The 144,179-nt window shown below is 32.8% G+C and overlaps 6 protein-coding genes, 1 long non-coding RNA gene and 2 pseudogenes across 11 annotated transcripts; 7 read left to right on the top strand and 2 right to left on the bottom strand.

The window, feature by feature from the left end:
- The first annotated feature begins 21,340 nt into the window (after positions 1 to 21,340).
- On the top strand, positions 21,341 to 27,464 carry LOC107435443 (polygalacturonase QRT3-like; annotated as a pseudogene).
- A 5,661-nt stretch (positions 27,465 to 33,125) lies between these two features.
- LOC112489433 (uncharacterized) lies at positions 33,126 to 35,663 on the top strand. The gene is made up of 3 exons (XR_003053707.3): positions 33,126 to 33,436; positions 33,625 to 33,661; positions 35,333 to 35,663. It is a non-coding gene; the product is annotated as an uncharacterized LOC112489433 (long non-coding RNA).
- Positions 35,664 to 41,335: 5,672 nt separating this feature from the next.
- LOC107435451 (ras-related protein RABF2a) lies at positions 41,336 to 47,495 on the top strand. The gene is made up of 8 exons (XM_048478540.2): positions 41,336 to 41,494; positions 41,644 to 41,713; positions 43,463 to 43,540; positions 43,630 to 43,797; positions 44,392 to 44,440; positions 44,667 to 44,740; positions 46,383 to 46,476; positions 47,123 to 47,495. Exons 2-8 carry the CDS (start codon positions 41,675 to 41,677, stop codon positions 47,221 to 47,223), a joined length of 603 nt encoding a protein of 200 aa, XP_048334497.2. The 5' UTR covers positions 41,336 to 41,494; positions 41,644 to 41,674; the 3' UTR covers positions 47,224 to 47,495.
- On the top strand, positions 47,247 to 50,269 carry LOC132804444 (uncharacterized). Its single transcript, XM_060818845.1, has 3 exons — positions 47,247 to 47,308; positions 47,859 to 47,938; positions 48,060 to 50,269. Exon 3 carries the CDS (start codon positions 48,593 to 48,595, stop codon positions 50,267 to 50,269), a length of 1,677 nt encoding a protein of 558 aa, XP_060674828.1. The 5' UTR covers positions 47,247 to 47,308; positions 47,859 to 47,938; positions 48,060 to 48,592.
- Positions 50,270 to 66,686: 16,417 nt separating this feature from the next.
- Positions 66,687 to 72,293, top strand: LOC125423781 (ras-related protein RABF2a-like; annotated as a pseudogene).
- A 2,017-nt stretch (positions 72,294 to 74,310) lies between these two features.
- Positions 74,311 to 79,722, bottom strand: LOC107435444 (cysteine protease ATG4). Of its 2 annotated transcripts, none has more exons than XM_048479450.2 (9): positions 79,455 to 79,722; positions 78,191 to 78,532; positions 78,007 to 78,092; positions 77,859 to 77,909; positions 76,594 to 76,973; positions 75,957 to 76,095; positions 75,140 to 75,195; positions 74,970 to 75,040; positions 74,311 to 74,873 (listed from the first exon to the last, which is right to left on the bottom strand). In XM_048479450.2, exons 2-9 carry the CDS (start codon positions 78,516 to 78,518, stop codon positions 74,653 to 74,655), a joined length of 1,332 nt encoding a protein of 443 aa, XP_048335407.2. In that variant the 5' UTR covers positions 78,519 to 78,532; positions 79,455 to 79,722; the 3' UTR covers positions 74,311 to 74,652. The 2 variants fall into 2 exon arrangements, with proteins under 2 accessions (XP_048335407.2, XP_060675136.1); XM_060819153.1 differs by having other exon boundaries at positions 78,191 to 78,527.
- Positions 79,723 to 82,254: 2,532 nt separating this feature from the next.
- On the top strand, positions 82,255 to 88,531 carry LOC107435442 (probable magnesium transporter NIPA6). 3 transcript variants are annotated; one of them, XM_048479583.2, is made up of 10 exons: positions 82,255 to 82,343; positions 82,758 to 82,831; positions 82,995 to 83,051; positions 83,665 to 83,755; positions 84,453 to 84,613; positions 84,701 to 84,828; positions 84,991 to 85,128; positions 86,951 to 87,043; positions 87,236 to 87,353; positions 88,026 to 88,531. In XM_048479583.2, exons 1-10 carry the CDS (start codon positions 82,270 to 82,272, stop codon positions 88,151 to 88,153), a joined length of 1,062 nt encoding a protein of 353 aa, XP_048335540.2. In that variant the 5' UTR covers positions 82,255 to 82,269; the 3' UTR covers positions 88,154 to 88,531. The 3 variants fall into 3 exon arrangements, with proteins under 3 accessions (XP_048335540.2, XP_048335542.2, XP_048335541.2); XM_048479585.2 differs by lacking the exon at positions 86,951 to 87,043; XM_048479584.2 differs by having other exon boundaries at positions 82,256 to 82,831.
- Positions 88,532 to 90,603: 2,072 nt separating this feature from the next.
- LOC107435449 (leucine--tRNA ligase, cytoplasmic) lies at positions 90,604 to 95,759 on the top strand. Of its 2 annotated transcripts, XM_048478933.2 has the most exons (5): positions 90,604 to 90,865; positions 90,976 to 91,087; positions 91,626 to 91,816; positions 91,943 to 94,904; positions 95,461 to 95,759. In XM_048478933.2, the coding sequence occupies exons 3-5, from the start codon at positions 91,645 to 91,647 to the stop codon at positions 95,474 to 95,476; spliced, it is 3,150 nt and encodes a 1,049-aa protein (XP_048334890.2). In that variant the 5' UTR covers positions 90,604 to 90,865; positions 90,976 to 91,087; positions 91,626 to 91,644; the 3' UTR covers positions 95,477 to 95,759. The 2 variants fall into 2 exon arrangements, with proteins under 2 accessions (XP_048334890.2, XP_015902551.3); XM_016047065.4 differs by having other exon boundaries at positions 91,626 to 94,904.
- A 17,317-nt stretch (positions 95,760 to 113,076) lies between these two features.
- Positions 113,077 to 117,493, bottom strand: LOC107435448 (ammonium transporter 3 member 2). Its single transcript, XM_016047064.4, has 3 exons — positions 116,604 to 117,493; positions 114,490 to 114,775; positions 113,077 to 113,667 (listed from the first exon to the last, which is right to left on the bottom strand). Exons 1-3 carry the CDS (start codon positions 117,261 to 117,263, stop codon positions 113,141 to 113,143), a joined length of 1,473 nt encoding a protein of 490 aa, XP_015902550.1. The 5' UTR covers positions 117,264 to 117,493; the 3' UTR covers positions 113,077 to 113,140.
- Positions 117,494 to 144,179: the final 26,686 nt, after the last annotated feature.

The raw sequence follows: 144,179 nt of genomic DNA, 5'->3' as shown, positions 1-144,179 counted from the left end.
ACATAACAAAAATTATTCAAAATTCAATATATATCTAGTCCAGTGCTATATAAGTTTATTATATGAAATACTTCCATTATAGTGTCACTATGTTGATAGTCCAAATAAGACTGTTCCATTTTTAATTTTAATAGATTATCCTAGTAATTTTGATTAATCAAAAATCTCAAAACTTTAACTATTAATTACGCACAGTTTTAGAATATATCCTTAAACTTAATTCTTACATATATAACAATTATATATTTGATTTAAGGTCACATTTATAAATTTGAAATTTTCATGGTATTTATAAAGTATCACTAATAATACATATAAGCAAATATAAAAATAGCTATAACTTTATTTGTTACTCAATAATGCATATTTACAATAAATATGCTTGTAGGGCACTATCCCTGACACTACATACCCCTTATAAAGGGATCAATCCACTAGTAGTTTTCAAAAGATTTTTGTTATTTTATTTAGAAAAATTATAATTTAATTTTGAAAACTTTGAAATTTGAAATTTGGATGATTTATTTGAAAATTTGAACTGCATCTGATGTTGGACTAGCCTGCCTTGGTATCTTTTGAGGAATCGAGTCAATTGTAATTCATTGAAATAATTTTGGAAAACTTTGAAATTTTTGGAATTCAATTTGTAATCCAATTTAATTTGTTTAGGTTATTTGATTTGGAAATTTAGAAAGAACAATTTTATTAAATTTTAAACCAAAAAACTTATGTATCACAAGAACAACAACACATCCTAAGTAGATTAACATCCCTCTCAATCACATGCAAACCTCGCCCAAACTCTCGCCCTGATACGATTTTCAGACGACTTTTGCTAGCAATCATGTAAAAAAAGGAATCGAATTTTGCCTCTAGCTTGTGGTTTTGCTTTGAGGTGGACTCTCGGTTTATGTGCATATTTCCTTGTCTTTCAAATCCGTTTATGGGGTCGGATTCTATGTGGATCAGATGTAAAGAGGTCTGATCGAAGGACAACGTTAGAAACGTGACATCGATCGGTGGGGAATGATGAAAGGTAAACGTGTCACAGCGAGCCATAAAAGTAAGTAATTAGTGGAGGTCACTTTAATGAGTTTCATTCTTTTCCAACGCACAAACCCCGAGGTGAACGATACTTTTATTCCCTACCACTTCTTTTTCGGCCTGACCAAATTAATTTTATTAACCCCTTTTTTTTAATCATCTACACGCTACGCGAGGCGTAAATCCTTTTATATCTCTCCAATAAAGTCAAAGCTTCTTTTGCAAAACTTTTAAATAATTTGTACGCAAACCCACATGTTCCCTCTTTTGTTCACCGTTGCCTGCAATTGCCAACTCTCATTGTACAATAATTTTATTCTTTATTCAATAATAAGTGAAGAAATCATGTCTCATATGATGTTTACACTTTGTTGTTTCTTTTTTTTGGGGGACCTGTGTTTTCGAGAGCAATAAAGTAATTATATCTTATTCAATTAGCTGGTCACCATGATTAAAAATGAGATTAATTTTATATATATTTTAAAACCAAGCAATTTTTTAAAGAAAGGACAAAAATGAATTTCATACATCTTTTTTTTTTTTTAACAAAATTCAGCTTGTCCCCTGCAGATCTTTTTATCCGGCTTCTTTCCCCGAATTATTTTTAGCTGGACACCTTGCTATAGGTATACATTTTATCTTTTACACTTTTAGCGCACAAGAACATTAACATCGCATTAAATATTATATTCAAGCTCATATGATCCCTTGATTTTAAACACTTATAATAAGCAAACTAATTTATCAGGATTTTTAAGCTAAATTTTATAAATTAGCACATATGATGCCAATTAGGAATACTCATGGGATTTTTTAAAGCTAAGTATTAGTAAATTGAATTTATTTATCAATACTCATCATAAGCTTTAGGAATAGTTACAGAACTTTTTCAGACCAGAACATTAAAAAAATAAATCCAAACAATATTTTGTTAGAAGAAGAAACCAATAAAATATAAGAAGTAGATTTGTAATCACCTTTTTGTTTTGCTTATAAAACTGTCTCGTTTTTTTTTTTTTTTTTTTTTCCTCTTCTGTTTTTATTTTTTGCAGAATGTCTGTCCCCCCTTTTTTTTCCCCCCTTTGTATTTCACCCCTATTTATATAGAATGAAAATCCAATAAAAGATTTTTGAAAAGAAGTTTAAATTTAAAATTGAATTTGAATTTAATTATTTTCAAATTCAATTCCAAATAAAAAAAAAAAACCTCCAAGATTTCCACTTCTTTTTTTTTTTTTTTAAATGTTGAAGTTGAATTTCAATTTAATTGATGATTTTCTCTCTCTCTTTTGTTGTCTTTTTTCTTTTTCGGATTTAAATTTGACTAGATTAAAGCTACAATATATAAGTAGTTAACTACTCCTTAAGCCTCATCTAATTTTAGTCACATATTTTTTTTTTTTGGTTCAACACTCACGGTTTTTTTCCTTGTTGTTTCAAATTAATAACCATACAAATGGCTTTACATGTTTTTATTTTATTTTTGATATTGTGGTGCGATGATTTAAATTCGAATTATTATTAACACTGTATATTGATTTATATATATATATATAATAAAATTATATTTTCAAATGTAATGTTAATGTACTGTTGCATTAAATATAAAATTCTTCATCTATCAATTTTTCATTATGATTTATTTGTTACAATTTAGAGTAACATTAAATTATTTCTTTTTTACAAAAAATTCTTGACAATGATGATCAACTTTTATGCAAAATCAAAAATCTAAAAGTATATGTAAATGAAAAAGAGGTTTTAATGATACAAATATTCAATAATGATAAAATTATCAAAATATTTACTAAATAGTGATGATATAATATTATTTAATTATTTTTTATTTATTTATCTGCTTAAAAGTTTATTTTAGATTATATAATTATGCTAACTAATAATATCTTTACCATTGATAATTTTGATAAACATTGATAACCATATAATAAAGGCTTAGGTTATATTTTAATTTTATGGGTTTTTTACTATTTTTAAAGAATGGTGATAACAACTCATGGACCATTAATTAAATTGCTAATACTTTTCGCCATTTTAACGCTCAAAATTATTTGGGAGGACAATATTCCAAGAATTTAAATATACCCAAAACAATAATAAATAATAGTTTTTTTTTTTTTTTGGCATAAATGTTTATTTGGCCACACTTTTATTGACAATTAACCATGTATATTTAAAAATTAAAAGTTTGACACAAGCATAGACCTGGATGGACCTAAATACTCATTTCTAAACATCTTAAAAAAAAGCAAAAAATTTATTTGGAAGAAACCCACAAGGGAAGATGGCCAATGCTAGTTTCTCCTTATTCTTCTTCTTTCTTTTTTTTTTTTTCCCTTAAGAATTCAATTTTTTTCCTCCGTGTAGATTTGTTTTTTTTTTTTACATTTTTATTTTTTAAGATGTTTTGAAATTTAATGACTATTTAAGTGTATCTTGATCTATACTTGGGCTAAACTTTTAATTTTAAAAATATATGGTTAATTTCTAAGAGCATCTCTAATAGCTCTGTAAATTGATTGTGTTTATTTAAAAATCTATTGGTATATCAGATAAATAGATAAGATTTTAAAAAAATTATCTTCAATAATTTTGTGCATTAGTTCTGTCAAACTGATGTGACAACAAAATAAATAGAAATTATAAAAAATACTATCTATTTTTGAAAGTTTTATTAAATAGATTAAATCAGTATTTTATTTATTTTTATTGATTTTTGTTAAAAAAAATAACTCATGCATAGTTTTTTAATTTTTTTAATTAAATATAATTTTAAAATAAAAAATTACACATTAACATATTACAACATTTTCAACAGAATCCATTAAAAAAATTATTTAAAATATTATTTATTAAATAAAAAAATATTATATCAACAGAATCCATTAAAAAATTATTTAAAATATTATTTATTAAATAAAAAAATATTATAAAAATATAAATATTTTTCAAAATCCATACGATATAAATTTTATTAAAAAAAGGTATTAAAGATGCTTTGATCAAATCAATGAATAAACAGAACTCATTTGGCTTGTGGTACTGTCCACAATTCTTTTCAGCCCCGACCAAATCAATTTTATTAACCTTCTTTTTTTTTTTTTTATAATCATCTGCACGCTACACGAGGCGTAAATCCTTGTATAGCTCTACAATAAAGTCGAAGCTTCTTTTGCAAAAACTTTTAAATAATTTGCACGCAACCCCAGATGATAAGAGATGTTCCCCCTTTTGTTCACCGTAGCCTGCCATTACCAACTCTCATTGTTTAATAATTTTATTATTTATTCAATAATAAGTGAAGAAATCAAGTCTCATATGATGCATTTACACTCTTTTTAATCCTCTTTTTGTTTTTTTTTGGTTTGGGCCTGCGGTTTCGAGAGCAATAAAGAAATTTTATCTTCGAGTGATTCTTTTTACACTTTCATTTTATCTCTTTACAATTCCATACATTATGAAATACCAAAAATATCCTCTCTCTTTTAAAAAAAAAAAATAAAAATAAAAAAATACTTCAACTATCAACTGTAATATGTTTCAAGCTAAATCAACATGGTTTGATTTGCCACCCAAAATCATTTTTCTCATCCAAAAACGTGTTGGAATTTAGTGGGTATGAGAGGATTCCAACAGCATAGTTTGATTTCCATCGCTTTTTTCACCATTTTCAATATCTTCTTTTAATTTACCCACCTCGTCAGTTTCTCTCAACAAAAAATATGGAAGAAACCGTGGGTGTGAAAGGAATCCAACAATATAGTTTGATCAAACTCATCTTATCATTTTTCAATAGTTTTTGGCTAACAGACTACCATCCAAGAAGATTGACAAACACAAAGGCAATGATTCCGTCATTGGAAATCTGCAACGGGTGCCGGATGGGGTGAACACTGTGATGACTGGTTGGATTGGAAAAAAAAAAAAAAAAGAAAAAAAAATAAATTAAGATTTGGACATTTTTGGTATTTTAAAATAATGGGACTGGATAAAGTATTTTTAGAAGTGCAAGTAGAATTTCTCTTTTATCTTATTTAATTAGCTTGTCATCATGATTAAAAATGAGATTAATTTTATATACACTTTAAAACCATGCAATTTCTAAAGAAAGGACAAAAATGAATTTCATACATCTTTCTTTTAACAAAATTCAGCTTATCCCTGAAGGTCTTTTTATCCGGCTTCTTTCCCGAATGATTTTTCACTGGACACCTTGCTGAAGGTATACATTTTATCTTTTACACTTTTAGTGCACTAGAACATTAACATGCATTAAATTTTATATTCAAGCTCATATGCAGGATCCCTTGATTTTAAACACTTATAATAAGCAAAATAATTTATCAAGACTTTTAAGCTAAGTTTTAAAAATTAGCACTGTATGGGTAAAATAATTCGATAAGGACACCTTGCAAGACACGTCAGCAAAGTTTGTCTAGTAAGCAGCAATGTCAACGGTAATATCCTAATAGCTATAGTACCTCGGTTAAAAGGGGTTGACTCGGGTCAAAGACCAATACATCTGAAATAATTAACCTCGAGCATCTTACCCGAGACAAACTATCCGAAGGTAAGACGCAATATTATAGGATCCGATATAAAAGCCGAACTATCCAGAAGGAGTATAGAAACAAAAACAATATTTGAGCAAATATTGGAATTTCTGAATCATAAAAGAAAAGAGGATCCAATCAAGATAAGTCAAAATCTCACATAATCATTTCAAATAGAATTCAAATGGAAGTCAAAACAGGACAATAGAATTTCCAAAAAATCAGCCTAGAGTATTATTATCAACCAGATAATATAATCCAATTCATTATAAAAAAAAAGAAAAAGAAACAAGGAGAGGCACTGCCGTTAGAGGTACACTAAAAACTATAATCAACTACAATTATTGAGTCCAAGAAAGTCAATGAGTTTATGATTTGACTTGAGTGTCGGAGTGCCTTTGGCCGGTACCACACCGGTGCCAAGGTTACTTTGCTCTTCTATCCTTTGTTTTGCAGTTCCATAACGTACATTCTAGTTGCCGTGTCAGCATTTCGCCTAGCTTGAAGCTATCTAAATTTCAGCATCAACAGTTTGGTGTGCCAGGTAGAGGAGTAAACAGCAAACAAAAAGATCTATTGAGGATTTTGGCAATGGCTTCCCAAGATAATCCCACCCGAGGTGAACAAATTTTTGCTTTATAAAAGAACCCGTGATGGAAGTAGATCGGACTTTGTCTCGGCAGAAACCTCCTTTACATCCCAAATAAAGGCAACAATGGTCAAAAGAAGAAGGCAAGATGAAGATAGCGATCCTTTCAAATACTATTCTCTGACGGTCACCCCGAACATCTGGTTGAACACTTAGAAGGGAAGTTCTAAGTACGTGAAATGGCCAAAGAAAATGACAACAGATTCTCGACTCCGAGACATAGGGAAGTTCTGGGCCTTTCACAATGACTACGATCATCTTACTGCAGAGTGTAGATAGCTGAAGTAGGAGATTGAAACCCTCATCAAGAGAGGGTACTTGAAAGAATTTATGTCGAAAGGAAAGAAGCTGGACACGGAGGATGAAGAACCTAAAAAAAAATACGATAACATCATCAATACCATCCACGACGGCTTTGCAGGTGGTGGAACTTCGATGAAAGAAAGAAAGCAGCATATCAAGCTAGTAGAAGTGGCATCGGTAAGCTCCCCTAGCCCAAAAACTCCCAAGCTAGAATCATCACTCCTAATCGTGTTCTCAGATCACAACAAGAAAGGTTTGCACATGCCACATGATGATGCACTGATCAAAATGGGCATAGCAAACAACTTAGTCTCTAGAATCTTAGTAGATGCCGGTAGTTCGGTCGATGTCATTTTCTTATCAATACTAAACAAAATGAAGTGGAAAAGTAACAGTATAGAAAAGGTCGTTGCCATGAACTTGGTCGGGTTCAATGGGGAGACGAGCCGAGTTATGGGAAAAGTGACCATGCCCATTCTCACCAAGGGTAAGACAGTGCTATAAAAATGATGGTAATTGATGCGGATTCTGCATACAATGCCGTCTTAGGGAGACCTTGGATCCATTCAATGGAAGCTATACCATCTTCTTATCATCAAGTAGTGAAGTTCCGTTTTGGAGACCAAATCGAGTTTATAAAAAGTGATAAAGTGAGCGCCCAAAGTTACTACATGGCCACCATGAAGGGAAAAACTTATGGGGATAAATAGCAACCACGGAACCTCGAGATTTCGAGAAAAGAGGTGAATGAAGTTGAGAATCCTGAGACAATTCTAGAAGTGGCCCTGGATGAGATAAAGCCAAGTCAAAAAGTTAGAATCGGAGCAAGTCTATCCAAAGAGATGAAAGAACGACTTTTGAGTTTTCTAAAAGAGAGAAGTCACTGTTTCACTTAGGATGTTTCAGACATAGAAGGAATAGATCCAGAGGTAATCACACATCAACTGAATGTAGATCCAAATCACAAGCTTAAACAAAAGAGAAGGAAATTCGCACCTGAAAGAAGTCGGATCATTAATGAAGAAATACAGAAGTTGGAAGATAGTGGACTCATCCGAGCGGTCCATTATCCAGAATGGCTAGCAAATGTGGTGGTATAATGAAAAAGAATGAAAAGCCATGAGTCTGTATTGACTTTACTGACTTAAACAAGGTGTCTTCGAAAGATAGTTTCCCCTTCCCAATGATCGAAACCTTAGTAGATGCAACAGGTGGCCATGAGATGTTAAGTTTTTTAGATGAATATTTAGGATATAATAAAATTCTGATGCACCCAGAAGATCAAGAGAAGACTTCATTTGTGATAGACCGAGGAATATACTGCTATAAGGTAATGCCCTTTGGTCTTAAAAATGCAGGTGGGACTTATCAGAGAGTGATGAATAAAATGTTTAAAGACCAAATCGGAAAGACGATGGAGGTATACATAGATGACATGCTTGTAAAGTCAGCTAAAGCTGAAGATCATTTAGATCACTTGGGACAAACTTCAATGTATTAGAAAAATACAGAATGAAGTTAAACTTGTCGAAATGCACCTTCGGAGTCCTGGAAGGAATGTTTCTCGGACATGTCGTTACTCAAAGAGGGATCAAGGCAAATTTGAAACAAATCAAAGCCCTGATTGACATGATCTCACCTTGGACTAGAAAAGAAGTGATGAAGTTGAACAGCAGAATCACAGCTTTAAGCCGATTTATATCAAGGTCCTCAGATAGAAGTTATAAATTTTTCAATGTCCTGAAAGGATGTAAAGATTTTGTTTGGACTGATGAATGTGAAGCAGCATTTCAAGAGTTGAAGGAATATCTCAATTCACCTCCCCTTTTAGTGAAGCTGAATCCCGTAGATGTACATCAATTGTATCTTGCAGTATCAGACAAGGCAAATAGTTTGATTTTAACAAAGATTGAGGGTAGAGACAGCATCCAATTTCTACGGCAACAAGATTTTGTCAAATACTGAAACCCGATACACGAACATGGAGAAACTAGTACTAGCACTAGTAACTATGGTCAGAAAGATCAAGCCATACTTCTAGAGCAACAAAGATGGAGAAACTAGTACTAGCACTAGTGACTATGGTCAGAAAGATCAAGCCATACTTCCAGAGCAACAAAGTGGAGGTTGTATCAGCATACCTTATATGATCTCTGCTACATAAACCCGATCTAGCAGGATAAATGGCAATGTAGGCAGTAGAACTTGTAGATCATGGGATCGTGTATGTCCCAAAGTCAGCTATTAAATCTTAAATATTGGCCGATTTTATAGTCGAGTTTGCAATATTCGAAGCAGAGTCACAAGAAGGGCCGGTCCAAAGAACTCTGGGTTATGGAACCTATTCGTAGATGGATCTTCAAATGAAAAAGGTTTGGGAACTGGAATACTGCTGAAAACGCCAACTGGAGAGCTTATGGACCATTCCCTCTACTTCGGATTTCAAGCTTCAAACAATGAGGCAGAGTATGAGGCTTTGATCGCAGTATTGAATTTGGCTCACAAGTTTGGATCATGGAGGCTAAAGATACACAGTGATTTAGCATTGGTAGTAAACCAAGTAAATGGGAATTTTTTGGCTACTAACCCCGTGATGGCAGCGTACTTGCGAAATGTGAAACAGTTGACAGAGAAGTTCGAGGATATTGAGATAAAGCAACTGCCAAAGGATGAAAATAGTCATGCAAATGCTCTAGTGAATATAACCTTTTCAGTTAAATCTAATCGCAAGAGAACCATCCCCATAAAGTATCTTTTGAACAAAAGTATGTCCGAGGAAGAAAATCTCTTGGTAACTGATCAGGTTGAAGAGAAAAGTTGGATAACCCCAATCTTTGAATATATTAACAGTGGTGGACAACCATAAGATAAATCTAAAGCAAGGAAATTGAGAATGAGGTCGGCCAAATACTATATCCTCGTAGGAGAACTTTACAAAAGATCCCGTCTAGGGCCTCTATTGAGTGTCTAGGACCAGCAGCAGCATTAAAAGTCATGGCCGAAGTGCATGAAGGCCATTGTGGCAATCATTCCGAGGGAAGAGCACTATCTAGAAAAATAAGGCTATAATGTTTCTACTGGCCGACCTTGGTGAGAGATTGTGAAAGGTACATGAAGGAATGTGATAAATGCTAGAGGTTTGCTCCTTTACACCACGTGCCAGCAAACGAACTCACACACGTATCAAGTCCCTGGCCTTTCATCCAGTGGGGACCTGATATAGTGGGTCCCTTTCCTGTGTCTCCGAGACAATGGAAGTTCATCTTGGTAGCAACCGATTTCTTCTCAAAGTGGATTGAAGCCGAAGCCTACCCAAAAATCATAGAGTCTCATTGGATAAATTTCGTATGGAAATTTATCATATGCAAGTTCGGTCTACCCAGGATGTTAATCTCTGATAATGGGTCCTAGTTCATCAGCAAAGGGTTCAGAGACTTCTGCAAGGAATTGAAGACAGAGCTCTGATACTCCTCACCAAGACATCCACAAGGAAATTGCTAGGCAAAAGCATCAAACAAGAGTATACTGAATACTTTTAAAAAGCGACTAGAGGATTCAAAAGGATTATGGGCCGAAAAACTCCCAGGAGTCCTGTGGGCTTATAGGACAACAGTCCGAACCCCGAAAAATCAAACCCCATTTTCTCTCGTCTATGGAACTGAAGCAGTCATTCCTGCCGAGATATCATAAAGGAATCTATGTACAAGTGGAAACCTTGGATAGCATAATGATTAGCTAATGAATCAAATGATTGATGAAACTGAAGAAATGAGAGAAGCTGCTTCTATTAGACTTTCACAATATTAGTAGAAAGCAGCAAAACATTATAATTTGACAGTCAAGCGTTGGATCTTTCGAGAAGGGGACTTAGTCCTCAGAAATTTTTTTTCATGGGGGTGAAGAACGTAATGTTGGGAAATTAGGACCAAACTGGAAAGAACCTTACAAAATTACCACGGTTGTTCGGCCAGGAACATATAAAATTCAGGTTAGAGATAAAATTATTCCGAGGAATTGGTACTCAGATAATTTGAGAATTTATTATTCAACATCATTCTTCTGAAATTGAAAGGCTACAAAATGTAATTAATGTATTTACATTCAGTAAAGTAATAAAATTGCAACTGGATTTATTCGGACACAATAGAAGTAAAAAAAAAAAAAAAAAAATTCCCGAGGATAGCAAGCAATGTTTATCCATAAGCTATAAAGGAGAGCAAAAAAATTATGTTTATCTACAAACATAAATGGATGTGTCAACAAAATTTATCCAAAGATAAGAAAGGTACATCATTTATCAAGTTTAGAATTTTCAGCTGCAGCATCAGGATTCTCATCTTCCCTAATAATGATGAGAGAAATCGGACCCAAAACTTCATCCTCATCCTCAACGTCCGAGAGTTTAAAAATAGCACCGCTCAACAAAGAGACAGTAGGAGATGCGGCTGGAGGATCCCCAACTGCGTACTTCTTTTCGCACTCATACTTGCCGCAATGATACCCCTTGTCTGAGCAATTGGCTTTGTAAAGACTCGCCAAAACCATAGCCTTCTTTAAATCCTTGGAAATTTTCAAGGCTTCCGTAATTTTTTATCAGATATCTCTTTGTAACCTCAAGCTCTGATATTAACTTGTACTTCTCCTTCGCCATCTTAGCAATTTTCTCCTTAAATGCGAGCAACGAAGTCTCAGGATCATGGCTCTTCTAAGTTAAAGAAGTATTTAAGATGGTTAATCTCTTCACATTGTCTTCCAAGGGTTTAACCCTTTCAGCAGCCACTATACAATTTCGAGCCATCAAATGCATATGAGTAGCAGCTTGCTTTAGGAGTGACGAAGAGGAATAATTTACCATCTTATTCTCATTCTTGGGAGGAAGCATAGCCACACTAAAATTGAGCAAATCTTGATCCAATTTGCGAATTAAGAAACCTTTAGGAAAAGCACATAACAAAAATGAAACATGTATGTACAACAGTATTTACCAAAGACAGAGAATGTTCGGACATCGCCAACACCTTCAGATCTCACCTTCTTTGATGGTTGACTTCTCTCCCCTTGGTTTGTAGAAGAACCAGCCAAAATTGTAGAACCGATAGGAGGGTTAGATGTGACAACCTGAGCTACCTCATCGGTTTGCAAAGCCGAGGGAACAGCCTGGCGTTTCTCACATGCAACGTCATAGGCATGGGATGCTTCAGCGGCTTCTTTCCTTTTTTGGGCCTTGGTTTTGTTGGCTTCCCTAACCTTTTAAAGCTTTAATGGGTCCATATCAGCAACAATTCTCTCACTAGCCATGTGAAGACCTGCTTTTTCAAAATTCTCAGCAGTAAGAATTTTGGGTAAGGAAAGGACTTCTACAGACACAAGTTGAATTGAAGCTCCAATTTGATCCTCGGAATACTCTGGAAGAGAGTTCAAGTTAGGATCTGCAAAGAGTAATGTACACAATCAAAAACTAAAAGAGGGAAACTCGTACATCAAAGTGCAAAATGATAGATAAGCTCACCAAAAAATAAATTCCATTCTATCCTAACTGGCCTCAAATTTGGGACCTTGCAACCGCATTCGCCCAAAACAAAAAAATATATTTTCTTCCAATATTTGTCACTAGAAGAAGTCTCGGTGAATAATTTTTTGTTTTGGCGTGCATGCAAAATATATGGGTGATAGTCTCGGAAATTCTCTCTTGCTTCGTACCAAAATAGGATAGTATTTACTCGCAAGTTAATGTTATGAAGGTTAATCAAAATTTGAGTGGATAGAAGAAAACGCCATGTGTTGGGCATTAACTGGCCAGGAGAAAGATTGAAATATGAAAAGAACTCGCGAATAAAAGGAGGAAGAGAAGACGAATACCTAAATCAAAAAATTATTCGTACATGCACACACATCCAGGATGACGCAAGGGTGCGCATTCTTCCTTTATGGCTGGAGTTAACCTAACCAAATCAGGTATCCCATATCTAGTTCGGATACTGCTTAACTCATCTACAATTTTATAAATAGAAATAAAGTAATTTGGATAAGGCTTCTTGTCCTTGGCCAAAGGAACAGATTCCTCATTTCCTTCACCTTCACCAAGTTCATCGGAAGGGATTGGATCGTAAGTATATTTCATTCTAGTTTCGACCCAAGAAGCGTATAAATTGTCACTAGAAAAAGACATATCATTACTACTAGCAGGTGAATCCCTATGCTAGCTAAAAGTTTCAGCACTGTCCTTGGGAGTCGACATCTTAAGCCGGCAAAGGAAAATAGATACATTGACAAAAAAAAAATTAAAAAAAATCAAAAGTTATGGATAGAAATCTAACCGGAAAGTCAAAAGAAGCACCAAATGCAAAAGCGACTCGATGAAAAAAGGAAGTTAAAGGTTCAAGGACCCACGCTAGATCTTCTTCAGTCAGCATAGTTTTAGGAAAGAAATAATAAATTTCTGGTTCGGGCTCCATACTTGTTAGGGCTCCACAAGGCTCCACAAAACGTTGAGTTACAAAATAAGGAGAAAAGTTTTTCATATCCTTTATGAAAAGTTTATGACCGTCCTTTGTGCATCCAACGGTTAGGATTGTTAACCTCATTTAAGAGAAAGTTGAAAAGACGAAGAAGTCAAAAGATGCCAATAAATGAAGTGCTTAAAAAGATTACGACTCTTCCAAGTGACGTAACTCTACACTCACAAGAGTTCAGGGGGGTAACTATATGGGTAAAATAATTCGATAACGACACATCAGCAAAGTTTGTCTAGTAAGCAGCAACGTCAACGGTAATATCCTAATAGCTACAATGGCTCAATTAAAAAGGGATGACTCGGGTCAAAGACCAATACATCCGAAATAATTAACCTCGGACATCTTGACCGAGACAAATTATCCGAAGGTAAGACGCAATATTGCATGATCCGATATAAAAACAGAACTACCCAGAAAGAGCATAGAAACAAAAACAATACTTGAGCAAATATCGAGATTTTCGAATCCTAAAAAAAAGAGGATCCAATCAAGATAAGTCAAAATCTCGCAAAATCATTTCAAACATAATTCAAATGGAAGTCAAAACCAGACAACAGAATTCCTAGAAAATCAGCCTAGATTATTATTATCAACTAGATAATATAATCCAATTCATTATGATAAAAAAAAAAGGAGATGCACCCCCATTAGATGTACGCTAAAAAATATAATCAACTACAGTTATTGAGTCCATGAAAGTCTGTGAGTTTGTGATTTGACTTGAGCGTCGGAGTGCCTTTGGCCGGTATCACACCGGTGCCAAGGTTACTTTGCTCTTCTATCCTTTGTTTTGCAGTTCCATAAAGTACATTCCAGTTGCTGCGTTAGCATTTGGCCTAGTTGGAAGCTGTCCAAATTTCAGCATCAACAAGCACCTATGATGCCTATTAGGAATACTCATGGGATTTTTTAAAGCTAAGTATTATTAAATTGAATTTATTTATCAATATTCATCATAAGCTTTAGGAATAGTTACAGAACTTTTTCAGACCACAATATTAAAAAATAAATCCAAACAATATTTGGTTAGAAGAAGAAACCAATAAAATATAAGAAGTAGATTTGTAATCACCTTTTTGTTTTGCTTCTAAAACTGTCTTTTTATTTTTATTTTTTTATTTTTTTACTCTTCTTTTTTATTTTTTTTGCAGAATGTCTGTCCCCCACCCCGCCCCCCCCCCCCCCCCCCCCCCCCCCCCTTTTTTTTTTCTTTGTATTTCACCCCTATTTATATAGGATGAAAATCAAATAAAATATTTTTGAAAAGAAATTTAAATTTAAAATTGAATTTGAATTTAATTTTTTTCAAATCCAATTCCAACAAAAAAACAAAAAAATTCCAAGATTTCCTCTCCTTTTTTTGTGGTTTTTTTTTTGGTATATATTTTTTTTTTTTTGGAATGTTGAAGTTGAACTTCAATTTAATTGATGATTTTCTCTCTCTTTTTTGTTGTCTTTTTTCTTTTTTGGATTTAAATTTCACAAGATTAAAGCTACAATAAATAAGTAGTTAACTACCCCTTAAGCCTTATCTAATTTTAGACACATATTTTTTTTTTTTGGGGGGTCAACACTCACGGTTTTTTCCCTTGTTGTTTCTAATTAATAACCATACAAATGGCTTTACATGTTTTTATTTTCTTTTTGATATTGTGGTGCGATGATTTAAATTCGGATTATTATTAACAGGTGATTGCAGATGGTGTTGATGGTAAGACTAATTAAATGGTATTTTTTTAATGGAATTTAAAGGGTATTTGGGAATTCTTTTTATTAATTTTTGGAATTCAATATAAGAGAACAATATTTCCAAGTAGATATGGGTATGATGTTGTGACCGTGGCCTGACCCAGTACATTGTCTATTGATTTATATATATATATATATATATATATAATAAAATTATATTTTCAAATGTAATGTTGATGTACTGTTGCATTAAGTAGAAAATTTTTCATCTATAAATTTGTAATTATGATTTATTTGTTACAATTTAGAGTAACATTAAATTATTTCTTTTTAAAAAAAATTTCTTGACGATTATGATAAACTTTTATGCAAAATTAAAAATCTAAAAGTATACGTAAATGAAAAAGAGGTTTTAAATGATACAAATATTCAAAAATGTCAAAATGATCAAAATATTTATTAAATAGTGATGATATGTTATTATTTAATTATTTTTTATTTATTTATCTATTTAAAAGTTTACTTTAGATTATATAATTATGCTTACCAATAATATCTTTAACATTGATAACTTTGATAAACATTGATAACCATATAATAAAGGCTTAGGTTACATTTTAATTTTATGGGTTTTGCTATTTTTCAAGAATGGTGATAACAACCCATGGACCATTAAATAAATTGCTAATACTTTTCACCATTTTAACAGCCTGTATGTGCTCGGGATCGAGTCTTAGGGGGATGGGGAGGAGGAGGGGAGCCTGGGGGCCCAGCCACATTATTCCTCTTTTTTTTTTTTTTTTGCATATATGTTTATTTGGCCACACTTTTATTGACAATTAACCATGTATTTTTAAAAATTAAACGTTTGACACAAGCATAGGCCTGAATGGACCTAAATACTCATTTCTAAACATCTTAAAAAGACAAAAAAGTTTTTTAAAAAAAAAAAACAAAAAAAACTACTCGGAGGAAACCCACAAGGAAAGATGAGCAATGCTAGTTTCTCCTTCTTCCCTTTTTTTTTTTTGGGGGGGGGGGGGGGGGGGGGTCAAGAATTAAAATTTCTTCCTACGTGTAGTTGTTTTTTTTTTTTTTTTTTACATTCTTATTTTTTAAGATGTTTTGAAATTAAATGACTATTTAAGTGCATCTTGGACTATACTTGGGCCAAACTTTTAATTTTTAAAAATATATGGTTAATTTCTAATAAAAACCCTGTCAATGGACATTTATACCAAAATAAATAAATAAATAGATAAACAGAACTGAATTAGCTTGGAAGACTGTCCTCCCAGAAAATTTTGAGTGTTAAAATGCCAAATATCTAAAATTAAGTTCAAGATCCAATTGTAATATCCCGAAAGAACAGATACCCAATCTCAAAATGACGAGTATGATGTGTTTCCAACTCCTAGAAAAAGTAAAATAAAAAATGGTGGTCTGTTGGTTGCTGGGGCTTTTTTATTATCTCTCTAAAGAGTTCGTGTTGGTAGCAGGGCATTTAAGTAGAACGGAAAGGAGGCGTAGCTAAAGAGAAAACCTTTCTATTAGTAGTTTTTATGAGTAGTTAGATTTTTTTTTTTTTTTTTTTCATTTGGCCAATTCTCCATTTTTTGTAGTCCCGCAGTCGGAGAAGATTTTTTTTTTTTTTTTCTTCTTTATTGGTATAAGTAGTTCCGGAAGATTTTACCATTGTTGTAAGATTTCGTTTTTGTTGTATACTATGCATCTTTTATATGTACTTGTAAAAGAGGGAGAGTAGCACAAGAGAAAGTTCAAGAAAGGTGGAGATGAGAGTGAGATGGGCGGCAAAAGAAAGAAATGAAATGGAAGATTCAAAACAAAGAAAGAAAAAAGAGAAAAAGTGATAGAAGAAGAGCTGCTGAAAGATAAGAAAAGAATAAATATTTGGAAGAAGAAACGTATAAAATTATAAAAAAACTGTTTGCCATCGTTATTGAAATTTATTGTCATTTGATACTATCAAAAAGTTATGTACCAAGGTTTCTTTTTTTCAAATTAAAATTTTCAAATAAAATAGACAATCAAATACAACTAATTAGCAATTTAAATGTTAGTAATAGTTCATAAGTTGTTATCACCATGAAAAATAGCAAAACCCATAAAATTATAATTTAAACATTATTCAATTTAAATTTTCCTTTATTTCGTTGTCAATGTTCATCAAGTTTATATAATATATGATATGTATTAGTTAGTATAATTATATAACAAACTTTAAATAAATAAGTGAATTAAAAATACAATTAAATATTGTCACATTATTATAATTTTATTTGGTAAATATTTGATTAACTTTAGCATTAATGAATGTTTGTATCATTAAAATCTCTATTTTATTAACTTATATTTTTTAATTTTGCATAAAAGTTAATGATATTTTTTATTTTTTATTTTTAAAAACATTTTAGTGTTACTCTAAATTGTAGTAAACAAATCATGATTGAAAATTTACAGATGAAAATTTTTCTACTTAATGCAACAATTTACATTAACACTACTTTTGAAAATATAATATATATATATATATATATACATAAATCACTATACAATGTAGCACTAACAAAGTTTTTGGGTTCGCCCACGGCCACAACAGTATTATCTTTTACAAGCCCAAATCTACGTCCAAATATTTACCTCCTTTATTGAATTCCAGCAATCAATAAAAGGCAATTCCACACTTTAAATTTCATAAAAAAAAAGACATACCATTAAATTATAGTCTCATTTTCAACACCATCTGAAATGATCTTGTTCGTGCAGAATAAAATCCGATCGATTTGAATCCTCACACAACAATATCAAAAATTAAGTAAAAACATCTAGAACCATTTGTATGGTTATTAATTAGAAAAATGAACAAACAGTGAGGAGTACCCACAAAAAAAAAAAAAAAAAAAAAAAAAGATTGTAAACATGATTTCCACAAACTTTCGTCACAGGTTTCTAACTAATTTCCATTTTCTCGTTTACTTTTCCTTACTAAAACTGAAAGAAGGAATAGAAACACATTAAAAAATATACTTAAAAAAAAAAATGTTCTTCACCAAGGAAGAGAGAGGAGCAGTATATTTTCATATACTAATTAACTAATTGAATCAAAAAATTAATTCATTGTCATATATGACACAATTAATATTAATTAATTGTAAGAAACTTTCGTGTTGAATACACATGTATCCGAAATGGAAAATTCGAACTCATCATTATCACAATTATTAATGAGAAAGGTTCAATAATCTTAAAATCCTGGAAAATAATAAAAAGTAGTAATAATTGTAAAGAAGAAAACAAACATAAAATATTCAGCAATTAAATAAATAAAATGTATAAAATACAACGTGAAACACGATTTCCACTAACTTTCCTCACACTTTTCCTAATTTGTCTTCTTTTCCACTTTTGCATACTCATTAAAGCTGAAATAACGGTGAACAAACACAGGAAAGAGAAAAGATATATAAATTGGAAGAGAAATTTTCTTCACCAAGGAAAAGAGAGAGGCAGTAAAGTAGAGAGAGAAAGAAGGAAAGAAGTGTAATATGTAAACAGTAACAAATGAAGAAGTGTATGAACTACTATTTTGCTGTAAGAATACTTGGAAGAGCACTGGAAGCAATCTAATTATATGTTGACATAAAGCGTTTGAACGGAATAAAGTTGAGAACTAGCCACGCTCATTTTGTTGTCAGAGTATGTCCCATACTTTGAACAATTATTGAAGCAATTGGATCCAAAGTTTGTTACTATAAATATCATAACAGTTGGTAACATTTTCTCATCAAATCGTAGTAAAACACTCATATATATATATATATATATATCTACTATATATATTTAAAGCAGCTATAGTAGTGGTCCTTGTTAGCATTCTGAAAGTAACAAGTATGGAAGCAAGCAAGAAAGCTGAGATGATCATATGGAAGCTGATTCTCGTGGCATTGGCTACCCTTCAACTACATCAGCGTCCCAGTTATTGGAGATGGTTCTCCAGTTGGTCACTTTGCTATGGGCAGTCACCATGAAACATGCGCAAAATGGAAGCCTTCAAGGCCTCTCTCATCCGTGGTCGCCGTGACTTTGTGGTCTCTTCGAGTTCTGCTCCTCCTCAGCCCCCCAAGGTATGTATGTCCATGAGTAATTAATTTAATTGTCCGCTTTGGAGTTTGAATTTTATTAATTAATTTTCATTGCAAATGTATAAATGCAGGGGACGAGCAATGGTGCAGGACGTGTGTACTACATGTCAGATTTCAGTGGTGATCCGACGGGGCAAAAGGACAGCACAGAGCATATGTTAGAGTTGGGCCTAGGGCCATTAGTGTGAATGATTTGTGTTTTGGTTGTTGAGTTTTGATATAATATTTTTATTTATTTATTTAAATAAAATAATCTTTTTGATATAGTGGGAGAGAGTTTTACGGGAGAATAACTCCTAATGAGAGTTTGAAGGTTGCAAAAACTGTAACGTTCTTTTTCAATTTTATTTTTGGAGAGAAATACAGAAAGGAAAAAGAAAGAAAAAGAAACAGTGGTAAAGTGAAGATACACAGAGAGTTCGAAGAGAAAAGCTTCAGAGGTGCTGTATCTGAAAGTTTTTTGCAGTCGTTGTATCCTGGGAGACGTTCACTACAAAACTCCTGCACCGGTAGGCGTAAAACGTCTTAAGGACACTGTGGTATCACACAGATCTCGGTCAACCTTTGTAGAAAGTAGATCAATTTCAAAGACCTACAGGTTCTAAAATGTTTTATTGATTTTATATTGATTTTTATTTATTTTGTATTAAATTGTCCACATGTATTTACATATATTCATCCATGATATTTTCCCAACAATCTTAAGACGTTTTATAATTTTTATATATGTAAATATAATGTGGAAATTTAAGTTGTTTATTATGTTATTGTTTATTGTTAAATATTTCTATGTGTGAATCACCGTTGAAAAAAAAAAAAATTTATTAAACCTTTGGGTATAAAAATTTATGGGTAATTATTAATTTTTTGTTTTTGATAAAAAATCTTTCCAAAATTGAATTACCCATAAAATTCTAAACATTTTGGTGTAATTTTGGTAATTTTTTGGCCACTGGGAGAGTGGAAAAGAGGAGGAAAATTGTTACTGGGTCGTATGACCCGTTTACCAGAGAAACCGGGTCAAAATGACCCGGTTGAAGGTTGAAGAAGAAAAGAAATAGGGTTTGGGCTGTTTCTGAAAGGCTGGGCCGGTTTTTCTAATGTTATTGGGTCAGACTCAGTTCTAAAGCCCAAACCAGGTTAGAACAGGCTACTGTTCAACCCAGGACCCAGGCCCGATTGAGATCAACGCCCAAGAGACCCGGTCCAATGGCAAATGGGCTTATATGTGTCGCAAAAACAATGAGCCATGTGTCGCCCAATGGATGGAACACTTGTCGACCTGATACAGATGACACGTGTCTCATTCTCGGACAGCCACGTTTCATGCTCGGACAGTCCACGTGTCGTCCTGCTACAAGTGACACGTGTCTGTCTCTAGTAGCGACACGCGGCATGTCCACGTCATCAGCGTGATGACGTGGCCTGGTGCCACATCAGCATGGGTATGACGTGGCGGTGACACGTCAACAGGATGATGACGTGGCATGGTGCCACGTATGCCGAGCGATGACGTGGCGTGTTCCACATCATCACTTTGATTATGTGGTCGATGCCACGTCAGCGGCATGATGATGTGGCATGGGTGCCACGTCAGCTGGTGGTTAGCCACGTCAGCATGGTGACACGTGGCATGAACAGTGTCGGTGAATAGTGAATGTGAATAGTGTTTTTGGGGTGTATACAGTAATTTTTTGTGGTGTATTTAGAAACCCTAAAAAATTATTTTTTGTGTGTTTTCCTTATGGAAATTGCATATAATTAGTTTGTTAATATAGAAAATAACAACTAATTGATTTCTGTTTTTGTGATGATACAGAAATGGCAAGTGGAGACAACAGGACTGTGCCCACTCAGACTTCTGGAATTCAGATGCCTCCTTCTGCTAGTCATGCAGAGAAACCTGAGAAGTTTAATGGAGCAAACTTCAAAAGATGGCAGCAGAAGATGCTATTTTATTTGACCACCCTAGGACTTGCGCGGTACTTGACTGAAGATGCGCCACCCAGTAATGAAGAGAGTGATAAGGAGACTCTCATGGCGGTGGATGCATGGAATAATTCCGATTACTTATGTTGGAATTATGTCCTGAATGGCCTGTCTGATGCCTTGTATGGTGTATACTGTGGCACGAAATCAGCAAAGGAGTTGTGGGAAACACTGGACCGAAAGTACAAGACCGAGAATGCGGGTTCAGGAAAGTTTATTACAGGCCGATTCTTGGATTACATGATGGTGGATGCAAAGCCAATAATGAATCAAGTACATGAGTTGCAAGTGCTGATTCAGGAAATGCTTGCTGAAGGAATGATAATGAATGAAGCATTGCAAGTGGCCTGCATGATTGAGAAACTACCTCCGAGTTGGAGTGACTTCAGGAATTATCTGAAGCACAAGAGAAAGGAGATGGATATGGAGGCTCTTATTAGCAAGCTTCGCATAGAAGATGACAACAGGAAGTCTGATAAGAGAACTTCGAAAGCCGTGTTGAAGGCTAATGTTGTGGAGCATGGTCAGGGCTCCAAAAATAAGAAGCAAATTGGAAAAGCTTCTAAGCTAGGGCCAAAAGGAGGAATCTCCAAGAAGGCCAAATTTCAAGGCAGGTGCTTCAACTGTGACAAGATGGGTCACAGAGCTACTGAATGTAGGCTGCCAAAAAGAAAGAGGAACCAGGCACAAGTGATGGAAGACATCACTAAAGAGGTTGACGATATTGACCTAAGTGCTGTGATATTTGAGGTGAACTTGGTGGGATCTAATCCTAGAGAGTGGTGGATAGATACTGGTACGACCCGCCACGTGTGTTCGGATAGAAGTATGTTCACTTCCTTCGAACCAAAGAAGAATGGGGAGAGGCTATTTATGGGTAACTCCGCTACCACAGAAATCCAAGGTGAGGGCAAAGTAATCCTGAAGATGACCTCAGGGAAAGAGCTGACTCTGAATAATGTATTGTATGTTCCAGACATTCGCAAGAATCTGGTATCTGGATCGCTGCTGAGCAAACATGGTTTTCGCTTAGTGTTTGAGTCAGACAAGGTTATTTTGTCTAAATTTGGGATGTTTGTGGGAAAGGGCTATGTAGTCAATGGTTTATTTAAGCTGAATGTAATGACTGTAAAGCCTAAAGAAATGAATAAAGCTAGTAGTTCTTCTGTTTACTTGCTTGAGTCTTCCATTTTATGGCATGGTAGACTAGGACATGTAAATTTTAATTCTCTGCGGAGATTAATTAACTTAAATCATATTCCCATATTTGAAATTGATTCCAATCATAAGTGTGAAACTTGTGTGGAAGCAAAATTAACGAGGTCATCATATCAAACAATTGATAGAAATAACGAACCTTTGGATTTAATACATAGTGATATATGTGATTTAAAATTCGCACCGACTAGAGGTGATAATAAGTATTTTATCACCTTTATTGATGATAGCACGAAATACTGCTATGTACACTTGCTTAAAAGCAAGGATGAGGCTATAGAGAAATTTATTCTCTATAAAATGGAAGTTGAGAATCAACTCAACAGGAAAGTTAAAGTGATCAGAAGTGATCGTGGTGGAGAGTATGTAACTCCTTTCGGAGAGTATTGTGCTCAACATGGCATAATACATGAAGTTACTCCACCATATTCGCCACAATCAAATGGTGTGGCTGAACGGAAAAATAGAACCTTGAAAGAAATGATGAATGCAATGTTGATAAGTTCTGGAGTACCTCAGAACTTGTGGGGGGAAGCCATTTTGTCGGCAAATGACCTTTTAAATAAGGTGCCCCGAAAAGATAAGGTAAAGACACCTTATGAGGTATGGAAAGGAAGACAACCCTCCTACAAATATTTACGAGTGTGGAGGTGTCTAGCTAAAGTAGTAGTACCTACACCTAAGAAGGTGAAGATAGGTCCCAAAACTGTTGATTGCATCTTCATAGGATATGCACAGAATAGTAATGCATATCGGTTTCTCGTGTATAGGTCAGAAATTTCTGATATACACAAGAATACAATAATGGAATCGAGAAATGCATCATTTTTCGAACACATTTTTCCATATAAAGTGGAAGAAGGACCGAGTACGTCTAAACGAACTTATGATACTATTTATGATGATAATCATGATAGTGATCAAGAACAAGAAACTGAAGTTGAGCTTAGACGTAGCAAGAGAGTAAGAACTGAAAATTCCTATGGTCCGGATTTTCTTACTTATATGCTAGAAAGTGAACCTCAAAGCTTCCAAGAGGCCATAAATTCTCCTGAAGGGAATTTATGGAAAGAAGCGGTTAAAAGTGAAATTGATTCCCTCCTGCAGAATCACACTTGGGAGTTGGTAGATCTTCCTCCAGGTTGTAAACCTTTGGGTTACAAATTGATTTTTAAAAGAAAGATGAAAGCAGATGGAACAATAGATAAATACAAGGCAAGGCTTGTAATTAAGGGATACAAGCAAAAGGAAGGCCTTGATTATTTTGACACTTATTCTCCAGTAACGAGGATAAATTCCATAAGGATGGTACTGGCAATCGCAGCATTGCGGGATCTTGTAGTACATCAAATGGATGTGAAAACAGCCTTTCTGAATGGAGATCTAGAGGAAGAGATCTACATGGAGCAACCTGAGGGTTTTACTGCTCTAGGACAAGAAAGGAAAGTTTGTAGATTGGTAAAGTCCTTATATGGACTTAAACAAGTTTCAAAGCAATGGCATCAAAAATTTGATAATGCCATGCTAAAAGATGGGTTCAAAATAAATGAATGTGACAAGTGTATCTATGTAAAAGATACAGAGAATGGATATGTTATTCAATGTTTGTATGTAGATGACATACTCATAGTAGGTAGTGACGACAATATGGTTCGAACTACAAAAGCCATGTTAAATTCTAAATTTGACATGAAAGATATGGGGCTTGCAGATGTGATTTTAGGTATGAAAATCACGAGAACTTCGAATGGAATCATTCTTAGTCAAACTCATTATGTATATAAAATACTGGCTAAGTTTAGTAATGATGATACTAGTATAGCCAGAACACCCATAGATATGAGTTTACACTTATCTAAAAATAAAGGAGAAGGTGATCTCAAGTAGAATATGCTTGGGTGATTGGAAGTCTGATGTACTTGATGAGTTGTACCAGACCAGACTTAACCTACGCAATAAGTAGATACACGAGTAATCCAAATGAAGATCATTGGAAAGGGATCGTTAGAGTACTAAGATATCTACGATATACTCGTGAATACGGACTGCACTATACAAGATATCCTGCTGTATTAGAAGGATACAGTGATGCAAATTGGATATCAGATATAAAGGATTCAAAATCCACTAGTGGCTATGTATTCACATTAGCAGGTGCAGCTGTGACATGGAAGTCCTTGAAACAAACTGTGATAGCTCGATCCACTATGGAATCCGAGTTTATTGCTCTGGATAAATGTGGTGAAGAGGCAGAATGGCTACGCCAATTTTTAGAGGACATTCCGAGGTGGCCTAAACCTGTGCCAGCAATAAGTTTACATTGTGATAGTCAATCTGCGATTGGCAGGGCACAAAATATTATGTATAATGGAAAGTCTAGACACATTCGTCGTAGACACAATTCCATTAGACAATTAATCTCAACTGGAGTTATCTCAATTGACTATGTAAAGTCAAAAGATAACATTGCGGATCCGCTAACCAAAGGGTTAAATAGAGAACTAGTTGAGAAGTCATCGAGGGGAATGGGATTGAAGCCCGTGAATAAAGTCAATACGATGGAAACCCAACCTAGTTGACTGGAGATCCCAAGATCTAGGTTCAATGGGACAACTCAATTGTAAAGACTAGTATGGATCATTGTGGGGGGTTAATCCTCTGCCCATTCCTATGATGAAACAGTGATAAAAAGAGGTTAAGCATAAAAGTATGCTTTTAATGATTCCTATAAGAGTGTGTTTAGTAATCTATACATAGGTATGCTGATTATATAAGAAATAGGAATCATCTATGTGAGAGAGAAGAGTGGCCGCTTCAAAGGAGAATTGTTTATAGCACAATTCTTTAGAAACTCTCGCAAAACCAGGGAGGTGTTCAAGGCCAAAATGAACACAATAGTGAGAACTGAAGTGTATCAGGAAGGAATCATGTGTGGGCTATGTTGTCATTTACACAAAAGATGAAATGGTTCAAAGATATCGCTTCTACCATAAGTCAGTAAAGAAAATGTAGTCTCTAAAAGGAAGGTTCAAAGAGTAACATCTACCTATCCTATGCAGGTTCCGACTGTAGAGCTTTACCACTAGAGTCATGTTTGTATTTTTAAGTCAAATCATTCATGTGGGGGATTGTTAGAGTTGGGCCTAGGCCCACTAGTGTGAATGATTTGTGTTTTGGTTGTTGAGTTTTGATATAATATTTTTATTTATTTATTTAAATAAAATAATCTTTTTGATATAGTGGGAGAGAGTTTTACGGGAGAATAACTCCTAATGAGAGTTTGAAGGTTACAAAAACTGTAACGTTCTTTTTCAATTTTATTTTTGGAGAGAAATACAGAAAGGAAAAAGAAAGGAAAAGAAACAGTGGTAAAGTGAAGATACACAGAGAGTTCGAAGAGAAAAGCTTCAGAGGTGCTGTATCTGAAAGTTTTTTGCAGCCGTTGTATCCTGGGAGACGTTCACTACAAAACTCCTGCACCGGTAGGTGTAAAACGTCTTAAGGACACTGTGGTATCACACAGGCCTTGGTCAACCTTTGTAGAAAGTAGATCAATTTCAAAGACCTACAGGTTCTAAAATGTTTTATTGATTTTATATTTATTTTTATTTATTTTGTATTAAATTGTCCACATGTATTTACATATATTCATCCATGATATTTTTCCAACAGCATATTCAGTCACTATTAGATGCGGCTGCAGCAGAAGCGCCAAGCGCTCAATCAGTATTATCGTCTGCAGGAAGTGGACCGAGCGAAGGGAGCTTGACGGCTGGAGTCCCCAATAAAGCTGGGACGGCTGATTTTCAAGGTGGTACTTATAAGGTCAGAAAATCTCTCCAAGTGCCGCCTGGAGGAAACATTGTGGTACGTACGCTAGCTAGCTCTTGCATTCCACTACAAAAATTCAGTTGCTCAATCACTAACATATCTAACTATAAATTTGAAAAATAATTAAAAAATAATAATTTCTAATTGAAACAGATTAAAGACGGAACAATCCAAGCCTCAGATGATTTTCATGAAGGCAGCCCTGTGATCGATGCATCGCCTAAACAAACACCTCCAACAAAAAACACAGAAAGCTTCGTGGATGATATCGAACCCGCACAGCTTTCTCCCGATCCATCATCATTCAGCTTCGAGTACATCACCTTCCAAAACATCATGATCGACTCTAACCACCGGGGTGCAGGCATTTCTCTTTCAAACGCCCTTAGAACCAGCATTGAAAATGTCTACGTTTCCCATTTCAGTACTACAGGCATCAATGTCCACCCCTCCAGCTCTGAAACCTACATCACCAACTCATTCCTCGGCCAGCATCCCACCGCCGGACGTGATCCTCACGAGAGGAACTTCACCGGTACCGCCATCAACCTCTCCGGCACCAACAATGCTCTCACGGACGTTGTCCTATTCTCTTCTGCAGTTGGGGTAGATGTATCAGGCCACGATAACACTCTCTCTGGTGTACATTGCTACAACAAGGCCACTAGGTTTGGGGGCACCGGGATTTATTTGAGAAAGTCGGGTCTGGGTCAAAATCGGATCATAAATTCTTATTTGGACTATACGGGGATCGTTGCTGAAGACCCTCTCCAGCTTCACATTTCCAACAGTTTCTTCCGTGGTGATGCTTTTGTGGCCCTTAAGTCCATCAAAGGTGTGGTTGGCGAGGTGAACATTGTTGACAATACCTTCAGTGGGTCCAACAAAGGAACTGGGATTGTCCAATTGCAGTAATCAAATGGACCTTTCAACAAAATTAACCAAGTTGTTGTGGATAGGAACAGCGTTATGGGAATGAGCATGAAGGCCACCGTTGCCAGCGGGGCTGTTCAAGGCAACGGCACGTCTTTTACTCTTGATTTCAATCCCGTTCTTCTCTTCCCAAATCGCATTACGCATGCCCAATACTCCTTGATTGCCACCAATGGGGCTTTCCCTAATCATGTTCTTCGCAGCGTGTCCAACAACCGTGTCGTGGTGGCTGCCAACGTGCCCGTTTCCGCCACCGTGTTTGCCACCGTGGACCAAAACTAAACTAAACTAGCTTTTTGTGTTTTGGACCATCCTAATATATAAATTAAATAAATTTGGTTTTCCCTTCAAAGCCTAAGTTCAATAATGCGTCCAAGATCTTACTTACTGGTCAAGCGGGTTAAGAAAATAAGCACCTTAGGGGAGTTTTTTTTTTTTTTTTTAATTGCATTCTACTATTTCAATTGGACTGTATTGTATTTTATTACTATTACTTTTTTTTTGTCTTTTTGGCCTGACAGGATTGTATTGCATTAATGTATGATAATATATATATATATATATATATGTTGCACTCTTTGAAGAGTCCTATTTTTCTTGGCGTTCAATTCTCATTTGCTAATTATTCTTTTTACTTACACCTACTACAAGATATTATCATATTATATATATTATTGTTTGTAAGGATAATAAAAGTAACAACAATATATAATAGTTTAATACGGTAAAAATACTTAATAGATTAAAACTTATAAAGGAATTAATCATAATTTGGTTCCTTTGATTTAAAAAGTTTTGTAGTTTAAATCTTTAATATTCAAAAGTAGCGGTTTAAATCTTTAATTTTTCAATTTGTTGCAAATTGATCTAATTTCTAATTTTGCAACATAAATTACTAATGATTCTATTTTTAAAAAGAAAAAGAAAAAAAAAAGAATTAGTAGCAATTTTGTCTTGAAATTGATAGAAATTTATAGTAGAGCCCATGAGGAAAGAAATTATGGTGTTTATTAAGTTTAGGAAAGCTATATCCTAAGTAAAACTGTCATCAATTTGTTTTAATAAATTAGGGATTCTGCAATAAGTTGAAGAATTGATTGTTTAAAGGCTATTTTGTAAAATTTAGAGATCAAATGCGCAAATTTAAAAGTAAACGGTATCAAAATGCAATTAATACTATATAAAAGTGTATCGTTATCTTTATTTTATTATCCATGATATTGGTAGTGGTTTTCTTCATTATTTTCAACATTGTATTAGTCAATTAATCCTACCCCTTCTTTATCAATTTTTTTTTTCTTTTCTTTTATTTTTTTTTATTTTTTTATTTTTTGTTAGTTCTCAATCAACCCCGTTTATTGTGTGCAACTATAAGAAAGTTTATTTAAGAATTTAATCAGGTATCATGCTATTATTACTAGATAAGTATTGCATGTGACAGTTTAGACACATTATCTATTCAACTTATTGACCTATATAAAATATATAGAAGTGCAATTAATCCTATATTAAAGTGCAAATTAATATATTGCATGTATCAATTTCAAACATACTAAAGTGCAATTAAACTTATACAAAATATACCATCATTTTCATTCTATTATCAATGATATTCAAGTTTGTTTTTCTTTGTTGTTTTCAACATCATTAGTGTTTTCAACATTTTATTATCAATGATATTCAAAGTGGTAATATTATATTGGCCTAATATTATATGCGAGGATAAGCTGCTATGGGTACCCATCATTTGGTGCTAGAGCCATGGACACAAGGGGAAATCTAATGCCAAATTCCATATCGAGATTCAGTAAGCTCTAGCTAGGAATGATGTTACCTTACAAATTGTTTGTACAGAGCTATAAACCTTCCGAGTTCAACAATCTCAACTGCGAGAAGAGCGGCAAATCAACCCATTTTCCCAAGGAGAGATTTCTCATCCTCCACGCATTTCAAGGGGGGAGACGAGGTAAGTGATACATTAATCGGACAAAAAGCAGACCAAACTTAAGCTTTCCTTTCCATTGTTTGATGGAGATGATCCCAATGGATGGATATACAAATGTGAGCAATGTTTTGAATTTAAAAGAGTGGAGTCTGCTCAACAAGTGGAGTTGGCTTCCTTCCACTTGTAAGGCATCGTTTTTCAATGGCATAAGTGGTTAAGCAAGTTTAAGGGTCCCCTTACATGGCCGAAGTTCACTCGAGCAGTGTTATAGTGATTTGGACCAGCGGAATATGAGGATCCCTCAGAAGCTCTTACTAGACTGAAGCAAAATTCTTCAATTGATCTCTACCAAACCGAGTTTAAAAACCTATCACATCAACATAACGGTTTTTTGAAACCTTATTTGGTTGGCGATTTTATAGCAGAATCGACAGATGACATCCATTTGATGTTAATATCAAACAACCCTGGACTTTAACAGATGCCATTGGGGTAGCTTGGTTTGTTGAAGAGTGGAATTGAATGCAAAAAAAGGGATCTATAATAGTCCACCAATAGCAAAGACTTGGGCAAAATCTCAGAGCATCAAGGGACATGGCAGTTGGACTTTTTGGGTCACCACCTATTAGATGGGTTGAACTTACCATCCAAATTTATGCCCAATCAAATTGTAAATGGCTCATAAGTCAAGAGGCTAAGGATTGACGGACCAAAGGCTTGCGCTTCTATAATGATGAAAAGTATGTTCCTAGACATACATGTAAATAACCTTAATTATTTATGCTAGATGAGCTAAGTACCAAAGAAGAGGAGGAAGAAGGCCATGAGAATCAATCTACACAACTAGAGGAACCATCAGAGATTTCATTTCATACAATGATGGAGTTTAGCAATTTTGGACACAAGAATCATTCAGAGAGGAAACTATCATTCTAGGAAAGAAATGTTGGTCAAATCGGCATGTACTACCAATGCGAATGCAACTTAGGAGAATGAAAGACAGTTTCCTCGTACATAACCTTGGCAAAAATAATAGAATAAGGAAATAAAATAATAATTTTGCTTCAAAAATTGCCGTGCCATTCTCTTTAAGATGGCTCTTTTTATACAAGTTGAATATGCTGTACAAGGCAAGTATCTCTCCCTCAATAATGAGGTTAACTATACAAGGAAATATATACAAGAATAAAGGCTAAGAATATGGGATGTGATGAGATTCCCAATTCAATAAAAATGCTATTTAATGAGTCATGATACGCTTTAACAATCCTGTTTTCATCCCTAAAGGCAAGGATGATTCCAAGAGGGGAGGCTAATGGGGACTTCACATGGATAGTTCACCACCATGTGGCTTAGGCATGGAAACTAGATGTGTGAATCATTATGCTCGTCCATTCAACTCATGCATGGAAACCACCTAAGCATGGGAACATGGTAGGAGGAGGTCATTACTAGTTATTCATGGGAGTTTTGTATTAGTAGGAATTAAACTTTGTCCATGTAATATATATTTATAAGTAAGGCTGAGAGATAGATATGATGAATGAAACGTTAACTTCCACCTCTCTAATTCTCAAGCTCTATTCTTTAACTCTTAATCTCTCCCTCTCTCTTTCTCCTCTACTATGTTTTGTTCTATTTCTCTCTATCCGAAACAGGGGGTTTCTATCACTCACTTAAACAGTGGGCACCCATCATTTGGTATCATAGCCATGGACATGAAAGGGAAATCTAATGCTGAATTTCGTATCGAGGCTGAAGAAGCTCTGGCTAGGCATGACATTACCTTGCAAACTATCTTGACAAAGCTACAATTCTTGTGAGCTCAACAATCTCAACCGCTAGAAGAGTGGCAGATTAACCCATTCTCCCTAGGTGAGACTTCTCATCATCTTCATATTTCAAGGAGTGTGACGAGGTTGGTCATACATCAATTGGATGGGAAGCAAAACAAACTTAAGCTTCTTTTCCATTGCTTATTGGAGATGATCCCGATGGATAGATATACAAACGTGAGCACTATTTTGAATTTAAAGGAATGGAGCCTGCTTAACAGGTGGAGTTGGGTTCCTTTCACTTAAAAGGCATTGCTCTTCAATGGCACTAGTGGTTAAGCAAGTTTAAAGGTCCTTTTACGTGGCCAAAGTTCACACAAACGGTGTTGTTGCAATTTGGACCAATAGAATATGAGGATCCCTTAGAAGCTCTTATGAGACTGAAGCAAAATTTTTAGGTTGAACTCTACCAAACCGAGTTTGAAAAACTATTGCCGCAAATTGACAGTTTGTCGGAACCTTACTTAGTGGGCTATTTCATAGCGGGATTGTGAGATGACATCCATTTGGATGTTAATATCAAACAACCCTGGACTTTGACAGATGCCATTAAGGTAGCTCAGTTGGTTGAAAAGCAGAACCGAATGTAAGAAAATGGATCTATAACAGTCCACCAACAGTAAAGACTTGGGAAAAATCTCAGAGCATCAAAAGACATGGCAGTTAGACTTTTGGGGCCACCACCTACAGGACGGGTTAAACCTACCAATCAGATGTATCCCCAATCGAATTTTAAAGCTCATGAGTAAAGAGGCTAAGGATCGGCGGACCAAAGGCTTATGCTTCTATTATGATGAAAGTATGTTCCTGGGTATAGATGTAAACAACTTCAATTATTTATGCTTTATGAATTAAGTACCAAAGAAGAGGAGGAAGAAAACCATGGGAATTAATCTACACAACCAGGGGACCCACCCATGCCAAAGATTTCATTTAATGCAATGACGAGGTCTTGCAATTTTAGACACAAGAATCATTCATAGAGGAAACTATCATTCTAGGAAAGATGTGTTGGTCAAATGGGCAGGTACTACAAATGAGGATGCAACTTGGGAGAATGAAAGATGGTTTGCTCATACATATTCTGCTTTCATCCTTGAGGGTAAGGATGATTTCAAGAAGGGGGCTGATGGAGACATCATGTAGGTAGTTCACTACCATGCAGCTCATGCATGGAGACTACACATGTGAACCATTATGCTTGTCCATGCAACTCATGCATGGAAACCACCTGAGCATGGGAACGTGGTAGGTGGAGGTTACAGCCAGTTATTATATAAGTGATTTATGTGTGTTTATGGGAGATACGTATTAGTAGGAATTGAACCTTGTCTATGTAATATATATTTAGAAGTATATAGGATGAATGAAAGCTAATTTCCCACCTTTCTACTTCTCAACTTCTTTCTCTCTACTCTATTTTGTGTTGTTTCTCACTATCCAAAACAGGGGCATTTTCCACTTGCCCAAACAGAGGCATCCATCATTAGAAGGAGGTTATAGGAGAAGGTTATTGTCAGTAATTGTATAAGTTATTTATGTGCATCTATGGAAGTTATGTTTTAGTAGGAATTGAACATTGTCTATGTAATATATATTTAGAAGTAAGGTTGTGGAGGTATATAGGACGAATAAAAAGTTAACTTCCACCTCTTTAATCCTCAATCTCTATTCTTTAACTCTCAATCCCTTTCTCTCTATTTCGCTTCTATTTTGTTTTACTCTGTTTCTCTCAATCCAAAACAAAGGCATCTATCACTCACTCAAATAGTGGGCATTTATTAGAGAAATTATAAAATTTTCTAAATGAAAATGTATTTTATCAAAGTGATAATTTTACAAACTTTTCTATAGTTTGAAACTTTTGCACATTTATCCTTCTATTTTCAAATTTTCAGAAACTTTTTTTATAGTTTGAAAATTTTTGCATGCTTAACCTTCTTTACAATTTCTTTATTTTTTTGAATAAATTATAAAATTGGATTAAAATTTGTAATTGGAGAAGTTTGATACATAAAAAAAAAAAATTAAAAGAAAAGAAAAGAAAGGAAAAAAATCTCATTGATAAAGAAACATAAAATGATCATACTTTCAAAGGATGACATTTAAATTATAACATTTTTAGAAGTCAAATTTTCCAGTCTGTAATTATAAATTTTTATTAAGTTAGAAAAATATTATCCTACTTTAATTATTTTTGCATTTCATCCATCAAATTTTGGTCTAATTAAATATTATTTAAAATAGTGAAAATCTAAAAAGGAATTTTTGGCTAAAAATGAAAATGGAAAAGGTAAGTAAAAGGGTTTTTTAGAAAAATAGCTACCATACAAATCAATACTTGAAAAATAACAAATTTTTTAGTTTTTTAAAAAACTAGCCAACTTTTCTTTCATCCTGACAAGAATGCTCTTCATTTTGTTTTTTGCCTCTATTTTTCCCTTTTCCCTTCCAAAAACGCATTCTAGCTTCTTCTGTTTTTCCTCCACTTTCCCGTCCAAAACACATTCTAGGTTTTTATTTATTTATTTATTTTTCTCTCTACTTTCCATTTCCTTTTCAAAAATACCATCGTCGTTGCCACTTCGACTGTATTCTAGGGTTACTTTTCTCTATTTTCCCCCTTTCTTGTCCAAAATGCATTCTTGGTTTTTTTTTTTTTTTTCACTACTTTCCCTTTCCCTTTCAACCACTTCGTCGTTACCATTTGCCGATGTCATCCTTGCACCACTCCTTCTTCTTGGATTTAAGGTAAACCTCTCTCTCTCTCTGTCTCTACTTTCCTTTTCAATTATGATTCCATTTAATGAAATTCTGTTAATTTATTTATTTTGAGAAAAAAAAAAGAATGGAGCTTTTGACTGATGACATTTTATGAGCTAAGTGTGATGGGTTTTTTTGGTGATAATTGGTCAGTGGGTGGGTATTGTTTTTTGCAGGGAGACCCAGTGCCTTAGGAGCGGTGTGCCGGCAATGGTAATTGCTTTCTCTAGATTCTTGGTTCATTGATTGAGTTGAGTTTTGAAAATTTTATTGTAAGGGATGTTTGTTCTGAATGACATTTTTTGTTAAACCTTGTTGTTTAGTTTTTCCTCTTTGTTCATCTTTAATGCTTAAATTTTCAAATATGTCTGTGATTTTGTTATATCGCATTTTGTCTTTGCTTTCTCCGGTCTATGCTATTAAAATCTTTATAGTTGGTATTTCTCCAATTGCCTTGGTAGTTGTCAATAAACTGTGCGGTGCAAGATAGTAGCAAATAGTTATTTGTCTTTTGTTAGCTTATATATGCATTCTGATTGTATAGATACGATACTTTAAAGTATAGTGTTGCCAAAAATTAGTAGTATGATGATGGTATTTGAAGGACAATACAACAAGTCAATTTAGAGGTTAGAATGAAATTAAAAAAAAAAAAAGACTTAGGAGCTGAAGTACCCTTTATTTAGTTCAAGAATATGTATATATATCATAATTAATTGTTCATTTACCATAATTACTGGCAAATTAAAATAGTACTTCAATTTTCTTATTGCTTGGTAGATAAAGCTTAGAAAGTTTTGTTGTTGGGTTAATTAACATATATATTAGAAGTTGGGAAGCAAATTAAGTTCGGATGAGGAAGAAATTAATATATAAGGGAAACTTATGTTTATTGACAATGAAATAACACTCGATAACTACAATTGAACAATTACTTGATGTTTGATGATTGTTTTCTATTCGAGTTATGAGATAGTGAAGTTGCGATAGTACTGATACTATTAAGCTTTAGGAATGAATTTATAGAAATATATATTGTTTTTGTTTAAATAATAATCTCATATATATATATAGGAGTACTGTGCATGAGCTTATTACATTCAGCTGATTGCAAGAAAGATATTGGGAAGCAAGTTGAATGTGATTACGATGATCCTGCAGCCATACAATGCAATATATACTTGCATTGCAGTGAAATATATTTTTAAACTCCATGTGTTTGAGCGTGTGTGTCTGTATATATATATATATATATATATATATTAATATGCAAATGGTCAAAAGAGGCTTTTAATTTGCTTTTTAAATATAGATCAATTAGGAGCAAATAAAGAGATATATTGGTATAGGCCATGAACAAAAAGTATATCTATATATATATACACTATGAGCACATGGCCACCCTGGTTCACAACAGTTTGCGTTCCTCATCATCCATATATATATATATATATATATTAATATTACTTAATGCTCAAACTATTTTATTGAAATGTCTATCTAGATGATATATTTTAGTTGGCATGTTGACTAGTTCATGTAGTGTCTCTTAAGTATATATTTTAAATTTTATTGGTGATGCTGAATGTTGTTGCATATATTTTGGTGACTCCAAATTTGTGGCCAAAAGTGACATATTGAGTAATTAGTTCTGTTATTTGGGAATGTACTTTTCAATCTTTTATATCAGGAGTCATGGTCTCATTTATGTTTAATTTGTCAAGAGACTAACATCCATTTAGTATCTTTGATGACATGCTTTAAACTTCTAGGCAAGCTCATTTGTTGTATGAGTTATATCTCTTTAAGTGTCCTGCATGATCAATGAGTTATATTTATTGATGAGTTAGATATATTGATAAATTGGATTTTTTATTTTTTCAGCAATGGAGGAGCAAGTGAAGGACCGCGCAGAAACTTGAAGCAGAAAATTAGAGGTACAAGTGAATGCTCTCACAATCACACACACACACTCACATAGATAGACAGAGACACAGAGAGAGAGAGAGAGATATATATAAAAAGATAGAGAAGCATTGGTGGTGGTTTATCCCCCATTAATGTAAGTTGCTTCTCTAAACAAAATAGAAAATATTATGCAAGTTGATGTTGCATGAATTCAAAGAATTTATCATTGAACCTTTATTTGTGCTACATTGTATGGTTTTTCAGCATTGTTGATAATTTTCATAATGGATTATTTTAGAGAAGATAACTCATTATCTTTTAAACTGCTCAATTTTGAACATTCGTCATTATGAACCATGTTTATGATATTGTGTTATTTTTAATGAGGACAACATTTGTCTTGCATGGTCAGAATGTGAAATTATCTCTTATATGACACTGTTTTTTTGTTGAATTTAATGGGAGATCTGAATGTGAAACCATAATGTTTGAGGTTGGTTGGAATCGTATGTTATCCTTAATAAGCAATGTTACATATAACTTTCTATTTCTTTGGTGATTAAAATATAGTTATTTATGATATATATTGTACATAAAACCAAAAGCCAATGGTATGTGTGGCTGGTAAGTTGCCTAATGTATAATGGACACTAATATATAAAAGAGCTTGTAGCTTTTAAATCCACAATATGCGTTGGTTCTAAAATTTTCTTTAGACATTTTTATTATAATTCATTTTTGCACAAACCCATTAGGTCCAGTTTATTTGCAATTCATTTGCAACTTCTGGAAAATTTTTTGCTTGTCGGAAAATTTTTCCTCCCATCAGAAAACATTTCCTCCTGTCAAAAAGCATTTTCCTCCTTTTAGAAAGAAATTTTTCTGTAGTCGGAAATCAAATTCCTCTAGTTGGAAAATTGTTTCCAATAGATGCATAAACATCATTTTTTTTTTTGAAAGTCCGATGGATTTAAAATAATTGAAATTTATAATCCTATAAAATAATGTATTGACTTTTAAGATCATTAAACAATTAAACAAAAGTAAGTCTGATACATTTTGTTTTCCTTTTCGAAATAATTGAGACAGTCAAAAAAATCTATTGTAATCAGCTTCTTTTGTGACCAAAATTTCTCCTTTTCGTAGTTTTTCCATATTGCCTTTTTTAATTTATGATTACATTATTAAACTAAAATTTTTACGTACGTATCACATCATTATCACAACATAAAAAAGCATTACCATCGAATACAATATATATACATGAGTATATGATAATTGTCAAAGAATATAAATTTAAAATACATAACTATGACACACTAAATTAAAAATTCCTAATTCGAAGCATAAGACAATAGATTCGTATATCTCTGCCTATAATGTCCAACACCACCGCATCGGCTACATCTACATCTAATAACATTTTCACTTTGAGATGGTATGCGTTGCATCTTCGACCTACTGGCTCATCTATGCGTCCATTTCTATGGAAAAACAATACAACTTGACACATTATCCAGAGCATGCTACTGTTTTTCATCTAACACAGGGTAAATGGACTTAGCATAAGCTGCACGATATGCATCCCAGTGTAGTAATGAGAACACATATCATAAGGAGTAATTTTATGTTCTCTACAAGCAAAAATATAATAATCATAAGGATATTGATCAATATGGAAGATTTTACATGAGCATGTTTTTTATTGGAGATTAACTGTGCCCTTCAAACTCTCACCTTTCACAAAAAACTCATACATATTAACAGTCTTCACACGTAGCCCGATAGACTCCAAATTGCAAAGTTTAAGTTGCTCTTCCATATGGTCAATCATAGGCTTCGTCAATTTCGCACCTGCAGTACATCATTCATAAAATCACCTTTGCAACAAATCTCATATGTGCTCAATCAATGCTACCATTGGCATCTCTCTAGCATCTAGCAAAATACCATTCAAGCTTTCTGCAATGTTGGTGGTCATGAGATTGTACCTTCTACATGGTGAAAGAGAATATGCCCACCTTGTAGGGTCACATGATCTTATGTACTGGCAGCCCTACTGTCTTTTGCCTCAATTTGCCCCATATAAAACAAAATCTTCAACTAAATATGCATTAGTTGCGAGCATAAAACATTATATTATTGTTTCATCATCTTTCGCATGTAGATTTACCTTAATATTTCTGCTTATGTAGTACGTGCACAGCCCGTGGTATACATTGGAAAAAACTTTGCATATTGCCTTTTCAATAGCTAGGTGTCTATCACTCATAAACACCAAATCTGAAAAATCTCCAATGGCATCCTTGAGGTTTTGGAAAAACCATGTATAAGCTTGCTCGTTCTCTTCATCTCCAATACCGAAAGCCAAATGATATATTTGCTTATTGCCATTCATGCCTGCTGCAATATACATGCATCCTTTGTATTTTCCTTTCAAAGTAGCCGCATCAATAGCCAACACGGATGATGTTAACCTAGGATGACCTGCTCTTAAACCCGTATTATATTAGCCTGGATCTAATTATGTTCAAGTTCTAATGGTCACCTTGACCCCTAACCAACCTATGATTAGAAACATTGGTATTTAATGAAGATGCCACAATAGGTGATGGAATGCCTATTGATAAATTAAACTAAAACACTTATTCACTAATGGTGTTTTAGGTGTTCAAAAGAACAAAGAGAATTCAATCTCACAAATACATTTCTGTATAAAATTCAAGCTTGATTTTTCATTGAAAATAAGCCTTTAAATAGGCTTTGAATGAACAAAATAAAACCCTAAAAGGATTAGGAAATTTCAGCCAACATAGAATCCAATTAGGAAATTGCCTAATTTCACACCATTTCCTAATCTAATTTGAATTAATTAATTCCCTTTTTTTGAATTAGGAATTAATTAATTTACAATGAAAATAATAAAATAATAACTTTCCTAAACTTAGTTGTCTAGTAAATAAATAAATAAAAACCAAAAGTAAAGGTAATTTCCTAAAACAAAAAGTAGAAATCAAATTAAGAAATTAAAATACTAGCTTTTTGACTAAGTTGACTTTGATCAATTTTTGACCAATTTGAGCTCCAAATCAGCTTCTATATGCTTTTTAGGATGCCAAATAGGATTATTATGGAGTCCCACACATTTCCCTTGCTTGGAGGAAAGAGAAAAAGCCAACTCAGCAAAATACAGTAAAGTCAGCAAGTAATACAGCAATTTTCGGCCAAATTTTGAAGCTGTCCGTACAAGTCCATACAAGTTGGTTTTACTTCTGTCTTGACTTGTTTCCATGACCTCCTAGTAATATTTATTGAATCCATAAAGAGTTGGAACCATTTCTTGCTGCCCGAACTCCAAAAATGCACCAAAACAGCTACCCCGGTCCGTATCGGCTTCCACCACTTGTATGCCCAAAATAGGTCTTGGATCTTCGGGTATGGACAAGTGCTCTTGAGAATGAATTAGCCCCTGGATAAAGGTAGCAAAGTTGTCCCTAAACCTTTTAGCTTGATCCCTAGTGATTGGCCCGGTTTTCATCCGTATTGGGTCAGCAACCCAGCGGGTTATCGGTTGTGCGGGCACGGATGGATTCGCATCAACGGGTCTTATGTGGGATCCCCAATGCATGCTCCAATCACCATAATGAAATATATAAAATTGTTATTATTGTCTGTTTTGATAAGTGTAAGAGTCCTATGGTTCTTTGACACTAACTCATAACAATAGACAGGCAACATAGTAAAATTCTCCTCTCGAGATCCCCTAGCACTGTTAAGTGCATATTCTTTACCTCTCCATGCTTTGTTGTAGCTTATATTCAGCCCATATTTTTGCAGAAAGTCATCTTGAATTTCTTTGGATTTGTAAACACGTGCAATCCCTTCATATTTAGATTTGATACATTGTCTGATAACCCGGCTACTCACCTGCCTATGTTCTCAATGCATGATATCTAACAAGCAACTGTGTACATTATCAAAAATTCTCACAATAAATATTTCCCTATTGTTTAATTTGGTCGCACGCAGTCATCATTTACAAATCTTTTCCAAATACATAATCTCATACCTTTGTATAGTTGACCATGTCACCTTAAACCCTTTATTTTCACTCATGTAATGAATATTCAGTTTATTCTGTAAGTCACGTTTGTTGCGAAATATCTATCCAACTACAATGCTCGCACAACCAGTGAACTTTGATGAAAATATAGCCATAGAACCACTTCTGTTGCTCGATGATAAGTGAACACTTGTAGCATGATGAACCCTAACATTATTAACTCCTTCATTGTTCATTGTTCATTTCAGGAAGCATATCATTATTATTGTCGGACAACTCATATTCAAAATCTACACCATTATGATCAACATCATCCCCTACTGCATTGTAATTCTCATAATGATCAGTATTATGCAACTACTCATACTCCTCTTCGTTAGGAAAGCATTCAACACAATCACCTCCAACATCAACACCTTCATAGACTTTAAATTATGTTTAGGATTCACGAACATCAACTTGATCTCTAAACTGACTTCAATGAACTATAATGTCATGAAATATAGCCTCAATAGCTTCAGAATCGAGAACTTATGGTAGATGAACACCAATTGAAGGACAAGCAAAAGAATGATGATTACTCCCACTTCTGAAGCAAAGGCCATTTGATGAACATTTCTAGATACATGTTCAACTTTTGAAATTATCTCAACATATAATGGAGGTCGTATTATCATCATCCCTCCATTTCTCACTTCTTAAAGAAAGCATTTCACATCCCTATCATTGTGTATTTTTGTAGGATCTAACTTTTCTACACATCGTCCATATATCCATTTTAGCTTTAGCAAATATTCATTTCGATTTATCTCAATAAAATTGAAAATCTTATTCTTTAACTCTGATTTTGTGCATCTTTTACCAACAGAAACCATTATATTTTTACCATTTTGATATTTTTAATGACCAGTATCATTTGTACCAATATTCCATTGTATAAAACCACAATTATAATATCACCATCTTCCATTTTACTACAAATTAAATGAATAACGTTAAACTAAATTAATAAATAATAGAAATATGAATAATACTAAATAAATATATTATTTGTCCTAAAAAAATTCGTTTCTGTTTTTTTTTCTACTAAATATAACATTTTCCTACTAGCGGAAAATTAGTGGAAAACTAGCAAAAACTGACAAACTGGTGGAAAATGGCGGAAATTCATCTTTTTCGCCAATTTTTCTCAATTTTTATTGATTTTTATAATTTTTCAATTTTACAAAATTTTTCTCCCATTTTCACATCATATGTCACATTAGTATCTTTAAAATCAAATATAACAACTCATAAACTAATTTATTACATATCTATATTAAAAAATTTTAAAAAATACAAAAGTTAAAAAATACAAGAATAAAAGAATACTTAGACAATTTTACATCATTTAGTATCAATATTTTATCTAATTAGAAAAAAAAAATTTACTTGACTTTAACTTTAAAAATGAAAAAATATAAGAAAAAGAGAACGAGGGCAAACAGATGCGAGAATATGTTACGGGTTGTTTAAGAAAAGAGGAAAAAGAAAAGCACAAGAGAAAAGCCATAGCTAAGGGTATTTTTATTCATAGTTGACTAAATTAATAAATAAATAAATAAATAAAATAAAATAAAATATTTTTTTTTTGCTATTTTTCAATAAGTAAAAAAACAGAGGGTTGGGTGAAATTGAACGCCGCGTGGAACACATTACGTTTGCGTGGAAAAATTGGTTTTTAATTTACACATATGCCCATAATTTAGCCACAAAATTACACTGTAATACCAGTATACGACCGTCTTCGTCTTCTGTGAAAGGTATATCTAGCTGTCTTTTACGTTTCTCTTTCGTTGTTTTCTCTTCAGACTGACCAACAGCTTCGCTTATCTTCCCTTTTCTTCTCTCTTCGCTCTCTATATTTCCCTTCCTCTCTCCGCCGCTCTCTCCCTCTCTCTCTCTTCGGCTTCTTTAGCCGTCGCAGCTCCGTTTGCACCTCCAACAGCCCAACTGCAACGACATCAGACCTTCGCTGCCTGCTGGGCATCCCCAAATTGGACCCACCTCTTGGTAGTTTCTGGGCATTCGTACTGGTGAGTTTTCCTCTGTTTTTGCTTTCGCTTAATGCCTCCGGTTGATTTGGTTTGATTTGTAAATATGATTGGTTGACCTTTCTAATTTCGATTGAATTCCATGTTTCGTCTTTTTTGTCTGATTTTTTCTTTCTTTATTTACTTTTCAGAAATTTCTGATCTTTTTTTCTGTATTCCTTTATGGCCACCAGTGGAAACAAGAACATCAATGCCAAATTGGTGAGGATAATCGTTTAACTTTGAAAAAATTGGTACTTTTAACGGTTCTTTGTATTGTTGTCTGCAAATTCTGATATGGATCTGTCTTGATTCTAGTTAATTTATCGCATATTATTATTATTATTTTATATTAGTTTTTCGCTTAATTGCTAGCCTTTTGATCATAGTATGTATTTGAGATTTGAAATCTAAATGTAGATTATGTTTCCTTCTCAAGCATTTTGCTTAGAACTCTAGGGTTGGGAATTTTTTTTTTTTTTTTTTTTTCATTTTGGGCATACCCCTTTGTTCATTTGCTTTAATCCACATGGCTATTATTGTTTTTTTACCTTTGTTTTCTCAATTTTGTGTGGACTCCTATCGGGAAAAAAATTTGTTTGATTTGTGCAAGTAAAACTCGAGCGAGGGTTTGTATATTTAGCATTACCTGGTGATGCTTGTATATTCCTATGCCAAATTAGATGTTGGATTTCTTTGTTCATTCATGCTTTTCTTCTCTTTGATTAGCATACAGCTGGTATGTGGGTTAATTATATATATATACACACATATAAAACATCGTGTATCTTCATTTTAACCTTGGCCGGTGGAAACTGAGATAACCTTTTTCTTTCTAATTTTGTGTTCATATATTCCCGTGTTTGGGATCTAAGCTTGAACTAAAGCTCTTCTACCATTTTTCTTTTTTTGGTTACTTTCAAGATTGTAACTTTCCAAAATTTTCCCATGTTTTGGGATTATATATTACATATCCAAGGTGTGTTAAAATAATGAAGATACAGTCTGGTTTTAGTCTTTTTATTTACACAAGGTGCTTGTACTCTGCAATTGATTGAAATGATGATCTCACCCTTTTTGGTTTGGATTTGATATAGATCTTTTGCAGTTAGTTTCTTGTTCTAAATCTCTAAATACGCTACCAATGTACTTTAATAGTTGAATTACATTATTTTTATGAGCTGTTAACAGATCCGTTCTTTATCTTTTATATCTTGTAAGAGGTCTATCACATTTTATGCTCATACTTCACCTCAATAAACAAAAATTATCTGTCTCCCATGATTTATTAATTTCCTAGAGATTGGTTCATTTATGGTCAATGATCTATGTATTCAAAATCAACTTCAAGTTTCCTTCCAGTGATTCATTTCTCAGCCCTGTTGTTCTTGAATTTCTTAAATGCTAGAGATCATAGGAGAAGTGAGCATACAGCCTACCAGCAGCATGAGATTATGGCCAAATTATTTTGATTTGACAAGAAAATTATCAATCAAAGGCAATGAGATGGGTATAAGGTGCAAAATGAGTAATAGTTTGAGGCATAATTTCCCCATATCTCTTAGTGCTTTAGAAGGGAAAATCTGTAGGTGGCCGTTCTTGTTTCGATTATTTGTGGTAATGGATCTAACGTGTTTCTTTTGTGTCAAGAAAAACTCACTAACTTGTTTCATTTTCGTTTTTCAAGCATCAACTCCAAACAATTAGTCTTAACGTCATATATTATCAAGATCTAAGAGGATTGAGAGCAATAAAACTGTTATAATTAGGGCAAGTATCATCAACTAATTTATTTAAATGCCTTTACTGTTCTCGAAGGTAGTTTACTTAGTTTACTAATTTCTTATTTTCTGTTTAGGCAAATGTAATCTGTAATGTGGATTTACATCATCAGATATCCTTTAATTGTTTCTTATTTCTTTCTGAAATTTCTTCTTGATGATAATCAAAATTATATTTATTGTCCATTAGGTTCTTCTAGGGGATGTTGGAGCTGGTAAATCTAGTCTTGTGTTGCGCTTTGTAAAAGGACAGTTTATTGAATTTCAGGTTGGTAATGCTCCTTGTATTCAGGATTTTAAATTTTGAATGGCATTTTGTTTGAATCCTAGAGCTTGATTTTCTTTCTAACATTGCAGGAATCAACAATAGGGGCTGCCTTTTTCTCACAAACATTGGCTGTAAATGATGCTACTGTAAAATTTGAGATTTGGGATACAGCAGGTCAAGAGAGATACCATAGTTTGGCTCCTATGTACTATAGAGGAGCTGCTGCTGCAATAATTGTGTATGATATTACAAATCAAGTGAGTAGATTCTGACAACCCGATTGCTTGTTTTGTCTTTAGATTTTGAAATTCTAAACATCCTAAAACATGTCAATGTTGTTATTGCTGCTGTGTCCTTGATGAGAATGAAGCTGTAAGTTGAGAACCTTGAGATATTAGTCTTCAGAAGAAAATCGTGTAAGCTTTGATTTAGTTTATAGCTTTTGGCCTCCCCTAATGATTATTTACAATTAAATATTAATTGAAAATGAGAGAAAGAAAATTTTATGTATTTTTATCTTCATTATTAGTTTTGTAAGGATACGCAGCTAGATAAAAGGAATTTGGAATTTTGATAGATAACTTTAGATGAGTTTTTGTTGATAGATTTATTAATTGTGTTTGGCTATATTGGTTTGGTCTTTCCTATTTTTATGTCCACAATCATTTTAGGATGTATATGTTTTTTGTGTTATCGTGAGTGTGCATGTGCTTTTGAATTTTGTTTTATGGAGTTTCTTTATCAGGTTCTATGGATATACAACAGGAATAAATTATTTACCTAGGCTGTGCTTATGCTGGTTGGGATATTTGTTCACTGCCTATGTTCTAATTTATTGGCTACTTTTATAGACTTCATTTGAGCGGGCAAAAAAATGGGTTCAAGAACTTCAGTCACAAGGTATTTTTGCTTTCCTTAATTGTCGGTTGGCACATTTTGACTTAACTTATTTATTCGTTATATCACTGGTTTTGGATGCTGTTATTTGGGTCATTTTTACCGGTGCTGAGGTTGATGTTTTTCATTTGAGGGATGATAATTTTCTTTTATTATGACATTATACTTTCTGGGATCAGTTGCTATTGAAGTCTTATTAATTTTGTGCTATTTCTTCTTTGTGCATAAGGCAATCCAAATATGGTTATGGCACTGGCTGGGAATAAAGCAGATTTGCTAGAGGCTAGGAAGGTGGCAGCAGAGGCAAGTTTATAAAGTTCTACTTAATGATGCTTCACCCTAAAATTATTTTAATTTGTCTTGATTGTGCTGTATAGATCCTTTGAGCTATGTGTAACATGGTAGCTTTTCCAGATCTTTGGATTTCAGGAAAATGGCAATAAAACAATTGAATGTAGTTCTAGTTCATGAAAATGCTTGGTGACAGATATGAAATTGGTAACAAGTGGGAGTAGCTTTGGTACATGACATGCTTGTCATAATGTTCAATAAAATTTTGTATTCTAGTTAGATGTGTGTATTAGTGTGATTCTAACTTTCTCCTGTTGCATCCTTGTTCAGAAGAATGACAAAGACAATAATGAAAGGGATATAGGACAAATGAGATTTCTTTTTACAATGTAATATGGAATTTCTAACGAGAGAATCCTTAAATGACTTGTAAGCTGCATACTACTCAGAACAGAGACATTGCTTTCCCCGTGAGTGGTAGCAACTAGCAATTAAGAAAGATTGACTAAGGTTACATTAAGAAATGTCAATTTTAGATGAAACTTGAAAATAATTGTCAGATGAGAAATAATTTTAAAATCATTATATACTGATAACCAAGATATTTTTAAAATGCAATTTACATTCCTATTGTATTCTACTAGATGTTCAGACCTTGCACTGCTAACTGTCCTTTGTGTGGATTGTTAATAAGCTAAATGACTGCTGGTATAAGTTAAGGATCACCTTATATAAAGAAAGCACAACAATTTAGCAAGGTAGGATACTAATGATTAATGAATAATCAGAATATAGAGTAGAAGATAAATCTGGTGGACTGATGGTTGATTTTATTAATCATAGGAAAGTAAGTAAAATTAGGGACCTAGAAAGCAAACACACCCTATTTTAGTGTGCTAGTCCAACATATCCCTGATTCTATAGAATAGAAGATAAATCTGGTGACTGATGGTTGATTTTATTAATCATGGGAAAGCAGGTAAAATTAGGGACCTAGAAAGCAAGCACACCCTATTTTAGCATGCTAGTCCAACATTTCCCTGATTCTATAGAGCGTTATGACTTGTGAACCATTTTTGGTTTGGTGTTCAAAATTAGTACTGCAAGGTGACTTAAGAGCAGTGCCCTGTACAATCTTGCATATAAATTTATCACTATTACTACTAATTAATTTTTATTTTATTTTTTATTTTATAAGAAGCAAAAGCAGAGTTTCATCTTGACTACAAGTAACTTATGTTGGATATGCGATTTCATTCTTTATTTTTGGAGTTTGTTTGTTTAAAGCATTAGCTTACCATTTCTTAGATCAATTCTCTTTTGTTGAGAATCGGACTGATTCATTTCTGTCTAGTTTGAGCTGGAATGACCTTTTTTTTATCATATTACTTTCTTCTTCCTCTTTCAAAGACTGCAACAAAATTTTGGATGTGCATTGTTCCTATAGTAAGATTGCGGCTATGTATTAAAACTTTCATTTGTCATATGCGCTTCTGTTTCCAGAAAAGATGTGTTTCCAAACCATTAAAGATCTCTTGAAAATTGGATAAACATTATGTGGACAATGTTTTCAGTTGTAAAATCAACTCATTACAATCTGCTCTGTCGTTTATATCCATTTGTGGTTTGCTCATTCATTATGCCTGTTGTACAGGAGGCTCAAGCATATGCTCAGGAAAATGGCCTTTTCTTCATGGAAACCTCAGCAAAAACTGCATCCAATGTCAACGACATTTTCTATGAGATAGGTAATTTTCTTGTCATGAAAAATCAAAGTTGGCATAATTCCTAGTTGGGACGTTAGCCCCCTGTCCCTTCCTAACCCAATTTTTCGTGTGGGTCAAATTCAAGACCTCCCTATTACTAAAGTGGGCCACAATAGAAAACTTAGAAATGAAAATTAGTATGAAATCAAATATTTGTTCTAAAGTCCAAATCCAAAGTGAAAAATTAGTCATTTTCGTGGGATCTACACATCAGACATTTTATAACCTAAATATGTTTTGTTTGTGTTAATCTGTTTTGCATCTGCTGGTTTTATGGATATTTGTTAAGGCATGGAAAATATTTTACTTTCATTGTACATCTGTTGCTCTCTGGGACATTTCTTGAAGCCAAGTAACAACTTCCATATGAGTAGAAAATGCCCATTTGTACTAGAACTATTTATTTGATTTACATTGTTTTCATCAAATACACTATTCCTTTTTTTTTTTTTGGTTCGTTTTTTTGGTCTCCTTTTCTTGAGCTGGTAAACAGCAACACTACCTGAATACATAGTTTAGACGTTCTTTGAATTCAACTTTTATCTTCAAAATATTTTTATGAAAGCCATGTTCGGAGTTTTAACATAATCACCATCTTGTGGTTTTTGTCATGTATATTTGCTCACAGCAAAGAGATTACCTCGTGTACAACCTTTGCCAAATCCATCAGGGATGGTTCTTGCAGATAGACCTGCTGAAAGGGCTGCAAGTGCATCTTGTTGTTCGTAAGCATTCTTTGGTGTTCTCCATCACTACGGACCGTAATATTGTAATGCACACAGTGAAAATGCACAGAGTGAAAACGATGCCTTAGGTACTCAGTGTTCCCTATATGTGTACATTTGTTCAGAACTTGTACATGCATGTTGTGTTTTAGTTATGACCTCATGGAGTGAAATGCTTGTGAAGAATATGTTTCTCAGCTAATGAAATGATGGATTGCAATTACAGACTCAGTTGCAAATTCTGAAGTTTAAATAAATAAATTCATGTTATATTCAGATTTCCTAACCAAATTGATAGTAGGGAAGTTGGTTGTATCAGGCTGATGTATATGCCAAGTATATTCTGCAATATATGCATTAAATTTTCTAGATATTATACATTATGCATTAGCAATTCAAAAATTTTTGACCTTATATGCAGCGAGAAACTTTAGTTTGGATGGAAGGAAAAGAAGTGGGAATTGGATTTATTTTTCTAGAAATAATAACTTCAAAATTTTTGGACCACCCCCTCCGGCCGAAAATTTAGTTTTTGGTTTATTTAAGAAATGCTTTTTCACGACAATTTGTTTTTGGGAGACATTATTTATTTTTAAACGACAAAAAAATATATTTATATATATATATTTCGTTGTACAGGCCTGACAGGGGAACTCACTCAAGTCATGACCTTGCGCTAAGCAAGAAACTCAAGTCATGTTTGGATGGCGGAAAAATGGGTGAGAATGGGCTTTCTACTTTAAGGATTGACATTCCTGGTGTTTGGTTTGCTTTGTCCATCGTCTCTCTTAAAAATTACGAACGTTCTTTTTTTTTTTTTTTTTTTTTTTTTTTGGCTAGTGTGGCACGGGGACATTTCATCAAACACTTGGTAAGCATTCTCTCCATTTTGGGCCTTATAATGGGCTAAGCACCTAGAGTAGTGTAGAATTCTCTAGAACCTTATGGAGAACTCTAGGTCAAGCCATGTACACATATCCATTTCCAAATGCTTCTTTAGATATTTTTGTAAAGGAGGTGGGAATGATCTAGACACCCATTCTCCACTGTAGGATTAAAGCAATTATAGCCGTAGGATTAGATTTTGTATGCCTATAAATAGGTGGAGCCCTCATTTGGCCAAACCATCCAAGGATTTAAGAATCCAAGCTACACTTGTAAAGCTCTCTTTTAAGCAATATACTTTCATTCTCCCAAACTCTCTTTGTGCTCTAGCTTTCTTTGCTTAGCTTTCTCTTTTAGTGAGCAAAAGGCTTACTTAGTTGCAACAAAGGGTCGGAATAGCAACTAAGGCCGCACGGTTTGAAGGGATAAGAAACAAGTCCGTGACAAGTGGTATCAGAGCCTTGGTTAGAGCTAGCATTTAGAGCACAATGTCTTCATCAGAGGTTGTGGTTGAAGAAGCAAGGGGAAGGGAGGTCATCCCTGAAGCTGCAAGGAAGGGACGTGGGCGCTCAAAGTCGAAGGACGTTCTCACCGCCATGGAGACCAAGGTGGTCAAGATGGAGTTGGTCGTTGCCGACATGATGGAGCGGCTTGATCGGGTGGAGCAAGGCATGGAGGAGCTCGGTGGTCGAGTGAAAGACCAAGTGGGGGAGCTTAGAGGTACCATGCAAGACACCAACGAGGCCAACACCGAGGCGTGGCGTCAAGAAAGCCAAGCTTTCCAAGCAAAGGTAATGGAAACCTTGTCCCTTATGCAAGCTCAATTAGATGAGTTTAAGAAGAGTTTAGAGGAGACACGTGGGGATTGGGCGTTATGCAAGAGAGCTGCAACTAGTGGCACAGTCACTACCCAACAAATAGTCTCTACTCCAAGGGTAGATGCTCCCAAGCCCAAGGAATTTAGTGGGAGAAGGGATGCAAAGGAGTTGGACAACTACATGTGGCATATGGAACGGTACTTCGAGGATTTCCAAGACGAGAAGCAAAAGGTAAACACCGCTACCCTCTATCTTACTAATCTTGCTGCGGTATGGTGGCGTAGAAAGCATGAAGAAATGAAGAAAGGCATATGCGCTATCAATTCTTGGGAAGATTTAAAGAGTGAATTGAAGAAGCAATTCTATCCCGAGAATGTGGCGAATGATGCTAGGAAACGCATGAAGGAGTTGAAGCACCAACGATCCATCTGTGAATATGTGGAGCAATTCTCTGGGTTAATGCTCCAAATTCCCAACATGAGTGAGGAGGATCTCCTTTTCAACTTCATGAATGGGTTGCAACCGTGGGCATGCCAAGAGCTTCAACGAAGGGGAGTACAAGATATTTCCACTGTCCTCACTATGGCCGAAACGCTTGTCGAATATAGGCGAGGTGAGTCTTCCAACCCTAAGCCTAAGAATAATTATATTAAAGGTGGGGGAGCCAAGTTCCATAAAACTCCCCAAAGTAAGGAGGTTCCAAGAAGGCCACCACTACCTAACAAAGATTGGAAGAAAGGAGGCAAGCCCGAATTCAAGCCGAAGGAAAATTGCTTCTTATGTGATGGTCCCCATTGGGCTAGAGATTGTCCGAAGAGGAAGTCCTTAAGTGCCATGCTCGAAGAGAGGGAAACTCAAGAGCACACACAAATGGGTTGTCTACAACTCCTCAACTCACTGAAGGCTAGTCCAATCCCAACCAACAATACAAAGAACAACTCCCTAATGTACGTGGCGGCGCGTATCAACGGGAAAGATACCCAAGTCATGGTAGACACCGGCGTATCTCACAACTTCATAAGGAAGGAGGAGGCCATGAGGTTTGGCCTCAAACTCAAAAGTCAATGGTGGTTGAAAACAATGAATGCGGAGGTTAAACCGCTAGATGGCATGGCCCGTAACGTGGAGTTGCACCTTGGCACTTGGCAAGGTAACGTAAACTTCTCCGTTGCTCCTATGGATGATTTTGATATTGTACTTGGCATGGAATTCCTTAGGGAATTCAATGTGGTCCCACTCCCTCGCTACAACACGGTGTGCATAATGGAGGGAGGACCTTGCATGATTCCAACAATGCACAAGCCAAGTACTTCCAACCGCCTCTCCGCCATGCAACTCAAGAAATGAGTAAAGAAAAGGGAGCCTACATTCCTTGCTACTCTACGCGAGGAAGAAGAAGTTACTTCCAAGGACCCATCGAAGGAGGTTAGCCAAGTCCTTGAGGAGTTCAAAGATGTCATGCCACCACAACTACCTAAGAAACTTCCACCAAGGAGGGAGGTGAATCATTACATCGAGTTGGAACCCGGTGCAAAACCACCTGCAAAAGCACCATATTGCATGTCTCCACCGGAGCTAGAGGAGCTAAGGAGACAACTTAAAGAGTTTTTGGATGCCGGTTATATTCAACCATCAAAAGCACCATATAGAGCACCTGTCTTGTTCCAGAAGAAGCATGAGGGTTCGTTGAGGCTATGCATCGATTATAGGGCGCTCAACAAGGTTACCATCAAGAACAAGTATCTTATACCGTTGATAGCCGATTTGTTTGATCAACTTGGAGGAGCAAGGTACTTTACTAAACTTGACTTGAGGTCGGGGTACTACCAAGTTAGAATTGCGGAGGGTGATAAGCCAAAAACTACGTGTGTTACTCGATATGGAGCATACGAATTCCTCGTCATGCCCTTTGGTCTCACCAACGCACCCGCCACATTCTGCACTCTCATGAACAAGATCTTCCATCCTTACTTGGACAAATTCGTGGTGGTCTATTTGGATGACATCGTCATCTATAGCAAGACGCTAGAGGAGCACATCCACCACCTACGAATTGTGTTCAAGGTTCTAAAGGATAATGAGCTTTACGCGAAGAAAGAGAAGTGCTCGTTTGCAACCAATGAGGTGTACTTCCTCGGCCATAAGATCAAGGATGGCAAGCTGCACATGGATGAAGCCAAAGTGAAAGCCATTCAAGAGTGGGATCCTCCAACCAAGGTGAGTGAGCTGCGATCTTTTCATGGTCTTGTTAACTATTATAGGAGGTTTATCAAAGGGTATTCTGCCCTAGCAACACCACTCACCGATCTACTAAAGAAGAACAAGACATGGAGTTGGTCCACCCAATGCCAACAAACCTTTGAGAATTTGAAGGAGGCGATTATGAAGGAACCCGTGTTGGCATTGCCCGATTGTTCCAAACCATACGAGGTGCACACCAATGCTTCCGACTTTGCCATAGGGGGTGTGTTGATGCAAGAAAGGCATCCGATCGCCTATGAAAGGCGCAAGCTCAATGACACGGAGAGGAGGTATACAGTTCAAGAGAAGGAGATGACCGCCATCATCCATTGTTTGCGCACTTGGAGGCATTACTTGCTGTGGTCTAAATTCGTGGTAAAGACTGACAATGTGGCCACAAGCTATTTTCAAACTCAAAAGAAGTTAAGCCCCAAGCAAGTCCGTTGGCAAGACTTTCTTGCCGAGTTCGACTACAAGCTCGAATACAAGCCCGGTACGGCCAATGTAGTTGCCGATGCATTAAGTAGGAAAGCCGAATTAGCATCGATAACCAAGTTCCAAGGGGAACTGCCCAACCTAATAAAGGAGGGCATGGACCGTGATGTTGTGGCCAAACAACTCCTACAACTTGCCATGGAGGGCAAGACTAAGAGATTTTGGGTTGAAGATGGCCTTCTCTACACAAAGGGGCATCGCATCTATGTACCAAGGTGGGGCAACATAAGGAAGAATTTGATCAAGGAATGCCATGACACCAAATGGGCCGGCCACTCGGGGCAAAAGCGTACGAGAGCTTTGTTGGAGACAAACTATTATTGGCCACAAATGCGGGACGACATCGAGATGTATGTGAAGACCTGCCTTGTTTGTCAACAAGACAAGGTGGAGCAACGACAACCCGCAGGTTTATTGGAGCCACTACCAACTCTTGAGAGACCATGGGAGAGCATCTCCATGGACTTCATCATTGGCTTACCCAAGTCCGAGGGATGTAGCACTATAATCGTAGTGGTTGATCGATTCTCCAAGTATGCTATATTCATTGCCGCGACAAAGGAGTGTCCAGCTGAGGAGACGGCACAGCTATTTTTCAAGCACGTGGTGAAGTATTGGGGACTTCCAAGATCAATTATAAATGATCGAGACTCGAGGTTCACCAGAAGGTTTTGGACGGAGTTATTCAAGCTCATGGGCTCGGAGTTGCATTTCTCTACAAGCTTTCATCCACAAACCGATGGGCAAACCGAGCGAGCTAATGCGTTATTGGAGCTATATCTACGGCACTTTGTGAGTGCCAATCACCATTATTGGGCAAAGTTACTAGATGTTGCCCAATTCTTATATAACTTGCAAAGGAGCGAGTCTACCAATCGAAGTCCGTTCGAGTTAGCCACGGGGCAACAACCACTCACTCCACAAACACTCGTTACCAAGTATGGAGGAAGGGGTCCTGCCGCATTCAAGGTTGCCAAAAGTTGGCATGAACAAGTGGACCTAGCAAGGTCGTACCTCCATAAGGCCACCAAGAAAAAGAAGAAGTGGGCGGATGCCAAAAGAAGGCACGTGGAGTATCAAGTGGGAGACTTGGTATTCATCAAAATCCTTTCATCCCAACACAAGTCTACCCGAGGGCTACACAAATACCTTGTTCGCCGATACGAGGGACCATTTCTAATCGTCAAGAAGATGGGCAAGGTATCTTATAAGGTGAAGTTACCTCCTACACTCAAACTTCACCCGGTCTTCCATGTAAGTTGTCTAAAGCCATACTACAAGGATGAGGAAGACCATACAAGAGGGGAGTCCAAGCGAGCACCAATAGGTGTCTACAACACTTATGACAAGGATGTGGATAGCATATTAGCCGATCGAATAGTTCGTGGAAGGGACAACCATCCGAGTCATGAGTACTTGTAAAATGGAAAGAACTACCCAAGAGTGAAGCAAGTTGGGAACCAGCTACCGCACTTTGGCAATTTGAAGATCACATCAAGAGGTTCCATGAAGCAAGCTCGACGAGGACGTCGACGGCATAGGTGAGGGAGAATGTCACGGTTGGGGCATTTCATCAAACACTTGGTGAGCATTCTCTTCATTTTGGGCCTTACAATGGGCTAAGCACCTAGAGTAGTGTAGAATTCTCTAAAACCTTATGGAGAACTCTAGGTCAAGCCATGTACATATCCATTTCCAGATGCTTCTTTAGATATTTTTGTAAAGGAGGTGGGAAGGATCTAGACACCCATTCTCCACCGTAGGATTAAAGCAATTATAGCCGTAGGATTAGACTTTGTCATAAGTGTTGTATACACCTATTGGTGCTCGCTTGGACTCCCCTCTTGTATGGTCTTCCTCATCCTTGTAGTATGAATTTAGACAACTTACATGAAAGACCGGGTGAAGTTTGAGTGTAGGAGGTAACTCCACCTTATAAGATACCTTGCCCACCTTCTTGACGATTGGAAATGGTCCCTCGTATCAGCGAACAAGGCCTTTGTGTAGCCCTCGGGTAGACTTGTGTTGGGATGAAAGGATTTTGATGAACACCAAGTTTCCCACTTGATACTCCACGTGCCTTCTTTTGGCATCCGCCCACTTCTTCATTTTCTTGGTGGCCTTATGGAGGTACGACCTTGCTAGGTCCACTTGTTCATGTCAGCTTTTGGCAACCTTGAATGCGGCAGGACTCCTTCCTCCATATTTGGTAACGAGTGTTTGTGGAGTGAGTGGTTGTTGCCCCGTGGCTAACTCGAACGGACTTCGATTGGTAGACTCGCTCCTTTGCAAGTTATATAAGAATTGGGCAACATCTAGTAACTTTGCCCAATCATGTTGATTGGCAATCACAAAGTGCCGTAGATATAGCTCCAATAATGCATTAGCTCGCTCGGTTTGCCCATCGGTTTGTGGATGAAAGCTTGTAGAGAAATGCAACTCCGAGCCCATGAGCTTGAATAACTCCGTCCAAAACCTTCCGGTGAAACTCGAGTCTCGATCACTTATAATTGATCTTGGAAGTCCCCAGTACTTCACCACGTGCTTGAAAAATAGCCGTGCCGTATCCTCAGCTGGACACTCCTTTGTCGCGGCAATGAATGTAGCATATTTGGAGAATCGATCAACCACTACGATTATAGTGCTACATCCTTCGGACTTGGGTAAGCCAATGATGAAGTCCATGGAGATGCTCTCCTATGGTCTCTCAGGAGTTGGTAGTGGCTCCAATAAACCTGCGAGTTGTCGTTGCTCCACCTTGTCTTGTTGACAAACAAGGCAGGTCTTCACATACATCTCGATGTCGTCCCGCATTTGTGACCAATAATAGTTTGTCTCCAACAAAGCTCTCGTACGCTTTTGCCCCGGGTGGCCGGCCCATTTGGTGTCATGGCATTCCTTGATCAAATTCTTCCTTATGTTGCCCCACCTTGGTACATAGATGCGATGCCCCTTTGTGTAGAGAAGGCCATCTTCAACCCAAAACCTCTTAGTCTTGCCCTCCATGGCAAGTTGTAGGAGTTGTTTGGCCAAAACATCACGGTTCATGCCCTCCTTTATTAGGTTGGGCAGTTTCCCTTAGAACTTGGTTATCGATGCTAGTTCGGCTTTCCTACTTAATGCATCGGCAACTACATTGGCCGTACCGGGTTTGTATTCGAGGTTGTAGTCGAACTCGGCAAGAAAGTCTTGCCATCGAGCTTGCTTGGGGCTTAACTTCTTTTGAGTTTGGAAATAGCTTGTGGCCACATTTTCAGTCTTTACCACGAATTTAGACCCCAGCAAGTAATGCCTCCAAGTGCGCAAGCAATGGATAATGGCGGTCATCTCCTTCTCTTGGACCGTATACCTCTTCTCCGTGTCATTAAGCTTGCGGCTTTCATATGCGATCGGATGCCTTTCTTGCATCAACAGTCCCCCTATGGCAAAGTCAGAAGCATCGGTGTGCACCTCGTATGGTTTGGAGCAATCGGGCAATCCCAACACGGGTTCCTTCATGATTGCCTCCTTCAAATTCTCAAAGGCTTGTTGGCATTGGGTGGACCAATTCCATGTCTTGTTCTTCTTTAGTAGATTGGTGAGTGGTGCGGCTAGGGCAGAATACCCTTTGATAAACCTCCTATAATAGTTAACAAGACCAAGAAAAGATCGCAGCTCACTCACCTTGGTTGGAGGATCCCACTCTTGAATGGCTTTCACTTTGGCTTCATCCATGTGCAGCTTGCCATCCTTGATCTTATGGCCGAGGAAGTACACCTCATTGGTTGCAAACGAGCACTTCTCTTTCTTCACGTAAAGCTCATTATCCTTTTAGAACCTTGAACACAATTCGTAGATGGTGGATGTGCTCCTCTAGCATCTTGCTATAGATGACGATGTCATCCAAATAGACCACCACGAATTTGTCCAAGTAAGGATGGAAGATCTTGTTCATGAGAGTGCAGAATGTGGCGGGTGCGTTGGTGAGACCACAGGGCATGACGAGGAATTCGTATGCTCCATATCGAGTAACACACGTAGTCTTTGGCTCATCACCCTCCGCAATTCTAACTTGGTAGTACCCCGACCTCAAGTCAAGTTTAGTAAAGTTCCTTGCTCCTCCAAGTTGATCAAACAAATCGGCTATCAACGGTATAAGATACTTGTTCTTGATGGTAACCTTGTTGAGCGCCCTATAATCGATGCATAGCCTCAACGAGCCATCATGCTTCTTCTGGAACAAGACAGGTGCTCCATACGGTGCTTTTGATGCTTGAATATAACCGGCATCCAAAAGCTCTTTAAGTTGTCTCCTTAGCTCCTCTAGCTCCGGTGGAGACATGCGATATGGTGCTTTTGCAGGTGGTTTTGTACCGGGCTCCAACTCGATGCGATAATCCACCTCCCTCCTTGGTGGAAGTTTCTTAGGTAGTTGTGGTGGCATGACATCTTTGAACTCCTCAAGGACTTGGCTAACCTCCTTCAGTGGCTCCTTGGAAGTAACTTCTTCTTCCTCGCATAGAGTAGCAAGGAATGTAGGCTCCCCTTTCTTTAGTCCTTTCTTGAGGTGCATGGCGGAGAGGCAGTTGGAAGTACTTGGCTTGTGCATTGTTGGAATCATGCAAGGGCATCCCTCCATTATGCACACCGTGTTGTAGCGAGGGAGTGGGACCACATTGAATTGCCTAAGGAATTTCATGCCAAGTACAATATCAAAATCATCCATAGGAGCAATGGAGAAGTTTACGTTACCTTGCCAAGTGCCAAGGTGCAACTCCACGTTACGGGCCATGCCATCTAGCGGTTTAGCCTCCGCATTCACAGTTTTCAACCACCCTTGACTTTTGAGTTTGAGGCCAAGCCTCATGGCCTCCTACTTCCTTATGAAGTTGTGAGATGCGCCGGTGTCTACCATGACTTGGGCATCTTTCCCGTTGATACGCGCCGCCACGTACATTAGGGAGTTGTTCTTCGTATTGTTGGTTGGGATTGGGCTAGCCTTTAGTGAGTTGAGGAGTTGTAGACAACCCATTTGTGTGTGCTCTTGAGTTTCTCTCTCTTCGAGCATGGCACTTAAGGACTTCCTCTTCGGACAATCTCTAGCCCAATGGGGACCATCACATAAGAAGCAATTTTCCTTCGGCTTGAATTCGGGCTTGCCTCCTTTCTTCCAATCTTTGTTAGGTAGTGGTGGCCTTCTTGGAAACTCCTTACTTTGGGGAGTTTTATGGAACTTGGCTCCCCCACCTTTAATATAATTATTCTTAGGCTTAGGGTTGGAAGACTCACCTCGCCTATACTCGACAAGCGTTTCGGCCGTAGTGAGGGCAGTGGAAATATCTTGTACTCCCCTTCGTTGAAACTTTTGGCATGCCCACGGTTTCAACCCATCCATGAAGTTGAAAAGGAGATCCTCCTCACTCATGTTGGGAATTTGGAGCATTAACCCAGAGAATTGCTCCACATATTCACGGACGGATCGTTGGTGTTTCAACTCCTTCATGCGTTTCCTAGCATCATTCGCCACGTTCTCGGGATAGAATTGCTTCTTCAATTCACTCTTTAAATCTTCCCAAGAATTGATAGCGCATATGCCTTTCTTCATTTCTTCATGCTTTCTACGCCACCATACCGTTGCAAGATTTGTAAGATAGAGGGTAGCGGTGTTTACCTTTTGCTTCTCGTCTTGGAAATCCAAGGCCTCGAAGTACCGTTCCATATGCCACATGTAGTTGTCCAACTCCTTTGCATCCCTTCTCCCACTAAACTCCTTGGGCTTGGGAGCATCTACCCTTGGAGTAGAGACTATTTGTTGGGTAGTGACTCTGCCACTAGTTGCAGCTCTCTTGCATAACGCCCAATCCCCACGTGTCTCCTCTAAACTCTTCTTAAACTCATCTAATTGAGCTTGCATAAGAGACAAGGTTTCCATTACCTTTGCTTGGAAAGCTTGGATTTCTTGATGCCACGCCTCGGTGTTGGCCTCGTTGGTGTCTTGCATGGTACCTCTAAGCTCCCCCACTTGGTCTTCCACTCGACCACCGAGCTCCTCCATGCCTTGCTCCACCCGATCAAGCCGCTCCATCATGTCGGCAACGGCCAACTCCATCTTGACCACCTTGGTCTCCATGGTGGTGAGAACGTCCTTCGACTTTGAGCGCCCATGTCCCTTCCTTGCAGCTTCAGGGATGACCTCCCTTCCCCTTGCTTCTTCAACCACAACCTCTGATGAAGACATTGTGCTCTAAATGCTAGCTCTAACCAAGGCTCTGATACCACTTGTCACGGACTTGTTTCTCATCCCTTCAAGTCGTGCGGCCTTAGTTGCTATTCCGACCCTTTGTTGCAACTAAGTAAGCCTTTTGCTCACTAAAAGAGAAAGCTAAGCAAAGAAAGCTAGAGCACAAAGAGAGTTTGGGAGAATGAAAGTATATTGCTTAAAAGAGAGCTTTACAAGTGTAGCTTGGATTCTTGAATCCTTGGATGGTTTGGCCAAATGAGGCCTCCACCTATTTATAGGCATACAAAGTCTAATCCTATGGCTATAATTGCTTTAATCCTACGGTGGAGAATGAGTGTCTAGATCCTTCCCACCTCCTTTACAAAAATATCTAAAGAAGCATCTGGAAATGGATATGTACATGGCTTGACCTAGAGTTCTCCATAAGGTTCTAGAGAATTCTACACTACTCTAGGTGCTTAGCCCATTGTAAGGCCCAAAATGGAGAGAATGCTCACCAAGTGTTTGATGAAATGCTCCAACCGTGACACTATAAATAGGTGGAGGCCTCATTTGGCCAAACCATCCAAGAATTCAAGAATCCAAGCTACACTTGTAAAGCTCTCTTTTTAGCAATATACTTTCATTCTCCCAAACTCTCTTTGTGCTCTAGCTTTCTTTGCTTAGCTTTCTCTTTTAGTGAGCAAAAGGCTTACTTAGTTGCAACAAAGGATCGGAATAGCAACTAAGGCCGCACGACTTGAAGGGATCAGAAACAAGTCCGTGACACCAGGCACCCCGCCCCTCCAAGATCGAACCCCGCACTCAGCGGGGGTTGTGGCGTGCCCAGCCACTTGAGCTGCCACGGCTACTCTTGAAAATTACAAACGTTTTGTCCTACTTGAAAGGACAGGAAACATAAATTATAGATGCTTCTTGATATTGAAGCAGATTAAAATTTCAAAAATATACGCACGCACGCACACACACAAACAAAAACAAAAAAGCATGTATAGAATTAGGCAACCCAAAAAAGAAATAAATAAGTATATCAAAACAAAAACAAAAAAGAATGTATAGAATTAGGCAACCAAGAACATAATGTGGATTATGTACCCAAAAAAAGAAGTAAATATCATGCAAATTTACTAGCAAGACCTCATTAATTTTTTTATTGTTCCAATAGCTTTTTGAAGAATGCAACTTTAAATAAGAGTTCTTGAAAAAATTCGAAGTAAATAAAAAGTCTTATGCTAAAATTATCATGTAATTAGAATTAGATTTAGTTGAAATCAAATCAGGATAATTCAACATTGTTTTGCGCAAAATCAATCAATTTGATGAAAATGACTAAAAATAGAACATCTTTCTCTATACAATTAGAATACTTTTGGTTTATGGAATAAATAGTGGAATAGAATAAGGATTGCTAAAATTTTGATATTCCTTTATTTTGTTTGATTTTTAAAATTTACCTTATTTATTCCTATGAAATCCTGATTTCTTAAAATAAGAAATTGTTATTCCTTCTAAAAAGTTCAGAATTTGTATTCTCTAAAATAAAAGAGTACAAAACATACTACTTTACGTTCATTTTTTTTTACGCTTTGATTTTTTTTAGTTTCATATTAACTTTTTTGTTTTTTTTTTCTACTAAACTAAATAATAGGAACAGATATTCTATTCCACCTTTTTTATTCATAGGAATTATTAATCCTTAATTTTTAGAAATAATTATTCTTTTAACCAGACGTAACCTTAGTTATAAACTCCTAGCTCATTTTCCATTAAAAAATTCTGTTAACTTATACATCTGCAATGCGTGTGGAGTATTTGGGAAGGATGAAGGTGCAATTTCATTATAGCTTAGGGATTGTGCATATCAATAAAAAAATATACAAAAAATATTTTTTTCAACAAAAAATTTAAAAATCTTTAGAAATAATATAAGAACCTGTTCATAATTTTGTTTAAAACTTGAAATCGAATACTAAAATTTGAAAATAGATCATTTTTAGGAGAATAAAAAATTTTAAAAATCTACATAAAAATTTTTTTAAAATAGTTTTTTTTTTTTGAAATATTTAATTTATAGATTTTTAAAAAATTTATCCTTGTACTTTTTTTATTCAAAAATGTTTTAGTCCTTGGTTCTTTTCTTTTTTTTTGGGTCCATGATTCTCTTTTGAAAAAATATAATTGCTTATATTCTTTTAATGATTACTTTCAGAAAAATATTTCTCTATTTTTTACAATTTTTAAGGATTTTTATTACACATGAAATCTCCATACTATAGTGAAGTTGCAGTTTGATTCCCTCAAATAGAATTATCAACGAAAGCTAGGGATTAACATTGCAACAAATGATAAAGTCTAGGAAGCAAAATGGAAAAAAGAAAATAAATAAATAATGACAATAATAATAAAAAATAATGACTAAAATGGAAAACAAGGTATAATTTTGGAGCCACTTGTGCCAATATCCCAAACAATAATGCAAACCACATAAAAAAAATTTGGTGAAACCTTTGATATTTCGGCAACAATATCGAGTTTCAACTATCGGCGACACCGACAGAGGGGGGAAAGAAATTTTTGTATGAGGTGCCGGGAAATATCGCCGTTGCTGCAAAATATCGCCGGTATCATCAGAAATTGATGGAATTCTCGGGTTTCCAGTGGATAAGTGTGGAAACACGATGGAGATGCCGATTGTCGGTGGAAATCCCCGATGGAAATCTCAACCCTTTCTTTCTCATCTCTTTCGGTGGAAATACGATCAGTTCCCCGACCGTTCGTGGAACTCCATTCAGTTCCTTGCGGGTAAGGGCATGGCTTCACTTCTAGTTAGGTCGGTCGGTTGGGAGGCGAAGACTGGTTGGGTCATCGGCGGCGTTGGCTTGTGTTTTCGTCTAGAATGAGAAATATTTTTTTTGTCGGTGGTGAAGACAAAGGAAGTTGATGATCTGATTGGAAATGAGAATTTTTTTTTTTTTTTTGAATTTTCGTATTGAGTGAAAAGTAAAAAGAAATCAAAGTTTTGGAATCTGGACCGTGTATAGCATTTGTGTTTACTGTTTACTTATTTTTTAATTTTTTATCATTGTGTTTAGTTTTTAATTTTTACAATTGGGGAAAAAATAAGTTATTTTGTTTTGTTTGATTATATTTGGTAGTCTAGGTTGTTTATTATTTGATGACAATTGTGAAGAAAAAAACAGAAAGCCAATGATCTTTCAATATTTCAATTCCACGTTTATATATGTGGACTTTAGAAGTTTGCCTTAGTTATAAATTACTTTCCAATAATGTTTTTAATTGCCAGACAAGGACATGAAGAAGAACATTAAGAAGGACATCGAAAGAAAAGAAAATAATTTGAAATGAAATGAGAATAGTAAAATGATCATTGAATTTGTTGGCTTAGTAGAAAATTGAAAATTTTTTGGAATCTTTGCAGATTTTTCATAAAAGATTCTGCAGCTTCTAAAGCTTTTTATCATATGTTAATAGTAAACATAGACTGAAAAGATAAAACCACTAGGCAGAATCAATTGTAACGTACAATATTAAAAACGTGATACTCATCAGTCTATTACTTATGGAATACTTTTAAGTTTTAAATCCTCCATCCTCGATATAAAATCGTAGAAAGAGTAAGTTTGAAAGCTTCAAAAAAATGGAAGAGAATGGAAGCAAAATTTTCAATGGAGGTGATTAGTTTTCAATATCATTTTCTTTCTTTATTATATATTTTATGTTCATAAAATAAAGAGCTTTTGGAATATTCAAGTTAGAAAAAAAAAAAGTCTCAATTCACAAATTCTTAATATTCAAAAGTAAATATTTTAATAACAAATATTGTAAAAATTTTGTTTACTATTTAATATAGAATTAATTGTATATATAAAGTATGGATCATATAATTGATTTAATATAAAATTAATTTTGCTTTACAATATAATATATTATTATTATTATTATTACTACTGTTGTTATTGCTATTATTATTTTCATTATTATTGTTATTGTTGTTATTATTGTTATTATTATTCTTATTATTGTTGTTATTATTCTTATTATTATTATTGTTGCTGTTGTTATTATTATTAATATTGTTACTCTTATTATTATTATTGTTGTTGTTGTTATTATTATTATTATTATTGCTATTATTCTTATTATTCTTATTACTGTTATTATTAGGGTTGTTGTTGTTGCTATTATTATTATTGCTATTTTATTATTATTCTTATTCTTCTTATTATTATTGTTGTTGTTGTTGTTATTATTATTATTATTATTATTATTGGTGGTGGTGTTGTTGTTGTTGTTATTATTCTTATTATTATTATTATTGTTGTTGTTGTTGTTGTTGTTGTTATTCTTCTTATTATTATTAATATTGTTATTACTGTTGTTATCATTATTATTATTCTTATTATTATTGTTATTATTACTTCATGTTTTTATTACAAGTATTCCTTTATTGAACTTATTATTATTACTAAATATTAGTTTTATAAATTATTATTGTTAATGTTATTATTATTATTATTATTATTATGATAAATTAATTTAATAACTATTTATGATTATTAAGAAAGAAAGAAAAAATGGAAAGTGATAGCGGAAGAGCAGATCCAGCTTGATTACATTGTATTCCAATTGAAACTAACAAGTATAATATAATTTACAAATATTGTAACCATAAAATGCAAAATGGTGTAATACAAGATTAAAATATCATTTATTGTATTCTGATCCAAAAATAATGTCAAAAAAAATCTCAATATACATCCAGAAGTGAAGAAAGAGATTTAAAGCATCCCAAGGGACTCTTTAAAATAAAAATAAAGTATATTTTCTATAATAAAAAGTATCTTTTAAAATAACTAGTAAAATTTGAAATTGCTCTCAAACAACTCTCTATTTAAGCTCTTTATTTTTATTTTTTGTATAAACATTTATTATTTTACTTGTAGCCCTTATCTTTTATATGAGTTATCTACCACTTAAATATTATAATAGTGGCATAGGAAAATATGTTACATTCAATTAAATTTATATAATATTGAAATAAAGAATGGTTTTGGCTCTCTACATTTGGAGAGCCAAACCAGCTCTTTATATTAAAAAATTAAAATAAAGAGTTCATTGGAGCTTTTTTTTAAATGTTGTATCTTTAAAATAAAGAGAATGACACATTTAAAGAGTCCCTTGGAGATGTTCTTATAAATCTTTAAGGAAGAAAAAACATGTAAAATTGAAAAAAAAGACAATCGAGAAAGATATTCATAATAAGTTACAAGGTAATTTATCTTCATCTCGAAGAAATTATTATTATGATGATGATGATGATGTATGTATATATCCAGCTGATATATATCCTGATGAATGAGACTCATATAAAGCTGCAGTACATGCATCTAAACAAGACATATTGGAAAAAGAACAAAGGATATGTTTTTTTAACCCCAGAGGTCAATGATCAAGATCTTCTAGAGAAGGTGGTAGTCAACAATTTCAGTTGCATCGTGCAACAAGTGTAAGGGAGCCCATTCATAGATAACAATCTCAACAATTTTCTCCAGCTGCACCTTCATTATATAAGTCATCCGATGCAAAATAAAAAAATATAAAAAATATGTTGACAAAAGGTGCTGTCAAAGAAACACTGGAAAGACTAGTAGCAAAATTTTTTATTTATGATAATGTTCCACCTGCAAAGGCAAAATTACACCATTTTAAAAATATGATCATTGATGCTCAACAAACAGGTATGAGAGCTGAAATTTCATCTTCATATGAAATTAAAGAAAAATATCTAAATATGAAGTATAAAGAAATGCAAAAACATATTGAAAAGTTCAAAGACAACTAGAAGATATATGGTTGTACAATTATGTGCGATAGATGGACATGACTAACTAAACTGTCTATATTAAATTTTATGATTTATTGCAAAGGGTTATCAGTGTTTCTTAGGTCAGTTGATGCTTCAAATGAAATCAAAGACCATAAGTACATATATAAACTTTTGAAGGATATTATCTATAAAATGGGCAAGGGCAATATTGTACAAGTAGTCACGGATAATGGTTCTGCATTCATAAAGGCTGGTAAAAAATTGATAACAAAGTACAAATTGTAATGGACACCATGTACTGTACACTACATTGATCTTATATTTAAGAATATATGAAAGCACGAGAGTATTGCAAGGGTCATTCAGCGTGCAAGAATGATAATCAATTATATTAATAATCATAATTGGTTACTTTCTTTAATGCAAGATATATGTAAAGGAGACATAGTGCGATCGGGAAGTACAAGATTTGCAATAAACTATATTACTTTAAATAGTCTCTTTAAAAAGAAATCTTTTCTAAAACAGGTCTTTATAAGCGATACATGAGATGAGCATCAATTGAGTTGAACAAAAGTAGATAAAGAAGTAGAGAAACTTATACTTGACAATCATTTTTGGGATTTTGTTGTCACATTGTTAATATATATGAGCCTTATATACTATTTTGTGAATTGTTGACGCTGAGTTCATACCTACGATGCCAATATTGTATAATTGTTTTTAAAAAATGAGATATGTCATTAACAACCAAAGAGAAACTCAGTGTGTTATGGACATAATAGATGTTTGATGGAATAATACACTTTCTCATCCTTTCCATATGGTTTGTAATTTTATGTCAATTACTTACTATTAATTTTTATTTTGTCAAACAATTTATATATTAGATTTAATTTTTATTATTATTTTGTAGCATACTTTCTAAATCCACGATTCCAGTATCAAGAAGGGATTGGCACTAATTCAGATATTGCATAAGTTGTTCATGATGTTTTTGCAGTGTTCTAGATCCAAATTTGAGTCGTATATCTCAATTTGGAAATGAAGTAAGATTTTTTTTTTTTTTAAATCAAACTAACATATTAATAAAGTTTCTTATAATTTTTTTGTAATTACATATAGATGATATGTTTTAGAGATGCATGAAAAGAGTTTAGTGATCATGCAGCAGTTGCAATCCAAGCGGAAGTAATACCTGGTATGTGCATTTGAGTACATTTATTAATTGATATAAAAAAATCATGTACAAAATATTTAAAATCTTATTAAAATTTAATATATTTTAATTTATAATGTTGAAATATACAGCTGAATGGTGGACAATATATGGTAATAGCACTCCAACACCTAGAAAACTGGCAATGCGTATTTTGTCATAAACTGTATCATCATCTATATGGGAGTATAATTGAAGCACATTTATTTTGATACACACAAAACAACGAAATAAGTTCGTATATGAAAAAATTCAGAAATTAGTTTTTTGCTACTATAATATGAAATTGTGAATTCGCGATATGGAATTAACAAATCAACCACAATTAGATTCAAATTATTTGGATCTTCTTGAACCCTGGTAAAGATGAAGGTAATTTTATTATTCAATGGGTTAAGAATTCAAACTTAGATGATGATGAAGGCAATCCAAATCTTCGAGTTGCAATACATGCTTCACAATTAGTGATAAATGTTAATAATGTTATTGTTAAAAAAGTTATGAGCAATGATAATGAAGGTAATAATTCATTTGAAGTAGTGACAAGGCATTCAACTAGGCAATTTAGTCCTGCTTTAGAACCATTTGGTAGTGGTTATGCTCAATCAAATGAGTATGAGGATGGAGATGATAATGATGATGATGATAGAGGTAATGGTTATAATGGTGATGGAGGAGGAAAATCTAATATAGGTGAGGATGGAACATATTATCAAGAATCAAGCTAACAACCATTAAGCCCATTTACTGGTGAAGATCAATACACACATGCCACACAGGATTTTGATTATGGGCTAGAACAACAGGCACTATGGAATTTCCATGATAAATCAACTTAATGAAGGTTATCTTTCTAACTTTTTGGATGCAATGAGTTTAAGTACACAAGTTAGTTTTCATTATCAAAATTCTGAGATTCCATTGTGTATCCAATTGGTCAAATGAGATCACATAATCCTCATAATAATTATGGTGTTGGTATCTTTAGTCATCCCATATTTCAAAATGAATGCTATACTCCTCATTGGTTAAATCTATATTACCCGCGACTTGAATAGTTGGTTGGAATTGATAAAGAGAGATATACTTGGCATATCCACAATTATATAGAAAATTTCTCTAATATGATAAGTTGGAATGTCTATTATTATACTCGCGAAACATCTGGATATGATTATTAATTTGAAGCACCAATGAGTTCTTTTTGGTATTGATAATGTATTATGAATTATATTTGAGAATTTCATATATCTAATTATTATCTGTTAAATTTTTTATATTTTGGTGCTAACAAATATTATATTTTCTTCACTTATAATAATTTTTAATATTTATGAACTATTTAATTATCATTGTATTGTACTTATTGTATTTTTTATATTATTTTACTATATTAATTATCTCATATATAAAAATTTATATTCTAAATTAAATATTTATAGTTTTCATAATTTTATCGATATTTACATCGGTATCAATATTTTTATAAAATTATATCTTCAATATTTCCATCAATAACGATATTTTCATATAGATTTTTAAGTTTTAAAAAATTGCCTTGAATTTTTATGGGTTCGAATTAATTGAGAAGTGCTATTTCATTAAAAAATAAATGGCCGGCATTAATTTATTACTTTTTTATTTTTTATTTTTTGGGTATAAATATGTAGGATTTTCAATGAAATATATTGGTAAATTTTGATGATGGATCAATTATTATGAGGAAGGGAAGGAAGAACCTCATACGTATTCTTCTCATTGAGCCTAACTTTGGTAGCTTATCCTAACCATTGTAGACAAAACAAGGGTTCAGAGTGAGAACAAGCAACACTGCCCCATGCCAAATTTTTATCATGTTATGCTCATGGCGGTGTCGTATTTTACAACTCTACCGGTGAGAGTAGGCTATGATGCTGCAGGAAATGGTAGACAGTCTGAAGTGTATATTATAATATTACAATCATTTGTTAATAATTTTTAATATAAAAATCATAATTTATGAAACTTTTTTAATAATTTGTACTATAAAAAATAATAATTAATGAAACTTTCATATGATGACATTTAAATAAAAAAATAAAAAATAAAAAAAGTAAATGCAAAGAAAAGAAAGGAAAAAAATATCGTTGATAAAAAAGATAAAATGATCACGCTTTCAAATGATGATATTTAAATTATAATATTTATAAAAGTCAAAATTTTCAATATGTAATTATAAATTTTCAAAATTGTCTGATTTTTTCTTTCTTTCTTTATTTTTCAGAAATTTTTTATCTTTTTTTCTGTATTCCTTTATGGCCGCCAGTGGAAGCAAGAACATCAATGCCAAATTGGTGAGGATACTCGTTTAACTTTATGAAAAAATTGGTAGTTTTAACGGTTCTTTGTATTCTTGTCTGCAAATTCTGATATGGGTCTGTCTTGATTCTTGTTAATTTTTCGCATATTGTTATTATTATTTTATATTAGTTTGGCTTAATTGCTAGCCTTTTGGTCATAGTATGTATTTGAGATTTGAAATCTAAATTTAGATTATGTTTCCTTCTCAAGCATTTTGCTTAGAACCCTAGGGTTGGGAATTTTTATTTTTATTTTTAAATTTTTTTGGGCATGCCTTTTTGTTTATTTGCTTTTATCCACATGGCTATTATTGTTTTTTTACCTTTGTTTTCCCAATTCTGTGTAGACTCCTATCGGAAAAAAATTTATTTGATTTGTGCAAGTAAAACTCGGACGAGGGTTTGTATATTTAACATTACCTGGTGATGCTTGTATATTTCTATGCCAAATTAGATGTTGGATTTCTGTGGTCATTCATGCTTTTCTTCTCTTTGATTAGCATATACCTGGTATGTGGGTTAATTTTATATATATATATATATATATATATAACATCAAGTTGTATCTTCATTTTAACCTTGGCCCGTGGAAACTGAGATAACCTTTTTCTTTCTAATTTTGTGTCCATATATTCCCGTGTTTGGGATCTAAGCTTGAACTAAAGCTCTTCTACCATTTTTCTTTTTTTGGTTACTTTCAAGATTGTAACTTTCCAAAATTTTCCCATGTTTTGGGATTATATATCACATATCCAAGGTGTGTTAAAATAATGAAGATACAGTCTGGTTTTAGTCTTTTTATTTATACAAGGTGCTTGTACTCTGCAATTGATTGAAATGATGGTCTCACCCTTTTTGGTTTGGATTTGATATAGATCTTTTGCAGTTAGTTCCTTGTTCTAAATCTCTAAATACGCTACCAATGTACTTTAATAGTTGAATTACATTATTTTTATGAGCTGTTAACAGATCCGTTCTTTATCTTTTATATCTTGTAAGAGGTCTATCACATTTTATGCTCATACTTCACCTCAATAAACAAAAATTATCTGTCTCCCATGATTTATTAATTTCCTAGAGATTGGTTCATTTATGGTCAATGATCTATGTATTCAAAATCAAATTCAAGTTTCCTTCCAGTTATTCATTTTTCAGCCCTGTCGTTCTTGAATTTCTCAAATGCTAGAGATCATAGGAGAAGTGAGCATACAGCCTACCAGCAGCATGCGATTATGGCCAAATTATTTTGATTTAACAAGAAAATTATCAATCAAAGGCAATGAGATGGGTATAAGGTGCAAAATGAGTTATAGTTTGAGGCATAATTTCCCCATATCTTTTAGTGCTTTAGAAGGGAAAATCTGTAGGTGGCCATTCTTGTTTCCATTATTTGTGGTAATGGATCTAACATGTTTCTTTCGTGTCAAGAAAAACTCTCTAACTTGTTTCATTTTTGTTTTTTCAAGCATCAACTCCAAATAATTACTCTTAACGTCATATAGTATCAAGATCTAAAACGATTTAGAGCAATAAAAGTGTTATAATTAGGGCAAGTATCATCAACTAATTTATTTAAATGCCTTTACTGTTTCACAAAGGTAGTTTACTTAGTTTACTAATTTCTTATTTTCTGTTTAGGCAAATGTAATCTGTAATGTGGATTTACATCATCAAATATCCTTTAATTGTTTCTTATTTCTTTCTGAAATTTCTTCTTGCTGATAATCAAAATTATATTCATTGTCCATTAGGTTCTTCTAGGGGATGTTGGAGCTGGTAAATCTAGTCTTGTGTTGCGCTTTATAAAAGGACAGTTTATTGAATTTCAGGTTGGTAATGCTCCTTGTATTCAGGATTTTAAATTTTGAATGGCATTTTGTTTGAATCCTAGAGCTTGATTTTCTTTCTAACATTGCAGGAATCAACAATAGGGGCTGCCTCTTTTTCACAAACATTGGCTGTAATGGTGCTATTGTAAAATTTGGGATTTGGGATACAGCAGGTCAAGAGAGATACCATAGTTTGGCTCCTATATACTATAGAGGAGCTGCTGCTGCAATAATTGTGTATGATATTACAAATCAAGTGAGTAGATTCTGACAACCCAATTGTGCTTGTTTTGTCTTTGGATTTTGAAATTCTAAACATCCTAAAACATGTCAATGTTGTTACTGCTGCTGTATCATTGATGAGAATGAAGCTGTAAGTTGAGAACCTTGAGATATAAGTCTTCAGAAGAAAATAGTTTAAGCTTTGGTTTAGTTTATAGCTTTTGGCCTTCTCTAATGGTTATTTACAATTAATTGAAAATGAGAGAAAGCAAATTTTATGTATTGTTATCTTCATTATTAGTGTTGTAAGGATACACAGCTAGATAAAAGGAATTTGGAATTTTGATAGATAACTTTAGATGAGATTTTGTTGATAGATTTATTAATTTTGTTTGGCTATATTGGTTTGGTCCTTCCTATTTTTATGTCCAAAATCATTTTAGGGTACCTGCGCATGTATATGTTTTTTGTGTGATCGTGAGTGCGTATGTGCTTTTGAATTTTGTTTTGTGGAGTTTCTTTATCAGGTTCTATGGATATACAACTGGAATAAATTATTTACCTATGCTGTGCTTATGCTGGTTGGGATATGTGTTCACTGGCTATGTTCTAATTTATTGGCTACTTTTATAGACTTCATTTGAGCGAGCAAAAAAATGGGTCCAAGAACTTCAGTCACAAGGTATTTTTGCTTTCCTTAATTGTCGGTTGGCACATTTTGACTTAACCTATTTATTTGTTTTATCACTGGTTTTGGATGCTGTTATTTGGGTCATTTTTATGGGTGCTGAGGTTTATGTTTTTCGTTTGAGGGATGATAATTTTCTTTTATTATGACATTAATACTTTCCGGCATCAGTTGCTATTGCTATTTCTTCTTTGTGCATAAGGCAATCCAAATATGGTTATGGCACTAGCTGGGAATAAAGCAGATTTGCTAGAGGCTAGGAAGGTGGCAGCAGAGGCAAGTTTATAAAGTTCTACTTAATGATGCTTAACCATAAAATTATTTTAATTTGCCTTGATTGTGCTGTATAGATCCTTTGAGCTATGTGTAACATGGTAGCTTTTCCAGATCTTCGGATTTCAGGAAAATGGCAATAAAACAATTGAATGTAGTTCTAGTTCATGAAAATGCTTGGTGACAGATATGAAATTGGTAACAAGTGGGAGTGGCTTTGGTACATGACATGCTTGTCATAATGTTCAATAAAATTTTGTATTCTTGTTAGATGTGTGTATTAGTGTGACTCTAACTTTCTTCTGTTGCATCCTTGTTCAGAAGATTGACAAAGACAATAATGAAAGGGATATAGGACAAATGAGATTTCTTTTTAAAATGTAATATGGAATTTCTAGCGGGAGAATCCTTAAATGACTCGTAAGCTGCATACTACTCAGAACAGAGACATTACTCTCCCCTTGAGTGGTAGCAACTAGCAATTAAGAAAGATTTACTAAGGTTACATTAAGAAAGGTCAATTTTAGATGAAACTTGAAAATAATTGTCAGATGAGAAATCATTTTAAAATCATTATATACTGGTAGCCAAGATATTTCTAAAATACAATTTACGTTCCTATTGTATTCTACTAGATGTTCAGACATTGCACTGCTAACTGTCCTTTGTGTGGATTGTTAGTAAGCTAAATGACTGCTAGTATAAGTTAAGAATCACCTTATATAAAGAAGCACAATAATATAGCAAGGTAGGATACTAATGATTAATGAATAATCAGAATATAGAGTAGAAGATAAATCTGGTGGACTGATGGTTGATTTTATTAATCATAGGAAAGTAAGTAAAATTAGGGACCTAGAAAGCAAACACACCCTAGTCTAGCGTGCTAGTCCAACATATCCCTGATTCTATAGAATAGAAGATAAATCTGGTGACTGATGGTTGATTTTATTAATCATAGGAAAGTAGGTAAAATTAGGGACCTAGAAAGCAAGCACACCCTAGTCTAGCGTGCTAGTCCAACGTTTCCCTGATTCTATAGAGCGTTATGACTTGTGAACCATTTTTGGTTTGGTGTTCAAAATTAGTACTGCAAGATGACTTAAGATGTACATTCTTGCATATAAATTTATCGCTATTACCACTAGTTAATTTTTTTTTAAAAATTATTTTATAAGAAGCAAAAGCAGAGTTTCATCTTGACTACAAATAACTTATGTTGCATATGGGTTTTCATTCTTTATTTTTGAAGTTAGTTTGTTTAAAGCATTAGCTTACCATTTCTTAGATCAATTCTCGTATGTTGAGAATCGGACTGATTCATTTCTGTCTAGTTTGAGCTGGAATGACATTTCCTTTATCATATTACTTTCTTCTTCCTTTTTCAAAGACTAACAAAATTTTGGATGTGCATTGTTCCTATAGTAAGATTGCAGCTATGTATTAAAACTTTCATTTGTCATATGAGCTTCTGTTTTCAGAAAAGATGTGTTTCCAAACCATTAAAGATCTCTTGAAAATTGGATAAACATTATGTTGACAATGTATTCAATTGTAAAATCAACTCATTACAATCTGCCCTGTCGTTTATATCCATTTGTGTCTTGCTCATTCATCATGCCTGTTATACAGGAGGCTCAAGCATATGCTCAGGAAAATGGCCTTTTCTTCATGGAAACCTCAGCAAAAACTGCATCCAATGTCAATGACATTTTCTATGAGATAGGTAATTTTCTTGTCATGAAAAACAAAGTTGGCATAATTCCTAGTTGGGACATTGAAAATGCAGAGAGTGAAAATGATGCCTTAGGTACTCAGTGTTCCCTATATGTGTACATTTGTTCAGAACTTGTACATGCATGTTTTGTTTTAGTTATGTCCTCATGGAGTGAAATGCTTGTGAAGAATGTGTTTCTCATCTAATGAAATGATGGATTGCATTTACATACACAGTTGCAAATTCTGAAGTTTGAAGAAATAAATTCATGTTATATTCAGATTTCCTAACCAAATTGATTGTAGGGAAGTTGGTTGTATCAGGCAGACGTATCATGCCAAGTATATTCTGCAATATATGCATTAAAATTTCTAGATATTATACATTATGCATTAGCAATTTTAAAATTTTTGACCTTATATGCAGCGAGAAACTTAAGTTTGAATGGAAGGAAGGAAACACTGTACTTCCAAAATTTTTTAAGCCCCTCCCGAAAATTTAGTTTTTGGTTTATTTAAGAAACGCTTTTTTACGACAATTTGATTTTGGGAGACTTATTATTTATTTTTAAACCCCAAAAAAAAAAATAGAAAAAAATTCTTTGTACTGGCCTGACAGGGGAAGTCACTCAAGTCATGACCTTGCCTTGCGCTAAGCAAGAAACCTAAGTCTTGTTTGGGTGGCAGAAAAATGGGTGAGAATGAGCATTCTACTTTGAGGATTGAGATTCGTGTTGTTTGGATGGCAGAAAAATGGGTGAGAATGAGCATTCTACTTTGAGGATTGACATTCGTGTTGTTTGGATTGCTTTGTCCATCGTCTCTTTTAAAAATTACAAACGTTTGGTCCTACTTGAAAGGACAAGAAACATAAATTATATATTCTTCTTGAAATTGAAGCGGATTAAAATCTCAAAATAAAATAAAATTATATATACATATATATATATATATATATATATATATTATATACAAAAACAAAAACAAAAACATAAAAGCATGTATAGAATTAGGCAACTAAGTACATCATGTGGATTATTGACTCAAAGAAAGAAATAAATATATCATGTAGATTTACTAGCAAGACCTCATTAATTTTTTTTATCGTTCCAATAGCTTTTTGAAGAATGCACCTTTAGAGTTCTTGAAAAAATTCGAAGTTAATAAAAAGTCTTATGCTAAAATTATCATGTAATTAGAATCAGATTTAGTTGAAATCAAATCAAGATAATTCAACATTGTTTTGGGCAAAATCAATCAATTTGATGAAAATGACTAAAAATCAAACATCCTTCTCCATACGCTTGAGTTTTAAATTCCTAACTCATTTTCCATTAGAAAATTCTGTTAACATGTACATGTGCAATACATGAGACGTACTTGGGAAGGATGAAGGTGCAATTTCATTATAGTTTACGGATTGTGCATATCAATAAAAAAAAATTAGAAAAAAAAAATTTTAAAAATTTAAATCTTTACAAATAATATAAGAATCTGTTCATAATTTTGTTTAAAACTTGAAATCGAATACTAAAATTTGAAAATTGATCATTTTTTAGGAAAATAAAAAAATCAATATAAAAATTTTTTAAAATAGTTTTTTTTTTTTTGTTTTGAAATATTTAATTTATAGATTTTTAAAAAAATTTATCCTTGCACTTTTTTTATTCAAGAATGTTTTAGTCCTTGTTCTTTGTTTTTGGGTCCATGATTCTCTGTTGAAAAAATATAATTGCTTATATTCTTTTACTGATTATTTTCAGAAAAATATCAATTTTTTACAATTTTTTTAAGGGTTTTTATTACACACGAAATCTCCATACTGCAATGAAGTTGCAGTTTGATTCCCTCAAATAGAATTATCAACAGAAAAAGCTAGGGATTAATTGAAAAGCTAGGGATTGCAACAAATGATGAAGTTTAGGAAGCAAAATGGAAAAAAGAAAATAAATAAATAATGACAATAATAACAAAAAATAGTGACTAAAATACAAATAAATAAATAATGACAATAATAATAAAAAATAGTGACTAAAATACAAAACAAGGTATAAGTTTGGAGCCACCTGTGCCAATATCCCAACAAAAATGTAAACTAGCAGATTCTTAAGTCCTAAAAAATATTTTTTATGGGTTCGAATTAATTGAGAAGTGTTATTTCATTCATTTAACCAAAAAAAAAAAAAAAACCGGGATTAATTTTATTTTTTTATTTTTTTATTGTTGGGTATAAAAATGTTGGACTTTCAATGAAATATATTAGTAAATTTTGATGGTGGATCAATTATTAGAAGGGAGTTGAGGAAGAACCTTACACGTAGTTAAATCTACGAGTGCCTTTCATGCCAAATTTTTATCATGTTTTGCTCATGCCGGTGTCCGTATTTTACAACTCTACCGGTGAGAGTAGGCTATGATTCCGCAGGACATGGTAGACAGTCTGAAGTGTATATTACAATCATTAGTTAATAATTTGTAATATAAAAAATCATAATTTATGAAACCTTTTTTTTTTTTTTTTTTTTTTGGTAATAACAAATGTGAGAAGCAAACTCTTTTAAGTAATGGACCATATAAACAAGATCGCAGAACTTCAGTCAAGATCAGGGAGAGCAAATCCAATAACTTATGAGCTTATTCTCATAGAAGTTGCCAGCCATCTTCATGTGCATTGCCCTCCTCATCATTCATAGCCAGCACATCAAATAAATCATCCTCCCGAAACCCACTACTATTGCATAACACATTGTTGTGACTAACCGGCTTGGGCGAATTCTGTATTTGACTCACTGTAAATAATGGAGCACCTTTTGATTCCTCTGCCAACTTGGACGCTCGAAAACAAAAATCATCAAAATCATCTGCCAGCCCCAAAAATAAATTATATCAGCCAAACTGAAATTTGTTCTAAGCTAGGACTTGAGAACAATAAAGTAAAAGAGGAGATAGCCGAAAACCTTTGTCTCGACAGTAAAATCCAATGGCCAAGGATGGATCAATCAAGTCTAGGGGCATGTGCGGTATGACACTTCAAAGAAGATAAAAAATTAGAACACCCAAATCTAACAGAAAAATTGGCCATCGATAAGGAATATTTTAAGCAAGTCAGAATAAAAATTAAGCTTACTTGCAGTGATAAGATGTAGTATCAGCCTCTAAATCATCCCTATTAATATCAATCACCTGACAAACAATAGAATAAGAGCATTGTACAGGCCTTGAATATCAGAAGAACTTCAACAGTACCTCTGATCACTATCAAACCACAAACAGAAAGAAACTATGGTAGAAAGCACTTACTATAACTGAATTTTCATTGTGTCAAGAGGATAGATAAATATTTTCTTGCCCATACAAATAATGCAAAACTTAAAGAAATGACCATCAAATAGCTTTATCAACAAAAGGGCGACCCTACTACAGCATTTGCAAAGTTACTTTCACGGCCAAAATTTAGGACTTTCAGGGTTGCTATGATGCAAGGAATCAACTCTATATTTGTTTACCAAATTTAAATCTAACACACACTGTACTAGCTTCCAACACATAAAAGAATGTTTTATTCTGACCAGATACGTCCATGGCAAGGATGAACATTTTTGCAAGTCCATTTCAAATTTTAATGATATTCTTTTTCTTTTCATCATGTTATGAAGTATAGAGAAATAATTCATAGTGTTACCATGTACGTATTTCTTTTTAACTTTTACTTTTTTTTTTTGTTTTTGTTTTTGGGGATCAGATCTAGTCTTGTGTACGTCAAATATTGCATAGATTGTGTATGAATTACCATTATCTGATTAGTTTGTCCACTAGTATTGATTTTAAAAACTACCAGAAAGTACTTAAATATTACTAAAAATTAATATAAGCTATTATTTATTTAAAAAATAATTCTGTCTCTCTATATAACAAAAGAATAGGGCAGGGAAGGAAGAACGTACTGGCTTTACTTCATGTGGATCCAGGTAGTATGCTTTCTCATCTTGCACACCAACAATGTAAGTTGATGCACCAGGTCTTCCACCCATTATGCCAAGGCTTTGGGGAAATGCGAATGTTGCCCGTAATGATGGAATGTACCTGTTACATGTTCAAAAATGCCATCTAAGAAATATTTACAGTAATAATTATTTGTTTCATCAGCAAAAGAATAATGTTAGTTGATAATTCTATGTCAGCTAGATTGTTCATTAAAACCCAAAAAGCATCTGCAATGCAAGGAACACAAAAAACAAATGAAGAATGCGGAAGCGTTAAAAGCATTTAGTTTATGAATAAAAAATATTGCAACCCAACCTTCTTAGCTTTGCAGTGTTTGTATCAAGAAAAAACAATATAAAAGCGACAAAGCTGTGGACTTAAAATACACGGTAGTATGTGGCTAATAAATGAACTGTAACTGTTGAACCTTAAACCAACCAACCCGATATGTCCAGCATTAGCAAAAACCATCTCTAAATACCATCTTAATCATGATAAAACTTGGGATAGATTCGATTATAACCTAGCAATGATTAAGGGAAATAACACAGAAAGGTGGACATTATCACACATGTAAACTACAAAAAAGTTAAAAACCTGGGATTGACTTTTTCAAGTCCGAGTACTAATGGAACCAATAAAAGAATAGGCATCCAATCAGCTCGACCTCTTGAGAACTCAAAACAATGTCTAGAGGCATCTTCAATGCACAGAACTGGGGCTCCACCTCGCTCCCCATCTTCATCTCCAGAAACAACGTAAACGGCCATGGGAAGCAGCTGATCCTCATAGTCATCTTCCTCCCTCTTAAATCGAACTAGAGTTTCCCATGTGCGACACATAGCATAAGGGCCTACCCATGATCCAATAGTGAGGCCATATGCCTTCCCAGCTTGAAGAAGATTGTGGATAGAAAAACTGGATGCTTCAGAATCACCAAACAGATGCAAGATCTCTATATACTCTTGTTCAAAAGGCTGCATATTTACATATAAAGGCATTAGAGCACAACTATGAGTTGCATTTACAAACATTAACATGCTATTTGAGTTATCGACTGCAAATTTTATTACAAACAAAGCAGACTTATCAAGTTGGGATAGCAAAATTGTAAATTTTGCAAACCGAGCAAGATAGTTACAAAGGTTATAGGTATGCATAAAATCCTTCACAACATGAAATACGAACTAGAAATTAAAAATTCAAAAGTGTTAGAACTTTTTTTTACAAGTTATAAGATTTATTATATATGACTACATTTGATACTGATAATTGACAAAAGTAAAAAATTCAGAGATAAAGTACGCAGCCCAGAGAGATAGTCAGAGGAGGTAGCACCATAGCTGGTGTTGCAGCTTAAGCGCACCATGGTAACATTAGCAACAAAAGAGGATGATCAGTTAATTGAGACATCAGGTAGATAAGAACTAAGAAGGCAAGAATAAAATGCCACCATGCAGAAAAAATTAATTTTGCCCACTCTTTTTCCTAGTTAATGAGTTTAATTTTGTTCATTTTACTACACTTTTTGACCAAAGGCATGAATGCGTAAATCCCACACATTATTGAAGAAAAAAAGGGGAATGCAGTTGAGAATTAGATCATTAAACCTAATAAAATTTCACAACTAACAAGTTATGATTTTAACCTTTATTACCATTCCAATTTACAATTAAGAAATTCTGAAGCTAATAGAATCATTTGCAAAATTCAGGGTCTCAGAACAGCATAATTCACAATCAAAGCCAAGATTATGACAACAATGAATTCCAGATACAACCCCAAGAAAACTCAGAATTCAACCGCATCTAAAAGAGAAAAAGTACAGTACAATGAACTACACGCTAGACCATCCATCTTACCTTGTGCAAAGGTTTCCTCCAAGATCTTCCTAATCTATGAAAAAGTAAAGCCTGTGCAAATTGAAATCAGTCATCAAAAACACACTTGGAGTAATGCATTAAAAGCTATAGTAACTACAAGAGGGAGGCGAGGAAAAGGGCAGCAGACTTGAGCAACAAGCATCTGACTACTCCGAAGCATGCATCCCCAGTTGACATCACTGGTATAATTTGAGTCTCCAATAGCATTGAAACCTATAAATGAAACAGATAGAAGTTTTAATACGGCAACTCTGCCATGCTAAAAGTAAGCTAGTTCTAGCCAGAAAGAAAAAAATGTAGTATTTTATGACCTTTACGATATGTTATTAAAATTCTTGATGAAAAATCTTGCTCAAACTCTGCTAATCCATTGTTAGTAGCAGAATCTTCGGTTGAGTCATCTTGTACCACTTTATAGCATACACCTAGAAGCCATATGTCACTAGATGAGCTAGAGATGCCAGTCCTACTGGATCTTAGTATACACTCATGAAATCTCCTCATTGAGACAGCAGCCAGAACCTTCTTCAAAGCTGCTGTCCACCCATTACGTCTCAAATAAATTCCCTTCTTTTCACAATTTGATGACTCAGCATGTGATTCAAAGATAGAGAAAGCAGATGCAACAAGGTTAATCATACAGAAGCCCTGCACTATGAGAAAAGATGTTTGTCATAACATTAGAAAAAACAAAAAGCCATGAAAAAAAAAAAAAAAAGTGCACTTTTTACTGCATTTTTGGGGATTATTTATTTATTTATTTTTTTTATTTACAGTAATTCTATAAATGCGACAAAAAATTTAACTTATAAAAATGCTGTAAAAATTTTACATGTCTTTTTTACAAATGTCAGAGAATATTTTTCCAGCATTTTTTATTAATCTCACCATTACTTTTATGTGACTTCTACAAATGCCAGAATTTTTATAACAAAGTTCTCACCAACATTTGCTTACATGGAACTCAAGTAAAAATACTATAAATATAATAGAAACTTCTATATAATACCCATGTCTAAACAGAAAAAAATATGCAACTATGTGTAAACAGAGAAAGAGAAGAGGTGGAGATATAAAGTTTGCCACTGATTTCTTCCAGCATACAGTCCATTAAATTTCATGATGAAATTATAATGTGAGTATAAATTCAACGGTTCTAACAAGCATAGCATGCTAATTCCTTAGTAATGTAGACAGTTTGAGTTTTCACATAAGAAAAACTCCAGGAGAGTAAACAACTAACAAGTGCAGTGGCACACGCATTCCACAAAGACAAATAAACAAAACAAAGCATTACCTAACACCTCCTGCGCAAAAATATTAATGTATAAATATATATACGTGTAACGCTATCATATACTTTCAAATGGTCTCAGCTTGAGCAATATATCTATTATCTCACGCACATCATCAACATTATTCAACAACAATATTTCTCACATGGTTAATGAAAACAAAATCCTTAATGAAAATTTCATGTTTTCCATTGTTAAATTGCATATAAAATCACAATCATATGCTGCTCACATTGACTCTGAATTCCATTATGCATATGCAGAGGAGTAGAATCATTACCTTTAAAAGCACTCCGCTCTTCTCAGTCTTTCTAGGCAACTTCTACAGCAGGACGAAAAGTAGGCATTCAAAACACACAAAGATTGTTGCAAATTTAAACGCAAATCAATTTGATCAAAACCAAAATTAAGATTAAAAAGAAAAAGATAAATAAATAATTATCTAATTAACTAAATTCTAGTTCACTGCATATTCATTAACAAAGCAATACGAATTAACAGAATTACATAATTTAATTCCAATAAGGCTCTAATTCTATTCAAATTCCCTATAAACATATCCGTAAAAAACATCAATTTCTACTTGATTACATCAACAGAATGGGGAAATTGAAAGGGCATGCAGCCTGGCGATCGATCCACTTTATGACAGTTTCTGTGCATTTTTTGCCCTTTCATTAAATTCCTTTTGGAAAAATGGTGATGATTATTTTTTTTTATATCAAGAATTATGTTGGAGATTGCTAATTTCTTTTTATTTGTGAAAAAAAAATAATAAAAATATATTTTTGCTATGATTGTATATATACATGTACTTGCCTAATTGTCTAATAACTAAAATACTTGTTTTAATATTTAAACCATAAAATTTACAAAAGGCATGAATATATGCATTTATATATATATATATATATATATTTAAAACAACTCAACTATTTTACAATATTATGAAAAAAATATTGGACAAGTTTTGTTTGGACCCTTCAATTTTACTCTAATTGCACTTATATTCTATGTTTTTGGAAAATCTTTATTAACCTTGCTTTAATTTTATATATTTATCAGAATATATCTTTTTATCAATTTTTGCTAATTAATTTTATTATTTAACTACTAAAAAGGAGGTTCAAATTCAATATTTTATGATTGAATAATATAGTGAAAAATATAATTTTATCCTTTAATGTTAAAATTAACAATATAAGAAACGGTTCTGTTTTGATAAATAGAGAAAAACTAAAAAGTGATAAATAATGATTTTTTAAAAATGTTTAAGTGTAATTAAGACAAAGTTGAAAAAGCCTAAAGTAAATTTTTCTAAAAATATTTGGACACTTGAAGATTTGTCTTTTATTTTTTCATGCCGTTAATTGCCATCACTTGAGCTTTAGAACCTCGTTTGTTAGGACTTTAAAATATATATGTATATATGTATATATATTGGTATTGTCTTTTTTAAAGAAGGGTAGTTTATGATGTATTTTTATTTATTTATTTTGTTACAAAAATATTTTACTAGTACATGTATTTGAAATATGAAAATATCATTAAAATTAAAAAAAAAAATTAACTACCTTTTTGAAGTTTGATAAAAATTTATTCAGACCCTCAAAATTTGAAAAATCATCAATTATTTTCTTGGATATTTCATAATTAATTATTACTTCCTACCTTTAAGATTGTATATTAAACAAATTGATTTACTAGAGCTTGCACTTATATGGCAACTAACATATAAATAATTCACCAGAAAAATAAAAAATAACAATAGATAGACATATAAATTATCTAATTTTAATATAAAATGTTAAATAAAAATGTTAAAATACTGTTTCGATGTTATTTTGAAATAAAATTGTAAAATAGATTCTTTAAAATTATTTCCATTAAGAAAAAAAAAAAACTCTAAAAATGGCGAGTGATAATTATACAACGTTAAGATAAGTGATGAATTTTCAAATCACGAAAGTTTCAATCAATTTTAATCAACACAAGGGGATAAATGAAATGTCTCACCAAAGTTAGCTTCGGTCATTATATATTGAACAGATGCAAAAGCCGTAATGGTTGCACGGTAATAAAAAGTCATAGATTTTATTGAGATAGTCCTCTCCCCCAAAGAACCGTATATGAGAATTTCATCTCGTACGTTTAAATAGAAACACTAAAATATTAGTTGTACTAGATATGTGTAATAGAAAGTTAAGTTCGAAACTTTTTAATCTTTATATCTATGAAGTGGCTAGCAAATATTGTAATTTGGTTAGAATTTACCATTAGAGATTAGGTGAGATTAGAAGTGGGCATAAACCGATCCAAAACTAACTAAATTAACATAATTAAACTGATTAAATTAACATAATTAAACTGATTTGGTTTTAGTTCAATTTTTACTTATGTTTAGTTTAATTTAATTTGAGCAATTTTTAACCCATATTAAATTGAACTAAATCAACCATACGTATATAAATTTTTTTAGAGCAATACTATAGGTGTCAAATTTTTTTTATCAAAAATTTGATAATCAATTACGTGATAATTTTTTAAATTAATATTATCGTATATTCATGGGAAAGTAAATCACTTAAAAGATACTAAATCATAAATACTAAAATTTTGATAAATTTTTAATATTTTTATTATAATTAATTATATTGTACTATATTTTTTTATGTTTTTAAAATAATAATACTAAACACAAATGGTTAAAAAAATAATAATATATTTAAAAATATTAAAAATTAAAAAATAATAAAATAATATGATATTAGACTAACATCTAAATTGAAAAACTAAACCGATCATCATCAATTTAGTTTATCATCAATTTAGTTTGGTTTGATTTTTTCTAATAATTCAGTTTTATTCGAATTGAGCAGATATTTATTTTCAAATGAGCTTAGTATAATTAATACATTCTTGTAACTTCTTTTGAATTGTAAATCATTGTAAGGATTGAGAAAATAAAAACAGAAAAAAAAAACCACCATTTAGGTGTTTATTTTAATTTATTTTATTTTGTTTTGTTATTTATTTATTTTTATATTAATTTAAGTGAAAATGCTCAATGCCTTGTTCGGCCACTGATTTTGAAGATGGAAGTTACAAGGATTTGTGGGTCTTTCTGTCCACTTGTGCAATTATACAGCCGAATAGGACTGACTGGCAGGTGAGAAAATTTAAAGTTCGATGACGATCTTGTTTTCTTGTTTCAGTACCAAACCAAGTCAAAACGCGAACCCGAACGCAAACACCAAAAGAAGAAGCAGAACAACGACGGACCAAAACCCCAATCCCTTGCCCATACCCATAGCAAGAAGCTAAAAAGCTTCCTCTTCCAGCGCATGGTTATGGCTATGGCTAGCGGAAGGAGTTCAGGCTCAAGTCTCTCAAAGATTGCATCATAGCTAGAGCTAAAATCTTAAACCCAATTCCCAAATTCCCAAATCTCAATTCCCAAATTTTTTTCTTTTGTTGTATATGATATGAATCGTGGCCATTTCGGATTCTGTGTTCATAATAATCATCATAAATAGATGTACTCCAGTAATCTCACAGGATTCATTCTGGCTGTGGTCTCTAGCGCCTTCATTGGTTCCAGCTTCATTATCAAGAAGAAGGGTCTCAGGAAGGCTGGGGTTAATGGCCCTCGTGCCAGTATTTCTCTTACCCAATATATATATATATATATTTTTTTTTTTTTTTTCTTTAATCTTGATTTATTTATATTGAATTGCATATTATGCTTTGTTCCACCAATGCAATTCTTTATTTCTGATTATATATATTTTTTTCTTGATTCTTGAACTTTTTTATTAAGGTGTTGGAGGATATGGTTACTTGTTAGAGCCGCTTTGGTGGGTGGGAATGATTACCAGTAAGTTACTTGCTTATTGTTCTCATTTATGTTGCTCTGCATTGCATGTTTGTGTTTGTTCTGGCTGCTATGGTGATTTATTTAGTTTGGTAAATCAAGAATATATATTTTTTTTAATTAATTTATTTATTTTTCCCTAAGCTTGGGGCCTGAAATAAACTACATTACAATATCACACACCACCAATATGGTTGGTCTTCAATAAGTGACAAGCCCCTTTGGGAGCTTTATAGGAATAAAAGTGGAAAAGAAATTCTCTGCTAAAATTGTGACAAAGAAAAAGCAGCCACTTATGTTATCTAAAAATATGTTTAACAGAAATGTCACTGTTGTTGCCTACGATCTTTTTACAACTTGAAATACTACCAAAACAGGTACTTGTAGAATACATACTGCCATTAATTAAGATATGGATATTTGATTATGTGGTTCCTTAAGTTCTTTGCATGGTCATAATTCTGTCTTTTTCTCTTTTCTTCTATCTAGTCCTTATAATTCCGTTAATTTATCCTAGATGTTTTACCTGGATTAAGTTGTCTTCTTATGGGTTTATTTATTTGTCTTCATGAGCTAGACTGGGTGAAATGTTACTGATTGATAATGGAAACTGCAGTGATTATTGGAGAGATAGCCAATTTCGTAGCATATATTTATGCCCCTGCTGTGCTTGTGACGCCGCTTGGTGCATTAAGTATTATAGTTAGGTAATTTCATTTTCATTCTACTCATACTATTTTTATGACTAGAATGTGATTAAGACAATTCTATCCATCAAATTTCAATTTTTTTTCTTTTAACTTTAAGTTGTTCCAGTTAAATCCTTGAAATTTTCTTCCAGTTTTATTTACTTTGTTCATCTTTTCCCAATGAAATTAATAATTGTCATCTTACATTCTCTAAGAAGTAATATAATTAAGTGATTCATATTATGAAAATAAACTGAACAGACACTAAAACAAATTGAAGTAACTCATATTAAATAAAAATAAAGAAATTGAAATTAAAAGCCTATTTCAAGGATGTGATTTGAGACAATTAAAATTTGCATCCTTGATTGTTTGTTTTTTTATTTTTATTTTCCAATCCAGTTTCATTATTTCTTTCAAAAAACTTGCTAATTGTCATCTAATATTGAGTTGAAAAAGTTTAATAATTCATGAGATCATGGTAAACTGAACAAACATTGGAATGAAATCAAAGTAACACAGATAAAACAGATGAAGACATTAAAACTAAAAGCATAGTTAAAAAGAACTGGATTTGAAAAAAATTGATAGCGACCAAATCGAAGTCGAGTCTAAGATATTGAAAGTGAATGGATTCAGCATTTTTTTTCCCCTTAATGTTCAGACTGCTATGCTCTTAATTAATGATTCTGATAGAGTGCTTCGATATGTGTAGCGCTGTTTTGGCACATATTTTGTTGAACGAGAAGCTTCAGAGAATGGGGATGCTGGGCTGTCTTCTATGTATAGTAGGTTCCACAATGATTGTGCTACATGCACCTGAAGAACGTTCTCTTTCTTCTGTCGAAGAAATCTGGGAATTAGCAATCCAACCGGGTATGCTGTTAAATGTTGTTAAAACTTTCATGGTGGTCTCATTTTTCTCTCTCCTATTCTAATATCCTCTTTCTTTCTTCCATCCAGCATTTCTTTTGTATACAGCCTCAGCAGTAGCTGTTGCATTAGTACTGATTTTATATTGTGCACCCCGCTATGGCCAAACCAATATAATGGTTTATATAGGCATTTGCTCTGTAATTGGATCATTGACAGTAAGTTACTATACATTATAGCTAACTGCTTGTTACGTTGAACTTATATTTTTTGTTTTTGTTTATATTTTGCTTTCCAACCTTGTGCCTTAAATGTTATTTTATTGATATTTAGTCTAACATTTTATGATTTCATTTTCTGTTTTGTTTTTCATTTTGTAGGTCATGAGTATAAAAGCCATTGGCATTGCAATAAAACTTACATTAGAGGGAACAAACCAGCTAATATACTTCCAGACATGGATTTTTGCTATGGTTGCTATCAGCTGTATCATCACTCAGTTAAATTATTTAAACATGGTCAGTCTCTTATAGGACCAAATATTTCATTGAATCAAATTTCTGCTTTATCATGTCTAATAGTGCAACAAGGAAGCTTTGTGCCTGTTTTTGCTTTGATTCTACCCTATTCCTTTTTCTTTGATTTGTAGTTTAGCTGCCCAATTTGCTTTTTCAGGGAACTGTTTCAATGTTGTATGGATGATGGATTATCTGCAGAAGACAGTATTTGCAGACACAAGTTTTATCACATTTTCACTTTTCAATTATTTTTCAAAATTTAGTTGATTAACTGTAACAAGAGGAAATAATAAACCAACTTTTGATATGTCTTAGGTGAGAGGCCTCCTTTCTGATTATATACTATCATTACAACTTTCCATCACTCAGCTGTTGACTGGTGTTTGGATATATCTGCTTCCTTTTAGCTTTTTCCTTTCACTAAATTCATCTAGTCTAATTCTTAAAGATTGACTGTTGATTAACCTCAATAAACTTATCATGCATATTATATACTGCCATATGGTTTTGACCATCTCTATGAGCCCTATCTTCCCATCTCACTGCAATTGTCATTAGTTCAAGATATTATCTTCGACAACAGTTATACCTGCATAACTTCTGAAATAGGATCTGGTTTGAATCTTTGGTTAAATTGATTTTCCAAAGACACCTTTCAATTTTGTCAATTTGCATGTTGCGGTTTTGGCCTTTAAGTGCAGCTGGTGTCCTAGCCTTTATATTTTTAAGTATATTGTCTGCTATTCTTTTTTTTCTTTTGAGAGGCAGATTATGCTACTTTGTCAAATTTACACTACTTGTATGGAAAACTCTAACTACGGGGGATTTTTATGTAATTCATGCAAATATATAACTATATATTTGATTTTTCTCTTATTCGGGTATCATGTACAAATTTTTGTCTGTGACAACCCATATCCTTAAAATTTTATAAAAAATTTATCCTGGATTCATGAATAAGAAACTTACTACTATACAATTGTAGTTTTGTGTTAAAAATTGATAATAACTATATATTAACTGAATTAGATTTTCATTGTGCCATTGAAGTGTTTTTCAGATAGTAAAGGAATATAGCATAGTGAATGCAGAATTTATTGTAAGCTTTAGTGGTCATGACAGTGTGGTAAGGCTAAAAACACACATAACATGCTGCTAAATCCTTTTTGGCTTTTTCATTTGAATATTTTAGAGGAATAAGTGTTATTTTCCTTGTTTTCTAGATTAGGCTCAGAAGAGATGCCTAATTAAAAACCATATTTATGTTCCAGAGCCATTTCCGCTGACGGCTTGCCTAACTTCCCTTTAAAGACTCTTCGTTAGATGTACGTGAAAGTATAAAAGGCGGAACTGCATCCCTACCTTACAGCAATTTAAAATGTGTAATGTTTGAAAACTGAATATTCAGCATGTGAGTTTAAATCAGCCTTTCACCAAAACAAGCAATTGAACGTTCAAAGTCTTCTGTTTTTTTTTTCACAGCTGTGCTAATCTTTTCTCATGGTAGTCTAAATTCCATTCTTCATAATATGCTGTATCAACATAATCCAACGTCCATAAAAATTGCCTAATCTTTAGTTTGCCACACAAAATATCCTGCATCTGTTTCTGAATATAATCATTAAATCTTATTATTGGTTGTTATTATCAAATGAGGTTTTTAATTATTATTATTATTTTTTTCTTACAAGTGTCATTAAAAGATTATGCTTCTGATGTCCTGGTATTTTATTCAAATTCAATTTAACATTTACTCATCTATTTATATTGTTGTCAGAAATTTGTGAACTCTTACCTGGTGTTTCTTCTCCATCTTTTGTAGGCATTGGATAATTTTAATACAGCCATTGTTTCTCCTATCTATTATGCTATGTTCACATCGTTTACAATATTTGCCAGTGCGATAATGTTTAAGGTATCCTTGCCCAAACATCACATGATGATAATGTGTGTCCCCTATTTTTAACTTTTTCTTTTTTTTCCTTTTTTTGTTCATTTGTTTTTTTGATCTTCCTTTGTTCATTTATTATATGTTTGTATGTAGATAGAAAAAATAGAGTTAGGTAGAGAGAGATTGTTCTAAAAGTATCATTTACATATTTTCTAGGATTATGCTGGTCAAAGTGCAAGCAACATAGCATCAGAGCTTTGTGGGTTCATCACTGTGTTATCTGGGACTGCTGTATTGCATAGTACAAGAGAGCCAGACCCACCATTCATTACAGGTTAGGATCACATGCTTATTGGTCGTATCTCTGCATGGTAATTTAATCATAAACATGGATATAATATATATATATATATAAATTTTTTTTGTAAGTATATTATTCTATATATATATATATATATTTGCTAAAAGGGAAGTATATTATTACATATGATTATTCTAGCTGAGCACAATTTTATATTATTTAGCAATGTTAATTTATTCCTAGTAAACTCTATTGAATTCTTGGAATGTCCAACCTTTCCAGATGTATCAAAATTCTGGTCCTGGTAAATGGAAGGGAGGTTTTGTCATCTCATTACAATGAACATCTTCTTGCTGTCTGTTATTATTGTAAACTAAGGAAGAAAATTTACAGTGATCAATATCATAATGGAACCACAACATTGTATGAATAGATTTTGGTCAAACGGATAAACATGGTAGTTGATAAGAACAGTATGATTTCTGTACTTCTCCTTGGGTTGGTTCATACTGAAATTCTTACTTTGTATTGTCATGATGCGTATATTTGAAATTGAGGATGTAGTTTTAAAATAGGTAAACTCTAGTTTACTCTACCAGTGCATAGATAAATAGGTTTATCTATCATGCACTTGTATTTGTGTGTGTAATTGCATGCAATTTGCAAAAGATATTTCTATTTGTCTGACAATGAAAAAACCTGCAGATTTATATACGCCGATATCGCCGAAAGTATCTTGGTCCATTCAAGGCAATGGGGAATGGAAACAGAAGGATGAAGATGGGTCATCCTCTAATTTCATCTCCATTCTTCAGCAAGACTATTTTAAGTGACTTCTGGGGAATTTGAGTTTAGTCTGTACTTCAAACCCACCATTATAGCTTGAAAAGCTTAATAGCCTCTAGTTTATTCAAAATTTCTTTGGGTTGAGAAGCTTTGTGGCTCTTGAATTTGCTTGTTATGGAAAACAAAATGCAGTAAATTCGTGCAGTCTCCGGTCTACCTACCTGTCGCCATTTCTCTAAATTTCTTGGGGAAAGTTTTGAGTGCAATCTTGTGCAGTAGTTAAGATAGCCTTTAAGTTGTAGGAAATTATTTGTGCTTTTCTAGCCCCACTATTGGCCGACTTTAGTCGCATACCATTTCTTTGTACTACATTAACCCATATATTTGCTCAATGTAATTTAATTAATTTGATTTGCACAGCGAAATGTTGAAGAAACAGCTGAATATATAATTTTTGGAGTGGGATGCAAATGTGCGATTGTGTACAAATGAAAAAGGTAGGTCAAGATTTCAAGTTTTAAACAATGTTGGTTGTTTTCCCTTGAAGAATTTGTTATTTCAAGTTCCATTTACAAATGTAGGAAGGATCAGGGTGATATCAAAAGAATGAATTAGTTAAGAAAATAGGTAGGACTTAGGGTGTAGGAATGCTCATTGATTTGGTACTTTACAATGCTTTTTTATTCTTTTTTTTAATCGTTGTTTATTTATCTCTTATTTTTCCTTTAATTTCTCTTACCTTCATTGCAATATCAATTTGGATAAACCTTTTTCTTTTGAATAATTCGATTGAAAACCGCAACAAATTTGTTAGAATTGTTGTTCAAAACAATGGAATGGAATTTAGCTATCACATATAGCCTCTTTTTTGTTTTTGGTTGCTATCGCATATAACCATTATGTAAATGGGATTCGAATTCTCTACTTGATATTTTATTAGTTTATTTTTGTGTTTTAATCAATAGCCCTTCATCCTCTAATTCAGTCAGTCTTCGTCAAGGCTAAAGCCACATCATTTAGTATCACAATTTTATATCAATCAGCCTTGGAATATCTTTCCTCGTTTTGATAAAGGTCGTGATACTTTGGTCATTCTTCCAATGGGTAGAGTCTTAATCTAATGATCAAATATATAAATAAAATTCTGTCTTAATCTAATGATAAAATAAATAAATCAAATTCTGTGGCTGTTTTGCCATTTTTTTGCCTCTTGATTTCCACATTCATAAATGTCTTTGACTATCATTTTATTTTGCATTAATAACTCGGTCGGTCCCTAAGTTATTTTTATATTTGTAATTTAGTCTATAAGTTTCTTTTTTGTTTTTCATTTTTTTTTTTGGTGGCACTTGGTCCATAAATTTCAATTTTGATTATATTTTGGTATTTGAAACTATTTTTAGTTTTTATTTTTGATAGTTTTGAACAATATGATTGGCCTATTGCAATAACAATAAAATTACTAAATTAGACAATGCCACAAGATCCAGCATATTGCATAAATAACATTGCATTATCTAAAAATTGCTAATAATTATAATAAAAAACAGTTTCCAAGACCAGAAATATCATGACAATTAAAATGTAGGATGAAAATGCTATAAAAAAATTAAGGATCGAAGTTAAAAAACAATTATAGTTCAAGAAGTAACATGGATAATAATCCTTTTTATTACTTGGTGTTTAAGTAATTCCTATTTGATTTAAGGTAGGGTTTTTGCAAAGCATGTATAATTCCCCTATATTCTTCTCCATTAAATTCTCCTCCATATTTTTCACCAAGTCCTTGTCCATATTGCAAGAAAAACATTATCCGGTTTAAAAACTCCCAATAATTAGAATAAAAACAGTTTTAAGGATCAAAATTATGATAAAAATTAAAATTTGGGATCAAAATACTATAAATGAAATTTAAGAATCAAAGTGCAAATACAATAAAAGTGAGGGAGTAAATGAGAATAATTTTTTTCATTTCTTGGTGTTTAAGTAATTGCAACTTGATTCAATAAAATAAATAAGTAAAAAAAGGGAAAGTAATTCCCATAGAATTTTGTATTTTGGATTTTTTTATTTAAATATTTATTGTAAAGTAAAAAAATATGAATACACAAAATTAGATTCCTATCAATATAGAAAAATTTATGAGAAAATTATTCCTATATATAAGTATCATTTTAAAAATTTCATAAAAATAATTTTAAATTTTTATTAAAAAATATATATATTTTTAATTTATTATATAATATTAAATTTAATTCCTGATAGATCCTAATTTTTCTACAATTTAAAAAAAATTTAATTTTCAAAATACTAACTTAAAAGATTAAATTTTAAAAATTAATTCTCCACTCAACTTTAATACTTCGAGGGCCTTATAAAATTTTTGCACCAGCAGATATACATATATAGTTGCCCTCGCTTTTTTTTTTTTTTTAATATTTATTTTTAAGCGAATTTCTCTTATTTAATTTAAGAAAGTAGTGGGTGAATACTGAACAAGTAATATATATATATTCTTACGCTACATGCCATTTCAGTGGGTTTTTGCGCGTTCGTTCTCAAAGAGAAGAGCCATCGGCGGCGACCCGACCTCCAATATCACCGGTGAAACGAACAACGGCGGAGTGAGACACCTTGAAACTGCCGGAGATTGTCAATCTACCAAAGCCCTCCTTCCTCCGTTTTTCAACAAAATTTCAAAAACCACTACCAACAAACAACTATTTGGGCTTTTTGATTATTCTGTGATCTTTGCAACCGTAAGTTTTAGATCAATGCAAAGTTAAAGTCTCCTGTTCAAACTTAGTGAGAGAATGATTAATAATATATATTAGATGATATATTATATATTTTGAATTTGTGATTGTAGGAGCATAGCATTTGTTTGTTTTGAGCTGCTGGAGGGCGGTCTTGCGCTATATGTAGCATTGTGGCAGCTGTTACTAGGTCATCATTGGGTTGCAACATCGAACGCGCTTTCTGTAAGCCAATTATATAACCTTATGGACTTCTTTCCTTTAATTTTGATTAAAATATGTGTGTATGTAAGTTGACATGCCCCGGGGTTGAGGACTGAAATTCAGACATTCCATCGTCTAACACAAAGTCCAGTTACAGTTTAATCTTTTGGAATACCCTCTTTAATAGGAGTTTTTATTTTTTTATTTTTAATTGTGACTTTCTTTTATGACAAACATGACAATTTGATGCATTTCATGAAAAATTAAAATAGTTAAGTTTACATTGATTTTTACCACAAGATTCTCCCACTCACTTTTTAAAATTTTTTTTTTTATTATTTTTAAGTGTATATATATATTTTTAAATTCCATGCTATATCCTGATATTTCTCCTAGAAATTTTATAATGTAAAAATCCAGTTATTTGTATGTCTATGTATGATAAACATATGCATTTATGGTCATATGGAGTAGAAAGAAAACACGAGGCTGAATCCCATCCCATTTTAGCTCATTCATGGGGGTATCATTTTGACTCTTAACTGCTTCCTTGGTGCAGTTTACATCATTTTTCTGATATGGCGGCTGAAGGTGGAAAAAGTTTTGCTAGGAGAGACCTTCTCCTAGAGATTGAGGCAAAGGCTCAAACTTGGTGGGAAAATGGACATGTTTTCAGGGCTGAACCCTCTGAAATACCTCCTAGACCAGGAGAGAAGTTCTTCGGCAACTTCCCGTTTCCATACATGAATGGTATTTTGCATCTTGGCCATGCTTTCTCATTTTCAAAGCTAGATTTTGCTGCAGCTTATCATAGACTAAGAGGTGCCAATGTGCTGCTGCCTTTTGCCTTCCATTGCACCGGCATGCCCATCAAAGCCTCAGCTGATAAACTTGCCCGAGAGATCCAACAGTTTGGGAATCCTCCTGTTTTCCCAGGTGAAGTGGAGGATCAAGAGGACCAAGAGCCAGAAGTAGAGGATGCAAATGCTGTCAAACCTCTGGATAAGTTTAAAGGAAAAAAGTCTAAGGCTGCATCAAAATCAAGTGGGCAAGCATACCAGTGGGAGATAATGCGTAGTTTTGGCCTTTCTGACATTCAGATAGCAGAATTTCAGGATCCGTACAAGTGGTTAGAGTTCTTTCCTCCAGTTGCAATGGAAGACCTTAAAGCTTTTGGCTTGGGTTGTGACTGGAGGCGCACCTTTGTCACTACAGATAAGAACCCATTTTTTGATTCCTTTGTAAGGTGGCAGATGAGGAAATTGAAATCAATGGGTAAGATTGTGAAAGATGTTAGATACACAATATACTCTCCGTTGGATGGTCAGCCTTGTGCAGATCATGATAGGGCAGCTGGTGAAGGAGTTCAACCCCAAGAATACACCATCATCAAGATGGAGGTGATGCAGCCTTTTCCTCCTAAATTGGGAGTGTTGGAGGGGAGAAGAGTATTTTTGGCCGCAGCGACACTGCGACCTGAGACTATGTATGGGCAAACAAATGCATGGGTATTACCCGACGGGAAGTATGGAGCTTTTGAAATCAATGAAACAGATGTATTTATTCTTACACGGAGAGCAGCGCTTAATCTTGCATATCAGAAGTACTCAAGGATCCCAGAAAAACCTACTTGCTTGATTGAGCTGACAGGTTATGACTTGATTGGTCTTCAATTGAAGTCTCCACTTGCATTCAATGAGATCATTTATGCTCTTCCTATGTTGAGCATCCTAACAGACAAAGGCACTGGAATTGTTACCAGTGTACCTAGTGATGCTCCTGATGATTACATGGCTTTGCATGATTTGAAAATGAAACCAGCTTTCAGGGAGAAATATGGTGTCAAGGATGATTGGATTTTGCCCTTTGAGATTGTGCCTATCATTAACATTCCAGAATTTGGAGATAAGGCTGCTGAAAAAGTTTGCAACGATTTGAAAATAAAAAGCCAAAATGAAAAAGAGAAGCTAGCAGAAGCAAAGAGGTTGACGTACTTGAAAGGATTTACAGAGGGAACACTGCTTGTTGGTGAATTTGCTGGAAGGAAAGTACAGGAAGCAAAGCCCTTGATAAGAAGCAGGCTTATAGAGACAGGTGAAGCCATTATATACAGTGAACCAGAGAAGCGAGTAGTATCAAGATCTGGTGATGAATGTATTGTGGCCCTTACAGATCAATGGTACATCACATATGGTGAGGTGGAATGGAAGAAATTGGCTGAGGAGTGCTTGTCCAGCATGAATTTGTATTCTGATGAGGCACGTCATGGATTTGAGCACACTTTGAGTTGGCTTAATCAGTGGGCTTGCTCAAGATCATTTGGGCTTGGGACTCGTATTCCTTGGGATGAGGAATACTTAGTCGAGTCATTATCTGATTCAACTATTTACATGGCTTACTACACGATTGCACACTTGTTGCACAGTGGAGACATGTATGGGACAGGTAAATCTCCAGTTAGGCCTGATCAAATGACAGATGAGGTTTGGGATTATGTTTTTTGTTATGCTCCATATCCGGAATCATCTGATATCACTTCATCAATCCTTAAGAATATGAAAAAGGAGTTTGAATATTGGTATCCATTTGATCTTCGAGTTTCTGGCAAAGATCTAATCCAAAATCATATGACTTTCTGTATTTATAACCATGTGGCAATTATGTCCAAGAAACATTGGCCTCGTGGCTTCAGATTGAATGGACACATCATGCTGAACTCCGAGAAGATGTCCAAATCTACTGGGAACTTTAGGACATTACGCCAAGCAATTGAGGAATTTTCTGCCGATGCAACAAGATTTTCTTTGGCTGATGCTGGTGATGGCCTTGATGATGCAAATTTTGTGTTTGAGACTGCAAATGCTGCGATTCTGAGGCTCACAAAAGAAATCGCATGGATGAAAGAAGTTATGGAGGCAGATTCATCCTTGAGGAAAGGCCCTCCTTCTACTTTTGCTGACCATGCATTTGCAAATGAGATAAATATTGCTGCTAAAATGACGGAGCAGCATTACCATGATTACATGTTTCGAGAAGCCCTCAAGACTGGATTTTATGATCTTCAAGCTGCCAGGGATGAATATAGGCTTTCATGTGGTTCTGGGGGAATGAATCATGACCTAGTTTGGCGCTTTATGGATGTGCAGACACGGCTTATCTCTCCAGTGTGTCCACACTATGCAGAATATGTGTGGAGGGAACTTTTGAAGAAGGATGGGTTTGTGGTTAAAGCTGGTTGGCCTGTGGCTGATACACCAGATTTGACCTTGAAGAGTGCCAATAAGTATTTGCAAGACTCCATAGTTCTCATAAGGAAGCTGCTTTCCAAGCAAATTTCAGGTTCAAAGAAAGCCAACAATAGGAGTGCACCAGCTACAACATTGAGTGAAGGCAAGCTAGTAGGATTGATATATGTTAATGAACAATATGATGGATGGAAAGCTGAATGCTTGAGAATGCTGCGAAGCAGATTCAACATTAATGCTCGCAGTTTTGACTCGGATGTGGATGGGGAAATATTGGAGGCCATAAAAAATAGCTCAGTTTGTCCAGATGTCAATTTTAAGAAAACCCAGAAGATTTGTATGCCTTTCTTAAGATTCAAGAAGGATGGGGCAGTTGCACTTGGGGTCCAGGCTCTAGACCTGAGGCTACCATTTGGAGAGATGGAGGTCCTCCACGAGAACTTAGACTTGATTAAGAGACAAACTGGTCTTGAAGAGGTGGAAGTTTTGTCTGTAACTGACCCCAATGCTTTTGCTAAAGCTGGTCCTCTTGTTAGACTAATTGACCAGAATCCTCCAACCCCTGGAAACCCAACTGCAATCTTCTTCAGGCAGTAAGGATATTCTCTCATGTCGCATTTTGTTTGTATATATGATCTCCTCTTTGTTTGTTTACAAGACTTGTATGTGAGTTGTTTAAGACGTGGTTGAGCTTCTTTCTAATGTTATATTTTGTTTATACATTTTTACTTTAATTTTTTTTTCTACTTTTTTTATTTTTATTTTTATTAATTCCTTTGTTTTTCATGTAAATAAATAGAGGAAAAAGTTTTGTTTAAGCTAAACACTTCATAGAGAAAATCCCTATTTAACTGCTGGCTGTATTCTGGCATTCAAAAAAGAAGTTTTTATACATATATTAGATTCTATTAATAACAGAGAAACGAACTAAGATTGCTTCAAAAGTCAGAAATTTTCTTTATCAAACTGCTGATAGATGGCCCCTACTTGTATCTGTTATTACTATTTTATTTATTTATTTATTATTATTATCCATCGTCAACAGTTGTTGATATTTATATGCTTTCGTCTGATGCATGTAATGACGTTCATTTTGTTTTGTTGCGAATTTTGGACCTCATTTTTGCCTCTGATCTCGTGTATTGATAGGTTGTTGGAAGTATGACTGAAACATTGGTGTAAACTTGCTTCACGATTGGCTTTTAGAGAGAGGCAATCTTTAAAGTGAATGAAGGGAATAATGAATGAGGAGGGAAATGCTAGCAAGTAATTTGTTATACTTCTGGAGACTGGATGTCAACTGGGCTGAAATCTTTATTCTCTTTTTGTGCCTGTGGCTTAACCGGTTTAAAATTTTGGTGATATTGGATGGAACTCATTATTGTGTTTGAACTCATATACCAATTCGAATGCAGCATAAGTATAGTTACGGTTGTTGATTTGAATCAGTTCCGGTTTTAACATTTTGACAAAAATGCCTGCTCTATCATGAGATTTTTAGTTGATATCTTCAATTATTTGTAAAGAAAATTGTGAAATTCCAATTAGTTTTTGAATGGATGTAAAATCATCTATATTTTACATTTCCATTAATTAGTGAATGGGAAGCTGGTTCCAGAGGAAGTGCAAAAGAGTGTCTTTAGGAGTTCAACTGTGTTAAATTTTACGCTAAGAAATTTATTTTTCCCATGTGGCAAAAACATAAATGATATGGCATGCTATGTAGAATGTTTTTAATGCAAAATATTCATGACCATTTCTATCATATCAAAATTCTATAGTTGTATATATATATATATATATATATAATGATCTATAAATTATAATTTTTATTTATTTATAATGTGAATATCTATAAGTTTTATTTTGTTGTTATATATATATATATATATATATTGATAACAATTTTCTTAAAAACCGTCATCTTAACATATATCCACAAGTTAAAAACTTGTGGATATCCATATAATAAAAAGATTCTTATAAATTATATATATAAAGTTTGGCTCAAGAAAATTGATTTTAATATCAAATTTTTTTTTATTAATTTTTGAATTACATTAAAAGTTAGAAATTTAAATTTAAAAAACAGTTAAATATGAATTTAATAATATGATAACCTTTGAAAAGTGAGTCGTATTTAATAATTAATAAATATAATTTTAAATTTTAATTTTTAATATGATAAAAATGTTGTAAAAGTAAATTTTAACATTAGTGTTTATATTAATGGTAGAGGTTTAAGAAATTATAGATATCTCTCATGCTCTCATATATCCCTCCATATTTCACCCTCCCTATTATGTGGCATGTGAATTGACAAAATTCCCTAAAATATTTCTATCTTGTACATGATATATTCATATAATAATATTTAGCATATAATAAAATCATATAATATTATTTTAAATTCCTTTACTCTCTCTCTCTCTCTCATTTTATCTTTTTTAGACACTACAACCATCTTCACCTCCTCCTTTTTCTTCATGAGGATAAATCTGAACAAGCATTGTATCAATAAATTGTTACTTAAGCAAAATCAACAACAAAGGCATACACTTATTAGGAAATTTTTAATTTTTTTCTCCCACAAGTGAAAAAAATGCATTAATCGAAGTTAGAATAGAAACTTTTTTGATACTTTAATATGTAGATTATAATTAAAAAAGAAATTAGATGCATCAAAAAAATCTCTTTTCGCTCTTTCTTCATATCCCACCATGTATCAACAAAACTCAATTTCTTAGTAATATAATATAATCAACAAATATATATACGTATATACTTAGAAATTTTTTATTAGGAACTGTTGATAAAAATTTCTGTATGGATTTAAGCATATCAAGAATAATAGTTTTCAAACTACAAGCGTATACTTAATTGGATACCTTTAGGTCCATACAAAATTTTTATCAATAGGTTCTAATGAGATTTTCGTGCGGATCTAGGGTGTCTACTTAAATATACGAGTGTATTCTAAAAAGTGTTGATGTAGAAATTCGGATGGCTTCTAGCTTAGCAAAGCGTTGACACGTAGATTGAGGATATGACAACTGAAGTAAATGTATACACATGCGAGATAGAAAAATAGGCGATAAAGTTACCTTGGCATTGGTGTGATACCGGCCAAAGGCACTCCAACGCTTAAGTAAGATGATGAACTAAGGGAAGTTTAAGTGTTTAGTGTAGGATGATCTTTTTTTGTATCTTGAAACAGGATGCCTTTGTAGCTTTTATAATAGTTTGAATATGCCAATTTTGTTTGATAACGTGATCTTGGGAGACTTTTGAGGGTTCTGTTGACCCGATTTGATTTCAATTTGATTTTCTACTGGAGAAAATCTTGGTTGTTGCCTCACCTGTTTAACTCCTTGATCTTCAGGGGTCTCGTTAAATAAAATCCCGATATTTATTCGAAGGTAGTTAGACTTGTGCATTTTATCTCTGTAGTCCAACATGTATATCAAATTTCATGGTGTTTCAAGTAATCTCCATTCCGATACTCTTGCCTTGACTCCCTGCTTATCCGACCCTAGCTAGTTGTCTTTATCGAGATAGTGTTGCCGTTTCAACACTTTCGATGATGTGTATCCTTAAACATACGTGGTGATCTAATTGTATCTATTGGACATAGTTTTATGATGTGTCACCGACTCATTATTTTACCCATACTGTTAGCCTCCCCTCCTCCCTTGCCGCGAACTCTTGCGAGTGATAGGTTGCTTCACTTGGAAGAGTTGTGATCTCCTTGAAAAGTGCCTCGTTTATTGGGGAGCCTTTCGTTGTTTATGTTCTTGTGCAGATATAAACACTTCTTTCTTTAGTTTTAATTATATATTTTCCCTTTTGTAGATCCCGATTTAAACACTCCTCCAGAATACTCTGAGGAATAGATTACAGCTTCAATTCAACCATATGGCTTAAGAAAGAGTTACGGATGATATGGACCCGTCCAGGCTTCAGAGGATAAGGGAAGCTAAGAAAGCAAAAATGCAGATGAGGAAGAAGCTCTAGAGACACCTCACATTGAAAAAGTTTTATGTGAGAAGCGTCAGGCTGTTTTCACGGCTTCCCGAGCTATTGACAAAGATCAAGTTACATCTTCAAATCCTCCTGTTGGTTCCTTGAACTTAGTCGGTTCTTTTGCGAGTAAAAGAGAGAAAACTTTTCCTCTGAAGAGAGTAAGATTTGAAGGTGTCGGAGATGTTCGAAGGATTTTCAATCCGAGTCATCTAATGGAAAGGAGGATGTAATTACTTTTCCGGAGGGCTTTTCGGTTAGCAAGTTGGATCAAGATTTGCTTAACCTCAATGTGGAATGCTACCTCCTGAGGACAAGAACAGGATAGCGAACAACTTTACTTTAGCACTCATGAAGCAAGCCACTACTTATATTTATTTGATGGCCCAAAACTGCACAGTGGCTGCAAGAGTTAAAGCTTGGGAAGAGAATCTGAAAGGGTTGTCTTCTTTAAATTTTCTTTAACTCAGAAGAACCATGAGGCTGAAACTGCATTGAATGCCACCAAGGAGAAGTTTTCTATAATTGAAGAAGAGATGGACAAATTCTTATTCGAGTCCGAGTCCCTAAAAAGATATTTGAAGGAGAAAACAGTAACAACGAAGACCAATGCTAAAGTGCTGCAAGAAAAGACCATTAAGGCTTTAAAGCTTTCTAAAGACTTAAAGAAAGCTATGGCTTTAGTAAGTCTTATTAAGGCTGATTGTTCGAATAAGGGATATCATCGTGGTTGGAGTGAATGCAAGAAGAAATATATTGTTGAAGGTCCTCCAGTTGCGTCTCACGATGTCTCTCTCTCGAGTGATGCTTTTTTCAACCTTTCAGATGTTGAAAGTGAAGAGGAGACTTCGGGGTCCGAATCGTGGTGAAGCTCTTGCGGGGGATTCCGAGCTTGCTGCAAATCCCTAGACAGAAGTGACCAATGTTAGCTCGGTTCCTTCAAATTTGGCAGATCTGAAAGTGACAAACGATAGCTCGGTTCCATCTAGTTCGATGGATCTGAAGTGACCAATCACGATTGATGAAGATGAGAACCCTGAAGTCGTGGCTGAAAATCCTTAACCTGTTTGATTTTTTATTTTTTAGATAATCTTTTGACAAATCCATATTTCTGATGATTATACTTGTTGATAAACATAATTTGTAGCTTTTCCTTATCATACCAGTAGATAATTTTGATTTTGAATTTTAAATACTTAATTTCTCTATCTATTGAGAAATTTGAAATCCTTTCTAAGCTGTTATTTATAGCCTGTGTTGCCATATTGAACTCGTGTTTTCCTTTAATGAATGATTGGTTTTTGTTTTATTATTCAATCAAGCTTTTGACTTGGTAAAATGCGGTGGATCATAAAAAGTTCCATACTTTGCTCTTGTGCTTGTTTGGATAATAAAATGGGAGCTAGATCTTTCGATTTACGTTCTCGAATGAATCAATGGTTTTCATGTCGTTGCTTTTGCAGAACTACTCCAAAGCTTGATTGGATAATAAAAATACTATCGCAATGTTCTTTTGAAGATCAATGCTTCAATTTCAGATGGCCCTTCTTCAAATTTCATGAGTATCTTTTGAAGAAGGCTCTGAAGCTCTAAGCATTTCGGTTCTTCGATGAGAAGGGATCCAACTGAGAAGCGAATTTATTCATCTGCTCTAGTATGAAAAACTTTTGTCCTTCAACCTCCGAAGTTGATTTTGAGCAGCTGGTGATATTGTATGACACTGATGTTTTTGTAATTTTTGTAGCTCTCTGCTTTAGAACTTATCTTTTCTTTGTAGACTTTGTAGCTTTTACGAAGTACTCAAACTTACTATTGTAATTGAGTGTCCAAGCTTATTTTGTAATTGATTTATTCATAACTACAATAAAACTTCATGTTGTTGAAAATGGATTTGATTTGATATCTTGTTATGATATTATCTATGTTGTTATGTTATATTCCAATTTCGAGTCTTCCGATCTTTAAGTCAGAAGATCTGTATAAAAATAGTTGCTTTATTTTTAATATGTAGCTATACGTTTATTGTTTTCACCCTTTTGTTTGGCGAGGTTAAACCTAATAGTTTGTATGCCTCGACTTGGAAAAGGTGATTTACGTAATGATATTCCCCAACATTTTGTTGCGTTTGTGTTTGGTTACTTGTCCTTTCTATGGGACACAGTTTGTAACTCTTTTGCTACTCAACTATGTCTGGTTAAACCCTTTGGGTTGCACACCAAATCAAGCTTTTTATGATTTTTGTTGTTCAGTCCAAGACTGCTTGTCACTTTAAGTTGGCATGGACTAGATTATCTTTCATGCTGAACTATCTTTAGTTGATCTAGTCCAAGACTAGTTTGTAGCTATTAAGAGGGTTAAAGAAGCCTTTATGTGGAGGCTCGAGTTTTTAGGTCAAATGTTCCTTATGTGTGACGTTCCATATCTTTCTTGATAACATCATTACGTTTCAATTTTTAATAATCATTTAATTTCATTCGTCACAATTGGACAAGTTATGACAATGGATATGATTATCTAGATACGAAAAGACTCGAGTAAATTAGAATATGAAAAGGTTTCACTTACATGTACATCTCGATTTATTTCTCTACTTGCAAGGTGCGTGTTGAACCAGAGATTTTGATGATGCGTAAAAAGAGGGTAATGTAGTTACATTGCTGTTCTATAAATAAGGTGTAGCTGTTCATGTTTCATGTCTATCTCCGTCACTCGTTCTTCTTCTTCTCTTTCTTCTTTCTACATGTTAGAAAAATTGCTGCTCTGGTTATCTTTGCCTCGCCTAGGCAATAAGATTATCATTACCAGTATCTTCTACGTTTTTACTGGAGAGTGGGAATGCTTATGAGATAGTGGCACTGATGATCTTATTCTCTCCGTGACAGCTATAAAGTACTGGCAATGTTGATCTCAATGGTTGAAGGCTTGTAACAGGGTCCTCAATCTTCTTGGGTGATATGATATTTCAATGGGAAGTGTGGGTAATTTCACCTCCAAATCAATGAACTTATCCACACTTCTCTTATATTTCCCAGTGCCTACAATTGATCTAGAGAGATATTTTTAATTGTCAGAGGAGATGACAAAGAAAGAGAAGTAGAGTCTTTCTTCAGAGGAGAAATCCCTCAGAAGATGAAAGCCACTGATCCGAGATAGCCCCTTCTCATCTGACAGAATACAAGAGTCATAGAAGAAATGGTGTCTGAAGAAGAAGACTATAAATTCGGAGCTTTTCTGTAAAAGCCATAGATCCGAGTGTTTTTTTGCCTCTGCTATGTCTTTTGTATAAATTCTTTTATTCTGTATCTTTTATTGCTTTAACGATTGCAAAAAAGGATGTTGAGTGGTAAATTATTAAATTTTCTTAATACCAGTTTCTCGAAACAGTTTTGCCTTTTAGATTTTGAATTTCGTACATTCCTGGCCAAACTACTGAGATAACTTTGTAAGGTCCTTCCCAATTAGGCCTAAGTTTTCCCACATTGCATTCCTTTTGCCCTAAAAACACTTTCTTGAGGACTAAGTCACCAACTTGAAAAGTCTGAGGCTTAACCGTTGAGTTATAATGTTTTGCTGCTATTTGCTGATATTGGGCAGTCTGATAGATGCAGCTTCCCTTATCTCTTTAGTTTTGTCAAGTGCCTGGTTGATCATCTGATCATTATGTTGTCCGAGATTTCCATTTGTGCATAAATTCCTTTATGATATCTCAACGGGGATGACTGCTTCGGCTCCATAGATGAGAGAAAATGGAGTTTGGTTTATTGGGGCTCAAACCGTTGTCCTATAAGCCTAGAGGACTCCCGGGAGTTCCTCAACCCATAAACCTTTTGAATCTTCAAGTTGCTTTTTCAGAGTATTTAATATACTCTTGTTTAATGCTTTGGCCTGGCCATTCCCCTGCGAATGTCTTGATGAAGAATATCAGAGCTCTATCTTCCATTCTTTGCAGAAATCTCTGAATCTTTTGCTGATAAATTGGGACTTGTTGTCTAAAATTAACACCCTCCGTAGGCCAAATCTGCATATGATGAATTTCCATATGAAGTTCTTCAAATGCGATTCTTTGATTTTTGGATATGCTTCGGCTTCAATCTATTTCGAGAAATAGTCAGTCGCTACAAGAATGAATCTCCTTTGTCTTGAAGCTGTAGGGAATGGTCTCATGATATTAGGACCCCATTGAATAAAAGGCCAAGGACTTGATACACTTGTGAGTTTATTTGCTGGCACATGGTGTAAAGGTGCAAACCTTTGGCATTTATCACATTCTCTCGCATACTTTCACAATCTTTTATTAGAGTTGGCCAATAGAAACCATGTGGCATTATTTTCCGAGATAGTGCTCTCCCTCCAGAGTGATTGCCACAATGACCTTCATGTACTTCAACCATGACTTCTAAGGGTGTATTTGGTCCTAAACATTTCACTGAGGCCTTGGTAGGATCTCCGATAGAATTCTCCCTTGAGGATGCAATACTTGGCTGATTTAATTCTCAATTTCCTTGCTTCAGAGTTGTCCGATGGCTAAATGACATTGTTTATATATTCTACTATTGGAGCCATCCAAGTCTTTTCACCAATTTGATCGTTAATCGAGAGATTTTCTTCCTTGGTTATACTTTTGCTCGAAAGATATTCTATGAGGATGGTCCTTTTCTGATTGGACATGACCGAGGAAGCTATTTTTACTAGAGTGTCTGCATGATTATTTTCATCTCTTGGCAGTTGTCTTATTTCGGCTTCTTCACATTTTCCTAATAACTGCTTCACCTTCTACAAATAAGCTGCCATTATCGGGTTGGTAGCCATAAAATTTTCACTTACCTGGTTTACTACAAGTGTCGAATCACTGTATATCATTAATCTCTTTGCTCTGAATTTGTAGGCCATATTTAACCCTGCGATTAATGCCTCGTACTCTACTTCATTGTTCGAGGCTTGAAATCTGAATCGAAGAGCCTTTTTCGTTTGAAGAGCCATCAACGAATAGGTTCCATGATTCGGTGCTTCCTTATGAGGATCTTTCCTTTGATTCATCTTTCGATACTGCAAATTCGGCTATGAAATCTGCCAGTACTTGGGATTTGGTGGTTGACATTGGAATGTATGCAATTCCATGATCTGCTAGCTCTGCTGCCCAGATTGCCATTCTTCTTGTTAAATCAGGCTTGCGTAATAGATATCATATGGGATACGCCGATACAACCTCTACTTTGTTGCTCTGAAAATATGGCTTGATCTTTCAAACTATTACTACTAGTGCCAAGACTAGTTTTTCCATGTTTGTGTATCTCGTTTCGGCGTCTGAAAAATTTTTGCTTGCATAGAAGATTCGGTGCCGTTTTCTTTCTTTAGTTTTTGTCATAACTCAACTAGCTGCCTTGTTCAACACTGCGAGATACAATTGAAGTATATCTCCGGGATTTGGTTTTACCAAAAGAGGAGGTGAACTGAGGTACGCCTTCAATTCTTGAAACACTGCTTCACATTCGTCGGTCCAAATGAAATCTTTACATCCTTTGAGGATGTTGAAGAATTTGTAGCTTTTGTCTGAGGACATTGATATGAATCAGCTTAAAGCTGAGATTCTACCATTAGTTTTATTACCTTTTTTTTTAGTTTGAGGAGAAGGCATATCAATCAAAGCTTTGCTTTCACTTGGATTTGCTTCGATCCCCCTTCGAGTTACTACATGTCCAAGGAACATTCCCCCTGGAACTCTGAAAGTACACATTGTTGGGTTCAATTTCATCCTGTATTTCTCTAATATGTTGAAAGTTTGTCCCAAAATGATCCAGATGATCCTCCACTTTTGCTGAATTTACGAGCATATCGTCTATATAAACCTCCAGTCTCTGGTAAGTTCCACCTGCATTCTTGAGTCCGAAGGACATTACCTTGTAGTAATATATTCCTTGATCAGTCACGAATGAAGTCTTCTCTTGATTTTCTAGATGCATCAAGATTTGGTTATATCATAAATATGCGTCTAAAAAGCTCAACGTCTCCTGTCTAGCTGTTGCATCTATGAAAGTTTTGATCATTGGGAGAGGGAAACTATCCTTCGGGCAAGCTTTATTTAGGTCTGTGAAGTCAATGGAGACCATCTCTTCCCGTTCTTCTTCATCACTACCACCACATTTGCAAGCCATTCTGGATAATGTACTGCACGAATGAGTCCACTATCTTCCAATTTTTGTATTTCTTCATTGAAGATTCAACTTCTTTTGGGTGCGAATTTCCTTCTTTTCTGTTTTATTGGTTTGTGATTTGGATCTATGTTCAGTCAGTGAGTAATTATTTCCTGATCTATTGCTTCCATGTCCGAAACATCCCAAGCAAAGCAATGTTTTCTTCCTCATAGGAATCTTAGAAGCTGTTTCTTCATTTCTTCAGACAATCTCGCACCAATTCTTGCTTTTTGATCCAGCTTCTCCTCATCCAAAGCTACTTCAACTACAGTCTCAGGATTCTCAACTTCATTTACCTCCACAATCTTGAGATTTTGAGATTTCTATTTGTCGCCATGGGTTTTTCGTTTCATGGTTGCCACATAGCAATTTTGGACATTGACTTGGTCACTCTTCACGGATGCGATCCGATCTTCAAAGGGGAATTTCACGACCTGCACTGCTCCCATGGAATGGATCCAAGGTCTGCCTAGAATAGGGTTATAGATGAATTCCACGTCAATCACCATCATTTTGGAAAGCACCGATTTGCCCTTTGTCAGTATGGGCGCGGTTATCGTTCCCATGACTCGGCTTGTCTCACCATTGAATCCAACAAAATTCAATTGCGGGTTTATCATGATTATTTCAAATGTATTATATGAGTTTATGCACATGTGGATTTCTATGCGGATTTCAATGCAGTTTTATTTGTATTAAATTTGGAGGATGTGAAGAAAATATTTATTTAAATGTTATCACGCATTGAAACAATGGTGGGAAAATTATTTTATGGTATTGAAAAATATTGGATATATATATATACCATTGGATATTAAGATGATGGATTATTTGATGAATTAAAGTTATGGGTGTTATCCCTTGTTTTATAAAAAATTGGGATTTGGTGTATATATATATATATATATATATATGGTTTTTAGACACACCCATACAGTACCGGTGTTCTGTAGTTGTGGATGTGATTAGCTCGCTGGTGGAGTGTGATGAGCACGCAGGTTTATACTCTCCCGTGGTTGCCATCGGATTGAAGGCAGCCAAGTTTGATATTGGCCATACCCGCCCCCCTCCGTGGCCGGGATTAAGTTTTTAGCATCGGCGCTGCTGGGACGCCAGGGTGGCCTGGATGCCGATTTTCTCTTTATAACCTCCTTGCCAGATGGTGCCTTAGGACGCTGGCAACTGTAGGGCATCACTGGTATATAGTATGGTGCGTCAAGTTATTTTTCTCCCACCTGATTATCAAAGTTAAATGTTTTCAAAATGGTAATTGAAATAAAGAGTGTATATTGTGTTAAATCTTGCTTGGTTAATTTGATTGTGCTGAATTCTTTTAATATGAAATTTGTTATTTATTTATTCATTTATTTATATGTGATCTTATTTATCTTGTGGTAATTTACTATAAATTCAATTAACTGTTATTAATATATTCTCAAGGTAAATTTCAATTCTTAATATTTGTTGCTGCTCGCATTTATTCATTTATGATGTCCTTACTTTTTGAGGTATATAAATGTTAGGTTTTGTGAAATTCTTTAAAAGGGAAACTTTTCCAACTGATTGAGTTGTGAGAATTTTGAGAGCAACATCATCTTCAAATAATTAATATTATTATTATTCTAGCATTATTAATATTATGGTATAGTAGATCGGATCACTCACTGAGATGATTAGCATCTCACATTTTTAAATTCGTTCCCCTAGGTCTAGGTTAGTAGACATTGATGTCCAAGGCGAGCTCGACATCTTTTCCATTGCGGATAATTTGAGGAGTTTGTCTTTCTTCATTTTCCTATTTCCTATCCTGTAATATTTCTTCCTTTTTTTTGTTGCCACAACTTTTATTTTCGTGTTGTAACTCAAATGCTCTATATACTGTATTGGACATTATTAAATAGTGTATTGCACGGATCCCCTATTTATTATTTATGAAGTGCTGTAAATTTGTGGAATGAATTGTAGTGAGTTGGGAGGAATAAGGGGACATCTTTAGAAGTGCGTTTTTCATGCAGAGAATTTTGTGGTAAGTTCAACCCTTAGGAGAGATGTTGCCGGATTTTCCTTGGAAGGTCTGGTAGGGTTTTCTTGGGATCAGGGCTTATCTAGGATTCCGGTGAGGGATCCTGGACGGGTCCTGACATATGATTGTATATTTTATTTTTGTTTCTTTGTGACTTGGGTCTTGGAATTTTTGACGTGGAATTTGATAAATGAGGCTATTATGGTGTGGCTTGTTGTTGTTATGGTTGTTGATGATTTTGGGTGGATCCATTAGTGGTGAATTATTATTTTATTTGTACTATTGGATTACATCGAATTTATAAAGATGTTCTATTGGATTCGATAGAGAATTTGATGGGGCTACTTTAGGCAAAACCACTTCGAATATCTAGAAATGATTACAGGGGTGGTCCTGTCGGCTTCTAAATATTGACCTATTTTACATTTAAAAAAGAAAGGGTTGCCTCTTTATGTTCAATAGCAATACTTGCAAAGACATTAGCAATGGGAAGATCAAAACAAAGCCTATCCTTTATACAATACCAACATATCTCAATTCTCTTAAAAAAAATAAAAAATAAAACCTTTTGTTTTATGCCTTCCTGATCCATACACAATATCTTCAATGGAGATCCAATTCATGTTGGCACCAATGCTAGAAATTTATCAGTCACACCCTATCGAGAAGCCTGACTTTGAAAGCGAGAGTATTAGAGGAAGGATTTGAGACACTCAAAGCCAATTTTGATAAGCATATGAAAAACAAAGAATTTAGAGCACCACCAGTTTTTGCTTCTAGAAAAGTGGATTTGAACCAAATTGATGTAAACCTAGATCGGTTGTATTAGAAAGTACTTGTGAAGTTGCAATTTTGTTGTTTTAATATCAAGGACTTAAACAATGGCAATGGAGATGGAGAGGGCAAAGAACTTGTAGCAAAGTCTAGGTTTTGGCTTTGGAGGTGGAAGCAAGAAAGGAAGGAGGGCAAAAAAAAAAAAAAAAGAAAAAAAAAACAGGTCATGTGAGAGGTACTTCGACAAATTCTAATATTGACGATTGGTGAGATCTGACAGTCAAAAATAAATTGTTAGACTTTATTTAAGTCCAAGAATCCTATAGGAAAGCCTTATCGTGTATATATATATATATATATATATATATTTACATGTCAATTGTATTTGCATTATTTAAAATTTACAACAATTTCTAGTTTAAAAAAAAATAAAAATTGGACATGTGCATATATATATATATATATATTTAAGGAAAATTTTATTTATACCACTTCAGTTTTGCCATTATTTAACTTAAACCCCATGCTTTTAAAAAATTATCATTTAACTCCCTTTAATTTTCTTAAATTATCAAAAAAAGACTAATCTATCAATTTTGTTAGTTTTTATCGATTAAAGGGTAAAATTGTATTTTTACAATGTTATTCAATTGTAAAATACATATTTTTAACCTCCTTTTAGCTTTTTAACTATTAAAATTAATTCGTTAAAACTACTAAATAGGTTTATTTTGATATATATAGAAAATTAAAGGGACGTTAATGATGACTTTTCAAAAGTGTACAGTTTAAGTAAAATAATGATGAAACTGAAGAGGTTTAAATGAAAATTTACCCATATATTTATAAAATAAATATTTTTCCCAAAGTAAAAATTTAGCAATCCCCAAGATAAATTTGAAAAAAATAAATCACCATTTTTCCATAGAAAATTTTATAAGAGGAATAAAATTGTACACCCAAGTGTCCTAAAAATTTCTTGTAATAAAAGAAACAAGAAATTAAAAATTCAGGATGTTACATTATATAGACATTAGTATTTTAATATAGTAAAGACATCTGTGAAGATTTTAGAGCATCTTTAATAGTGAATGTAGATTGTCGATTGCTCTTTATGTGATATAGAAATTAACATTATCTGAATCTAGGTGATATAGATGCATAGTCAATTGTAAAATTAATTTTCAATGGTAATATGCATAAAAGCTATTTATATGTATATATATTAATTAATTAAATATTTGATTAGTTTTTTGTTCTTGGGAAATAATTGACTTTTTAAGGAAAAATTTATTTTTTAGAAAAATTCAAAATATCTAATAGATCATCCATAAGTAGAAAGTCATCTTGACAGGATCTATTTTTTATTTCTTAATGACCACATCAATTTGCTAAGGTCTTTATCAAAACACAAAGAAATGTTTTTTTTATTATTGTTTATTTTTTTGATGTGACAAAAAAATCTAACAATTGACAAAGCCAATAGAGATGTTTTTAGGCGTCGTTTAGGAAGTGGCAAACTTTGAAGAGAAATTGATTCAAGATTTAGTTTTTTAAAAATTAGTTTGCTGGGTATCAATTTTTCTCTTATTGCTTGGTAAGAAATTAAAAAGTTAGAACTTATAAATAATTAAATTAATTTGATGTAATAAATTAAAGGAAAATTTGTATTTGAATTTTTTTTTTCTAAAACTAGTTTCCTAAGGAATTTCAAAATGATATCTTCATATATAGGAATAACTTTCCCATATATTTTTTCACACAGATAAAATTTTGATTCTCTCGATGCATACTTTCTTATCTCTAAATAATATCCAAACATAAAAAAGTTTATACTTTTTCAAAGGTATTAAATTCCCACTGATTTTATAATTTACCAAACGATACCTTATTATATGGATATCCTATGAAGCATAGTATGTTGTTTATATTAATTGTCATATAGGGAAAAAAAAAATTATCAATCAAAATTTGAAAAATCTAATGTTACCTTTTATAACAATTATTTATAGGTAAATTTCATGCATCTAATGGGTTGTTACTTCTTAGATATATTTCCAACTAGATTTAACCCTCCAAATAGGAACTGGCATAGACTAAACATGTATCTTTAAAAAATGTACTTTGTATAGCCATTTTGATTGCGTTTATTGCCATTTGAGATGCTTGGTTAAATGAAATGCTGCATATTTCGCCATCATATGAATTCACAAGCCTTATCTCCAACACCACACAAAAAGTCATTGTTTTTGTCCTTCTAATATTGTTGTTGTCCTAAATCTTTGCTTCACTTTAGTATTATCTAATTTAGAAAAGTTGCCCGTTCGGTCTTCAAATTGAATATATTCTAGTTTAGGTCTTTAAATTTCAATTCATTGAATTTGGATCCATTTGGATTTTTGACAAACGATAGTTAATTGTTTGGGTATTCAAATTCAATTTTTTTTTTTTTGATAGAAGATCTCTATTATAATAAATTTATATTAGAGCGGGCTTAAAGTACAAATAATTATAGTTTAGTTAGGCCTAACAACGTGTCGTGTTAAATCGTATTCGTGTCGTGTTATGCCATGTTCATGTGAAATTAAGTTAATCCAAACACGACCCGTTAAACTTTCATGTGGAAATAGATAAACCCAAATTTATTCAATAAATTATCTTGTCACCCTTCACTTAACCTGTTAGCCCATTAACGACAAATACAAATTTGAAAATTTAAATTTCACTTAGTTTTGAAATAATAAAATAATATTTTTTAAAAAAATTACAAAATTTATTGTTTGTTTTTAGTTATTTTAAAAATTAAACTAAAAAAGAACAAATTAATACATGTTTAACAATAAATTAAGTAATTTTAATATTATAAAACTTATATAATTGCCAAAATATCCCTCTTTAATGAGTCTAATGGGTTTATCGTGTTTAATCCGTTAAAACCCATTAATTTATTGGATCTTATTGGGTGGCACTGATACGGATCCGACACGATATTATCAACCCAAACCTATAAATTATCATGTGGGTTCTTATCGTGTTATCATATCATGTGAGATTTTACTAGGTCTAAGTTTAGTATTGATTAAATACCATGGATTAGTTAAACATTGTTATAAAAAAAATCAAATAGGGAAAAAGTGAGATAAATTGGAAATTGAGGATTTAAATTGGAACATTTAACTTTGAGGGTCAAAAGTGCAACTTTTTCAAATTAGAGGGTCTCTAATTGCAATTAACACTTATATATTTATATACATAGAGAAATTACACTAATAATATATCTTCAAGGAACGTTTTAAATTTGAAACTTATATATCTAAATTGGAACATTTTAAATTCGAGAGCTAAAAATGCAACTTTTCAAAGTTACAGTGTAATTAGCCCTTATATATTATATAGTTACCAAAAACAAAAAAGACAAAAAAAACCTGATATTTATATGAATAGAAAAATTACACTAATAATATATGCTTCAAATTATGTTTGTTATTGTCATATTGTCGTTGTACCTACATTTAATTAAAAAAAAAAATCATATCTAACTTAAGTTTATTTTATAAGAACTATCAATTATACATAGTTACGTAAAACTTTAACAAATTAAATGTGAGATTCAAATTCAAAAATGTGTACAAAATTGGTGAGCTTGCAACAAAAATTAAGGAGGCGTATCTCTAATTTTAAACTAAATTATGGCATTTTCTAATTTTTTTTTTTTGGGGTCAAAATTACAATATTTTATAAACTAGAAGGGAAATTGACATAAAATCTACCTCTACAAAGATGTATATGTAAGAGGCTTACTATTACACCAATCTCATTTGTCTCAAAGTGTCCCTGTCTAAGTGTCACAATACTCAAATGTCCCAACATTTTTAGCAAACCAAGCTGAAATGAAATTATAGCTTATTATTATGAAGGGAGAATTTTATTTAGAACCTTTACACTTAGATCTGTACTTCTAAAAACTCATATTCGGAACTAATATGTTAATTGTTTTTAAATTAATTTTTACAATTAAAAATTATAAATCTAATTATGGTAAAATTCAAAGGGATTAAACAAAATTTACCTATTATGAAGTAACTAAGAGAAAGGAAAGTTCAGGACAAACAAACAAACAAACAAAAAAACTAAGAGGAAGGAAAGTTAGCCTGTACTATATGTTCTTTATTTTTATTATATATTGTTGTGTTGGAGATCTAAGGACATCAAGAAACGAACCGTACCAAGTTAAATTAAGGTATGCATGTGCAACAATAATACAAGCGAAGCTCAAAATTGACAAAAGAATGGGCATTTAATGAGACTTACAAATCATAAGAATAAACAAAAGCAAAAAAATATCCTGGATCTATAATCAATATGCATAACATGGATCTAGATAATATTCGACTAAACGGACAACAGGGGTAAGCCAAAACGAGAAGATACAAAACCAAATTAAAGAACAAATTAAATTAACCAAAATAGATAAATACATAACGTAAGAACAATTAATAGAAGATTTATTTGTCATATATATACAAGATATTCACATCAATTATTGGCCCATTAACGTCTACATCAAAATACAAACAAATGCTGACAAATTGTCTATCATTGATCTATCCAAGTCCACATCAAATGACAAACAAGAGCTTCTTCCCATGATCGTCAATAAAAACTAAAATCCATTTCCTTAGATATAATATGAAGAAGCCAGAGAGTAAAATAGAAAAATGATACTAAGTATTTAATATAGTTGTCTCAAATATCAACCTACATCCACATGATACAAAAGTTAATGTTGTAAATAGGTTTGAGCAACTTGTAATTGACTCGAGCTCCACTTAATTTTTTAGCTTGTTCAAATTCAACTCATAAAGAAAACTAGATGAATTTGAACAAGAAATAAAGCATGCGAGCCAATCTTGAATAATAAATTAAACTCGTGAGTAACACATAAATAGTTCGAATTTATAATTTATGTATATTTATATAAAAATAATATTATGAATTTAAGTACATTAAATATTTATAATGCTTAAACAACATTTTTTATACCTTAAATTTATAAACTTTAAAATTAAATTAATTTTATAATAAAATTAATTGAATAACTGAATTTTATTAATTATTAATTAATATTAAAAATTTTATTTTAAAAAAATAAATATTCTAAGTTTTTAAATTTTTATAATATAATAAGCTAAGTCAGGCAAAGTCAAGCTTTTCATAAGTGTGTCCAGTTGAATTTAAGCAATTTCAAAATTTTATAAGCTTAAATCTAGCCAGAGCAATCCTAAAATTATAGAAGCAGAGCTTGAGAATGCCAATAGTAGACTTGACTCAGCTCATTTACACCCCTAACAGAAGTCAAAGAGCTACATTTTCATTATACTTGTTTACAATGCATGAACATATGTATTTACAGGTGTAAAGAATATATAAAAAAGAATAATAATTGTATTTACTTTAATTGATTGAGAAAATAATGGAGTTAATTGGTTATAATTGATAGTGTTGACCTTGATTTTTCATTTAAAAATATTTCTAAATAATCTCCCTACAAACATTTTTTTATTTTTTTTTATTTTGCCAAATCACAAACATCTTAAGTTATACATAGCACAAGCATAAGTGCACATTTGAGCATGACTATCCATCATTAATAGTCATAATAATCAGTGAGATGTCTAATTTTTTAAAACAACTTTTGTTTAAATTTTTTTTAAACATTTCATACGATAAGATACAAATAAAATATTACAACCATGTTATTGATATTATATATCTTTTGTCATCGTCGATGCCAAATAATATTTTTTTAATATAATTTTACTCATACAACTTGAGTAGCACCGATGGACGGATTAGGATGCAGGTTTGATGTATCCTCGGAATAACCCTCATGCTTTGTAAAATCATATTTCTCCCCATCACCCCATAATGCATATGCTTCTTCACCATGCACCGCATCGTCTCCGATCAGCAGCTCCTTCTCCGGCATTCGCAGCGGGATCAACAGCCCGATCGCTATGCAAATAATTGAGGTGACAACCAAGTTCCATCCGATGATAAACAATCCGCCTACCAACTGTTTGCCAAGTTGAACGCCGCCTGAGCCTCCATACACGCCTCCTCTTGAGTTTGTAACCGGCAAAAAGAGTGCACATAATTCAGGTTCTGCGAAAAGGCCGGTGAGCATGCCGCCGAGAAGACCAGCCACGGCGTGAGTGTGAAACACGCCGAGCGTGTCGTCGATGCTGGAGAAGAGTTTCCATCTCTTGTCTAGAATCATCATGCTGAACCATGGCACACTGCCTGACATTACTCCCATCGCTATGGCTGCCCACCCTTGGACTAGTCCTATATTACGTGTAAAAAACAATATGGTGCAAATATAATTAAGCGTTAGCTGTTGGAATATTATTTGTCATGACATTTGCTAAACTCTTAAACATTTTGAAAAAAGCTTTAATAAATCGTAAAAACATAATTTTGTACATGCATGTTCCAAGGGTTACTATTTGTTTCGATTAATTCAATACAAAGTGAACATTTTCCAAATTTAGAAATATAAATTAATGTTAAAAACTGAAAATTTTGTCAGCCAACTATTAAGTTGACAAGAAATCAATTTTTTTTTTCTTTTTATAATATTCAAACTCTGACCTTTTAATTATCAAGGTTCATATCAAGCGTGAGTAGTTTGTGTGTTTGTTTGTCTGTTTGTTTGTTTGTTTTTTTTTTTTTTTTTTTTGTTTAATAAAAATAAAATTAAGCATGAGTAGCTGTGTAACTAGCTTCCATACATACAGGCAGCTTTCTCCTTGTCACATTCCATTGTATTACCAAAAAAATTACCAATTTTTTATTTCACGTCAGAATCAGTGCCATATATAATTTATTTTCAACATCAGTGGTGACACAAAAGTACCATTCTGCGAATTGGTTGTTACTTTGCATTATTAACTAAACGGTAATTTACTTCTATAATCCACGAATTATAATTAGCATTCATATTTAATTTTGTTGACCATCCAGTAACAAAAATCCACTGTCTCTTAGATAAAGAGTTTGAGATCGAATGTTTACCAAAATATATAATAATAATAACAATAATAATAATAAAACCTAATTAAAAAAATGGAAAATAAATTGTGAACGGAAGGTGAGGGATAAACTAACCTGCACCAGGAGTGATGCAAACAAGGCCAGTGATCATTCCTTGGACGGCTCCGATGACAGAGGGCTTGTTGAAGAAGATCACATCCAACCACGTCCATACAAGGAGGCTAGTAGCGGCGCAGATGTTGGTATTGAGGACGGCCATGGATGAGTCAATGTTGGCAGCGTATGGATCTCCACCGTTGAATCCTGCCCATCCCATCCACAGTAGTCCTGCCCCCGCTAGCATCAGCAGCACGTTGTTTGGAGGAAATCTTTCTCTATCTCTCTTCAATCTTGGTCCCACCTGTTCATTCATTATATCTTAAATATTTTGTCACACTCTTTTGGAATTTGCCGAAGTCCCTGATTAATGAATATTCATTATATCCACGGACTTTGTATTAAAAAAATAATATATATATATATATAATTACCTTTAATTTTATATTGCCATGAAAGTGATCACACATTTTCTATGAATTTTAATTATTACTATATCAATTTGCAATGAAACAACTGCATATTATATAAAATTCCTTTGATAACTATTCGAGACTATTAATGATAATTTTTAGTTTTAAATTCATCCATAATAGATACGATGTTAAAATTATTTTTCTTAATTTATTAATAAAAAAAACCTACATATACAACAAATGGCAATTTTATAATTTGTTTTAGAAAATATGTAACCAAGGACTTTCTCTGAGTTTTGTCAATGGTATATACGTATATGGACATTGCAATGCATGTTATATTAGTTTCCTACTCATATGAGCAGACAGACCAAATTAATTAATGTCTGCAATGGTTGTTTTCGTGATACACGAACTTTATATTAAAAGTTCCCTTTATATAATATAACTATGAAAATGACGTTTTTCATTATCAACCGATTCATCAATTGTTGTGGACCTTGCTACGTTATAAGCTACATGTAACGTGACATAGAAATGGTACACTTGGGATTTTTTATCTTCTCTGTAACATTCAAACTTCGATTATTGTCAAAAAAAAAAAAAAAAATTATCTTTGGGTTGCTGTCTCGGAAAGGAAGTATACTAACGAATTAGATAACATTTTTCTTCTTATATTTAAAAAACTAATCTAATTGAAAGCATGAAAAGTGAATCCTAAGCATGAGGCATGGGTTACTGCCATTTTAATTTGACCACACCTTAATGCATTAAAAATTAGAATTTATAATAATAATAATAATAATAATAATAATAAATAAGTCAGTACTCGAGGGGTTTTGAACTTTTCCTTCAAAAGATAATCTAGTGGCCGGCAAAATTTTTCCATCCTTAAAACTACTACTACTACTAGTAATAATAATAATAAATATAGCACCTTAGGATTATTACGTCCATTGTCAACCTTTTTACATTTAAAAAATAGATACTGGGAAAAGAAGTCCGTAGACGGTGCTGTTGGGAGACTTTGTAAATTGACCTTTTTCGAGGTTAAGAGGATGTAAGGTATAGTTAAGAAGAAATAATGTTTATTTAGTATATATAGCAAAAATTACAGGGAAAAAAATAAAAAAGAGAAAATAAACTAAAAGCATAGTAACCAAATACTGAGCTAACCTTACAAAATTTTCTTTTCCTATCTGAGTTTCTAACATGCAAAATAAGTTAGTATTTCTTTTATTAAAAAAAAAAAAAAAACTGTATATATACATTCTCACAATGCTGAACTTGAAACCCCCACCTCTAAATTAAATAAATAACTCATGGAGTTCAGAGGAGAAAGATCATCCTAATTCATGGTCAACTTTACATTTACACCACCATATATACAGTACTAAGCAAAAATAAAATATTAAATTGTAAACAGTACTAATTTGAAAAATGAGTTGAAGGAGTTGGTGTGTCATTATAATATATTTATATAGGAGTTTGCAATTAGTACTTGACTTTCCTAAGTCTTTCAAATTAATGTCAAGTGGATGTATATACTTAACTAAACTAATTGAGGTTGAAATTAGATTGCATATCTAAATTCATAAATAAAATATAAAAATCCAAGAAAAAAAAATTAATATCAAACAAAGAAATAAGTAAATAGAATAAAATAAAAGATAAAAGAGTAAACAAGTGAGAGAGAGGGGGGGCAAACAAACCAACCCAGAAAGCAGTAGTGAAGCCGGCAATCCCAGAAGAAAGATGAATAACATAACCACCGGAATAGTCCATAACTCCCCAGTGGAACAAAAACCCTCCTCCCCACAAACTGAATGCTCCAACAGTGTAAGAGAAAGTCAACCAAAGTGGCACAAACATCATCCATGCCTTGAAGTTCATCCTCCCCAGCACCGAACCCCCTAAAAGTATAACCGTGATTCCCGCGAACACGCACTGGAACCACACCATCGTCGCCATCGGGTACCACGGCGTCGCCTCCGCCGTCTCCAGCTCTCCGTTGCTGTAATAATGAGCTGTTTTCGGCAGCGCCGCCTGTTTGATGAGAAATTTCTGCCCCAGTGCCGGCCCCGCTCTCCCCCAGAACGGCAGCAGCTCCTCCCCGAATGACATCCTGTAAGCCCATGTCACCCAGCATATCACCACCGCCGCGAAGGCGTACAGCGCCATGAAAGCCGAGTTCACCGCCCATTTCTTCTTCACTATGCTGCCATACAGTATCACCAGCCCCGGTACGCTTTGTAGGCCCACCAGTGTCGCCGATATCATTTGCCATGCGTTGTCTCCTTTGTTCAGCCAGACCGGCACTGCCCCAGCGCCGCCTTGGTATGCCACCGGAACAGGGTTTGGTGGTGAAGCAGCCATTATATACAATAACTGATCAAACTGAAATTGGATGTTAGTAGAATATATTGTGGGAAGCTGTATATATATATATATATGAACTACTATACTATGTTGAGAATCAGTGAGTGTATAAAGAGTAGAAGCTGTCCTGATGATATACAGTTTAAGATTCTAAAGGGTGAGAAATTTGTGGAGAATAGAGAGTAGTTGACTTTCTTATAGATGGGCAGATGTAGCGAGGAAGGCGATATCCCATGAAACTTTTTCCACAGCTCGAGGTTGAATATTCTTTCTAGGCAAATATATCAAAAAATAAAAATATAAAATATAAACAACAACAACAACAATAATAATAATAATAAAGGAAAATTTTACGGACTCCCCTAAAGTGTGATAAAACTTCACTCACTCTCAAGTGTCAACTTAAAAATTTCATCCTTTTGACCTTTTACAGTTGTAAATATCTATTTGCCCTCATATGGATTAAAACAAATATTAATTTAATATTTTATCTTTTTATCGTTTTGTCACAAATTATGATATATTTTATCTTATGCAAATAATGTAATTCTACAAACTTTGACAATTTTAATATTTATATTTATATTACTAACTATGAACAGGAGCTGAAGCAACACATATAAAATATTAACTAAAAAAATGCAAAGCAATTTAAAATACAAATGCAACCAAAATGTGCAATTTTTATATTAATATAAATGAATTTACCAAATTGACCCTCTATTGTCAAATTAAACGGAATGAGTTAATGATTAAGGAAGTGAATGATGAATTTGAAAACTTTAAAGGAGTTAATGATATTTTGTCAAATCTGACAAGGATCTATAAAATTTTCCCTAGTAAAAAAGGGATAGGAAGGAAAATGTTGTTAAACTTTTTTTTTTTAAAAGTTTTGTCAAATATTGAGTTGTCACTTTCTAATTTTGGTTTTAAATGTTCCTTTGAAAACTATTCCATGGGATAATAATTTTAAATTAGAATATCCAATTATAAAAAAATAAAATAAAATAAAATTTATAATTACGATAAATCATTTCAACAATTTTTTTTCTTTTAAGTAATTTCTAATTATATTATTATATAGTGCTAAGCGCACACAAGATACCATGAGGTTGTTTAGGTTCACTCAAACTTGACTCTTTATTAAAAGAAACCAATTTTGAACAATAAATGAAGTTAGTTAGTTAATCTTGAATAAGAAATAAACTTCATGAGTAACTCATGAGTAGTTTAATTTATTTTTATATATCTAGTAACAATTATTCTATTAATATAGGCAAACTAAATACTTATAATATGTAAACAACATTTTTTATATTTAATTTAATAAACACTTTAACTTAATCAAATGCTCAAAATTTTATATTAATGTATTTAAAAAAGTTGAGCCAAATTAAGCTTGATTTATGGAAGAACCTAGTCAATCTTGAAAAAGATATTTCAAAATCTTATGAATTTGAACCAAGTTTGAGCACTTCAAAAAATTATGTGAGCTGAGCTTCATATCCTAAGAACTTGGTTCAACTCTGCTAGTGTATATCCCTAATCGTGGTTTCACTACAAAAGAAAATAAAAAAGCAAAAAGAAAAAAAGAAAAAATAAGTCATGTTTGGTCACCACCCTTTTGGTCTGCTAAAGTGGGCTCTATGGTCGCTAAAGAGAATCAATGACAAAAATATGGTCATTGGGTGGCCACTAAAAGATGGTAACTAATTGTCTTAGGTGACCAAAGAATGTTCAATTGCTAAAACTCAGAAGTTTCAAAGACCAAATTTTTAGGTTTTAGTGACCAAATTTGAGTCTTTGAAAGTACAAATAATCACCATTTTGATCAAAATTGGGTAACGTGAAGTCATATAAATGACAATGTTATAACTATTAGCAACCAATTTTAAGGTCACAGATAAATACTCTTTTGAGACCAAATTCTTGGTCACTGAAAATCACTTGGAGCAACTAAAATATTGGTCACTTATGGTCATTGCATACTTAAAAATATTTTTAATCACTAAAATTTGGTTACCGATCCTCTATATTCAGCAACCAAATTTGATTAGTAAAATACTCCATATTTAGCAACCAGTTTGCTCAAACTTTCAACTACCAAAATTTTGTCTCGAAAAGTCAACTATTTTTGTCATTCATAATTTTTTGAAATTTAAATAAATTAAATTATTAATGATGCAAAAATGCATAACATACCAAATTTTAAATAATCAAATTTGAAATAATCTATATAATATATATAAAAAAAGAGTACCACATGTCAACATATTATCATTTCAATTTTCCTACAAAATCATTTTTTTATTTTAATTTTATTTATTTATTTATTTATGATCTTACCTTTTATGGTTGTACCGAAATATATATAAAACCATTTTTTTTAAATAAATTTTAAATAAACATACTTTTCTTAAGAATATATAAAATCATAAATATTGTTTCCTTAACCAAACATATTTTAAATATTTTTATATATATGAATATGGTTATATGAAAATTAACAAGATATATTTTTATTTGGACATAAAAACCATAATATCATAAATAATAATTATTAAACATAGCAAAATAAAATTTATGTTTATATACAATAGAGTTGGGTTTAGTAATGAAGGAATAAAAATATATATATTTTTATTATTATAATTTTATATATGTCATAAAATATATTTGCATGTATATTGTTTCCTTAATTAAATATATTTTAAATATTTTTATATATACAAATATGATTATATGGAAATTAATAAAGATATCTTTTTATTAGGACATAAAAATACATAATATCATAAATAATAATTGTTAAATATAGTGCAATAAGATTTATATACAAAACAAATTATTTGATCTTATTTTATTTACCAATTAATATATATTTTTATTATTATATTATAATATTATATAATTGATTGAAAAAGTATTAGATTTTTTACCTTTTATGATTGTACTAAAAAATATATAAAATCAATTTTTTTTAGAAAAAAATTAAAATAAACATATTTTTTTATTAATATTGATAGCAATAAATTGAACATAATCAAAAAGGGTATATTATTATAGTCACGAAATTGCAATCTTTATTACACTCAATAACTCTTAAATAATTGATAAAATAGTTAAATGCATTTGGCTATAAATTAGTAAGTGATATCTTTCGGTTATTTAAAATTTCAGTATCCAATATTTTGTTGGTTTTTATTCTCTCATATTTTTGTTTTAGTTATTAAAGTTTTTTTTTATTGTTTAATTTCGATTTTTTTTTTTGGATGGATTCTATTTATGATCATCTTAATCATAAGTATGGATGTGAACCATATTATGAATTTTTTGTTGAAGTTGACGATGCTGACTCAAGATATCCTCTAAAAACTAATCAAAAAGAAAAACAAAAAAATATTTCTAATCAGGATTCCTCATTTATTATTAATTCACCTTTATCTATTGATTATTCCAGCATGATGGAGAACAAAAAGATAAAAAGGAAAATACATAAGAGATTATTCAGGACGACGGCATATAAGAACGACCGCTCTAGCAATGGCAATCAAGTGGTACTGAAATTTTTGAATTTTGCGACAATTTCATTGAACAAGAAGCAACTTAAGAAGAGTAAATATTTGTCTTAAACATTATTGTTATTTTTTTTCTTATTATATTTCATTTTTTTATTGGAATCTATTGTATTTGAAAAATAATATTTTAATTTTTATTGGAATTGAAATAAAAAAAAATGATTTTATTTTAGTTATTATAAATTACAATATAATTTATTGAGGCAGACAATATATTTATTTTTGTGGTTGGTGAATATAGTTAATCTATATATTAGAAAAATAATATTTGTTTTTGTTGTTTTAGCTTTCAAATAAACCTACCAACCTCCTTCTATTATTATTATTATTTTTTCCTTCAATATCCACCGTTACACTTTATCTTGTCGGAGTCCAAGTTATTGAAAAATGATAAATATATATATCTATATATATATATATATATATGTATATATATATATATAATATTATGGATCTATTAGATAAGTCTAATTATATGCAGTTCATTCAACAAATACAATGAAATCAACCAAGCAGGCACCGGTTATATATATTAAAAATTCTACAAAAAAGTTACTTATGGTGCATATAACTAATTTTCATATAGATATAGTTTAAAATATACAATTAAGCAACTAATAAAATTTTGCCAATTGGATGGTCTCTCCCATCACAACCACTTCATTAACTTTAATAGTTTATTTTAAAGAATATGTTATATATGCATGTAGTGCGATGAGATGCTTGATTAGATTCTCTTTTTCTCCAAACCAAGTAGATATATCTAATTTTTCTATGATTTTTTTTTACTTAAATTATATATAAATAATAATAATAATAAAGTTATAATAATAATAACAATAACAATAAATATAATTAAATTATATTATAAGAATTTAACATAGAAAAATTAATTATTTACAAAAAAATCAAATAATATATTTGAATTTGAAATTGAATTCTATAAATGGTACAAAATAAAAAAGTAAAATATTTTTTAATATGAATTATATAAATAAATTAACTTATATGGTAAAAATGTACTTACTGGATAGATAATTATAATTATTATATTATATTATAAGAATTTAATATAGAAAAATTAATTATTTGCAAGGAATCAAATAATACATTTGAATTTGAATTTGAATTCTATAGATGGAAAAAATTAAATAGGTAAAAAATTATATGTATATGAGAAAAATTAGATAGGTAAATACTTTTGAATTTAAATTTTATAATTGAATAATATTATATATAGAGGTTAAACTTTTAGTTTTTGATAAACTTTTATGGTATAAATTGAAAAAAGTTAAGATTTAAATATACTTTCTAATAATAAACTTTTAAATAAGTTTTCAAATATAGTCAGATTGATTGATTTTATCAACCAGATCAACGCTAACAAAATGCACCGAATGTTCAAAGTTTGAATCTCAAGATTTTGCAAGGTCCCAAGTTTTGATGATAAATCAAATATTAGTAGTGTTAAAATGGTTTTAATGAATGAATATGTTTTATTTTATTTTTTTGTCAGATATTATTATTATCATTATCATCATCATTATTATTTGTTTCAGTATATCCAATTTCTATTTATTCTTAATTTACTGTTTTAGATTATTTTAAATTATTTTTTATAATAAATAATAAATATAATATAATTTAAAGTTTTGTATGTAAACATGCAATTACATACAAAACTTAAAAATTATTATTTAATTATTATTTACGATACTATATATATATATATATATATTATTTATATTATATATAAAAGTAAGATAGTTAGTAAAAATTTTTTCCACATATCATCATTAGATTTGAATATAATGAATTATTATAAATTATTTTTAAAATCATATATTATTATTACACATACCATGCATCACACAAGAATTAGTACTAGTATTTATAAAAGCTCTAGTTTTTGTATACAAATAATTGTTATTATATAATTACAACAATGGTTTAAATGTGTACAAAAACAATAAAATATGTAGACAAGTGCAGCTACCAGCAGTAATAGTAGTGGACAAATATTGCATTAAACTTGATCTTCGTCTTTAAAAATCTGAAATTGAAAAATATAATAACTAAAATCAAATGAAAACCAACATACCATAACAATTTGCTAAAAATAATAATATAAGCTAAAATGACTTCAAGATAAAATTCCATATGCCAATGACAATATTTATACGATAACGAATATATTAAATAAATTACAACCTGAAATTGAAATTCAAACTAAAACCTGTTATACTCCAACTATCTTATGAAAAACCCTTTAAACACATGTAATAAAAAAAAAGAAAAAAAAAGAGTTAATACCTCCCATCTTTGTTGAAGGCATCCAAAAGTAGCATGGAATATCATAAACAACATATACAAAGTTATAACTTTGATGGAATAACAAATGGATCAACCACATTATGAAATAAACATTGAAATAGCACTAAAACATTACTTTATATATAAGATTTACAAATTATCAACAAACTAGAATGTACCTGTTAGTCTACACATTTCATTTTGAGTTCTTCAACCACCTTCAAATCTCAAATCTTAAGATCTATTTCGCCTACAAGATTTGCAGATTGGCAGCAACTTTATGAAAGGAACAACCTGAAATTGAAATTCAAACTAAAACCTGTTATACTCCAACCATCTTATGAAAAACCCTTTAAACACGTAATAAAAAAAAAAAAAGAAAAAAAAAGAGTTAATACATCCCATCTTTGTTGAAGGCATCCAAAAGTAGCATGGAATATCATAAACAACATATACAAAGTTATAACTTTGATGGAATAACAAATGGATCAACCACATTATGAAATAAACATTGAAATAGCACTAAAACATTACTTTATATATAAGATTTACAAATTATCAACAAACTAGAATGTACCTGTTAGTCTACACATTTCATTTTGAGTTCTTCAACCACCTTCAAATCTCAAATCTTAAGATCTATTTCGCCTACAAGATTTGCAGATTGGCAGCAACTTTATGAAAGGAACAACCTGAAATTGAAATTCAAACTAAAACCTGTTATACTCCAACTATCTTATGAAAAACCCTTTAAACACATGTAATAAAAAAAAAAAAGAAAAAAAAAAGAGTTAATACATCCCATCTTTGCTGAAGGCATCCAAAAGTAGCATGGAATATCATAAACAACATATACAAAGTTATAACTTTGATGGAATAACAAATGGATCAACCACATTATGAAATAAACATTGAAATAGCACTAAAACATTACTTTATATATAAGATTTACAAATTATCAACAAACAAGAATGTACCTGTTAGTCTACACATTTCATTTTGAGTTCTTCAACCACCTTCAAATCTCAAATCTTAAGATCTATTTGGCCTACAAGATTTGCAGATTGGCAGCAACTTTATGAAAAGGAACAATAATCCATATGATTAACATTCTTAAACTTAGTAACTTAAACATCACATATATCTTTTAGAATCTCATCAAAAATTAACATGTTCAAACTATTTAAGAATATCAAGTATAAATATTTTGCTCAAAGACAAGAAAAGCATTTATATGCTAATCATTATATATATAAATAAATATACAATTAGAATTTTCAAAACAATACTAATCCAATACCATCATAATAATTTCCATTCACAAGGAAAACTACTTACTTGTGGTATAAACTAGGTATTATGACACAATCCTAGAATTTTTATTAATATCTTATTTTCCTTTAAAGGAAAGGAAACAATAAAAAATTATAAAAATTATAAAAAAAAACCAAAAAAAAAAAACACCTTGAGTATTTGAAAAGACCAAAGACATGATATTCTGCTTAAGACGTTTACTATTTTGATCAACTTAATTTATATAAGTAAAACTTTCTCTTCCTATCAAATGAAATCCATCTCGAAGGCATCAATTATTGCTTTTTGTGTCCTATCTCTCACAAACTACCTGAGCAAACATACATGGTTAGAATGGAATTGCATATTAGTGTCACCAGCATATACCTTCCTAGCATGCAATATAACTAAAATAGTTAATTAAGTTAGAAATGCATTAACAACAATTTCTTATACTTCGACTACACTAGAAGCAAAATTATAGTAATTTAATCACTCTCAATTTTGAGCAATTGATGAACGTCAAAATAGAGGTGACAAAGAAAAGGTTATGACTCACTGAAGCAAAGGTTATATACTTAAGATGTTGATTATGAGACACTCAAAATTATATTTCTCATCAGCAGCATGCTTAAAACAAGACACTTCATTAGAAATTATTGTTTTTATTTGAAGATGAAGCATTTATTTGAAGACATCCTTATCCCTCAACAAGAAATGTCAATTTCGTAAAAGTTGTTGGAGAACTGCCCGATCCATATGATAAATAAATCTTGATCTAACTTCCTAAGGATGAACCCAATATTGAACTATCTAATTACTTACCAAGAAAAAGTAAGTCTTGATCATGAATATAATAAAAAATTGCACGCATGCATTCAGATAAGTTAGCTGCCAATTAGTATGTTATGGGGACTAAAACATATCAAAAGCCACACAATAATGTCACACATTGCATATAATAAGTAGAATCCTTGAGGCTTAGCTAGAAGGTTTTAAACTCTCCATGAGGAATCAAGAGAAATTCAGAATGTTTTAGAGGATCCTAGACTAGTGTAGAATAAAATCTCTGTAGAATGCTCCATGTAAATATCTTGTAGATAATCCTAAAGTAGTCTAATACTTTAACTAAATGTATGCCATATGTACAAATTTAGAATATTGTAGACCCTTGTAAGATGCACCAAGCCCTCTATATAAAGGGGTTGGACCTTCATTTGTATTATCATCCAAGACATCAAGGAAGTCTAGTAACACAAGCATTTACATACATATCTCAAACTCTCTCAAGATTTCCTACTTCCTACACTTCTCCAACTTCTACATTTGTACAAACCTTGTGTGCAAGGCTGACTTAGCAAGGGAGTTGCTACCGGCCGCACGGGAAGTTTGAGCGAGTTAAGCCCATAACAGTTGGTATCTTAGCACAGTAAAGGCATGGAAGTAGGCAAGATGACAGGATCGAATGCCACCAACATTGAGGAAACCACCCAAGAGCATGGTCGTGAAGAGCAATGAAACCCAAACACGAGAAAACAAAGGCATAAGTCCAAGGAGTTGGTAACTAGCTTGGAGTCATGCATGAAGGAGCATGTGGCTCAAGTAGACTTGCGGTTCAAGGCATTGGAGAATCACCTTAAGGAGCTGGAGGCGGAGGACGTTGCCCTTAATCAAGCCGTGAGAGGGTTGCTCAATGAGCTAAATGGTGACTTTAGGAAAAAGCTCCGTTCAATTTGCGATCAATGCAAAGGGGAGGTAGTTAACCTTTGTGCCATGTTGAGAAGAGAGTTAGATGCCATCTGTACTCAAATGGAGGAAGTGTGAGGCAATTGGGCACTTTGCAACGAGCAGTGGCATCAAAGACCATTGTACATGAAGGACCAAAGATTGATGTGCCAAAACCCAAGTTCTACTCGGGAGTGAGTAATGCAAGGGAGCTTGACGAATTTCTTTTGGGCTTTGGAGCAATAATTTGAGGCAATTGGCATTGTGGAGGATACTTGAAGGATTCGGACCACCACTTTCTACCTCACCGATATAGTAATGTTGTGGTGGAGGAGAAAATACGATGATATTGAAAGAGGTACATGCATAATCTATACCTTTGATGATTTTAAAAAGGACCTTAAAGGCAATTCTATCCAGAGAATGCCAAAGATGAGGTAGGGTCGACTGTAATGACTCAAGTAAGTGGGGAATATCTGAGAATACATTAAGGAGTTTACTAGCTTAGTTTAGGAGATACCAAACTTGTTGGATAAAGACTCTCTCTTCTACTTCATGGATGGCCTACAACCTTGGGCTAGGATGGAATTAACGCGATGTGGAGTACAAGATTTAGCTAGTGTCATTGCGAATATGGAAGCTTCATTGACTACTCCAAACAAAAAGACTCACTAAAGCCAAAGGAGAAGAAAGTGAATTATGAAAAAGGTGTAGGAGAATCAAGCAAGACCAAAAAGGGTGGAAGGAAAGACGGTGCACCCAAACCACAAAGCTCGAAGTGGAAGCCATCTAAAGATGATAAGGATGCTTTTGAACCTAAAAACTCTTGTTTCTTATGTGATGGACCATATTGGGTTAGGGATTGCCCAAAAATAGAAGGCTTTAAATGCCATTACCGCACAATATGAGGAGAAGCAAGAGGAAAGAACTAGCATGGGTTCCTTGCAATTGTTGAATGCCATCAAGGCTGCCCCAAAAGAAACAAGGAAATGTGGCCTAATGTTTGCTGAAATAAAGATTAATGGTGTGCTTGCCAAGGCATTGATGAACATGGATGCCACTCACAACTTCCTATTAGTGAAAAAGGCACAAAGGCTTGGAGTCAAGGTAACTAAAAAAGGTGGTTCATTGAACATTAGGCACACCTCTATCTCTTATAACTCAGTCCGCAGGTATAGCCTATATACCTTTATCAAAGCAAGCCACAACTACTGTACGTGTGTGACGTGTAATATCAACTTGCAAGTGTACAAATCATTTTCAAGTAATAAAGTGGAAAAATAGGTCGTCGTACCAAAGGGATTAAGAGTTAAGTACTAAGGATAATTGGGTTTTGGTAATATTCGAACTAGTAATTTAAATGGCAATTGAAAATTAATTAAGCTAAAACTAAACAAAAGCAATCAATTAAAACTAAATCAATTTCAAGTAAGAGAGTAAATTTAATAATTATGAACACTTGGATATTTCATTTCACCACTAAATATTCCAATTTAATTACTTAAATATCTGAATTTAATTAACTAGTAATTTTGTTAACCACACTTGATCACAAAATAAATTAAAAGTAGTTTGGACTTATAATTGATAATATTCACATAATCTAATTTATTCATTTCGGCCTATAAATTAAATCATGCAAATTCATTAAGAATAGATTAATCAAATTATATGGCATGAAACATAACTATTTTCTAATCAATTATGCATTCATGTAAATCATTATAGATCCATTTCAAGCTCAAACATTATTAAAATCATTCATTCCATCCGGCCTATGAAAGCATTAAGCATACCAATGATTTATTAACAAAATATATTACTAATTAAATCAAACTCAACATATATTAAAGTAATTAAACATTCATAGTTAGGGCTACGTCATAGCCCTAGCTATGAAAATTAGTTCATGCTAAAAATAAATTCAACGTCTATAATTATTAAAAACAAAGTTTACAATTAGAGAGATAAAAGAAGTGAACAAAATTAGTGAAGAAATCCTCTAGAAGCTCTTCAAGCTGTGACCTTCTTTTCCAAGCAAACCCACGTCTATGCCTTTTCTAAATATTAAATTGAACATTATTAAGCAAAGAAGTAGTAGATGCTTCAATTTTAAAATTGTTTGCTTCAATGGGTGGCCTTCTTATGGAAGTCAAATCACCAATATTATTGTGAGCTGCATACTCGCATATGGGCAAATCTTCTCTTTGGTTGGCCATTGCACCTTCTTAAGTTCCTTGGTCTATACATACCCAAGTACCCTTTATGGCTCGTTTTCTAGGTGCTGATTTATTCACCAATTCAATTTCTCCTTGAACTCTTAATCACCAACTATAGAAACTCAATTTTGAGTGCTTGAATTAGCTTACTTTTCCTCTCTCTTTTGTTTCCTTAGAGTCCTTTTAAGTAAGCTAATACTGGTATTTAAAATTCTAAATCACTATTGATATGAATCTAGGTCGACTTGCCCCTAAACCCATATTATATTAGCCTGGATCAAAAAATTAGTTTCAAGTTTTTATGGTCACTTTAACCCCTAATCAACCTGTGACTAGAAACCTTAGTATATTAAAGATGCCACAATAGGTGATGGATGTCCTATTGACAAGTTAAACTAAAACACTTGATTTCTATTAAGTGTTTTAGGTGTTCAAAGAGAACAAAAAGAATTCTTTTCTCACAAATAATTTTCTGAATAATATGTAAGTTTTTTTCTCATTGAAAATAAGCCTTTAAATAGGCTTTAAAAGAACAAAATAAAACCCTAAAAGAATAGTCAAAACCGACCAGAGAGATGAGGAAACCAATCTTGGCCGATTGTCACATTCCTTTCCTAAACTAATTTGTATTAATTAATTCATTTATTTTGAATTAGGCAATAATTAATTTACAATCAAAATAATAAAATTCTAACTTTCCCAAGTTGATTTTTCTAGCAAATAAACAAATAAAAACCAAAATAAAAGATAGTTTTCTAAAACAAAAAGTCAAATTCAAATTAGGAAACTAGTTAACTAGTTTGACTACTAAGCTATATTTGACCAATTTTCAGCTGGTAAAGGCTCCAAATCAGCTCCCATATTCTATGTAGGGTGCCAAATAGGATTAATAATGATTCTCATACGTGGCCCTTGATTGGAACAAAGAGAAAGTGCTGAATCACCAAAATATAGCAAAGTCAACAGCAAATTAAGCAAAATCGACAAACAATCCCTTCCACGCGCAAATGGCTTCTTTGCTTATTTTTGCTTCTTCTTTGACTTGATTCCATGACCTCTTACTGATATCAATTGAGTTCAAGAAGTTTTGAATCCATTCCTTGTTGCTTGGAGTCCATAATTGAACTAAAACAGCTACCCAGGTCCATATCGGCCTCCATGACTTGGATGCTTAAAATAGGATTTGAATCTTCGGGTATCGACAAGCCTTTTTAAGAATTGATAACTCTTTATATAAAACCAGCCAGGTTGTACTTAAATCTCTTGGTTGAGCTCTAGTGATTGGCCCGGTCTTCAATTGTATAGGATCAGCACCCCAGCAGGTTGTTAATTATACGGATACGAGCGGATTCTCATCATTTAGTGACTCATGAACAACACCAAATACCTAAAAAGAGATCAAGGAAAACAAATTAGAAAGGAAATTAAAAAATTAGTCAAGAAAAAAAATTGAAATTCTAATGTTATTCATAATCCAACAAGTAAAATCAATTAGTAATAAAGAAAAACAAACTAACACTAATTGAAAGATAAGTAAAAATAACTCCATGAAATAATAAACAAAACAAAAAAGAAAAGAATGAAAAGTTAAACCCTCGTGTGAAGCTACGCTATCAAATTAAACAATTATGCAAAACTAAAATTTCAAATAAAAATAAGCTAAACCTAATCTTATTCAACCAAACAATTAAAAAAAAAGAAAGAAAAGTAATAAAGCCCCTAAATATGCTAAACTTGTAATCTAGACACCAAGAAATTAAAAAGAAAATTTTTGTTTCTAATATCACAAAATTCAAAGCAAGTTGGCCAAACAAGCAAAGATTTAAAACCCTAATATGCAATACTAAAACCAAAATTAAGAAATAAAAATAAAAATTTAAAATGAGAAAATTAATGTTCAAAGTACTACTAAACCCAATCCGAATTAATATTAACGCCTTAATCCCCAGCAACAACATCAAAAACTTGATGTGTAAAATTAACTTGCAAGTGCATGAATCGATTTCAAGTAATAATGTGGAAAAATAGGATTGTCATACTTAAGGAATTAAGAGTTTAATACTAAACATAATTAGGTTTTGATAATATTTGAACTAGCAATTTAAATGGCAATTGAAAATTAATTAAACTAAAAGTAAATAAAAGCAATCAATTAAAATTAAATCAATTTCAAGTAATTAAATTAGAATTTTTAATGGTGAAATGAAATGCCTTAGTATTACTTAAATATGTGAATTTAATTAACTAGTAATTTTATTAATTATATTTAATTACAAAATTAATCAAAAGTAGTTTTCATTCACAATTGATAATATTCACATAACCTAATTTATTCATTCCGGCCTATAAATTAAATAATGCAAATTCGTTAAGCATATATTAAGCAAATAATATGGCATGAAACATACTTATTTTCCAATCAATTATGCATTCATGTAAATCATTGTAGATTCATAATATTATCATTTTCCAAACTTAAATATTATTAAAATCATTCATTCCATCCAGCCTATGAAAGCATTAAGCATACCAATGATTTATTAACAAAATATATTACTAATTAAATAAAACTCAACATATACTAAAGTAATTAAACATTCATAGTTAGGGCTACATCATAACTTTAACTATGAAAGTTAGTTCATAGCAAAAATAAATTTAACATCCATAATTATTAAAAACAAGATTCACAATAAAGAGATAAGAGAAATGAGTAAAAACTAATGAAAGAAATCTTCCAAAAGCTCTCCAAGTCATGGCCTTCTTTTCCAAACAAACCAACGTCTATGTCTTTTTCAATCTCTCCAATTGATCTCCAAAACTCTAAAATCCTAAAATCTTAAGAGAACTTAAGAAACTCCCAAAATTTAATCTGTTTCTATTTATTCAAGCTTCCTGAAAGCTCTTAAATAACTCTCTAAACTTATATATTTTCCTTAAGTCAGGTAGAGGCTATATATATCGAACCTTGGGGACCTTTTTTCTCTTTTTTTTTTTTTTTCTTTTTTTTTTTTTTTAGTGTGAGACTCTTGCAAGACATCTTTTTTAAGTCATTAAGAGGGTTGGATGAATTTCATGTGTAAAAAGGAAACTTGATATTATTTACTTCCCACAGCTTTCGTTTTCTCTAATTCCTTTTAGAAAAATTGTTAATTAGTTTAATTTATCCTTAATGAAGCATATGACATGACATGTGCCTCATTAATGATAAATTGACCAATTATTGCCACCTGTCCTAATCTTGGTCCTTGGATTGCATTGATTCCCTTTCTTAATCAATGTTGAAAATTTAACTAGAATATTCATTTTATAAATTATAAACTTTAAATGATGATTTTTTTTGCTCGCATCTCGAAATCTAAAAATAATGTGATATTTAAAATCGCTAGATCATGAGAAATCATATAACATCCATTTCCACCATGAAATTTCTAACAGAATTTTTATGGAATTTTCTAAAAAATTTTAAAAATCTTCTTAATGCTTAGTCCGTTTGAGCTCAAATCTTAGTTTTCACCATAATTTGACCCAAAGAATCCATTTTTATGGTTATTTACTTGAAATTCTTCCTCTTTCACCTAGATTTAAATATATATATATATATATATATATATATTTATAATTAATATTTTTCCATAACAAACCAACACAAACTAACAAATATTAAACTATAAATAGGATATAAAATCATTAATATTTCAGGCCTAATAGTGTCCTCTTCGATTCACCTCTACTTAGGCCTTCCATGTCTTGATGGTGGGGCTTTAGGACTCATAGAGAAAACAAGGTAAATCTTTACTAAGGAGGAAATTGTAGTTAACAAGAAACTTTACCCCCTTCCTCACAACGGGAAATGGCCTCTCATAGCGTTGCACCAACCCCTTATGCACTTTGCGTAGTGTCAAACTATTAAGGTAGTAGCTTCTCCAAAACCAAGTCCTCTTAACCTCTACATGCCTCTTTTTGTTATCTTCATAACTTGAGGACATTGCATTGGGAGTCGTAGTTCGTATTCTTATTACAATTCCATCTAGAATGGGCAATGGATCTAGCAAACCTCCTTGTTCATTTTGCTCAATTTTGTCTTGCTAGCTTACAAAACAAGTCATGCATAGTCCTTTACGTCATCCCATATGTGAGGCCAATAATATGATGTTTTAAGGTTAAGGTGCATCTTATAGCATGTTATCCTTCAAATAGATCCTTAGATTATGTCCTCAACAACTCCAACTTTGGTGGCACCATGCGGTATGGGCTTATGGGTGGCTTGGATCGTGACTCCATCTCAATATCATTGTCCACCTCCCTTTTAAATGATAATTCCTTAAATAGCTCCTCAGGCATCACTTCTTTGAACTCTTTCGGCTCACTTGGCATGGTATATTAGACTTTTGTATTATATTATTTTATCCAATACAGTGTTTGATAATGCAAATAGATTGGATTATCTAATACCCTTCTCCACCCTTGATACAGCCTGCAGTGTATTAACTAATACACCCAAAATAGATTGTATTAACTAATACAGAACTCATACACATGAGAGAAAAGCCAGATCCATATGGATTTGGTGTTGCGACCAATGATGTTGCAACCAGAGAAAAGCTAGAACTCATACACACCCAAAATCCACCATCCCTATCTCCATCTCAAGTGCTGTGACCGGCGATGTTCTACCTTGTATAAATGTTATTGTTGATTCCGCTATCCAATCTGCTTGCATTGGTTCTTTCATCGCCCTATCAACCCACATCACCAAAACACCATTTTCTTCCTTCTTGAAGCCCCTAGTTCACGGTCTCTTCATAAAGCAAGACTTGAACTCTTATATGAAAGTCGCACTGTGCTTGGTGTTGTGCTCTTTCACATCGCTTTTTTCTTCTTCTTTGTTTCTGTTTTCAAGCATAGTGAATAATAATGATGATAGAAAATATAGATATTTTTATTTTAATAAAAAAAATTATAATGCATAATACATTATAATACCAAACATAGTATAGTATTATATTATACAACACAATCCATTCCAATCTACTTCAATACAATACTATGTACCAAACGAGCCCTTTGGGTAAAATTTACAACTTGGGAGATATCTTAGCATTACTCGAGCCATCCTCATTGAGCTTATGGACAATAGCTAAGTAGCTTTGCTCCTTTTCTTCAATGCCATTCTCAACTTGCATTGTGTCAAATTTTTGGCCTCTCTCTTGCTAGTTCTCTCCGTAAGCATCAATCAAGTCACTCTCTCATCCATGATGCATATTATGTTCGCAAACTGGAATGGGAAAGCCTTCATTTGGTCAAAAGCCTCCATGCCAAGGACAACCTTGAAGTCATCCATAGACCCAACCATTTATTTAGATACCAGCCATATCTCCAATGCTGGCTTGTATGCTTCTAGCAACTCCTTGAAAAGGCTTTGCAACCAAATTCATTGCCTTTACGGAAACATCTTCTTCAAATGCCTTGATTCCAAGCCTTTACACCTTTTCTCCAAGCCTTTACGCCTTTTCCACCGATAGGAAGTTGTGAATGACACCAATATCCACCAACATCTTGGTTAGCACACCATTGATCTTTACTTTAACGAACATTAGGCCACCTTTCCTTGATTTCTTAGGAGTGGCCTTGATGGCATTCAATAGTTGCAAGGAGCCAATGCTAGTTCTTTCCTTTTTTTTCTCCTCATATTGTGTAGTGATGATGTTTAAAGCCTTCTTTTTTAAACAATCCGTAACTCAATATAGTCCATCACATAAAAAATAAAACTTTTTAGGTTTGCAAGAATTCTTACCTCCTTTAGATGGCTTCCACTTTGAGCTTCATAGCTTGTGTGCACCATCTTCACTTCCACTCTTTTTGGACTTGCTTGATTCTCTCAAAGCTTTTTCATAGTTCGCTTTCCTCTCCTTTCTCCTTTGGCTTTGGTGAGTCTTTTTTGTTAGAGTATTCGATGAAGCCTTATGCATTTGCAATAGCACTAGCTAAATTTTGAACTCTGCGCCACTTTAACTCTGTTTTAGCCCAAAGGTTGTAGGCCATTAATGAAGTAGAATAGAAAGTCTTCGTCTGACAAGTCTAGTATCTCCAAGACTAAGTTAGTAAACTCCTTGATGTATTCTTAGATGTTCCTCACTTGTTTAAGGCATTCGAGTAGACCCCCTGCCTCATCCTCAGCATTCTCTGAATAGAATTTCCTTTAAAGATCCTTTTTAAAATCATCAAAGGTATGGGTAGTGTACATAACTCTTTCAATGTCACTATGCCTTCTCCTTCAACACAACATCACCATGTCGATGAGGTAGAAAGTGGCAGTCCGAATCCTTGAAGTATCCTCCATAGTGCTAGTTGCCTTAAAGTATTACTCCAAAACCCAAAGGAAATTGTCAAGCTCCCTTGAATTTCTTACTTTTGAGTAGGACTTAAGCTTTGGTGGTTGTCCTTCAATACCACTGTCCTCTTGCAAAGTGCTCAATCGCCTCACACTTCCTCCATTTGAGTACGAATGGCATCTAACTCTCTTTTCAACATTGCATGAAAGTTAGCTACCTCCCATACATTGATTGTGAACCAAGTGGAGTCCCCTCCTCAAGGCACCATCTAGGTTATTAAACAACCCCTTCATGGCTTGATTAAGGGTAACCCCTTTATATAGATGGCTTGGCACATCTCACAATGGTCTACAACATTCTAGATTTGCGCACATAGCATATATCTAGTTAAGGTTCTAGACTATTCTAAAATTATCTATAATATATCTACAAGAAGTATTTTAGAGAGATTTTATTCTATGCTAGTCTAGGATCCTCTAGAACATTCCAGATTTCTCTTAATTCCTCATGGAGAATATAGAACCTTCTAGCTAAGGGTCAAGAACTCTACTCCCTATGTGCAGTGCATGACAATAAGCTTAATTTTATGACTCTCTAGTTTATGTAACATAAAGTTTTTAAGATTACTTAAAGAATAGCTTGTCCCACTTCCCCACACTCCCAAATGAAAATATGGTAGACTTTAAATGAAATTATTTTAAATTTAGGACACATATATGGTAGTGTGTCTTTCTTGGCTTAATATGCACATGCCATCTAGACTTACGTTCAATTCCTGGTGACTTTCAATGCAAGCGAATTTTACATTCAGGAATGCTTGAATTGTTTCCAGTTATGGAATGTCCCTACACATAAGAGGCTTTTTCGTATATATGTATATATGCATTGACTCGATACAATTAGGCAAACTTCCTATAACTTAAACAAAGGGCCAAATGCTAGGACAATATGATTTTCTAACTACCATATGGCTATCTTAGGGCAGCCTTTTAGCATAGGTAAACAAAAACCAATAGAAAAAGAAATTTATTTTTCAAATTTAATTTTGTTTTAAAAAAGAAAATGATTACAAAGGTATTCATGCTCACCAAGTTAATAAACAAACAAGCATTCAAACATCACAATCAAAATAATATCATGGTATACGAGCTCTAAATTGAAGAGGATGAACTCATATTTACCTTTTCACAAAGATTATGGATTATAGAAATTTTCTTTATTTGTGTCCTCACATCCTCTGGTCACTCAACCTGTAGCAATGGAAACTTAAGTTAAAATGGATTCTGATGCACATGAAAGGTAAATAAATCACTAAGGGAATAAATATTGCACTTTGAGAGCACATATAATATAGGCAAGTCCACTTTATTTTCTACAATACTTATGGCATGAAGCCCCTTTGTAATATAAAGTAAAATAGAAAATGGTTTCTCAGTATGAAGAGATCAAATGATTGATTGTCTTCATGATGATGTGTTATGCAGTGGAAAAAAGAACTGTGGAGAGTCTAGTAACCATTTATTCTATCTTAAAGCATTTCTACTTGTCAATAGTAATACATGATATTTGACCTTTGCAAATTCTTCACTGTCCAACCGTAGAGATTTTGAGCTTATATTCATATAGGAGGATTGATTTTTCCTTCCACAAGTCCACCTTTCCATCTTGCTTGTCCTCTGGAATGTTCTCTCAAAAATTGATGGTCTGTCTGGTCCTATAGATAATTGAAAATAAGTTACAGACATTTATTCAAGTTATGTATTAATAGTAATACATGGTATTTGACCTTGGCAAATTCTTCACTGTCTAACCATAGAGATTATGCGCTTATATTCATATACGAGGATTGATTTTCCTTACAGAATGTCTACTTTTCCATCTTGTTTGTCCTCTAGAATGGTCTCTCGAAAATTGATGGTCTATCTGGTCCTGTAGATAATCGAAAATAAGTTACATACCTTTATTCAAGTTATGTATGCCATTAGACCAGGTTAGGTAAATTGCTGAATCAATGAGTTATTAGCAAAGACATAAGATGGTATTTGGTTCACATAATGAACCTTAGAATGGAAGTGATCGTATGGTTACGACAAAAATAAAAGAAAGTATACACTTAAATGAGCCTTTGGTAGGCCACAGCAAGCTCAATTTCATATAATTAAGACCATTCTTGACACTTTCATTTATATAGAAATTACAGGTCTCAAGAATTAAATGCCAAGAGCTAAATTAAGAAAAAGTAACTTAAAACAAATTTGAATCCATTCATCTAAGAAGCATACTTGTCTTTTTGGGAGTTCTAGAATGCAAACTATTAGCAGATGTTTTTGCACCTTATCCTAGATGTCAACTTTATAAAATATCTTACTAAACCTGCTGCATTTTTCTTATAAAAATTGAAATCCCAATCTTGTAAAGTAGTCACTAATTATTATGACAATCCCTAGCTAAAGAAATATATAACTTCAAGAAAAGATCAAAAGTGATGAGAATCTGCCTGTACTTTTAAAATCAACTACCCGCTGGGGTGCTAATCCTGTACAATTGAAGACAGGGCCAATCACATTGGCATAAGCTAAGAGATTCAAGGACAACCTAGTTAGCTTCATACAAGGTGCTATTAATTCTCAAGAGGGTATGACAATACCCGAAGATCCAAAGTCCATTTTATGCATCCAAGTTATGAAGGCAAAAATGGATCAGGGAAGTTGTTTTAATGCATCTATGGGTTCCGGACAGGAAGGAATGAATTTATTGGCTTATCAACATGATTGAGCACTCCAAGGGGCTATAAAATCATGTCAAGGCAAAAGCAAAAGCATTCAAATATACCATTTGCGCATGGAGTTCAATTTGGTTAAAAACGCATGGTTTTGGCGTTGGCTTTGCTCTTCCTTGTTGTTCAAGCAAGCTTTTCTTATTCCAATCAAGGGTAACGTATGGGAATCAATATTAATCCTATATGGCATATTAGAGCTGATTTGGAGGCTAAACTAGATATTGATTGAACAAAGATAGCTTAGTTGTAAAACTAGTTAACTAGTTTCCTAATCTGAAATTTGACTTTTGTTTTAGGAAATTAATCTTTTATTTTGATTTTTATTTATCTAATTGCCAGAAAATTTACTTTAGGAAAGTTGATATTTTATTACTTTGATGGTAAATTAATTAATTTCTATTTTAAAATTAAGGAATTAATTAATCCAAATTCGTTTAAGAAAGGTTTGGAAATTCGGCCATACCTCTGTTTCCTAATCCATGTTGGCTGAATTTACCTTAGTTAAGTTAGGGTTTTTTGTTTTATAATTTTAGCCTATTTAAAGGCTTATTTTTCAGTGGAACGTTAGCTTAGAATATTAATCAAAAAATTATTTGTGAGAAGAATTCTCTTTATTCTCTTCGAATACCTAAAACATTAAATAGAAATCAAGTGTTTTAGTTTGACTTATCAATAAGACATCCATCACCTATTATAGCGTCTTCATTATATACCAAAGTTTCTAATCACAAGTTGATTAGGGGTTGAGGTAACTATTAGAACTTAAACTTAATTGTGATCTGGGCTAGTATGATACGAGTTTAGAAGCAAGTCGACTGAGGTTCGTATCCAAAAAGGAAATTCTTACCCTGAATGCCATATGTTTGGTCTTTAGTTTCCAAAATATTGCTCACACATAACTTAGCTAGGATGAAATCCTTGAATCAACAAAAACATATATTCTCAAATATGGGTCATAATATTTTTCCATATATCCTAATAAACTTGCATTAACAGTTTTGAAATTAATATGAAGTTAAACCTTGTTAGCCTTACATTAAATAGAAGTCACATATTACATAACATAAAAACTTGTTTAGAAAACAACCATTTTCAATCCCTTTTTCTGGAATATAGGTCCCCATCATATTCTCTCATGCCAATGGAAGCCAAAAATACTAGAAAAATAAATAAATTTAGAAAATGAGTAAAAAGCATTATGAACAAAAATAGGTGCATCTATAAAACTATGTAACTAGCAAAGAAATGCTAGTAACAAAGACACGAGAAAAACCTTACGAATTTTGATTCGCAACTCTCCATCCCACAATGAACACCGTGTCAATAGGTGATCCCAGTCTAAACTCAGCTCACATACTTCCAGAACCTCCACTCTCCTTTATCAGCTGCCGCAAAGCCCATTTGTCCCAAAATATATAAACCCAAGAATCAAAATCAAAACTTTACCACAATGAATATGTGATTCAACCCACAAAAACATCATAACAGAAGTGGAAAATTTTCAAAGTACTGTGTTTAGAGCCAAATTGATGTCGAATTTTTTCAAATCAACATTCTTCAAGTCCCAAAGATTGGAATCAACAAAGGAATTGTACTCGTCGTAGCCAAACTCAAGAGGTAAACTTGGTGTTGCTGATCAGAGAGCGCACAATGGCAAGGACGACATCGACGATCAGAGAGGATGTTCTGCTTTGGGGTCAGGGACTGACTGGATTGGAGATTAGGTTGGAGGCTGTGTGTTTCAAAAGAGGGCAAACGTCAAAGCTTCAAACCCAATTTAAATGAAAATTTCACTTGACTATAGATTAAAATATTTATTTTTTTTAGCTGAAAAAAAATTATAGATTATAACATTGATAGAAATCCGATACTTTATTTGATAAATAATTTAATATAGACATTTTACAATAAATAATAACATTACTAATGTATGGAGTTTTATCTCAAAAATAATATATATAGAAGGAGAGTGTTAATTTTTTCTTTTCTTTTTTTGGCTAAAAAGAGTTTTAATTTTTTTTTGGAACATTACTGACAGTTAATTAATTCTATATATATATAAGTGAATGTTGGATAATATAATTAATCAATGTAAAATTAACTTTTAATACCAAGTCTACCATTATTCGTAAGGATTTTTTGTCAATTTTTACCATTTACTTTGTACTAGGTCTAGCACATGCAACTCGCATTAAGGGTATTACCCACCAAAAAAAAAAAAAAAAAAAAAAAAGGAGGCTTATGAAAGGGCATTATGAGTATGTTATTTGTAAGTTTCCTGAGAATGAGCAAAATGCAATTTTAATATAATTTAAGAGCAATATCATCAATCTTCCAAAAATATTTATATCTAAACTTATTTTGTTAAAAAAATTAAGAATTAAAAATACTCCCTATTCATACTAAAAAGTTTTGAAAGTATTTGATAGAAACAATGAAAACGAATAAATGTTTACAAATAAATATTTTTTCATAAAAAATAATAAATGTTACAAGTACCAAAATATTTATTAAATTTATTTATTAAATAATACATATTAAAATAATTTTTGTTGACATAGTCATATATTTTAAATAAAATGAAAGAATCCTTAAATAAAAAAATAAATTAAAAAAATAAATCAATTAAATATTAATATATTATCTGCCATATCATTTAATCAATAAATTTGTTAAATATTTTAAAAAATTTAATATTATTGTTTTAAAAAAAAAAACAAAGAAAACAAAGTGAACCAAAAATCAGAAATGAAAAAGTAATTATTTGACAAGAATCCTTTTAAAAACACATATAAATAACCTAAACGTATAAAAAGAAATTTTACTAAAAGATAAAATATTGAAAACTAAATGTTTACAAATAATTATATAATTGTCTCTTCATAAAGAATTGGGAGAAAATTCAAGGAATAATAAAAATGAAAAAAAAATCGTTATTTAATAAGAATTATATGAAAAAACCATATGAATAATTTTAAAATATAAAAATATATTTTACTAAAAAATAAAAAATTGTTATTGTGAACAAATAATAAAAATTAAAGTTAAATTTGTTATAAATAAATATATAATTACTTGTTCCTAAAGACTTCAGAAAAAATCGAACCAATAATTAAAAAATATTAAAAATAATGATTTGACAAGAATATTTATAAAAGGCTATAGAAATAATTTATTCATGTTAGAATCTTGTTGGGTTGATGCAGGGAATGCACACTTAAGATTGCCCGATTGGTTGTCGAAGTTGGTGTAATTGATGTGGCGATTGTTAAAACCAAAAAAATAAAAAATAAAATTCAAGAGCCAATGTTTTATATTTATAATTTTTTTATTCAAACTTTTTTATTATTTTTGGAACATGTATTTGTGTAATGTTTCTTAAATATTTATATAGTTCTTTATAAGCAAATGTTATTTTAAAAAAAAAATTAATCATAAGAACTATATAATTTTCAGTACTAGTCTAATTATATTCTGATTTATCATAAAACTATTTTCTTATTGTTTATAAATATTTTAAATTATCATAATCTTTAAGCTAATATAATTTTGCAGGTTTTTAAGTACCAATAGTCAAAATTTTTAATTTATTTTTTCACAAAAGAAGTTTAGATATCAATATTTTTGGAATGTTAACATTATTGTCCCTAAACATATCAAATGTGCATTTTATCCTTTCTACGAAAGGTTATACAATAAAATGACCATCAATATTCTTTTGTAAACTTTGCACATGAATTTTTTGTCAGTGATTTTACATAAAATTGTAAACATTTATGAGTTCAGGAGCTAAATACCCAAAAAAATAAAAAATAAAAACACCAAAATATAATAACTTGTGAAGATCAGATCAGGAGGTATTTGTGTACCCTTATAATTTTGTCAAATTTATATATTATAGTCTTTATTAAAAAAATTAAATTTTCTATATTTTTAAAGTGTATATCCATCTACATCGACGGATCTATTTGTACTCCTCTCAATTTTGGTTTTGAATGATCATGGATTTTAAAAAAAAATTTCAAAATCTTAATTGAATATATCTGGATTTTAATGAATTTTTATAAAATTTATTAAAATATTAATTAAATATCATTAGATTTATATGAATTTCTTTAAAATCTAAATTGAATATCTCTAAAATTCTGAAAAATTTTAAAATCTTTAAATTTTAAATTGAATACGTTCCCTTAAAACGTCAAAATATATTAACCCGAAAAGTTTAATTCTATTTGTGCTAATTTCCCTTCTAATTTTATCATATTTATATACAATATTATTTATTAAAAACTTTAATGATAATAATGATTTATCTATATTTTTAAAGTATATGTCAATCAACATGGCAGGCCCACATAAGGATGGTGCCCCTCTCAATTTTTTTTTCAGAGAATTCAAGAAACTTGTAAGTATTTATGAGTTGACCCAAAAAAAAATTAAGGCACTAAAATGTAATAACCTGTAAAGTTTGGGGGTATTCATGCTAATTACCCTTTTAATTATATTAAACTATGTCTAATAGTCTTTATAAAAAAAAAATTAAATATAAAAATATCTATTTATTTATATTTATAAAATATATCCATCTACATGGACAGACCCACATAAGGCTCGTCTTCGCTTAGTTTTTTTTTTTGGGGCATTTTTTTACTAATTTTTGTTTATTTTAGATACTGTTCAAGCATAATACAAGTTGTGTTCCCCCTCAATTTCTCTTTGCATACGGTTAAACCAGTCTGCAATTTCCCTTTTTTGTGTTTTTTATTTGTTATTTTAATAATTTTTTTCTCAATTATCTATATAATATTTTTATCTTTCATTCATCTATAATCATAATACTTAATATAGTTGTTTTACTACTAACAAATATTGGTTGCCAAACATTTACTAATTTTATTTTCTTTTATATTATTTTTGAAAGCTGGACATCTTACTCAAATATTTTCTTACTCAATTTTTCTATCATTTAGAACATCAGCAAGCACGCAACGGGTCTCTAAAACATCAGCAAGCACTAAAAGATTTATATTTATATTAATTTATTATCCAGATTATCATAGACCAAAATGAGAATCACATTTAGCAATGAAATTTGTAATGGTCTCTAAAACATCCTTTCCCGCCAAAAGAAAATGCGTGAATAATTTCCCGCTTCAATCTTTAGTGGTCAAATTGTTGTTGGTTGTATCTTACTAGCGACCAATGATTTGGCCGCTAAAAGTAATTGACCAATATTTACCAATGTTTTCCCTTACATCATCTACCAAATATTTCTTACGGTTGGACTCTTTTGATTACTAAAATATTTGTCTTTAAAAATTTAATCACTAACTTTCATAATATATTTTTTTTTTTTGTTTTTTTTTGGGTAGTGGTTGGAGGTAAACCTTCATCTTTTAGAGTAGAAAATATTATAGCTCCATGAAAAAATAAATATCTAGACAAATTTTAAAATAAAAAATTTAAAGTCCAAAATGCGCAACGTCAATTATGGCCATGTCATTTATGTTCATTTTCTTTTTGCTTTTTCTCTTTTATTTTTGGTAAAAAATCAAATCCATTTTAAAATTATTAGAAATATTATATAAAAATATAATATACATTTAAAGCAAGGATAGGAGGCATAATATAACATATAAATATACATTATACAAATCACAATAAGCTTACGATAAGCCTATAAAAACAATATACAGAAAGCTTTGAATGAATAAATAAATGAAATAATTACAAAAAAAATTATAAGCTTAAAATAATAATCCTGTAACAATAATATACAGAGAACTTTAGAACAAAGTGGACAAAATAAATAATAAGCACAAGTATTAACAAAAAATATATTAATATAGAAAACATGTTGAATTGAAATTAAAGGTAGGATTGAACTTTGAGTCTAAGACTGTTATTCTAGTATCCTTAAAACAAATTTGTTTTTTATAAGCGTTAATGAATTCAAATGTGTTTGCCTCCCAAGATACAATGGATTAATCAAATTTTTAAATGTTGTATTTTTCAACTTCTCTAAGCAAACTTGAAATTGTCTTCTTTATACCATATTGAAAGACCCTAAACAATTCTAAAAGTATTTCAGAAGAATACAAGAAGAAAATTACATAACTTCTTCTCTTGGTCTCCGTCTTATTTCATACTAAACCGAAGGGAAATTATGCTATAATATGTTTTTAAATCGTTTAATGTTAATTTTGCCTATTAAATTGGCTATTACAAATAGTTTACAATTAAATTTTATAATTTAAGTGGCTGTTATAAATTAATTTAAAATTTGTAACTCTCTAAATAAAAAACCAATTAACAAGCCATTAAATTGCTTTTTAAAATCTAAATTTTACTACAAATTCTTATTCATCCATATATATATATAAATATATATATAAGTTTTCAGGGTTTTTATTTTGAAACTAATATTTTTATGATTTTTAGATAGTTAATGTTAACATTTATTGAGTCAAATAAAAAACAGTAACAGTGATGCTATAGGTATCAAAATATTCATCAAATTTAAATACCAAATAACATGTGTTAAAATATTATTGATCGATATATTTATATAATTTAAATATAGATGATTGATTATTTAAATGAATAAGTGAATTAAAAAATAAAACAATTAAATTTGACTACATCATTTAATCAATAAATTTGGTTAATAT

This window comes from Ziziphus jujuba, chromosome 7 (assembly GCF_031755915.1).
Source record: "Ziziphus jujuba cultivar Dongzao chromosome 7, ASM3175591v1".
NCBI lineage: Eukaryota > Viridiplantae > Streptophyta > Magnoliopsida > Rosales > Rhamnaceae > Ziziphus > Ziziphus jujuba.
Note: the sequence above shows the minus strand (reverse complement) of the source record. Positions and strands in the feature narration are given on the sequence as shown.

Coding starts and splice junctions, on each gene's coding strand:
- LOC107435449 (XM_016047065.4), top strand. CDS start 91,645: ATGGCGGCTGAAGGTGGAAAAAGTTTTGCTAGGAGAGACCTTCTCCTA.
- LOC132804444 (XM_060818845.1), top strand. CDS start 48,593: ATGTCTTCATCAGAGGTTGTGGTTGAAGAAGCAAGGGGAAGGGAGGTC.
- LOC107435448 (XM_016047064.4), bottom strand. CDS start 117,263: ATGGCTGCTTCACCACCAAACCCTGTTCCGGTGGCATACCAAGGCGGC. Junction 114,776..116,603: donor GCTTCACTACTGCTTTCTGG/GTTGGTTTGTTT, acceptor ATGAATGAACAG/GTGGGACCAAGATTGAAGAG. Junction 113,668..114,489: donor TTGCATCACTCCTGGTGCAG/GTTAGTTTATCC, acceptor CACGTAATATAG/GACTAGTCCAAGGGTGGGCA.
- LOC107435451 (XM_048478540.2), top strand. CDS start 41,675: ATGGCCACCAGTGGAAACAAGAACATCAATGCCAAATTG. Junction 43,541..43,629: donor GACAGTTTATTGAATTTCAG/GTTGGTAATGCT, acceptor CTAACATTGCAG/GAATCAACAATAGGGGCTGC. Junction 44,441..44,666: donor TCAAGAACTTCAGTCACAAG/GTATTTTTGCTT, acceptor TTTGTGCATAAG/GCAATCCAAATATGGTTATG.
- LOC107435444 (XM_048479450.2), bottom strand. CDS start 78,518: ATGATTAACCTTGTTGCATCTGCTTTCTCTATCTTTGAATCACATGCT. Junction 77,910..78,006: donor GTCAGATGCTTGTTGCTCAA/GTCTGCTGCCCT, acceptor CAATTTGCACAG/GCTTTACTTTTTCATAGATT. Junction 75,041..75,139: donor ACTACATCTTATCACTGCAA/GTAAGCTTAATT, acceptor TCTTCTTTGAAG/TGTCATACCGCACATGCCCC.
- LOC107435442 (XM_048479583.2), top strand. CDS start 82,270: ATGGAAGTTACAAGGATTTGTGGGTCTTTCTGTCCACTTGTGCAATTA. Junction 83,052..83,664: donor GTGGGTGGGAATGATTACCA/GTAAGTTACTTG, acceptor TGGAAACTGCAG/TGATTATTGGAGAGATAGCC. Junction 87,044..87,235: donor CCAGTGCGATAATGTTTAAG/GTATCCTTGCCC, acceptor CATATTTTCTAG/GATTATGCTGGTCAAAGTGC.